General features: G+C 36.5%; 1 protein-coding gene across 1 annotated transcript; it reads right to left on the bottom strand.

Moving 5' to 3' along the window:
- Positions 1-79,689: 79,689 nt before the first annotated feature.
- LOC149203765 (UDP-glycosyltransferase 74E1-like) lies at positions 79,690-81,398 on the bottom strand. The gene is made up of 4 exons (XM_089401977.1): positions 81,326-81,398; positions 80,203-80,485; positions 80,090-80,100; positions 79,690-79,967 (listed from the first exon to the last, which is right to left on the bottom strand). The coding sequence occupies exons 1-4, from the start codon at positions 81,396-81,398 to the stop codon at positions 79,690-79,692; spliced, it is 645 nt and encodes a 214-aa protein (XP_089258103.1).
- Positions 81,399-144,179: the final 62,781 nt, after the last annotated feature.

The following is a 144,179-nucleotide window of genomic DNA, read 5'->3' as shown; positions in this document are numbered from 1 at the left end:
AGGAAGTCTATGATCGTCTATGTTATTGAGTTTGTGCTTGTACAACAGAAACCTAATCATAGCTAGGCTCTCAATAGGGTAAAGACCTGTTTCTATAAGGAGAATAGGATAGGGTGTATTACTTTTAATTTTCAGGTTATAAGTTATAAAACGCTTCTAGATTTGCTCAATCTTTCTCCATGATTCTCTGGAGATGTTGCAACCCCAAACCTCACAACCATATAAGATAACAGGAGTGACTAAAGTTTCAAAGAGGAACTTCATTTTATCCCACATTACGAGGTTTGTTGTTTTAAAGTTATTTTCAAGACCAAAATAAGCTTTCCATTAACCAGTGTTATATGGTTTATACTGGTTAGTTTAAATATAATTAAATTAAAATAAAAAATAATGCAGGTTATATTATATTAGTTATTAAATATTAATTGTTTTTATATTTTTTTTGTTTATTTAAATTAAAAAATAATGTATTGAATGTTATATTATATTAGTTATTAAATGTTAATTGTTTTATATTTTTGTTTGATAATAAATCTAAATTTGACTTGATCAAATTATTATTGGTTTTTGAGCTCAGATATTAACCCATTTAATATCTCTCAAAAATTTAGTAAATCCAAAGTTCAAATAGATTTAAATCAATATTTTTAAAATTAATTTTAATTTCTAAATATAATTTAAACCGTGTTTTTATTTAAATTTTTTAATTATACATATTTAAAAATTTTAAATTAAAATCATCAATGTGAATTATTGCAATTATATAATTTTAGTCTAATAATTGAGGTAACAAGCTTATTGAGAGAAAGACTCATGCTACAGTTCAGTATGATATGTAACCATGTCTATCTATTATCAAAATTGAAATTTTATTTATATAGACTAAAATAAAATTACAAAAATAAAAAATCATACAAAATATTTAAATGATATCAACTCATAAAAAGAATTAGATCCCTGGTTTTAACACAAATAATTATTTCACAAACATGTAAATTCAGTTGGTTAGCTTTTATCCTGTATAAATTCAGATACAACTTCGCCCTCTGCTTACCTCGCATGGCATGGTTGCCTCTGAATTGCGTTCGCCATTATTTTGGTGTCATTAGGTGGAGGAGCATATGAACACAAACATATTCGTTAGCATCCTTTTTCTTTTTTTCATCAAGATGCCATAGCAGCTCAATTTATTGGCTTCGCAGCGACCATAATAATTTAACGTCTAAGTACTAACCTTCTTGCTAAAACGTTGTCATTGTCATTCAAGTATAACGGGCCAAAGAAAAGTTAGTAGTGAAAGCTGTCAGAGTGGTAGTAGTGATATTACAGGTATCACAGGTTTCGGAGCAAGGCACATTACATTAATAAAAGGAAATGATTGCAAAATTACATTAATAAAAATAAATTATCTTAAAATAAAATTATATGCTGAAACACAGAACAAAGTTTTTTAAATAAAATTATTTTTTATTCAATAATGTTAATTTTAGACAATGTTATTTAATTTTAAGTTAAATAAAAATTAATAGGTAATCAAAAACTTACTTAATATTAGTCAATAAAATAATAAATATTAATATATATCAATTAATAGGTATCAAATATTTATTTTATAATATATTTCAAATTACTAAAATTAAAAAATCACCAAAAATAACTCAAATCCAATCTTATTTAATATAAGAATTATTATTACTTATTTACTATAAAAATAATTATTATATAATTTAAACATATATCTATTTTTAAAAAAGATGTCAAAAAAATCTAAACTATGGTGGTTTCCCCCCATTTTATTATAGAGATTTTTAATTTGTAAATAGGTTTTGTTAAAATATTATAGGCCAATACCATGTTTATGAATACCTCATACCCAGAAAATAATAGCTCATTCATATGACACTTGTCTATATGAATGGGTCTCTGTGATTGCGTTTTTAATTGTTTCCAAGTTCTCGCGGCTGTCTCTGATAATTTGGTGTAGTTCATGTCTGATTGAATTATTCTACTATTTTTTTAGGTTTCAGAATTGGAGAAATGCTTTCTCAGTGATTGTGTTTTTAATTGTTTCCATGTTGTTGTGGCTATCTCTAATAATTTGGTGTAGTTCGTGTGTGATTCAATTATTCCTTACTATTTTTTCAGTATTCAAAGGCGTTCAGAAATCCATCTTACAAGTATGTACAGATTTTCCTTCCACGATAATTTTCCACTTTAATTCAAATGAGATGACTAGCTCATATAAAAAAAGAAGGGAATCGATTGTGTATAGAATCTTCATGATATCACTAGCTCGTAGAAAAAAGAAGGTTCAGGTCTTTTTTTTAAATGTTGTCCCAAAATTTATTATTTCTCTGCCATTGATCTTCTCCGGAAAGATTGGGACTGAAAACCACTTCACAACCTTTACAAAACCTTAAATCACACATATATAACCTTCCTCTTACAAAACCTTTGGTTACATATGTTTTTAACACATAAATCTCTTATCGGTGCATATTTCCTTATAAACCATTTACAAAGGAAAATGCTCGCATAAACATACATTTCCGCCCTTCCGTATAGCCTTGTCATGTTTTCCGAGGTTTAACCTCATCGCAATCGGCCATCGCTCCTTCCATGGTCATACGTGTATATATATATATATATATATATATATATATATATATATATATCTTCATCGCCCCTTCCGCTCCGATATGCGATATCGAAGCGTTAATGTATGTTTTAGCATTAAACCACTTTAATGCAAATATATGGATTACACATGAAACCCGCTCTGAATCATATATAGCGGATCTCAAATTTTATAGATTCGCCACTATAGCCTCATTGTTTCCTGCTCTCCAAGCCTTTCCATTGCACACTCCGATCTTTGCTTCCTCCGATTGCTATCAGATCTTGACCATCGATTTGATCAGCAATCCGACAGTTGAGATTAAGTCGCGTGATCACATATCGCTCAACCTCAATGCAAAACTCCTTCCGCTTCCATACACCGATCCGATATCTTTACAGACCCGATAGGGATATAAACCATTCCCTATAACATTTCAAGTCTGGCACTTGATTCCGACTGTGTTTTTCACCGTTTCTTAGTGTAGTTGGGTTTTTCACTTGCAGGAGTTAAACTATATAATGACCCCGCTGATGCAATATTTCGCCTTCTTGATTTGATCCGCGATCCGATGATCGAGATTAAGTCGCACGATCGCATATCACTCAACCTCAATGCCAGACTCCTTCCGCTTCCATATGCCGATCTGATATCTTTATGGACCTGATAGGGATATAAACCATTCCCTATAATATTTCAAGTCCGACACTTGATTGTGACTATGTTTTTCACCGTTTCTTAATGTAATTAGGTTTTCCGCTTTGGGGAGTTAAAATGTATAATGACCTCGCCGATGCGATATTTCACCTTCCCGATTCGATCTCAACCATTGATCTTCCCAGATCTAACGGTTCCTGAGCATCAATCTTCGCTCCTTCGCTTGTTCCTTTTACTTAGAATTTATGCTAAGTCTTCATTTTTGCTCTTCTTTAAAGGTTTCGTCCCGCTGTTATTTTGCCACGCACTCTTCCTCCTGAGCTTTGATTGATCCATATAATGGATTCAACACCCCATCTCGATCCTCCTCTTTATGTATTCTTTGTGTGATCGCTGCACTTCACACACACACACACACACACACACGTATATACAGAATGATATAGTTTGCTCATCTTCCACCATTCGATGCTTACACTTATTCAATTTGGGATTAAATCTCTAGACATATATATAAATCAATACATAATTACAAAGTAAGTGTAAGCAATGCAATTTCTCTGTGACACTTTATAAGTATTTCATCATTACTTATGTTTCCTACATTTATACACAAATTATTAGTTTGGAAATCATAAGGTTCAACAGTCTCAACTGTTGCTTCACATATCAGCTCTTCAAACTGAACTTCATCTCCTTCTTGCACAAGAACTTGTTCCTATGTTTTCACAGTTTCAAATATCAATGTATTATAAAATTCTTTCTGCTACAATAAATCACTGCTTCTCTTATTTAAGAGACATTCTCCATCCTCCTTTACTTCAAAGTTTTTATCTTCTGAAAATTACTTCTCCGTACTTCTGACAACTTCAAAAGATTGGTCATCCTCTGTAAAACACTCCTCTGTTAGTGTTCTTTCTCCCAAGTTTAAATCCTCTGCATAGGTTTCTTCCTTCTTAACATCTTTCAATAGATGTCCTTCCTTCCTAGTGAGCGTCTCAACAGCTCCCATGGCTATTTGCACTGTGTCTATCATCATGGTGGATTCATGATCCTTTACTATGTTTTCAATTAACATAGTCTCAAAAAAATGGAAAATTGTGTGTGGTAAATTATGTATTTTTGTTACTTTTAATTTTATTCAACATTAAATTGTTTTGTTGATATCAAATGCCTTTTTTTTACCGTTAGGTGATTTCACTGTTTCATCATGGATCTAGCTATTTGGAGTTCTCTACAATTCGAAGTACTTGAACTTGTATTGTTGTGGCTCCCTTTATCAGTTGTGATAAAGTTTGGAACTGTATGTAAAAAATGGAAGAATGCTTTGCAGTACCCTTCTTTCATTTTACGTTGCAAGAATGTCTCCATGAACCAATTTGGATTTCTCGTTCGTTTCCTCAATAGTGAAGACAATTGTTTTGCTGCCCAATACCTTAATCGGAATGGCCACATATATCAATTTCATTTGGGATTCATAGATTCAAGATACAGAGTAGAGTGTATTGTTGGACAAATGGTGGTTTTATCCTTACCAACAGAATGCTCCCAAACACACAACTATTTTGTAACGAATCCATTTACAAAGGCATTTAAAAACATAGGGCCAGTACGAATTGGAGACTCAGGGTTCTTTTCATTATTGGAAAATGTAAGCAGCAGAAAATATGACTGGGTTGTTCTAAAACATATCTATGACGGAATGCAGTATGAATTTTATGTTTGTAGTAGTCTTCATAGGGTATGGTAAAGGGTTGATGTTCCATTTGATGGCACTTCGCCTCCGAAGAATGTAGTGTTTTATAAAAGTAAATTGTTTTGGTTGTATCTCGACAAGGAGTATGAAGATTATCCTCGGTACGAGTATACAATCTACTGGTTTGATGTAATAAAAAATGAGTGGGGTTTTTCATTTGTTCCAATCAGTGACATACGTTGTATGTCATTAGCAATATACATGAATCAGTTGATATGCCTTGTCAATGATGGGTCCACTTCTGTATGGTCAATTGAAGAATTAGATCATTTCCAATTTGGTCAACCGTGTGTTGAACGAAGAATTGACTACTTTGAAGATGATTGGGGTTTTAGATGGAAGTTGTTGGAAGAAATTTCTACAGATATAAATAGCAAACGTCCTGGCTATCTTCCATTTCGAATAGTCCATGGTCTGGTTCTTATGTGCAACTACAGTGAAGTTCCTTTCCTATTATATGACATTGTAACTTGCATCTGCATTCCAATAGAAATTGACAATTTAACTAATGAGCAGATGTCTCGGTTTTGGTACCCAGCACAAGAGGACTGCAATGATTTGATTGAGGATGGAGATGTTTTTGCAATTGCTGCCCGTATGGATTTTGTTGATGAGATTGCACCATTGGATATGGTGATAGATTCTTAGGATATTAGTATTCTTAGGAGTTCTTATAAATATTTCCATTTTATATACTCTCTGTGGTTGTGGAAAATATTTCCATTTTTGCCTCTATACATACTATGTGTCTTTATGGTAATACTTTAAAATTATGTTTGTATCGATCTTTGTGATGTAAAATATTTAATATTGTTTCCACTAAAGTTTTCTTATTTACATGTAGATGTTTCTCGATGTTATGCTTTTTTCTTTGTTTGTATAATTATAATTTCTATGATTTATGTTATACATTATATTTGTATTGGTTTTTGTCATTGATTCTCAAACAATGTTATATGTTTATGTTCATTTTAATATTTATATTTATATTTTGATAGTATATATAGTTCCAAATTTTTAGATTGTTGTGTCGCAATAGTATGGGTTCCATTTTGATTATAATATGATACATGGAAATTTAGACTTCTTTTTTTGTTTAAGCCATTTGGAAGAATTCATTTCTTTTTTTTGCCATTTTGAAATTTTTTGTTTTTGTTTTTAGGCATTTGGAAAAAGCCTTATACATTTTGATAAGTTTATATGGTTGGAAAAAAAATAACATATACACTTTTTATGTTCCACGTTTATGATTCCATAATGAATAATTATTATTTATTGTAGACATCTCATCTGAAGGCACAAAAATGCGTACAAGAAAAAGAACTTTGTGATCACAATCATGTGAGAGGTCTAATGAAAGTCGTCGTTTACGATATCAACAAAATAATGATGTGATAAATGAGCATAGGAGAGCTACATATAAGAGAAAAACGAGTGAAGCCACTCTTCGAAATGATTCTATGGTTCCTTGTAAGTATCGTATCATGGACAATATAATGGAAAAAGCATTTCTTGTTGATATTTCATTATCAGGATATGCTCCTCCGCAACATAATCTTGTTGTTTGATGCTCTTATGAAAATGTTCATAACATTGGGGAAACATCTTGCAATCGGGAAGAACGCCATATTGATATTGTGCATGCAAATGTCCAATTGAATGTTCTGATGGTCAAAGGCTGCAAAACATCCATGGTGGAGGTAATGATGACATTTTGTGTGATGATTTCGATAATAGTTTACTTGGCCATTTGTTTGATAATTTGGATCCAGCTGCTTGAAACAAAAGGCCTTCAAATCCCGCTTCTCAAAGTAATGTTGTCCCACCAAGAGAACTAGTCATGCCTGATAGCATTTCGCATGGCACAATGGAGGTAACACAATTATATTTTGGTTTTCAATGCAATAGTGGTTGTTCTACTACATTCTATACTAATGTAAATTTTCAATGTTTTTGATTTTCTTTTCATTTTTTAAATTTCTAATTGCTTAGACATTGAATTTTACGACGTATTTTATTTTCTTTGAATAGGACAAAAGTCATTCCAATAGAGGCATACAAATCAACTTCGTAGATATTACATATACTGATGTTAGAAGTGAAGAGGAACCATCTCATATCGTTCATCCACATTGCCAAACAAATGTAAATGTTGAGTGGATTTGATATTTTTCTCATTTATAGTTGCCTCGAAATTGTGATTTGTAACATTTCATGGAGAAACAATGATGTCATCTCATTAGGTTGGCGAATTGGAATCCAAAAGATAAAATTGTAAGACTAATGTAGATGTTCAATGTATTAGATGGTTTTCAATTTTTGAATCTTTCTTTTTTGGACATTTAGTTTTATAATGTATTTCATTTTTTTGAAACAGGAAACAACTCATTTGAATAGAGGCAAAGAAACTACATCCAAAAATGTTCCATCCACTGTTCTTAGAATCCAAGAGCAACCATCTCATAACCCTCATCCACATGAAGACACAAATGTAAATTTTGAATGCATTTGATTCTTTTTCATTTTCTTCATTTATAATTAGTTGGAAGTTAAATTTTAAAGTCTTTTATGACAAAGAGACCTTTACATGCTCTCAGGTTCGCAAAATTCACACCATAAATTTGGAAATACATTCTCAGAGATCCATTCCACATGCTTCAAATTTGCAAAGGGAATCTCATGTTCTTGAAGATGAAGTAAATGTTAGAAGAGATTTTAGTCATCGAAATGGTTTTCAACATGGTTCAGTGAGTAGAGATCATATTCATTTTGATGAAAACATGATTGCAGTGCATAAAAGGTTTCGAGCAAAGATAGATAGCTTGTCAGTTGTCCAGATGTGCCACATTTTCCAAGAATCATATCCCGGAATCCTTGTTGTGAGACATTCTGAAGGACCAGTTTGCAGATGATGTAGGAGTGAAAGAGGAGCCCATCATTTTTGTCGATATAATAACATGGATCCTGGTGAGCAACCTCATATTTTAAGAGTTCCTACTCAAGTTGAAGAAATGCCAATAGCACATGTGAATCCCATTTTTCAAGTGACACATGCTCGAGGTGGGCAATATAAGTATAGTGGTCATACAATTAGCTTTCCTCAAGATATTTCTACAATTGTACGAAGCCTTCCCCGATGTGTTGAAGATATTGACTTTCTAATTGTGAGGAGACATGGTGCTGAGTCTAAATATTATGAATGTTATGTCAAAAGATCTTGAGTTATGGATGCATTGCTTTTCAAAATCCAACGTGATCAATACTATCAAGATGTTGTAATTGATTATCATTTAGTGAAGGCTCTGCTAGAAAGATCAACAAATGTCTCCTCCAGGCTTAAATTTGTTGATTATCATATTGAAGAATTTGAGATCAATGAAACTAATAATGAAGAGTTTCATGTTAACCATTTGCCCTCTCATCCTTCTTCCTTTGTTGCTCGCCTACCAAATGAACGAAGAGAAGTGGAAGAAATTAGAGCATTTCTTGATAATGTTCATTCTTCACATGCTCAAGACATGGATTGTCCCACTATTGGAACCTCTCTAGTGAATGAATATAATACAGAGGGGTCATTCAATATGGCATTCCCAACATTTTTCCCCATTGGTGATGCTGATTAGTTGCAACCACGTATTTGTAATGTTGAACTTCATGAGTATGCATTGCATCTTCTTAGGTACTATGATCAGAGATTTGGAAGCCATCCTCGCTTTCGATATTACCTATTAAACATGATAATGTGGCATCAGAGCCAAGAAACTGCTGCAGTTTTTGCAAAGAAACATTTACATGATAACTCACCTACAACAGTTGAGGAGTTGCGTCACCAACTATTTGATTTACCAGATAATAAGTTGGTTGAGCATCTTATGTGGTTTGGTTCTTCTCTGAGAGGTACAAGGGCATATTGGACTAAGTGTCGATCTGAATTGACGGACATGATTACTCAGTTAGGATGTCCATATTTATTTTTTACTTTGAGTGCAGCTGACACAAAGTGGCCAAAGTTGCATAACCTCATGCCCATACATTCACATTCTCATTCTTCAAATGAGAATCGTATGAAAATTGAGAATGTTATCCAGTACCCTCATATTGTTGCAGCATTTATGCACCACAAATTCAATATTTTTCGAGAGGAAGTTATCCAAAAATATCTTAAAGCTAAAGACTTTTGGTACAGGTTTGTGTTGAATTTTTTTTCTATACATTTTCAACTTTTATTACGATTTTATTTATACTTTTTGTAGTAACTATATCTTCATCTATTTTACATATGAGTGACAACACCGAGGTTCAGCAAATATCCATGGTTTCCTATGGTTAGAAGGTGCTCTTGACATGGAAATACTTGATTGGTCAAATAGTTTTGATGTACAACTTGCAAAGATATTCTTTGACAAATATGCAACTGCATGGAATCCACGTGACATACATCGTCGCAACATAATGGTTCCATGAAGCCTCAATGATGACCCTTGCTTGTTGAATACTGGTCAGATTTTCTCTTCTAATCCTCATAATGCTTACGAAGAATTGTTAAACCGTGTCCAAGGGCACACAAATTGTACTGTGGATTCTTGTCTGAACAAAAAGGGCATTATTCTAACATGTTGGTACAATGATCCATGGGATATTTGTGGTGAATCAAGATTGTTCATAGGTGATCACGGGAGAAAAAAATATGAGCCAGCAAGAAATGATGACAAGCTTAATGTACATAACATTGACCTTCTAACAATGTGGCATGGAAATGTTGATTGCCAGCGATTGCTTTCTCGCTATGCTATGTTGAAATACATTGATAAGTATGCATCGAAAATAGAAAAAAGGTCTGAAGATTATCATCATATGTTAACTAGAATTTCAAATTGTATTGGCTTTGAGGATCATGCTTTATTTGCATATAGAAAGTTTCTTGCAGAAATGATTATTGACCATGACATTGGAGCACAAGGAACATGCCATATGTTGCTTAAGCTACTTCTTGTTGTTTGTACTAGGAAATTTGTTTCCTTAAATGTTGGAAGAAATGTTTTTGGGAAAATACCAAGGGATGGCTTGCAATGTTCATCTGAGAATACTTTCGTTCAACATTATCAGAAGAGACCTTTGTTCCTTGAACATCTATCTTTGATAGAAATAACAAGATCTTGGACATTTGATAGCAAGCATAAACAAGATCCATGGAAGCCTAGAGATTTTCATGCTATTGTTCAGGTTTGGCCACGGTTTTATTCTATTCTTGGTGAGGCTTCAGAGGAATTTGAAACCTTTTGCTGGATAGAATTGCTATTGTATAAGCCATTTTGTGACAGTCCTGAAGAAATTGGCCTTTCAGCTGAAATTATTAGTGAAAGTTGGAGGAATTTTTGATATTGAGTGTGGCATGTTGATCGGCACCTATCAATTATAGACAATATTGAAGATGAAGAAGATGGTCATTTTTCTAACCAGGAAATGAATCTTGAAGATTATTTTCAAGAATGGCAGATTTCTCTCGTTTGGTTCCACCAAACGATGTGAATGTTTCTAATCTTCACACCCTTGGTCAAAGGGACTTTGATATATCCTTTGATTGGGAAAGTACAACTATTTCTAATGATGTTGCAGAGGAAGCTATCAATTTTATAAGGAATGCAAAATCAGCGGGTGATATTGTTAACCTTTCAAATAGAACATTTGCATCTCCAGATTCTTTGTCGAAAAAACAACGACTTGCTTTTGAAATTGTCTTAAGGCACTTTGCTGAATATGAGATTCGTGAAGCTCTTCTTATGATTATTTAGGGCACTATGGGCGCTGGGAAGTCTTTCCTTATCCATTGTATTTTTGAAGCTCTTTCTAATTCATCAAGTGATGGAAGAATCCCTTTTATTCTTCTTGCCCCAACAGGAATAACTTCTTTTAATATACATGCAAAAACAATACACTCAGCTCTAAAAATTCCAATTAAATATATGTAACCACTACAGGGGTAGTCACTTGCAGTATTCCAAGAAATGCGACATGTTAGATATATATTGATTGATGAAATGAGATTTCTGGGATAAAGGTTGTTTATGCAAATAGATGCTCGATTACAAGAAGCATTTCCAGAGAAAAATAATTTTCCTTTTGGTGGTAGATCCATCATCCTTGTGGGTGACCTTGGCCAACTGCCTCCTGTCAGAGATAAGCCTTTGTATGCAGGTAATACAACAGGGAAAGTCTTGTGGAACAAATTCAACATTGTTGTCACTCTTGACACAATCTTTCACCAACAAGGGAATAATGAGAAACAATCTTCTTTTCGTAGAGTCCTCAATAACATAAGAAACATAGAACCCAATCTTGAAGATTGGGAGTTTCTTATGTCTCGGGGTGATATGAGGTTGCATCCTACAGAAAGAAATATATTTAATGTACCTATTCACATGTTTCCAACAAATAATTTGGTCTCCTTGCGTAATAGGCATATGTTAAAATCATTAAATTCTCCAATTGCATAATGTGTTGCTGAGTATTCAAGGCATTCAGAAATCGGTGGTGTTGATGATGATCAATTGGATCGTGAAGTTTTGTTGTGTTGTGGTCAGCATGTTATGTTGACATGTAATTTATGGGTTGAAGCTGGCTTGGTGAATGGTGCACTTGGTTTTGTTAATGATATATTCTATCCGCCTACCTCTAAGCCACCTCAACTTCCAATGTTCACAACTGTTGTTTTTGATAAGTATTTTGGTGTTCCATTTGATGCAAGCAATCAAAACATTGTCCCTATCACCTCAGTGATAAGAGGAAATCGAAAACAAATTCCTTTGAAGATGGCATGGCTCTTACAATCCACAAGTCACAGGGATTGACTTTAGAACGAGAATTAGTTGATATCGAGAATAAAGAGCAGCAAGGCCTTACCTTCACAGCCATATCAAGAGTGAAATCACTAGATGGTTTATACATTGCACCGCCTTTTTCTTTCCAACGTTATGCCAAGATGAAAGATAGTGCATATGTTAAAATTAGGAAGAAGGAAGAGGATCGATTGAAGTCCATATCACAATGAAATACAACTAATAAAATTGTGACCTTCTTTATAGTTTTGAACTTTAATTTTGTAGTGGAATTATTTGATGTAAAAATATATATATATATGTTAAGACTCAATGTTCTTTCTATTGTTGCAATGTTGGTTAAATTGATTATTTTAAACACTAATGTTGTTTTTATGTACAAAATTGTATATCTTTGGTCTTAAAATGTCCTATTATGACGTTCTTCTTTAAATCCAATGTGTGTAATTTAGATTTGTTTTTTTCATTTATGTTTCTTTGCTCCAATGGGTGTGTTACTATTTTATATCTTTCTCTTGCATTTCTGATTGTTGTGGTCTTCTATATAGATCCCTTCACTTTGTTCACGTCTTTCATAAATGAAAATATTGTTTGCATTTATAATATTATTGTTGGGATTTGATGTTCTAGGTGTTTATATCAATATTCTTGAGATTTATACAATTAATACATTCAAGTATTGATATCAATGTATTTATGGCTTAAATTCTATTTATTGTTTACAATGTAGTGATATAAATGTGTTATTATTAATGTAGTGATGATTTATCATGTTTTAATGCTTTATGGTTTGCAATGTGGTTCTTATATTGGTTTTGTTTTTTTTTTTTTTTGTCTTTTTTTTTTTCGTGTTATAGCATTATTTATGTTTATATATTGATGCCATGGATTTATGGCTTAGGTTCGGTTTACTATTTCCTTGGGTTTATAATATTAAATGATTAGGTTTATTTATTCTTTAAGTATGTAATATTAATAATTCCTTCGTTTTATCATTTATTCCCTTTGTTTATTAATCCCCACTATTAAGGTTTAAATAATATTCCTAAGGTTTAATATTAATCCCTTACATTTACAATGTTTATTCCTTCAATTTATTGACATGCTACTTTCATAATATTAACAATCCATAGGGTTTATTGATCCATTAGGTTTATAATATTCATAGTCACGTAACCCATAGAAAGAAGAAGGTTCTGGTCTTTTTTTTAAAATGCTTTCCCAAAAATTATTACTTCTCTACCGTTGATCTTCTCCTGAAATATTGAGACTTAAAACCACTTCACAACCTTTACAAAACCTTAAATCACACATATATAACATTCCCCTTACAAAACGTTTGGTTACATATGTTTTTAACGGATAAATCTCTTATCAGCGCATAGTTCCTTATAAACCATTTACAAAGGAAAATGCCCACATAAACATACCTTTTTGCCCTTCCGTACAGCCTTGTCACATTTTCCGAGGTTTAACCTCATCGCAATTGGCCATCGCTCCTTCCACGGTCATACGTATATATATATCTTCATCGCCCCTTCCACTCCGATATGCGATATCAGAGCATTAATGTATGTTTTAGCATTAAACCACTTTATTGCAAATATATGGATTACACAGGAAACCCGCTCCGAATCATATATAGCAGATCTCAAATTTTATAGATTCACCACTATAGGCCCATTAGTTCCGGCTCTCCAATCCTTTCCATTGCGAACTCCTATCTTTGCTTCCTTCGATTACGATTTGCGATCAGATCTTAACCGTCGATTCGATCTGCGATCCGACGGTTGAGATTAAGTCGTGTGATCGCATATCGCTCAACCTCAATCCCATACTCCCTCCACTTCCATATGCCGATCCGATATCTTTATAGGCCCGATAGGGATATAAAAAATTCCCTATAATATTTCAAGTCCGGCACTTGATTCTAACTATGTGTTTCATCGTTTCTTAGTGTAATTTGGTTTTCCACTTGCGGGAGTTAAACAGTATAATGACCCCGCCGATGCGATATTTCGCCTTCCCGATTCGATTTGTGATCCGACGGTTGAGATTAAGTCGCGTGATCGCATAGTCACATGGGTTGATCAATCCGTTGGGTTTAAAAAATTAATTCCTATTAATCCCTTGCCATTTTTGATCCCTTTGGTTTCTAATATTTTTCCCTTGGATTTATTAATTCCCAATGGTTTATAATATCAAATTATTGGTTTTCTTCGTTCTTCAACTTTTTAATATTAATAATTCCTTGGGTTCATAATCCCTTGAGGTTTTAGTGCTAATCCCTTAGGTTTATTATTCCTTTGGGTTTATTATATCAATCCCTTGGGTTCATTATTCCCATCAGTTTATATTATTAGTGCCTTTTGTTTAATAATATTGCCTTAGGTTCATAATCCCTTGGGGTTTTAGTATTAATATGTTGGGCTTATAATATCAATTGCTTGGGTTTTAGTATTAAACCCTTAGGTAATAATAAACAAAAGGGACTAATATTATAAAGCCAATATATACAAACCCTAAGATAACTATTAAAAATACTAAAGCCTAATAATTATATTTGTATATTATTATAATAATATAATAATAATATAATATTATTATAATATTATAATCAGATATTATTATTATTATTATATTTTATTATTATAATAATACTACAATATAATTGTTATGATTTTTTTTATAATTTTATATTATTATATTATTTTAATAATATAATGATAATGTAATATTATTATGAGCTATTCTTATTATTAATTAATATATATCAAGAGTTTATATTATTAATATGATATTTATATAGTAATATATATAATTAATCTGGTTGTTAATATTTATATAGTTATTAATAATGGTATAAAGTTATTTATATAGTTATTAATAATCCTATATTGTTATTTAAATAGTTATTAATAATCGTAAATACCAGTAATAATTAACCCATTACACCCACAATATGCATGTGAAATGCATCAACCCATTTGTCCCACGTATTTTAACTCTCTATGGAGTCAAAATCTCCCACCTCCAATGGTTAAGGCCCTATTAATCAACATAAGCTAACCAACCTACAATATTCACTTATCAGGACTTTAATGACTAAAACCCTCTCATTAACCTTTATATATGTTAATATCATGACTTTCTTTACCCTTCTAAACCTTTGTTACCCCTTAACCACATGTATATATAACCATCCCTTCTTTAAACCTTGGTTATATATGTTTAAATGCATAAACCTTCCATCGGTGCTATTTTCCTTTATAAACCTTTTACAAAGGAAATGCCCACAAAACATACATTTCCGCTTTATATGACCTCTGCATGAATTTCGAGGTTCCACCTTTATCGCTAATCGCAATCGCCATAGTCTCCGGTCATATTAACATGTCATTCCCATCTGCTCCGATATGTGATTAATGTCGGAACTCAAAACATATTAATTACAACATATAATATCATCGATTCCACCCCTTTGTATGTCGCATTACTTCTCTGCCGATGATCTTCTCCCGAAAGATCCAATAGTTCACGGTAGATTTCAGGTTGACAAGACACACGGGGGTTAACCGCCTGATAAAGTGGTTTCCCCACACTCCTCCACTACTACATGTCCTCCAATTTGTGCAATCAGAGCCAAAAATCTTGATACCACTTACCATTGCTTTGCCACTCGAAATACCACTTGAGGTTATAAACCCACCTTTTTACTGTGTTAACTCCTGCGCTCTTCCATATGTGATGACTATCAATCTACTCCATCAGATGGTTCTGATAGCTCCTTTAAGTTACTCTGTTGTTTAGTTCGGACTGTTGATTAGTGAGATCCAATGGTTAGTATGTGGCAATGACTCACTTCTCCGCTCATCCCTTTTTTACTTTGACTTTATGCTATTTTCATTGTTTCCTTTGTGGGTTTAGGGTTTTCTTTAGGGTTTACATTTATAGTATTATTGTTGGGACGATTAACGTCAGAACTAAAAACATATTAACTACACCATATAATACCGTTGGGCGCAGTCCTTTGTATGTCACATTACTTCTTTGCCATTGATCTTCTCCCGAAAGATCCAATGGTTCACGGTAGATTTCGGGTTGACAAGAAACACAGGGGTTAACTACCCGATAAAGCAGTTTCCCCACACTCCTTCGCTACTACGTGTTCTCTGATTTGTGGAATCAGAGCCAAAACTCTTGATACCGCTTACCACTGCTTTGTTGCCCGAAATACCACTCAAGGTTATAAACCCTCCTTTTTACTGTGTTAACTCCTGTGCTCTTCCATATGCGATGACCGTCAATCTACTCCATCAGACGGTTCTGATAGTTGCTTTAAGTTACTTTGTTGTTTAATCTGGACCATTGATCGCTGAGATCCAACGGTCAGTAACCAAGGGATTCATAAGGGGAAGTATGTGTGATTTAAGGTTTTGTAAATGCTAACTCTGATTGCCGATAAGACTATGGGTAACTGCGATGGCCGATTGTGATAAAGGTAATTATCGATAACTGTGCAAGGCTTATGAAAGACGGAAAAGGTAAGTATTTGCGTGTTTGGGGTTATTTCCTTTGTAAATGGTTTACGAAGGATAAAGTGCTGACAACATCATGCATAGATTTCTTTAGGTTTAAAAAAATAATTCCTATTAATCCCTTGCCATCTTTTATCCCTTTGGTTTCTAATATTTTTCCCTTGGGTTTATTAATTCCCAATGGTTTATGATATCAAATTATTGGTTTTCTTCTTTCTTCAACTTTTTAATATTAATATTTTCTTGGGTTCATAATCCCTTAAGGTTTTAGTGTTAGTCCCTTGGGTTTATTATTCCTTTGGGTTTATTATATCAATCCCTTAGGTTCATTATTCCCTTGGGTTTATATTATTAGTCCCTTTTGTTTAATAATATTGCCTTAGGTTCATAATCGCTTGGGGTTTTAGTATTAATCCCTTGGGTTTATAATATCAATCGCTTGGGTTTATTATTCCCAAGTGAGACATGGTTTATTATAATGTCATCCATGTCCCAACATGGAATTGTGATAGGAATTGTCTCAACCATATTGGTAAATCCTTGGGCTTAATATTATTCCCTTGGGTTCATAATCCCTAGGGGTTTTAGTATTAATCTCTTGGGGTTTTAGTATTAATGTAAATAAGTTTGGTTTACTATTCCCTTAGGTTTATAATATGAAAATCAATGATGGTTGATCATGTTTATTTTAATGTTTATAATATTTGTCTTGGAGTTTATATACGTTGGGTTTATAATATTAGTCCCTTGGATTTAATATTATTTCCTTCGGCTCATAACCCCTTGGGGTTTTAGTACTAATCCCTTCGTTTTATTATTCCTTTTGATTTCTTATATTAATTCCTTAGGTTTATTATTTCCTTAGGTTTATAATATCGATCATGGTAAACCATTGTCAATGATAGCCAACCATGGTCAACCATGCCTAAATTTCACATTGTCACAAGGATTTTCTAACCATGAAAATAAATTATGTTTATTTTGTTAGATTTTAAGCTTCTGTGGATCTTTCGGGAATGAACACAAAACTGTGGATAATCCGGATCATACCACTGCAAAAAACTACCACAGAAGCTTAAAATCTAACATAACTTCCCTGTACGGAGGGGAAACATGGAAGGAGATCTGTCTTCTCGAAATCTTGAGGATAAAAATTGAGAGGAGAACTGCAGACCTGCAATTATACCCAGGTCGTTATAGCTCTTCTCTCAATAAGTTTTCATTCATATTCTTTCTGATTTAGTCCTGATGATGGACCCCCTTTGGGGTTTGAAACGTCGACAGTATGTTTATTTTACTGTTTGTAATATTTTTATTTAGGTTTACGAATGTTGGGTTTATAAGATTAGTCCCTTGGGTTTAATATTATTCCCTTGGGTTCATAATCCCTTGGGGTTTTAGTATTAATCCCTTGGGTTTATAATATGAATCCCTTGGGTTTATTATTACCTCATGTTTATTATATCAATCCCTTGGGTTCATTATTCCCTTGGGTTTATATTATTAGTCCCTTTTATTTAATAATATTGCCTTAGGTTCATAATCTCTTGGGGTTTTAGTATTAATCCCTTGGGTTTATAATATCAATTGCTTGGGTTTATTATTCCCAAGTCAAACATGGTTTATTATAATGTCGACCATGGTCCAACATGGAATTGTGATAGGAATTGTCTCAATATGTAAATCAATGATGGTTGATCATGTTTATTTTAATGTTTATAATATTTTTCTTAGGGTTTATATACGTTGGGTTTATAATATTAGTCCCTTGGATTTAATATTATTCCCTTGGGGTCTTAGTATTAATCCCTTCATTTTATTATTCCTTTGGGTTTCTCATATTAATCCCCTTGGGTTATTATTCCCTTAGGTTTATAATATCGACCATGGTAAACCATTGTCAATCATAGCCAACCATGCTTGAATGTCACATTGTGACAAGGATTGTCTCACCATGAAAATAAATAATAATCCCTTCGATTTATTGTTCCTTTTGGTTTATTATATCAATCCCTTGGGTTTATATTATTGGTCCCTTTTGTTTAATAGTATTCCCTTTGATTCATAATCCCTTGGGGTTTTAGTATTAATCCCTTGGGTTTATTATTCCTTTGGGTTTACTATATCAATCACTTGGGTTTATAATATCAATCGCTTGGGTTTATTATTCCTAAGTCAAAAATGGTTTATTATGATGTCAACCACGGTCCAACATGGAATTGTGACAAGGTTTGTCTTAATATGAACATCAATGATAGTCGATCATGTTTATTTCAATGTTTATAATATTTTTCTTAGGGTTTATATACATTGGGTTTATAATATTAGTCCCTTGGGTTTAATATTATTCCCTTGGGTTCATAATCCCTTGGGGTTTCCTAAAACACACAATTTAGGAAAAAACCCCACTATCTGTGAGGAGATTAGGGTTTGGCTCTGGAGCACACTCACCTAGCCATCATCGCTCTTGCAGAGCTCTCTCGGCAACTTCCCGCTGCTGAGAAAAAGTAGTGTGTGGAGATAGCCCTACACAGTGAGCCTCTTCATCAAAAAATTTAGTCCAACTAGAATGGACGTCGGAGGGGGTCCCCCTTCCCCCTGCTGAGATTGCTACCTTCAAGAGATTGGTAGCCTCCCATGGCAAGATTAAAGCAAACTCAAACCAGCAGAAATTTGTTAAGAAAGCCGAATTGATCCCTTTGGTAGAGCTGCCTGCGGAACATCTGTGCCGAACCGTGTTGAACTTGGCTGAAGGAGGGCTCATTGGAAAATTCGCAGGCCTTTGACCCTCTTCCAAAGCTATTTATGGATGGGTCAAGTGAAACTGGAGGCCCCTTGTCTATGAAGGAATACGAAGCCACATGGTAGGTAGAGGTTATTATGTTTTTGTTTTTGAATCAGTAGAAGATCGAGAGCTCATTTTCAGAAATGGTCCATATTTCATGGGCCCCCAAGGGCTCTATCTGAATAAATGGACATCGGGCTTTAACCCTTCCCAGGACACTCCTTCAGCCATCCCTCTCTGGGTAGGGTTACCCCATCTTCCTCTTCATTGCTGGAATCCAGAATCTACGGAAACAATTGAGAATAAATTAGGAAAATACATTGATAGGGCTGAAAGGAGAGAACAATATTTGTGTGCCAGAATATATGTTGAAGTTGATCTGGAGATAGGATTGCCTGAGGTGATCAAGTTGATCATAGCTGGCTGGTCTCACATTTAGGAATTAGATTATGAGCAGCTCCCCTTCAAGTGTTGACATTGTCATGGCTATGGTCATTTCGCTTGAAACTGCAAGAACAAAAGTGAGGAAAAATCTAAAAAAGAAAAGGGCGAATAATGGACACAAGCCAGAAAAACTGCCACTGCTAAACAGACCATTAGAGTGAAAAGGAAAGGAGGGAAGCCAGAAACTGGAGGACCCTCTGCTGGGAAGAGTTTAACTGAAGATCAATCCACTGCAAATGCCACCATCTCAACAAATCCATTTGATGCTCTAAACCCTCTAGAAGACCAACCAGAACTTGAAGAGGGAGAGGTGCAATAGAATATGGAACAGACAGTAGATGCAGAAATAAACTCCAGATCTCAAGAACAGACTGTAGAAGCCATTTCAGAAACCCCTTGTATAGATTCAATCCAATAGGAAAATCAAGGCCCTCTAGTAGGCGTGACTTCCCCTCCCTCTTATACAAAAATGACCAAAAAGAAAAAGCTGATAGATAGTCCTTGTTCCTTTGAAGATGAACCTCTTAAGAAATCCAACAAAAAGGTAGGAAGGAAGTCTCACAAGGAGATCAGAGAAGAAGAGGTGGAGTGATTAAAGATGCAGGGCAGTCAGTCCACAATCGAAATGTCACTAGGCAGGAACACAAGGACTAGACCCCCAAAGGGTGGGTCTGCACCGCCCCCCTCTGGTAAATAATGTAGATTGTCTCTTGGAATTGCAGGGGTCTGGGAAACCCTCTGAAAGCTAAAGTAGTAAAAGACCTATTAAAAATGGAAACCTTAGACATTCTCCTGCTCCAAGAGACAAAGATAGAAGAAGATTCTCTTCTATCTCTAAGTCGAACCAAATTGAAAAAGAACTCAGGAAAAGAGGTCAGTGCCAAAGGTACTTCAGGGGGCCTTGCAACCCTATGGTCGGATGATATGTTCCAGCTTAAAAGCTATTTTACAACTCAACACTGGATATATATAGATCTTCTTCATCTCCCAAGTAAGATTTCTCTAGCTCTCTTCAATCTTTATGTTCCTGTTAATTTTTTGGAAAAGAAGGATTGTTGGAATTCTCTCTCAGACTTCCTAGAAATCTATGCCCCCCAAAACATCATTCTGGCGGGGGATCTCAACATCAATCTAGACCCACACGAGAAAAAATGCAGAGTAAGGGGTAAAGATCCCTTCCATGCCTCAGTGAAGTCTCAGATTCTCAAATGGGATCTTCTAGACCACAAACCTAAGAAAGGTCGTTATACCTAGACCAACAATAGAGTTGGTAATGCCAACATTGCTACCCATTTAGACCGGTTTCTAGTTCAAAGTACTTTGCTGGAGGGGAGGAATTTAATCTCTTCCAAAATTCTGCCCAAAATAACATCTGATCATAATGCCATCTCACTGCTGATAGAGAAAGAGGAGGACTTCAGCCCTATTCCCTTTAGATTCAACCCTCTTTGGGTATCAAGAGAGGGCTTTATGGACATAGTAGTCAAAGTTTGGGCGCGACCAGTTGAAGGATCCCCCAGCTTCATGTGGGAACAGAAACTCAAACACACTAATTGTGCATTAAAGGATTGAGCAAAAAAAAAAAAACCCATTTTCACTCCTACAAGTCATAGACAAAAGACAGTTCAGGCTCTAGCTAAGATTCAACTAGGCATAGAAGGATTTGAAATCACCAAAGTAGAGTTGCTCACCGAATAGAACACCTGGTTCAATTCCTTTCTTTCCTTTTGACAAGAAGAGGAATACTGGTGCCTTAAGTCTCGTAGCCTCTGGCTCCAAGCTGTAGACAGAAACAGAGTGTTTTTCACAAACAATGCAGAGCCCAACTCTCTCAGAATCACATTTCTGAAATATCCAACAGGGAGGGGGAAGTTATCAAAGGATAGTATCTCATAAAACAGGTAGTCACAATCCATTATCAGAATCAGTTCCAGGAGGATGGTTCTTCTGATGACGACCTGGCTACCGAATTTCTATCAAACATCCCCCATCTTGTCACTGCAGACGTAAACATTGGGTTAATGAAGCCTTTTTATGAAAAAGAGATAGTTGATGTCATTTGGTTAATGCAGCCGGATAAAGCACCTGGGCCGGACGTCTTCACCATACATTTCTACAGAGCTTACTGGAATGTAATAAAAATCGATCTTCTTAGAATGGGTAAAGGCTTTCAAAAGAAAGCCAAAGTGGGAGGGTGCACCAACTCCACCTTCCTCACCCTTATCCTGAAATAAGTTAACCCTAAGACTTTTGACAGATTCCGGCCAATCTCTCTATGCAATGCCTCCTACAAGATCCTTGCCAAAGTCTTAGCCAATAGACTCAAGCCTCTATTAGGGAACCTGATCTCCTCTTTGCATCGCGGTTTTATCAAGGAAGGCACTTCATAGATAATGTGATCCAAGTGCAAGAAGCCCTCCACTCTAGCCACTCTTAGAAGGAAAAAGGTATGCTCATCAAGTTGGATATGTCAAATGCTTTTGACCGAGTTAAACTCTCATTTCTCTATAAAATCCTCCTCTCCTTCGGTTTTAGTGCTGATTTTGTAAACTTGATAAAAGCCTACACACACAGACCTTGGAGAGCCCCCTTGGTCAATGGCAGACCTTCTGACTTGTTCCAAGATTCTAGAGGGCTTCGCCAAGGATGCCCATTGTCACCCTTTCTTTATATCTTGTTGGCAGAATCCCTAAGCAGAAAGCTGACAGCGGAAATGGAAGTAGGCACTATTCCAGGTATCAAGGCAGCAAGAGGGGTGGACCCTATAAATCACGCCCTCTTTGCGGATGACTCTCTCCTTTTGGGAGGGGCCTCAATTAAGATAGCAAAGGCTTTCAAAGAAATCCTTCAACACTTCTGTTTAATCACAGGAGCCTTGATCAATAAAAGAAAAAGTGTGGTTTATGGCTGGAATGTAGATCACCCAACTATCCTTCGAATTGCCTGCATATTGGGATTCCTTGGGTATGACAAGTGGGAAAAGATCAAATATCTAGGCCTTCCCTTAACCTTGGGACCAAGCCCTCCCTCCCTATGGACTGAAGTAATTAGCAAGATAAAAGAAAAAATAGCATATTGGGGAGGCCAATGGCTAACAAAGGTTGGGAAGTTGGTTTTGATAAAGGTAGTCCTCTCTGCCCTTCCTATCTTCCAGTCTTCCCTTCTGCTATCTCCTAAGTCTATCATGGAACAGATCTCCAAACTCCTTTAGGACTTCCTGTGGAATGGGCACAAGGGCAATCAAAGCAAGTTACAATTGGTAAGATGGGATATCCTGAATAGACCACTCCAGCAAGGTGGGTTATAGATACGGGATCTAGGCTTAGCAAATCTGGCTCTTGGTGGAAAACTCATATGGAAATTGTATGCAAATAAAAATCATCCTGTCGGCAAGATCCCATAGAAGAAATACCTGAAGGGAGGCTCCTTGAGAAACCTCACTACTACTTCTACTCCAACATGAACACCAATTTCGAATTTACTTAGAATAAGCATCGACCATATACAACAACATTTATATAGAATACCGAGTAATGGGTAGAGAACATTACTTTGGGAGGACACCATTCAAGGGAATGCCCCATTGGCCACCCTAAATTCCTATAATGATTTAAAGATCTAGCTAGTGAACAAAGGGCTTTACCGGCTGGCAGACATATGTTCTTGGGATAGCAAAGGGAATTGGGTAGGATGGAGTTTTCCAAGGGTTCCTGACCCTCTAGAAACACAAAAAAAATTGCTCTATGGAATGCTTTTTGGCCTTGCCCCTGTCCATCATACATCCAAAGATAAATGGGGGTGGGGAAGGACCAGAATCTATATAGTAGCTCAAGGATTCTCCTCATTACAAGCCACACACGCATCTTTTCTAACACCGAAACTCTGGAAATCCATTTGGTCTCCCTTTTTCCTTCCAAAGGTGAATTTCTTCACTTGGTTACTTATGCATAAAAAAGCACTAACAGGAGAAAATCTAAATAAAAGAAGCTTCCACGGGCCCTTTAGATGCTGCCTATGCACTTCTGTTATCAAAACCTCTGACCATTTATTGGTTGACTATGTTTTCACTCAAGAAGTTTGGAAGATGGTCCTCCACGCACTTAGTGTACCCACCCCCTCCTAGATTTCAGTTGTTACTCTCTACACCTCTTAGGTAGATCAAAAACCTGAGAAAATATCTAAAAACGCAGGCTGGAAAAACATTTGGAAAGCTATTCCAAAATGCCTTTGGTGGAAAGTGTGGTTGGCTCGAAATGAGTGTGTTTTTAATAGCAAGATCCCGAAATTAGTGGAAGTAGCTGCCAAAGTAAAAGCTCTCCTTTTGGAAATAATAAATAATCCAGCTTTTGCCTTTACACTATTTGCAAAAGTCTTTGTGTGGCTAGGACCCTGCGTGCCAGGAGAAAGGAAAGATTCAATCAACAAATTGATGAAATATCCTACTTGGTGCATGTGTCTCACTGCAGGTGACTTTCTTAAGTGGTGGCAGGGGACCCCATAAGCCACTATCTTCTTTGATGGAGCGTCCAAGGGGAATCCAGGCACTGTAGGCATAGGGGGATTAATTCTTTCCTCAGACAAATTGAAGAAAGCCAGTTTTAGTTGGGGCCTAGGCATAAGTTCAAACAATCAAGCAGAGAGTTACAACCTACTAAAATATTTCCATCTTGTGAAGGAGTTAGATTACAAAACAGTCCAAATATTCAGAGACTCGAAGCTCCTGGTAAAGCTCTTAAACTTTGAATATTATTTCAGTAACCCAGCTTTAAACAAAACCTTGCGAAGAATTAGAAACACTTTGAAAGACTTCGACATTGTCGACTCATACCATATTCTACAGGATTTAAGAAAACAAGTGGACTCGCTGGCAAATAAAGGCTGCTTGTTGTCTCAAGGTAATCTTAGCCTTAATGGAGGACCCTGCTCAATTCATCCTTTGCCTTAGACAATCTTCAGAAGCTAGATCTACTTCTCAGTGGGAGAGTGGTATTTGGTACCTTGAAAGTCACATTCAGGATCACCAAGCAGCAAGCAGATGGAACAACAAGCACAAGGACTATCCAGTAGAAGAAACAACCCCAGAATGTACAACAATAGATGGTAGAAGGAATAGCTATAGAAGGAAAAGCAACTAGAATGAACAACAACATAAGGAACAACACCAGAAGGAACAACAAGCAAAAAGAACAATAGAAGAAGGAACAACATCAGAAGGAACAACAGACCAAAGGAATGGCAGAAGCAGAAGGAATAAAATACATATTAAGGAACAGTAACAGAAAGAACAACAATCAGAAGGAATAGTAGTAGAAGGAACAACAAGCAGAAGAAACATCAACAGAGTGAACAACATCCGAAGAAACAATAGGCCGAAGGAACAGCAACAGAAGGAACAACATCTGAAGGAACAACAGGCCGAAGGAACAACAACAGAAGGAACATCATTCGAAGGAACAGCAGGCCGAAGGAACAATAGACTGAAGGAACAACATTCGAAGGAACAGCATCTGAAGGAACAGTAGGGCGAAGGAACAGCAGGGTGAAGGAACAACAATTCGAAGGAACAACAGGCTGAAGGAACAGCAGTTCGAAGGAACAACATCCGAAGGAACAACATGCTGAAGGAACAGCAACCGAAGGAACAACAGGCCAAAGGAAAAAAAAGCAGAACGAAGAATAGCAGAAGGAATGACAAACTTAAGGAACAACAAAAAGAAAAACATAAGGAAAAGGCCGAAGAATTTTCTCTTCTATAGATAAAATATAAGATAGGAAACAAAAATAGCCAAAGAATTCATATAACTTTTGAATTCAAGCTTAGGAGAAGGGACTACCATCAGCTCTTTCTCATTGCTCAGTTTTTAAAAGCTACTGTCAACTGTAATAGGAGCTTACTCCACTTTTGGCAATAAATACATTAATCATTCTTGTTAAAAAAGAATAATCCCTTGGGGTTTTAGTGAAAATCCCTTGGGTTTACTATTCCCTTAGGTTTATAATATCAATCATAGTCAACCATTGTCAATCATAGCCAACCATGGTCAACCATGTTAATCATAAGATTTAATGTTATTCCCTTGGCTTTTTCATATTAATCACTTGCGCTTATTAATGAACTAGGTCTCTTTGTCCAATGTCGCATTGTGACAAATATTGTATCAATATGAAAATAAACAATTTTCAACCATCATCAATCATGGCAATTCATATCCATGGTCCAACATCACAAAATTTGAGAAATATTGTAATATTGTATCAATATGAAAATAAACCATGGTCAACCATTTTAAACCATATTTAACAATGGTTGTATATGCGGTTTTATTAATGGTCTACCATGGTCCAACATCTAACGCAGGGTTAGCCCTGCTTTACCCATAGTATGCATGTAGAGCTATGCATAAACCATTTTCCCAGGAATATATATGACCTACCAAGTCAAAACTTCATTAATAGTAATGGTTAAGGCCCTTTCCATTATCTATCAGGTGGAAACATATTAATAGACTAACCCAAAGTCTAAACCTTCATTATCAGGACTTTAATCACCCCTTAACCTTCATTCCCTTTAACATCGGGATTCATATCCATGGTCTAAGCCATTATTAAGTTCTTATTCCGCACCATATACAAAACCATATTTTAAGTTTGGGTTATAATTGTGCTTAACCTTAAAACCCTTCTATCGTGCTTCAATCCATTAGAAACCCTTTATAATTGATAACACATAAAACCACATACATCATACCTTTTTCCGTCAATCCTCGGTCTTTGCACAATTCCTAAGAATCACCTTTATCGTAGTCACTCATCGCCAGTTACCGTGGTCATGCCACATACATACCTTTATCCCCCTCCAACTCTGATATGTGACTATTGGAACATTTGAATAACACTTTTTCATAAAAGCCCTCAGCGCAACACTTTATAGAAATACAAAGGAAATACATTAAATTTCCACTCCAAACCATATAAGCAGATCTCAAAATTTATACATCTGCATTTATAAATATCGTTGGTTCCACTCATCGGCCTTGACATTATCCTCTGTCATTGATCTCCTCTCACAGATCCAACGCTTTACATTGGTTTCAGGATCACATCGCAATCTTTAAAAGGGAGGAAGCGATTGTGACATGCGATGTATGGCCGGACCTGAAACCTTATCGAATGCGACTTAGAACCCATTGGGTCTGTAAAGACATGTTGGATTGGAACTTTTAAAGTGTAGGGATCAAGTGATAGCTGATAGCCGATAGTGTTAAGCGCTGATTGGAGATCGAGCAGATTGATGATCGGAGATCAGAGGAGGAGTAGTGCAGTGGAAGGCTTATATGGAGGGGCAGACCCGACAATAAATATAACTACGGACGTATAAACTGAGTTCCGCTATATGGTTCGGAGCAGAATTTTAGTGTATTTCCTTCTTTTCATATTAGGAGGTGGTTTAATTGTTCCGATAGTCGCATATCGGAATTAGAGGTGGGACAAAGCATATATGTGATAAGACCGTGGGTAACTGTGACGGTTGATTGTGATAAAGGTAATTATTGATAACTATGCAAGGCTTATGAAAGGCAGAAAAGGTAAGTATTTGCGTGTTTGGGGTTATTTCCTTTGTAAATGGTTTACGAAGGATTAAAGCACCGATAGAAGGGTTTTATGGTTTAGTCCAGTTATAACCCAAAGTTTAGAAGGGGGTTTTGTTTATATATGTGGTTAAAGGGTTTTATAAAGGTTTTAGAAGGGTGTATGTGTCCCGATAGTAACGATAGGAAGGATTTAGGGAAAGGCTTTAATAAAAGGGTTAATGAAGGCTTGGGAGTTGATTTAATTCCCGATAGTGAAAGAATATGAAGGGTTAGACTATGTGCTAATAGATGAATGTTCCCACATGAGTTCTAACTAATGGGGGCCTAAGCCTAAGAATAATAATAATAATAGTAGTAGTAGTAATTAATAATACTAATATTATTATGAGTTTAGATTATTATAATAAAATTCATATAATAATCATAAATATATAAATGTATAAGAATATAGTTGCTATTATTTGTATTCAAAAATATTCTCCTTATTTTGAACTTCTTATAGGCAGCCTTAAAAAATATTATGACCTTTAAATGTAATAAACAACTTGTCCCTCGAACCTCAATACTATTCTCATCTCTCTTCTAACCAGCAATTTGTTGGTATTCTTAAATTCTCTACTATAGTTGTATTTGCATTGCACATTTCCTTCATATTTTAAATAGTATTGAATTAAATTAACCATACTTTGTGACAAAAGTTTTGTTAACGTAAGTGTATTCACTATAGGCATGTTTAAAGCATGATTTCAATCAATTTCATATATATTATTATTATTAGGTTTAATATAAATTTAAGTTGGAGTTATTTTATTTATTGAATGGAAAAAGAATGATCAATTTAAAATGTGATGTTTATCATTAAAATTATAAGACACTCTATCAAGTGTAGATATATTATAGGATAGTTTTGAATTCCCCAAAAATAATTTTTATTTTTAATCTCTCTTATAAAAGTTGAAACTAAAATTAGTAAAATTAAAAATCATGTAAATCAGTTGATTAACATATTATAGATTTATTTGTCATCTATATGTATAATAACTATCATATTTATAATAATTTATTATATTTAAAACAAAAATGTTTGTGAGTTTTAGACTGCAGCAAGCGACAAACCTAGAAACCAAGAACCAGAATACTATGACAGAAGAGGAGAGGAGGGGAGAGATCCCCTCCTATCGAGATGCGGTGAAAGGGGAAGGCTAGAACACCAGCAACCAAGCGGGAGAAACAAGAAAACCAGGACATGTCCTTGGAGCACGATGGTAGGCATAGCAGAGGCAAGTGTTTACCATGTATGATGGAGAAACCAAGATTCATAATCTCGATGAACAAACTAGAGCGATACAGAAGCTACATGAAATGCCATGCGCTCATATGAATGTTCATTGGAGTATGGCCGATGGAAAAGGTCCTCACCAAATGGATCCAGCAAAAATGCCAACCCCAAGGCCACGTCAAGCTAAAGCTGGGAGCAAGAGTCTTCTTCAAGGTAATATTCTCGAACCTTCAAGGTAAAGAAAAAGTGTTTGAGAATGGCCTTCACTTTCATTATAATGCTGGATTGTTCATGAGATACTGGGAAGAATGTTATAACCCAAACAAGGAAAAATTCTTGGCAGCCCCGGTATGGGTTAGGTTATTTGGGCTTCCAATGGACTTCTGGGACCCGGAGATCCTAGAGGGCATAGGAAACACAATAGGTAGTTTTGTTAAAATAGTAGAAACGATAGAAAAAGGAAGATACACCTCATACGCTAAAATTTGTGTTTACATGAATATAGCTGACCCTATTCCAGACACAATCGAGCTAGAGTATCATGAAGAGGTCTCGCAACAAACCCTCAACTATGAACACATTCCATTCAGATGCAAAAGATGACATGAGTATGGACATCTGTTTAAGGAATGTCCAATCAATATAGAGGAAGAGGTGCATAGAAATAAACAATAGAGACAAAACCAAGAAGACAAGGAAGGGTTTCAATAAGTAAAAAGCAAAAGAAGACAAACAAGAGAGAACACCAGCAAAGGAAAGAAAGAACAACAAGCCCATCCAAGCAATACAAATAGTTTTGAAATCCTACAAGAAGAAGAAGAAGATAACAACGAGACCCAAACAATCGACTATCAGGGGGAAAAAGGAAAGGAAAACAGCACAAGCCAAGGCAAATCAAAACCTAAGAGGAAGGCACAAAGAAAACTGACAGAGAAGGAGGAAAGGGAAGAGAGGGAGAAGATGGATAACGCAATAATGGAAATAGATACAAGCAGAGGAGAAGAACTAAGTTCAGAAGAAGAAGTGTTGTGGAAACTATTAAATGAGTAGAAACACCTAAACGAAAGATTCATTCCAGAAGAGAAAAAATGACTATACAGAGAAACATTTCAATAGTACCAAGTGAAATAGGGACAAGGGAAAATGGAAATGGTAGAACAACTAGGCCTTGAACAGGACAACACTCAAGACCATCAAAGAAAAGCAAAAGGCGAAAAGAAAAGAGGTGGAATAAACCTATAGGAATCGATATAGATCATGGGAGAAATGTTAGTAAATATAGGGAGAGTAGTAATGCTATTGGCGGTATTCCACCAAACGAGTGAAGCACCCCAATGATAATTACATATTGGAATATAAGAGGCCTTAATAGTAAAGGAAAATAGAGACACTTAGCAGAAAGTTAAGAAAATAAAAATCTCAACTAGTGTTGTTTCAGGAAACAAAATCTCAGGAAGGAAGATGGAGGAAATCCTAAATAAAATTAAACCGAAATATAAATGCATGTCCATAGATGCGAAAGGAAATGCAGGAGGCATAACGATACTATGGAACCCTGCAAAATTCATTGTAGATTATTGGATAGGGATGAAAAGAATACTCACGAGGAAATTTCAGCTAATCAGAAACAGAGAATGGTTTTTAGTCTCTACAGTATACAGATGTCATACCCCAGCGGAAAGAGGAAGCTTCCTCCTCCAACTCCAACAGCTTGGAAACCTCCACAAGGAGAAATTGTGGATGATAGCAGGGGACTTTAACATAACAACATCAAAATATGATAAGAAAGACGGATTGCAAAGTGAAGAGGCAGAGATGGAGAGGTTCAGGGACCTTCAAGCAGAACTGAAAATGGTAGATATCCCAACCATAAATGGAAAATATACATGGAACAATCAAAGAGGAGGGAGCAGACAAATAACATCTAGGTTAGATAGATTCTTAGCAACAGAACACTTCATTGAAAAAGATATTTTCTAATAAGCAACAATCCTCCCGTGTTTAGGGTCGGACCACTGGCCCATTAAATTAGAAATAGCTATGAATCAGCAGAAACAGAATAGACGCCTTAAGTTTGAGGCATTCTCGGTAAGAGAACCCACCTTTATTGATAAGATGAAGAATTGGTGGAAGGAGACTCAGACTGGGATGGAAGGAAGAAATGAAATGCACACCCTCCAACTTAGATTAAAAGACTTAAAAGGAAGGATAAAGAAGTGGAATAGAGAATAATTTGGAAACATCCAAAAGGAACAAGAAACACTCCAGATAAAGATGAAACAAATACAACAGAAAATATAGAGGAAGGAAGAAGTGAGGAGCTCGCAGAAGAGGAAGGACTAGTGCTAAATAATCTGGAAGAAAGGAGAAAACAAGAGGAAATCCTATGGAAACAAAAATCGAGAATCCGATGGCTAAAATAAGGAGAAAGAAACAAAAAATTCTTCCATAAAGCAATGGTACGATATAGACAACAAAAAAGAATCTTTTCCCTAAGGGACCAACAAGGCAATAGGCTAACTCAGAAAGTGGAAATCAATAATATGCTGGTACAACATTTTAAAGAGCTCCTGACAAAGCCCAATATCAGAAGGGAGAACAACATTGGCAAAATTAGTCAACATCTCCCAAATTAGTAACTAGAGATCAGAATTTGGCTCTCCTAGGAATCATAACAAAAGCAGAGGTGGAGGAGGTGATAAAAAAGATGTTAAAGAATAAAGCACCTAAGCCTGATGGAATCACTTCAGAATGTTATCAAGCTATGTGGAATTTCATGAGCCAAGACATAGTGAGTGTAGTAGAAGAATCCAATTGCACAAAAATAATGCATCTGGCGTTGAATGCCACATTCCTAGCCCTGATACCAAAGATGAAGAACTCAGAAGAACCACAAGGATTCCAACCTGTAGTGCTCTACAATGTTATATACAAAATATTAGCTACATTCATGGTGAATCATCTAAAACCAATCCTAGCAGAGTTAATATCCCAGGAGCAGATAGGGTTTGTCAAAGGCAAACAAATAACAGATGGCATAGTGGTAGCACAAGAAGCAATTCATTCACTGAAAAATTCAAAAACCAAAGGGAGGCTGATAAAATTAGACTTAGCCAAAGCTTATGAAAAAATAAATTGGGGATATCTCTAGAAAATCCTAAAGGCATTCGGCTTCGATGACAGATGGATAAGTTGGGTAATGTCAATGATAACCACGCCAGTTCTGTCAGTACTACTAAATGTATCACTTACGGAAGCTTTCAATGCGTCCAAGGGGCTTAGGCAAGGCGACCCGCTATCCCCGTTCCTATTTGTCCTCGCAACGGATGGACTAGGAAGACTGATAAAAGATAAAGTTAACAGCGAACAATTTAAGGGCATAAGACTATGGGGAAATGATCTCCCTCTAACCCACTATCAATTTGTCAATGACATCATGCTATATAGACAGGGAATGCTCAAAGAAAAAAAAAAATAATGGAAATTCTCATAGACTTCACAGGTGCCTCTAAGACAAAGATAAGTAAAGAGAATTAAGAAATGTATTTCTTCAATACGCCTACTTCCTCCCAAGCCTTCCTGGCAAGAACCATGGGATTTAAAATTGGTAATTTCCCTACTAAGTATTTAGACATCCTGTTAAATGACTAGCAAAACAGAGTGGCCAACAGGAGTATCTTGATGGGAAAGATCCAACGGAGAATGAAAAACTGCACATTCATGGTGCTGAATATCTAGAGCTGCATCATTCTACTAAAATCGGTGCTTCAATCCATCCTGATATATCAACTTACCAACCAAGCCACACCTAAAACAATATGCTAGAAAATGGTAGATATGTTTAAAAAATTCCTATGGCAAGGGCCTAGCATGACAAGGAAATGGGTGCTCCTATCTTGGAGCTAGCTATGCAAATCCATAAAAGAAGGAGGACTCGTTCTTCGAGATCCATACATCTTGAACCAGGTTATGGGGGAAAAGTTGTGGTGGAGATGGACACTGGGAGGGGAAGACCTGTGGAAAAAACTATGGGAGAGAAAATATGAGATGCCTAGGTCCTCAGAAGGAAAGTTGAGAAGTCAAAATGAGAAGAAAGGCTCTGCAATATGGAATTTGGCTAGTGCCGACAGGGATCTGATCAAGGAGCACAATTTCTGGGAAGTCAGAGGAGGGGATAAAGCTAACTTCTGGGAAGAAGCATGGCAATAGAGAGAAAAACTCAACAACCAGCCATAGCTTAAAGTGATCCACCAATTTACCAGCCTAAATGAGGGCAACATAGTACAAAATTATTGGTGGTCAGAATCTGAAGGATATTGGAGAAAGTGGAAACAATAGGAAAACTGGCTAGAAGCACCAGCAACACCCCAATGGTAAATCTATGAAAAGGAAATGGCAACAAGGAAATTAGCAATAAAATAAGGGTTGGATACACTAAGATGGGGCCATAGAATCAAAGGTATGTTCACAATAAAAAAAGGCTACTGATTAAAAGCAGGATACAAAAAACACCCAGAAACAAAAAAATGGGAATGTATATGGAAAACAAAAACATGGCCAAAAGTAGCATTCTTTACCTGGATTGTGAGCCATGGGAGAACATTAACATGGGACCAACTGAGAAAAAAAGGAATGCAAGGCGCAGTGAGATGTGCCCTCTGCAGAGAACAAGAAGAGACCATAGAGCATCTAACCATTGCGTGTAAAGTTAGCGTAAACCTATGGAAACAACATCAACAAATATTTGAAATCAACAACAGAAATATAAATAGCATGCAAACAACAATAGAGAAATGGAGGAAAAATCCTTACCAGAACATGATCCTGATCAAGGCATGGAGACTCTCGCTAGGCTTTGTTTTGTGGAATATCTGGAAAGAGAGAAACAGACTGATATTCAAAGAGGAAGATAGAGCAAGAACAAAGATATGGAACCAAATTATACAAAATATCAAAGGGACCATTCTTACCAAGAGGTGGTTCTAGGAGGATTGGAAAATCGACCCAACAGAAACAAAAATAACAATACGCTTGAACCTAAAGCCAAGCATGATGCACAAGACAACCAGGGAACATCAAAGAAATGAGACAGAGGAGGTCAATCACTTTAGAAGACCTCAACAAGGGTTTATTAAGTTAAACTTCGATGGGGTTGCGAAAGGGAACCCAGGCGAGGCAGGGACTGGTGGAGTATTCATAAACAACAGGGAAGGACTCTCATAATCTATGCAATAGACTACGGTAATGCCACAAACAATGAAGCAGAGCTCCATGCACTGAAAAAAGGGCTGGAAATTTCCATAAGGGAGAAATACCAAAATCTACAGGTTGAAGGAGACTTGAAAATGGTAATTGATATAGTTAAACAGCTATAGCAAGGAACCCAATCAAAGAAAATTAGCCGTAGGTAGAGAACCACTTGGTTGGTGCAGGATATTGGCAAACTCATAAGACAGGTAGACTACATCCTTCCCACCCATGTGAGAAGGAAAGGCAACGTATCAGCAGACAACCTGGCAAACTAGGGGAGCAAGCATAGAGGAAGAACCTTGGATGCAAACAAGGAATATTTATTCCATATGGAGGAGATGGGAAACTTAGTGCAACTCCTTGAACAAGACAAAGGAGGAGAGAGGAACCCCAGATCAGGCAACAACACAGGAAATCTAGAGAGACAGGGGAGATGTGACCGGGAAGGGGGAGGAAGAGGACAGGTGGGAGAACGAACATATGAGGGGAATGAAGTGAGTAGACGGGTACACTAGCAAGTGATGGAGCAAGGCAAAGAGGGTACAACTCTCGAGAGAATGAGGGTGGTGACGAATGAGAATGACAGAGAAGAGGGCAGGGCAGTGAGTAGGGGGGTTGGCAGAAGAATGTTAGCAAGTGGCAGGACAAGGACAACACATACACGGCAAGAAAAGCTAGGAGAAAGTGTGAATTAATGAGAGGAGATGGCAGTAAAGACAGAGGGGTAGCATCCCAAGAGGATGGTGTAGGGATCCGCACAGGTAATAATGCCAGACAGGTGGCAGTAAAGGCAAGGGACAGGAGGGGGAGGGGCATAAAACTTAATGGAAATTAGGATATAGCTAAATGCATGCAGACAATGGTGAGGAGAGCTGGTGAGAGGAAAGGTGGATGAAGAGCGAAGATCCAACCTGCAAACAAAAGCGACATCAGACATGCATGTTGGTATTTGTTTCCTACGCTCCCCGTCCTCGTTAGGCCCAAGAATAATTTTAGTAGGAATATAGGATATTTGAGATGGAACATGCATAAGTCTGTTAAGAAGGAAGCCATAAACTCCTATGACACTGAGATAAACAATTTAAAAGTGTTTGAGAAATACCGCGGTAGCGAGATTAGGTGGGAGGGTCTGGGACCCAGGAAGGGAGAGGACCACACAATGGAAAAAGCTTGCAATAAACCCTGACAGAACATGAATTTAGCCAAGCTTGTAGGAATCGATGGGAGGGAGCCAAAAGGAAAAAAGGAAGCAACTCAAGGAAAAAGAAAACCAAGGAATATAATGAACCAGGAAAACAAGAAGCCTTGGAGGGAAGGATTTAGAGCTAACAATTGGATGGAAGTTGTAGACAAGCCAGGGAGACCTTGGGAATGGAGGAATAGAAAACTGACCTCATCCGGGGAGGAACCCATGAGTCTGGCCAAAACAGAAAGGCCGAGCGTCGATTATTGCCACAAAAGTAAAATGGCAAGACATCGAAGTAAGGAATGAACCCTTAGCAAAAAGTGGACAAACTCTAAACCCCTTCTAACAAAAACCCCGAAGGCAACAAACCCTGGAAAGGGAAAGAAAATGGGTAAATGGGAAATAATTTGGATTTACTATTATAATTCTGATAAATGCAATGGCTTTGTGATAGGTATCTTATCATACCGAGGACAGTACAATGAGGAGAACAGAGAACTACAAGAAGACAGAAGTTGCAGACAAGTAGGGAGTAGCATGGCCCCTAGGAGAGGCAAGAGAGAAAACAAGAAGGAAGAAAGAACAAGCGGGTCAATAAGGAAAAGAGGGAGGAAGCCAGGCAGTGAACACATGAAGACTCTTAGCAACGCATATATGGCACGGAACCCGCTGGACATCAAAGCCTAAATTGCGAGTTGGGAGAGGGAAGTAAATGACAACATCAAGCAACAGGAAATCCCCATGGAGGAGTGGGAAAGCATGGTTCCCAATCCAGGAATTTCTCGTGGAATGCACTCCCTATTTAGGCAAACCATATAGAAGTATTGGGTAATGAAGAATGTGGTGGCACGGGCCATGACCCTAAATCGAAAGCAAGTAGTAGGTGACGGAATAGAGGCACAGGAGAAAAATAAGGAAAAGGATCCAGTCAGGGCTGAACTACTAAGGGAAATAGCAACAGTTCAGATACAGACCTACAAAAATAACCTGGCCTTGGGAAGAATTGAACAGACACTAAAAGATTTGAAGTGGAGAATTGAGCAGAGGAGCGAGATGCCAGGCTCTAGTGCCAAAGCGCCAGCCCTAGTAATATCCTTGGATAAGGAGTGATGCAGTGGGTTTAATGTAGACAGGTGGCTATCTGGTTTCCTTTGGGCAGGTAAGCCACCTAGAACAAAAGGAAGTTAATGATTTTGGAAAAGTAATATAAATAGAGGAAGCACTGCCAAGTTTACAAAAAAAAAAGTTGTTTTTGACTTTTGACAACAAAACTTTAATATTATTTATATGTGACTTATAAAATTATTATTATTATTGTAATATTATTATTCGTCACTTTAATAAAATTTGTTTTAATATATAAAGTATTATTTTAAAAATATTATGGGTGTGGGTAGTAATGAGAATATTTGTATTAATTACAAAATTTCTGCCTTTATTGTGCACATAGATAGTTACATTATGATTTTTTTCTATCTTCAATATCATTTACAAACTTCTCAATCAAAATTGTTCTCCACAAAGGAATACAATGCATACTAAGCATTTATGGGTATCTAGAGGTGAATACCTTCCAATAAAGCCTCGAAATTAAATAAAAATTGCAATAGATATAACCTATCTCAAAATATAATTATTGATTATAATATATTTTCTTAGATCCGTTGACTAGAATTTTTTGATATTCAAATATAAGATCATTCTTAATCCACTAAGGGATGGATGATGGTCTTAATTTACCATTAAGCATCAACTATTCAAAATTCAAATTGAAACCTTGGTAGTGACATTGATCTGCTTCTTGGTTATTATGCTTTAGAATATGCTTGAAACACTTATTTCAAATAACCTTCTTAATATGATTCAAGGGATTATTTAGAACTTTGTCTCTAGGGGATGATCCTTTAGCCAAATACTAAACTAGAAATTGTACCACATGTTGCAAAGGAAACACCATAGGGCGGTAGCATACGAAAGAGTCGCATAAAAGAAATAAGTAAAAAAGAAATAGTCATTTTTATGCAATGGAGCAATGAATATTGATCCATTGCATTGTTCTTAGTGGTAATTGTAGCTTAAACTATTAGAATAACATATTGGAAATGATTTATTGACTCTTGTCACATGTTTTTCCTTTGCTAGTTTAAAAAACATAATAAAATGTGAAGAATCACAATGGTTAGTGGATGTGTGATAACATTTTTTAAAGTTAGAGCAACATACGACACTCATTTGTCTTCATCAACTATGTAACCAACTAATCTTAGAAGAACTAATGAACAATCTATTATATAAGATTATCTCCAGGATTCCAAATCATAAGCTCGGGTTCTAACTATTATTGGATTACTCAAATAAATCCACCTGCCTTACTTCTTGTTTTCTAGATTTTTTTCAAGAGAGACATGGCCAATAGAAAGTGTAGAAACCTAGGCTTTTACCTGCTATAGAAAACCTTCTAAATATTCCTTACTCTAGAAAAACATATCTTGAAAAGGAAACCCCACACACAGTGCTAGACCTCACAGATATTTTAGTGCACATAAAACACCACCCTAAATATCCTATACTCTTGACCATAAAAACATAATTGTGACAACATGCTCGAATTGATATAAAAAATGACTCAAAATTCACGTACATTATATTGAATCCTTTCCTCTTAAGGAAAAAAAATTCACATGGAACTCATTTAATAGTCCCATTTAACATACATCAAATCTCATCTCAGAAACATTGAAACATGAGAGGACTAAGGCATACTTGGACATCACATACACTCTAAAAACATCACTAAGCAATCTGCCAAAGGGATAGAACTCTAATATAGTTCTAAATGGATCAAAAATCAAGGCCCATGTTGAAATTTATTGGGTATTAGAATCCAGAGAAACTGGTGTCCACTTAAATTTTCGTTTTCACACACAGGTAGCATTATTACTCTAAGATTTTCAAATATTGTTAGTAACTTTAACTAACTGGATAAAATAAATGATACGACCTATAATTCCAATATAGGGGATAAAAGGAATGGTAGAGCATAGAACCCAAAAAAAGGCATAAATCGATTAGCTTTCCAAATGTTAGCATCGCAGTGGAATTTGATTTGTGGCTCAGCCAGCTAACTTGATTTGGATTTCATGGGGAAACAAATGGTACTGAATGTCAAGTCCCTCAAGAAAATTCCTGAATGCAGCTAAGACCATCTAGTCCATGATCAATTATATAGAACCCCAGAGTGGGTACCCAATTCTTATGATTCTATCTCAATAAATTGTTTGACATTACAAAGAGACCTCTAGAATTTAGAAAACTTCATCCCATATTTCAACATCCAACACTGAGAAGAATTGGGTCTGACGGTCTAGCAGACTTACTGTTTGTATGAGACAAATATAAATTGATAGGCAAGTACTTATGATTGTATGATTGATCCAAATTTAAACAGGAACGCAACAAATTACATATATAGCCATAAATACAAAGATGCAGTAGAAATAACACTTCATTTCATTAATATCAAATACTGAAATATGCTTACAAACAGAATGGAAATAAGGCTAGCTCGGGAAATGGTATCTTATCTATGAGAAGAGATGTGGCGGCTACATGCCTCTGAACTATGTTACAATGAGGGTGAGGGCCTATTTATTATTGAAAAAATGAGAAAGCCCTAACCCCAGGAGATGTAACGCCAAGAGTTTATGGGCCCCGTTGGGGTTAGTTGGGAAACCAACTTCTCGGGGTCATAACTTGGTCATATTATCTCCATTTGTGCATACAATACCTTGTTGGAAAGATCTCTTCGAGTACTACAGGTTTTTTTGCAGGCCCCTCACTATGGGCCTATAGCGGACCTCAAAACAATTTTGTTTAGGGGGTCAAAACGGCTCTAGAAGTTCATGACTCGAAAAGCTACTAAAAGTAGTAAATGATGAAATAAACAAGGAAACAAAAGAAACTGACTAGATATCCAGGTGGGATAGGTGGTGGCCACCAATATCCACCTGGATCAATGATTCCTTTGATCTTGAATTACAGATATACAACAAGCGGGAGATGAGTGCCCTCAAAAATCTACAAAACATGTGCAATCATTTTGTTGTTTTATTGCAGTCGGATCAGGAACACTAGAGCTACGTATTCTATAGAATATCACTATTTCACAAGAAAAATGTCACACACTTGCTGTCAAATTTAAATTACAATCATTCAAGTATGTGTCATTGTATTTTTTCCTTTTTTTCTTTTTTTTCTAAATGCAGATGCATAGATATGTAGCTTTCAGTGCTCAGTTGTCAATATGGAAAATATTCAAACTTTACTTCATTGTACGAGGATTGTGTTAGCGAATAGCTTGATTCTACCTTCTCTGAGTCATTCTAATTAAGTGGGGCATTATATTTCCAATGTTATGAAGAAAATATTTCAATCATTGATATAATAACTCATCCTTAAAGAGATTGGATGATATATCAACAGTAATTACTTGATAAATGTGATAGAGGAGTTATGTGATTATTCTAAAATGTGGCATCACAAAAAAGTAGTGAAATCATAAACATTAATGATTTGATATTTGGGATATGTATTTTTTTATTTGTCAGGTGTTAAGACCCAGTTTTGCCTAATTTTGATAGCTTTCCTAGACCTTATCTCTCCCATTTCGAACTCTCCTTGACCACTAATTGTGCTTATTTCAGTTATATCATCTAGGTTTTGGCCAAAAGGGTGCTATATGCTTGAGGTATGCAAATTAACATAAAGAGTGTCATTTTACCTTAATCTTAAGCATTCCTTAAGATAGTTGTTTCCTTATTTAATTGTCATGCCAACTAATCTAGAAATCTTATGCAAATTTTCTTTGGTTTGAAACAGTCATGCAATTTCCTGTAGACAACTTGTGCAGTCACATTTCGTGCAAATGCTCTAAAATTCCCGCAGATGTGGATTTCCTGCAACCGCCCAGATTTCCTATAACAAAATCAATAATTAGCTATGTTCCACTCACTTCCAATTCAAATGAGAACATTGGTTTTGTGGGGAATTTGTCATACATGGATGTTTTCCTATTGGTTGTTTCAAATCCACCATCGACACTACCTAGATTTTCATACTTCTTTTCATTGGCAGCATGAGGAGAAACTCCAACTATGTAATGAATTTTGTCTAATCCATGCTTTCAGTCATGGATTAGACTCAGTAGAGCTAGTTTTGACAGTCTGTACCAGTATTGATAGCTAATAGCTCAGTTTAGTAATTTTCCTCATGCAAGCCAAATATAGGCTTTTGAACTTGTATAAATTCGATTATGTTTCATATTGTAAGGGGTTGGGTTGGGTTTTGTTGATAGCACATATCAAATTGTACTCTGTTGTAATATCTTCATATTAATATAATACTTTATGTTCTATCCATTCTACTGAGCGAGTCATTTCAATTTTGAAGGGGTTGTGAGTGAGGGAGGGCCCCCTTTGCTCATAACTCCCTCAATTATAGTGTGTGTGCGTTTTAAATTCCTTTATGTAGTAATAATTTGTTTACACAACTGATGTACTCTTTATGAATTTCCAACAACAATTTTCCATTGATTGAATGATTAAGTTTATGTGCTAACGTGTTGATTTTATTTAATCAAAGATTTGATTTACATTGTCAAATTGATTTCTTTATTGCTATAAGTTTGATCTCTTATCTTTTCTAATTAACATCAACAATACTAAGAGTTGTACAGGGATGTTTAAATCCAGTCCATACCCTTTTGCTACCAAATTTTGATGTAGAAAAGAGGCATTAGTTTCGTGTATGATTGGCTGGTTTGATTAGTAAGAACTTGAGGTATTAAGCCTGCATATATTTTGCACAACATATCACAAGCTTACCTGCTTGGGTTGATGATTTATGTTGACAAATTGTAAGTCATTAATTTGATGCAACATTTTTCCGTCGTTGCCGGGGAGGTGTTGAGGGATAATATTGAAAGTGTTTTAATATGATTTGTGTTGTTTGAAATTTTCAGGACTTGGGGAGTAAAAGTGGTAAGATGAAGGGCAAAGCTTACGCGCCTACAAAGGTTAGAAATTCACCAAATTTGTGTTGTATTTTCTTGGTAAGTAGTTTTTTTTAATTTGTTTACATAATATATGAATAGGGTCCAATAATTTTGTTGTGGTGTGAGTTCAACTCATTTACTAATAACCTGGAAAGAAAAAGGAAGTCTGCAATAAACAAGGCAACAAGGGAAGAAGAGTTTGAATAGGAGGTATGTGGTCCTTAAAAGATCACAGATCATATTCTTACTTCCACAGTAGAATCTTCTGCAGGAAAATCTTTTGTTGTTTCCCATTTAGAACCTCACCTTACAAGGAAGAAAACATCTCTTCTCAATGGTCAACCTGAAAAGGAATTCCTCATTAATCCTATTCAAGAACTAGAATTTCAAACCATTGATTTTGAAGAATCTGTGGTTTACAAAGGTCCTACTTTTTCTTGGTGCAATATGGCTCATGAAGAAGGAACTGGTAATTCAAATGGAGGCTATGGTGAGAAAGAAGAGGAACTCGTCAAGTTTGAATTTCCTATTAGGGATACTGGTGGAGCAAATCAGATGAAGAATATTCCTCCCTCAGCCTTGCCTAACTTTCGTGGAGTCTCCAGTGAAGATCTTGTTTTTGTTCAAGTTTGACGTATTATGCAGGAGCTATGATTGTTCTTCCAATGCTTAGAAGTTGAAGTTGTTTCCTAAAACATTGGAGGATGCAACTCTCAAGTGGTTTATGGGGTTGGATTCAAACTCCATTACAACTTGGGATGACATGAAAAATGTATTCTTGAAGAAATACCAAGATTATTGCAAAACTAGGGACCTCAGGGAAGAAATCTTTGGCATGACTCATAAGGAAGGGGAGAGTGTCAAGGATTTGGTGGAAATATTTGAATACAATTTGTAGAGATCCAAGATGAATCAAGTAAGCAAGGACGCCAAGAGAATAATTTTTCTTAGGGCAATTAGACCAGAATTTATGGAGATTTTGAACTTAATGGGAGGAGGTGACATATCAAAGTTAAGCTATGATGACGCGTGTGAGCTATGTCAATGATATTCAAGATGAAATTCTAAAGTTGGAGGAGGAACAAGAGATACTTCTTCTAGGCTTGTCAAGTCAGTTGATAGAGCTAGAGTAGCCAAAGCTTAAATGTGTAATTTATTTGAAAATTTGAAAATTGATATTATTAGTACTTTATCTTCACAATTAGATGTTTTTCAAGTTAAGAAGAAATAGGAGAAACCAGAGGAACTGGAGAAAGCCTTGGCCGTGTCCTACTTGAAATGTAGGAAGAATCATGCCTTGAGGGAATGTCCTATAGACATTAAATAGGTATGTCGATTCTATGAAGTTGAGCATTCCACTGATCAATGTCCTTCACTTCCTGAGATTAAAGCAGCATATCTAGTATATTAAGGAGTTTTCAATGCACTTTATGCAATGTCACCTCAATTACCATGGCAACCACGTCCTACAGGTATGTCTCACTCGCATTTTTAAGTTCCTTATACTCAGAATCAGTTCTGAAATATTCCAATGCCCTGGCGGCCTTGGCCTCCATAATGGCCTTGGTAGGGGAACTTTTCTTACCCTACTACACAAAAGTTTCCCTCTCAGAACTTTTATCCACCACAACCCACACCATAGCAAATGATTCAACCTCAACAACAACAACCTCAATTTCCTGCCCCACCAAATCAACCATGTCCCACATAACTTCCTTGTCAGTGAGTGTCTAAACCCAACAATAAAGCCATCCAATTTGCTCACAACATTAGATTGGTCACTTATCCCATTTTTCCTACATACTGTATTGCACCATAGCCGCTGTAGGAAATTTATGTTCATGTGTTACAGGAATTTCCTGTGTCGCTACAAGAAATTAAACTTAGATCAAGAAAAGAAGTGACTCAACCCAAAAGGATTGAAGAGATTGTAGAGGAAGATACTCTGGAAATGCCTGAAGTTGAAACCAGACCTGAACCAGCAGAATAACCTACTTCAAGGCCACAAGAATCTTCCTCATCCAATACGGTCCAACCTCCTTTTCCAGAGAGGTTGGAAATGCAATTAAAATAGCCCAAGTTTGATCTTGTGTCTTAACTGAAAAATGTGTGCATTAAGATCTCGTTACTGCAAGAAATTAAGGATATCCAAATTTATGCCAAAATAGTGAGGGAGTTAGGTACCAAGAAACCGGGAAGACAAAAGAGAGAACCCTCTACAATTCAAGTAGGTGGAAAGCTTGCAAGTTTAATGTCCACCGTATTTGTTACTGAAAAATATGCAAACCTTGGAATCCTTGTGGTTACCACCTTTATCAATGGATATCCCATAAAGAACACTTTAATTGATTTAGGTGCAACCATTAATGTGATGACAATGGAGAATTTATCTCATATAGGATCCTTTGACTTATTACCTACTCTCACCATGTTAGAACTAGTAGGTAGGTCTATGGTAAAGCCGGAGGGGGTATTAGAAGACATTGTCATCTCATTAGATTCTTGGGAGTACCTTGCAGAATTTTATGTTCTTCGACCTAAAACCAACTTCGGAGGGCATCCTTTGATCTTGGGAAAGCCATGGTTAGCCACGGTAGATGCCTACATAAGGTGTAGGTTTTGAAAAATGATCATCACTCATGGAGCTTAAACAAAGCACATTAATTTGTATGCCCCTGCTAAACCCCTCTTGAGATCAGAAAATACACATTGGGTTGAAGAAGAGGAGCATGATTCAGAATGTACCCGACCAGTTTTGAAAATAGCCCACGCCATGAGCCTTAAAGAAAATTCAGAAGAAAATTTGATAAATTGTTGTATTTCTAACCCTGATTTTCCACAACAATTAGAAAGCCAGTCTAGTCATAATTTAAATATCATTACTGATCTGCAAGATTTTCATGAACATAGTACAACAGTTGAACTACATTCAACCCTATTATCTGTATCTCATGCATATTCCGTGACTGAATGGGGGGGTAAGGTAGTTTAAATTTTTCTTGGAAAATCTTTAAACATTAATTCTTCCTTAACCCTTGAACAAGAAAAATACTTAATTCAAGCATTGAAAAACTTTTCAAACACATTTTCTTGGGAATATACAAACATGAGAGGCATTCAACCAGATACATGCATTCATCATATCTATATAGAAGAAAATGTTAAGCCTATGAGACAACCACAAAGGAGGATGAACCCTGTTTTAAGGTAAATTGTGAAAGATGAATTACAGAAATTGTTAAATGTAGGGTTCATTTATCCTATCTCAAATAGCCAATAGGTATCTCCACTGGTTATTGTCCCCAAAAAGAATGGTAAATGGAAAGTGTGTTTAGATTATAGGGAACTAATCAAAGCTACCTTAAAAGATCACTTTCGCTTGCCTTTTATAGATCAAATGCTAGACACTTTAGCAGGGAAATAGTATTTTTCCTTCCTAGATGGGTTCAATGGATACAATTAGATTAGGATAGCTCTAGCCAACCAGCAGAAGACAACATTCACATGCCCCTGGGGTACTTATGCATATAGGGTATTACCATTTGGTCTAAGCAATGCACTAGCCACATTCCAGCGAGTGGTCCTTGGTATTTTCTCTAACCTTTTGCATGATTGCGTAGAGGTCTATATGGATGATTTTACAGTAATGGGTGATACTTTTGAAGAGGCTTTACATAATCTTGAGAAATTTTTGAAGAGATGTATAGAAACTAATCTTTCATTAAGTAATGAAAAATGTTTTAAGATTATGAATGAAGGTATTGTTTTGGGTCATCATGTTTCTACTGTAGGAGTTAAAGTTGATCTGACAAAGATTGAAGTTATTGTAAAGTTTCCCCCACCAACTAGTCAAAAGGGAGTTCGAAGTTTCCTTCGACATGCAGGCTACTACAAAAGGTTTGTTGAAAATTCTATAAAGGTAGCCTCTCCATTGTTCAAATTATTGACTAAAGAATCTGAATTTCATTGGAATGATGAGTGTCAAGCCACATTTGATACACTCAAGGAAAAGCTTTCTTCAGCACCTACCTTGGGAGGCCCAAATTGGAAAATTCCCTTTCATATTTCCACTGTTGCCTCTGACTCAGCGATATGAGTAGTATTGGGTCAAAAGGAGGATCTTGTAACCCATGCTATTTGTTTTGTTAGTAAAAATTTAACTCCTGTAGAACTGAATTACACGATACCTAAAAAAGAATTCCTTGTTGTAATCTATGTTATTAATAAGTCTAGACATTACATCATGAGCTATGAATTTTTTGTACACACTGGTCATCTACCATTCGATGTCTCATGAACAAACAAGTGACTAATGGTAGGATTACTAGGTGGATTTTCTTGGTGCAGGAATTTGACATCACAGTATTGGATAGACCATGAAAAGAAAATGAGGTAGTTTATTTCTTATCTAGGCTTAACCATGCAGATTAGGATGTTCCTACTAATGATATTTTTCCTGATGAAAATTTGTTTGCTATTTCTTTCAAAACACCTTGGTTTGTAGACATGGCCAACTACCTTGCTACATCAAAGTTTCCACCTTACTTTTCATCTAATCAGAAAAGAGAATTATTAAGAAAAGTGTTGATTACTCTTGGATTAGGGGAGATCTCTTTTTCACTGGACCTGATTTGATTATTCGCAGGTGTGTCAGGGAAGATGAGATCTATGACATCTTGAGAGCCTATCATGATGAACCTTGTGGAGGAAACTTTTCATAAAAGCGGACAGCCTATAAGATCCTATGATTAGGTTACTATTGGCCAAGTCTTTTTAAAGATGCAAAAGAGTATGTCCGGAAGTGTGATAGCTGCCAGAGAATGGGGCGGCCTGTACAATCAGACGAGATGCCTTTGCAGCCATAGGTTCTCATAGAACCTTTTGAGAGGTGAGCTCTTGATTTTATAGGTCCCATCAATCCTATGTCCAAAGGTAAGAAGTATATTTTAGTTTGCACTGATTATGTTACAAAGTGGGTGGAGGCAAAAACACTACCTAGAGCAATGGAGAAAGCACTGGTAGATTTTATTTTCTCTGATATTTTTGTAAGATCTGGGGTACCTAGGGAGATAGTTACTAATCAAGGTACTCAGTTTGTGTCAAATATTATGTAGGGAATTGTGAAAAAATATCAGATTACTCAAAGGAAGTCCACCCCTTACCATCCATAGACTAATGAGCAGGTGGAATCAACGAATAAGGTGTTGGAGACAATCCTTACCAAGACAATGCAATTACATAAGAAGGATTGCTCTGATTGACTTCCTAAAGCATTGTGGGCTTACAGGATCACATGGAGAAATACCATTGGTTTCTCTCCATATGAATTGGTGTATTGAATGCAAGTTTTATTGCCCATTCAATTTTAGATTAGAACTTTCAAGATGGAAGCAAATTTGGGTATAGACCTTGATGAAGCTCAACAACAGAGAATCTTGTAGCTCAATGAGTTGGATGATATTAGGCAGGATGCTTTTCATCATACTGACTTGATCCAACAACAACAGGTTAAATGGCACGACATATAAATTAAAAAGAAGAAATTCAAAGAGGGAGATTGGGTTTTGTTGTATGATTTGAAATTTAAGAAATTTAAAGGGAAATTCAACACACATTGGCTAGGCCCCTATGAAATTAAGAAAATTTTTGATAATGGATCTATTCAGGTTAAAACCATTGATGATGGGAATGTTGGTGAATAGGCCCCTATGAAATTGAGAAATTTTTTGAGAATGGATTTGTTCAGGTTAAAACCATTGATGATGGGAATGTTAACTTCTTGGTGAATGGGCACAAACTCAAGCTATATAAAAAACCCCAATCTAAGGAGGAATTTTTGGAAGAAATTGTGAAGAAAAAGGAGTTGGAAATGGTGGGAGGAGTCATTCCTTCCACCATCTCTTCCTAATTTCCTGTTGATACAATGAGCTGACTTTGTTCCTCCTAGTGCTTAGTAAACCATGAGAGGAATGTCTATTGGGTACAGGTTTATTCTTTTTTCAAGGTCGAATGGACTAGGAAAAGGAACCCCCTTGGAGTCTTCTTTTCCAAGTAATTCAGACTCTCTAAAATTGAAATATGGCGAGCATGGACTGCCCTAGGTTCATTAAAACTACAGGTCAGTAGATCCTCTAGGATCCTCTCAATAAATTTTGTTTTTCAGTTAATTTTTGGATTTCTGGTGTTGGACTGATGTGGGATTTCTTAAGGCCTTCCTTCCAACAATCTTAGTCCATGAACATCAGCAAATTATCTAGGTGTAAGATCAGAGTCTTATGATGCCTTGAATATTTTATGCCCTAATGATAGGCTATCTCGCCAATAGTAATGGGAAATCATTATGGCTCCTTGACTGTTGGATCCTACAGGGGGTTTAGCAACAACTCATAAATTCACACCCGATAGGATGCATCAGGGTACCTTGGTCCTCACTCTCAATAATGGTGATGGGCCTCGCATTGGTTAACAGTTGAACTTAATGGCTAGTGATCCAATGAGATCATTGCACATTCGACATCAGCACATTCACTCATGTGCAATGAACTACACATAAATGGGGGAGAAACGATTTTTCCTATAGAGAATTCCCTGCAAAATGTTCAACAATCATGGTTTCATTTCCTGTAGCAATGCCCTAGGTTTCCTGAAGAACAAAAGTCATAGACAGAACATTAGTTTAAATTATTTGATAAAGTACTGACAATTTTATTATTGGTCGAGGTCATGAATTGTGAGATTATACATTTGATGTAATTTTTAAGTGGGTTATCATTTCAAGAATCAAGAAAACATCATCCAAGGACTAGACCATTGGAAGGTAAGCTCTGTAAGGTACAGTCGATGATAGGACACTTAAGGTAAGAGGTAATTGATGCTTTAGTTTTTAAAAATTTGTGTGATTTAAGGTATGATAACCCTTGCAGAAAAACGTGGTCGTAAACCATTGCATCATAAATTAAGCTCCATGCTTGATTATCATGACTCTGACATGATCGATGGTTGTACTCCTCATATCATTTTGCAGGTCAGATCATGATGATAATCATGATCATGACCTACTTTTCAAAATCTCTGTTCTCTCTGATATTTCCAATTTAACCATCCCTTGTCGAGTGATCCATTGCAAGTCTTATCACAACATTTTTGTGAGTTTCATTCATCCTGTTTCTCCCGTCCTTCCTTATGTCAAAACTGCATGCTCCTGTTCGATTCGAGCCGCAAGGCCCTGCACTCTTGGAAGCTGACCCTCGTAGTAAAGCGAGACTGGAGAAAGTAGGGTGGTTAACATTGTTTCAAAAATTCAGCGGCCACAATTTAGAGGTTACAAAGTCCTTTTCCCTGAATTTGAATGGTGACAAATCACAAGTCGGGAACGTCCAGTTCAGATTAACAAAGGATTTGGTGGCTTGGGCATGTAGAATTCCACAAGATAGGGAACATTGGTTTAAGAATCAACGTTTCAATAAGGAAATTTGCACGTCCTTTCTAAGGAAGGAGAATTCAAACCCTGACTGGAGAAAAGGGATTTTGCAGGAATTCCTGAGAAGTAAGTATCAACACCTATTATTTTTCTTACAGAAGTATATAACATGCGAAGGTCACTTTGGGCTCACATTTTTATTTCACATTCGACTTCTCGAACATTTTCAAGATAAGCCTTTGAATTTTCCATATTATTTGAAGATGTCCCTAATGAAAATGTCTACGGTTACTAAGGAAAGGGAAACCCATTTGGAGGAAGACCTCTATCACCATGGGCTGGTAAAAACTATCCTAGTGGAGGTTATAAAGAATAAGAAGAAGACATCGGAGGATTTTTTGGCTGAGAATTATTTCACAGAGGACGAAGACTTTGACCCTTTAGAGCCCAAGGAGGAAAAGCCATAAAAAAATCCATGGAAGAAGCCACAAACCCATGGGTCACAGATAAAGGAGGATGAAAAAGATGAAGAAGTGGTGGTGACTAGGGAGACTACAGGTAAAAATCCTAAGTTGAAGGGTGCTTCCACCCTCGCTAAGAGATTCACAAGGAGCTAGGCTATGAAGGTGGCTATAAAGGACAATGTAGAAGGGGAGATATTGCCCAAGAAATCTAATAGAAAGAAAGAAAAGCTTCATGGCCCACCTAAAGGAAAAGAGAAGGTAGAGACGACTGAATTCATTGATGGAGAAGTAATGTCCTTCTAGGATTCCTCGTTGCATGAAATTGGAAATGAAACAGGATAAGAACAATGAAGAGAGGAGGACCTTAGTATGCCCCAATATTTCCAAGGACATCATGAGGGGAAATTAACTCCCCAGAAGAAGCAATCTCTACAGGAATTAGAGGATATTATCACTGAGCTCACTGTTTCAGAATAGGCTTTGAGGAAGGAGAATGAAACTCTAAAAGAAAATAGCCTACACATGTAGAAACAACATGAGGAATGGCATCAGAAGGCGGCCCGAATCATGAAGAAGAAGCATGCTCAGATTGATCATCTAAAGAAAAATGAGATATACAAGGGTCAAATTCAGGAAAAATCTAGTAGGACCCAATTGGATCATTTGGTTGTAGTAGCTACAGCCCATGGCAAGGACTGGTTTCCTTGTTTTTTTTAGGGTGCAATATTTTTTCTTGCATACGGGACATGCAAGAATCTAGGTGTGGGGGAGATGTTGATACCTAGTTTCACCTAATTGACAACTTTCCTCAACCTTATCTCTCCCATTTCGAACTCTCCTTCACCCGTAATTATGCTTATTTTAGTTATATCATATAGGTTTTGGCCAAAAGTGTTCTATATGCTTGAGGTACGAAAATTAACATAAGATGTGTCATTTTACCTTAATCTGAAGCATTCCTTAAGCTACTTGTTTCCTTATTGAATTATCATGCCAAATAATCTAGAAATATTATGCAGATTTGCGTTGGTTCGAAACAATCATGCAATTCCCTGTAGACAGCTCATGTGGTCACATTTCATGCAAACGCTCCAAAATTCCTGCAGATACGGATTTCCTACAACCGCCTAGATTTCTTGTAACAAAATTGGTGGTTAGCTATGTTTTGCTCACTTCCAAATTAAATGAGAACATGGGTTTTGTGGGGAATTTTCCATACATGGATGTTTTCCTATTGACTATTTCAAATCCACCATCGAAACTACCCAGATTTGCAGAACTCTTCTCATTGGCCGCATGAGGAGAAACTCCAGCTATGTAATGATTTTTGTCTAATACATGCTTTCAATCATGGATTAGACTCAACAGATCTAATTTTGATAGTATGTACCAATACTGATAGGTAATAGCTCAGTTTAGTAGTTTTCCTCATTCGAGCCAAATATGGGCTTTCGAACTTGTATAAATTCGATTATGTTTCATATTGTAAGGGGTTGGGTTGGGTTTTGATGATAACACATATCATATTGTACTCGACTGTAATATCTTCAGATTAATATAATACTTTATGTTTTGTCCATTCTACTGAGCAAGCCCTTTTAATCTTGAAGGGGTTGTGAGTGAGGGAGGGCCCCCTTTGCTCACAACTCCCTTAGTTGTAGTGTGTGTGCGTTTTAAATTCCTTTATGTAGTAATAATTTGTTTACAAAACTGATGTACTCTTTTTGAAATTGGAGAAACAATTTTCCGTTGATTGAATGATTAATTTTCTGTGTTAAAGTGTTGATTTCACTTAATCAAAGATTTAATTTACATTGTCAAATTGATTTCTTTATTTCTGTAAGTTTGATCTCTTATCTTTTCTAATCAAAATCAACAATACTGAGAGTTGTAGAGGGATGTTTAAATCCACTCCATAGCCTTTTTCTGCCAAATGTTGATGTATGAAAGAGGAATTAGTTATGTGTATGATTGACTGGTTTGATTAGTAAGCACTTGAGGTATTAAGCCTGCATATATTTTTCACAACATCTCACAAGCTTATCTGCCCTCGGTTGATGATTTATTTTGACAAATTATAAGTCTATAATTTGACGCAATGCCAGGTAATGTGTGTCTTGGGATGATTGGCATGCCTAAGTGTGGTTTGAGTAGGGTTACGACCCAAGGGCATATGTAACCCAAGGGAATCAAAGCTTCAAGGGTCTCGACTACACCAACACTTAGCATGGCTAGATTTCTGCCTACGAAGTTTCAAACTAGTGACCTGTCCACTAAGGTGTGCCTTCACAAAACACCCTATCACCATTTTCTCTACCATGGACTATCTAAAATATAGTTTAATTATTTTATGTTTTAGATTTTTTTCTAGTATATTTTTTTGTCAATTTTATTAGACAAACAAAATTAAAATATTCCAAAAAAATTAGGGTCAATAGATTAATTTACTTATATAATTAAAAATATATTTGAAATAACCAAATATCACAATTTAACCTATAATTATATCACAAAATTTCAAACCAAAAAACAAAACTTAAAATATAAAACGACAACATCACTTAGATATAAACATGTTTTTGAGCTTTTGTCTACAAGTTTTAAAAAATGGTCATTTAGATATAAAGATGTTTTGGGATTGTGTCTACACATTTTTAAAAATGGTGACATAAACACCTTTTGAGCGATTCTCTACAAGTCAGTGAGAAGATTCCTGATATTTAGTCATGGATAGCCATGAAGAAAATTCCAAAGAAATAAGCACAACCAAACCTCAAACTCGACCTTCAAGATAATCAGTTCTACCATGCCCACACAAATTCAAGATATAAATGTTTTCCTAAATTATTTCAGATATCTTTCTTGAGATATGTGATCTCCCATTTATGGAGATGGAGGGGGCTTCTAAAGAGGGTTGACTTGGCTTTATTTCTTGGAGGCTGACCTTACAAAAATAACCTTGACTTTTCAAATTTTGAAAAATGATTAAGACTAATCTTAATTACCCTTTGAGGTCAACTTAGTGATGATAAAGGAGGGCGACACATGGATCAAACCAATCAATTAGAATTATGCAAGGTTGATTGACCACTTTCCTTCAAATCTAAAATTTTATTTCACTCTTTAATCTAGGCAAACTTTGGGGCCGTTGACCATAACTTTGGGTCATTAACTTTAGGTGAGCATATTTCTTCATGCAAGAGGAACCACGAGGTGTGCCACCTAACATTGGGATCAACAAGATGATTACTATCAAATGATGATGGTCTTGTAAGAAAAAATAGTGTTTTCCATCCTCAAATTCTTCAACAAGTTCGGGGCAATATGATCAAGCATTTGGGCTTCCAGACATCAAATCTTTTAATTTATCCAATCAATTTGATCTAAGACATATGGTAAAAGTAGTCAAGGATTGATGTTGGCATCATTGACAACAGAATTCAACAAAATCATTACACTTCCCTTGAAATAAACTAGGTGCCTAATGGTTGGTGTAATTCAAAAGGAAGTGTAACAAATAAAATAAACTAACAAGTTGTGGAATTTATATAATATACTGGAAAAAACGTTGTGACGTATTTGTTTATCATTATAAGTTAGTTATGATTATGAGGAGTACACTATGTAGCATCATCATTGGATTTCTTATTTTTTGCAAATTCAATCTTTCGCTTCCTTGATAAGGTAACTTGTAAGTTATATAACACTAATATTGGAGATCAAATTTAGAATCTTTCCTTCCTTTCTTTAAACCCTTATTAATATACATTTTTTTGTTTTTTGTCATTAAAAATAAATTTACTATGCTTATCTGGGAAAATTTTAGTAGTTGGGCTAATTTTCTATACTTCTTTTGAAAAAACTATTCACCAATTTCCCTTTTTTCTAAAAATAATTCACTCAAATTTTATATTAGGAATGTATTTTACCTTAAAAATCACCAAGATCTTATATAGAATAACATAATATAATCCGAAGTTTAGATTTTTTACAAAAATATCATCAAACATTTTACAAATTTTCTATTATAGATTACTCATATTCGCCAAGGTTTCTAACTTTCAAATACATATCCATCTTAAAATTTTCCTTGATGCTTATAACGGTAGTTTCATAGCATCTTAAGGTATATTTATTTCAATTTTGACCTCATTCAATGTGTATTTTCATGGAATTATACTAGTATTTTCTCAATTTTCTCAATTTCTTTTTAAATAATTAGGAATGTACAACCACAACATTATTCTATTATTTTCTTTCTTGATGTATTATTTTGACCAATTATAAGTTAATTCCACTTCTATAATATATGTGATTTTTTAAATCATATATTTCAAGTATGAATGTGATTTTATCCACATCTTTATTTTGGTTCTAATTTACACATATGGGGAGGAAATAAATCTTTATCTTCTACATGCATAGGTTACTTTTATCCTACAAGTTATCATATGTTGTGTTTTTGGGATTTCTAATCTAAATAATAAGTGTCATGGTATAGATTTCAATTATTAACCAGGCATGTTACCATCATCCATATATATTAATAATCAATCATACACATGCATACACATAATATAATTCATTTCTTCCACAAACATGAAAACATAGAAAAAGGAAGAAAAATATGCATTTTATGGAGGTATACGTCAATCAAAGTCAAATATTCCCTCCTCAGTTATCACTAACTCTCTTCCTATCAAATATTCTCTCCTCATGTGTCACCAACAATATTCATAGGGCTTTTATACTTTCATGAATTGACTCAAGTCTATACTATAGTAACATATATTGCACCTAGAATAACCATGAAAATATCATCAACACTTCTAGTTATTCATTGAATTACACCAACCCAAATGATGAGTAGCTTGAATATCAAAAGCTTCACTTAATATCTCATATGTCCAAATCAAACTCTAAACTCCTTATAAATGCCACTAAATTAGATCCAAAATTACATTCTCCCTTAAAAATGACTAAGAAAATGATGATTTTAAAAAACATTTTACATTCGAACACCTAATCTACCTTGTTCTCTTGGAAATACTATATCATATTTCCTTGGGCGATAGTTTGACAAGAGAGGAATCACATCATTCTTTTCATTGAAAATCCTTTCCCTAAGCCTTCTTGTAATTTGGATGAATGCATCTCTTGCAACAATGGGCACTCCAATAATCTGAACAGGCTCATCATTTTCAGAAGCACATTTTGGTTGCTCATTTTTACGGAATATGCTCATTTTTGTTGCTCATTGATATGAAAATATGACAAAAGTAACAAGGGTGACAATAAGAATAATAGAAGAAAATAGTTTGAGATTAATCACAATGAAGACTATTCATAATTGAATATATTCTTATTATTCACATTTTATATCATTCAACACTATTACATTGTCACTTTACATTCAAAAATTTTATTTAATCATTTTTCATCTTTAAAGTTATTAACAATATTTATCATCTCAACAAACTGAGGTAACTAAGAAAATTTAAAATTAAAATGACCAGATTAATCTCACATATTTAGCATATTTAAAATGATTATATTAATATTAGATGACTTTACATGCTATTGATAAAATTAATCATATGTTAGTTAAATTTTATTTATATTAATATTAGATAAATTTACATATTGTTGATAAAATTAATCATATGTTTGTTAGATTTTATAAACTAGCTTAGATCCATCTTAACTCCGAATGTATCAAACACCAAGAGGGATGAATATCTCGAGGTGCAAACTTTTCCTCAAGTTTTGCACTGAAAAAACATGTTTGCACCTCGAGAGATTTGATCCCTCTCGGCGCTTGATAGATCTGAAGTTAAGATGGATCTAGGTTGGTTATATTTTAGTGAAAAATAACATATCAATGTTAAAAGAAAAATAATTTTTTTTAGGCTATATAAATGTTACATGTTATGGTAACTTACTCTATTTATTCTATTTCATTCATTTACTTCTAATAAGTTGTGCATGTATTGCTAATTCTTTCTATTGCAACTTATCTACATCATCCCTTAATTGTTTTTGTTAGTTAGGCAACATCTTATAATCTGCTTAGATTCCCTAGAAATAAAATTAAAGAGAATCACTCAATGACTTGAAAAAACTTATTATCTATTTAAAAAAGCTTAATATGGATCTCATCCAATCTACGAGTTAATGTGGATTTCATCCAATATAGTAGTAAGTGAACTCAAATTTGGTTGTCTCAAACACTAAACAATTTGGGGAATGGACCATCGAATAAAAAATACATCTCTTCATCATTCATTATAATCAGGAGCATGTTATAGAATATACACAAAATTATGAGAAATATATAAAATTGGTAAAAGAATTTATTAATATTGAAAAGAAAAAGTAAAATATGAATGATTTTTACAATATTTTTGTGTTAAAGGTTTTAATCGGCTTTCATTTCCACCTCTTTACTCATTTGTAAGACACAAATTGATCATTTTTATTTAAAATCAAATGGGTAGGATTTTTCTATTGATTCATGTGGATTGATGGCCATAAGCTTTTACATCTTCTACAAGACTTCATCCACTAAGTTCCAGAGTATCCAAAAAATACCTAAACTTATAACTTTTTGTCTACATACTACTAATCTAATCTAGCATTTTTATATATCCTAAAGAAAACTCGTAAAATAACTACATACTTGCATGAAATGGATTAAAACTACAAAAAAAAGACCAGGATCCATTGTTCAAACCAATAATAGGATTTAATTTAAGTCCATCATTTTCGAGCCTTGGATAAAAGGAGAAGAAACCAATTCCACAAATGCCTCCTCGACTCTCGTCTCCTATTGTTCTGGTGTTGTGCCCTATTGCACATCAAATTCCAAAAGTAGTACCTTATTCACCCCAATTGTTGTTGCAACATATCAAGGTGCGATTATATTAATATTCAGGTTTAGAATATCATATGCCACTTGAAATTTTCTATCTTGGTTTGCAGAAGAAAATTTTTCTTATTTAAGACGACGAATTGAGCTTTCAATTCTACCTTCTTTGTTTCTCCTAGCCTGGTTAACATTGTTAGGATGTATTCCATAGTTGTCATCAAATAATCCAGTTGAAGATTGAATTATTATTTCTCTACACTATACGAGATCTTCATTTGAATACCAAAAAATCAAAATTCCCTCCCTTCAAGTATTTTGAATAACCAACCATAAACTCCTGGAGAAATGATAATGCGTGAACTCTCCTTATAGCCATATGTGTCTTTTCCCACTAGACCATTGCTTCTCTAAGTGTCTTTAATGCGAAAATCATCCATGTGTTTTCACAAAACCAAATTGTCAATCACTCAATTAATTCCTTTCCAACTTACATCCCACTCCATTAAAGGTGATAGTCATGAGCGCGTTTGTTGAATCTTGGGTATAAAAATATCGACTCTATGCATACTTCCAAATTTATTAAAGAAATTAACCAAATTCCACATTTCCCTTACAGTGACTATGATCACATGGGATGTCCAAGTGTATGAAAGAACTGAGCACTCGAGAGAGAAAATAAGCTTCCAAAATAATGGAGAGAAAAATTGCATAATTAACAAACCAAGTTGGAGTTTGACATTTGATCGTCAGATAGCCAACCTAGTAATTCTTTCTTTAATAATTTTTAAGTCTTTCACTACCCCTGAAATATTATTTGTATTTGATATTTTAATGGTAACGATTTAATTAAAATTCTTCATTCATCCTAAGCCATCATTCCTTTTTCTAGGGAGACACCCCTATTTTTTAATGAATCCACCTTTGAATTGAGATGTCTCTTGATGTGGTAGAAATCAACAACCCCAAACATTAGTATTTCAAATTATTCTATGTAGAATTGAGGATTGGATCTCCATAGCATTCTCTTTGAGCTTTCACAACTATTGGATAGCGATCATCAAGTCTCCAAATTTTATTAATTGTTCAATTTCCCTTAACATTTCCAATTCTAATCCATGTGACAATCCTAAGAATTCAACTTAGTTATTAGTTGAACTTCTCAAAATCCATGCATATTGAATCTCTATTTCTTTGTAGGGGGGAAACATAACCCCTCCCGCCCCTACCTCCCATAGGTTACCTTTCGAAGCTCCATCGAAAAAAATAGAATATTGTCCCTTGTTGATCCTCTAGTTTCGGAATTAATTGGGGACCATTTTGATTGCATATGATTTGTTAACAAGTTTCTTATAATTAAATCTTCCAGCGTAATATGGAATTTGACTAAGATTAAGCCATTCTCCCTCACTTGGAAACATATTACACAATTCTCCTAGGTCATAACCTCATGTGGAGATTGACTCAAAAAGAGATCGAGTTGCTTTGGAGGCCAAGGAAATCAAATTTGGATAGACATCATTAAAAATTGCTCTATCGCAGGAAAGCCAAACCGCTAGCACGGGAACTTTAGTAAAGCCATCCTGTTGAAAATAGCAACAAGAAATGGTAAAAATAGAAGTGCTAAAATTAGCACTATTATAAATAGCATTTCGGGATACCTTCCTATTTTAGTTAGTCCCTGAACTAAAATAGAGAAGTAAAATTCGAATTTGATCTTAACAACTGTTTGTAAAATAATTGATTAATTCATCTTGAGTTAATTAGTTGGAGAAAATCAAACATGAAGCCTATGTGAAGACATGCAACAATTTTCCCTTTGGTTGAGGAAGTTATCCCTTATTTGTGATCAGGATGAGTTGTACTTTGAGTTGTAATTAGTTAGCTCAGTTAACTAAGTTAAGTCCAGTTAGATTAGTTCAAATAGTTTGTTGAACTAATTGTGATTTCAATTAGTTAATGCATGCATGCATGTAACTACTGCACTTCAGATAATTGAATATTCTCTCATAAATAACTCATGCATGTCAGTTCAGTTAGAGACCCAGTGCGATCAGATGGAGGGACAGTGTACTATCAGTTGCAGGAATATTCCATTGTGAATATCTCTTGCATGCAGAAGGAATTCATTCCTTAGAGATTACGCAGTTACTTCTTCAGTTTAGTGAGTATGTGATGAGGCCAATTCACACAGGTGGCATCACTAGACCCCAAGAAAAACTGTGCAATGAAATAGGAGGGTTGGAGGGCTGAGGGAAGGCATATATTGTTTCTATTCAGTGTGTGAGTTGTATTATTTTGATGGCAGAGAGAGCAGGATAGCTTGTGAGCTGATTCTTTTTGTAATCTGAACATATTTCCACTTGTATGATAATATAAAGATCGGGGATTTTTAGCTGAGGCTTTCCCTAGAGTATTCTTTTGTGTTCATGTGTGATTGATTTCTCTTTCTCTGTTATATGTGTTCTATTTGATCTTGCTCATATTTGATTAAGCTTCCACAAAGTTTGTTGTAGAAGTAGATCTTGTACTTTGCTTTAGTATATTGCATAATGTGCTGATCTATAGTGGGAAATTCTACATGGTATTAGAGAAAATGTGATCAAAGCGAAGAGAAGTATACAAGAAGGGAGAAGCTTGAAGTTTGAGGTTCTTGAATATAGAAATCAAGTTCTTATCACATCTCAATTTCACCAGTGGTGTTCAGTGGTTTAAGACTCGAGTATGCCTTTGATGGAAACTCGAATTATATAGCCTCAAAGGATGGCATGGAAGCAGTATTAGAGGACAATGGTCTAAAGGACTTCATTGATCAAGAAGTCCCCAAGCCGACAGCAGCTAATGCTATAGAATTGGTGGAATGGAAGAAATGTGTGGCTAGAGCAAGGATAATCCTCCTGGAGGGAGTTAAAGACCACATTATCTCGAGCCTCCATGGGAAGGAGACAACGTTTTCGATGTGGAAAACATTGAAAGACCTATATCAGAACAACGGTGATCAGAGGAAGCTGGTGGTGAAAGACAAGCTTCAAAAAATCAAGTGTGAAAAGGGCGACACGATCTCTACATATCTGAACAAGTTCACCACCTGTAGGGATGAGCTTGGAAGTGTAGGGATCATGACAGTCGATGATGACATGGTGAGTCTTGCGGTCCTCAATCTTCCTAAGAGCTGGCATAGCTACCAAGACTCGATAAATGGAAGAGAAAAACTGCCATATTAGGAACGACTTTGGTCGGATTTGATGCAGGAGGAGATAAGAAGAAGCACCAGAGATGGATCCTCATCAAAGCAAGATGATGAGGAAAATATAGCCTTAGTGAGTAAGGTGAGGAAGGGGAAAGGGAAGGCATTCCATTCCAAATTCAGTTCCTCCCATGGTGGGAAGAAGTTTGGCAAATCGGAAGTGTGATGCTTTCATTGTCATGAAGTGGGACATTATGCTACAAATTGTCCACAGAAGAAATCCAAGAAGGGATCCTCGAAGGGATCTAGTGGTGAGGCACTGGCCTTACATTTTGAGTTGGATTTCTCTCTTATCGCATGCATGGTTTGATCCATGGTGGGACGTGTGTGGTACCTGCACAGTGGAGCTTCATTCCACATTTCTAGTGCCAAGAATCTTTTCATTACCTTGGAGGAGAGGGATCTCCAGATGTGGATGGAGATGGGCGATGATGGAAAATACCATGTTTCAGGTGAAGGTACAGTTGTGTTTTAGAGGAAGCATGGAGCTCCTCTCACCCTGACTGATGTAAAGTATGCACCAAGTCTGAAGAAGAATCTTGTGTCCGTTGCTATGCTAGAAGATAAAGGCTATGATGTAGTATTTAGTAAAGGAAAGGTATTCCTGAGGCATATCGGCACTGGATAGACCAAGCAAATCGAGACTCAAGTAAAGAATCTCTATAAGCTAGAGGTAGACGACTGTGCTACATTGAGTTCGAAAGCTAAGATGGTGTAGAGACAAGATATTGGCGAGCTATGGCATAGAAGATTGGGCCACTTGCACCATGGAGCCCTAAAGATCATGCAACAGATTTCTACTGGACTACCCAAGGGAAAACTAGAGCAGACGAATACATGCAAAGGTTGTACCTTGGGTAAGCATGCGAAATCTTCCTTTTCAGATCAAGACAGTAGAGATGGAGTAATTTTGGAGTGAGTTCACTCAGATGTTCGTGGACCTTTCTCTACGGCCTCCACCGCTAAACAAAGGTACTATGTTATTTTTATTGATGATTTTTCTCGTAGATGCTAGATCTAGTTTATGCAAAATAAGGATCAGACCTTCTTGAGGTTTTGTGAGTTTAAATCCTTGGCAGAGAAAGAATCTAGAAAGAAAATAAAATCCTTGCATAGCGACAATGGTGGAGAGTATGTCTCCCAATAGTGTAAGGACTTATGTGCTATAGAAGGAATTAAACAAGAGTTGACAACACCCCATAACCCACAACAAAATGGGGTGGCCGAAAGGAAGAATAGATCGATTATGGGAGTAGCTTGAGCGATATTGCATGACCAAAGCCTACCACTGCATTTGTGGGTTGAGGCATGCAATACAACAGTATACTTTCAGAACAGAAGCTTGCACCGTATACTGGGAATGAAGACACCTATGGAGGCCTTTTCCAGGAAGTGACCAGATGTGAGTCACTTTTGAATCTTGAGATCATCAATTTACTGTCATGTGACCAAAGATGCCCGGAAGAAGCTAGATCCAACAACTGAGTTGGTAATACTTGTGGGGTACACGGATACACCCCACAACTATCAGGTGTACTGACCTACCAGTCAGAGGACAGTGGTACGCAGGGATCTAAAGTTTGACGAGCAGAAAATCATGTGAGTATCGCTTGAGAGGGAGCTCAAGTTGCATGGAGAGGAGGAACTTTCAGTTCCTAAGGAGGAGAAGCCTCAGATTGATGCGGAGTAGCCGCGTGTAGAGGAATTGGGAGTGGAGACATCCATTCATTTTGAGACTTCCAGAGATGGGCATAAACACTCAAGGGAAGCTGATAGGTTGATGCTAGATGCGTGGGAGAATGTGGGACAACCATCTTCTTAGCACAGACAGAGGAGGTCGCCTGAGTCGTACACTAGTTACATGGCCCTGGTTGGGGAGTGTGTAGAGTCTGAGCCTTCTTCATTCGAGGAGGCATTGCAGCAACTAGTTTGGGTTGATGTAATGGTGGAGGAGTATGACTCCATTGTTCAGAACTGTGTTTGGGATGTTGTCCCAAGACCTCAGGACAAGTTTGTCGTGAGTTCCAGATGGCTTTACAAGGTAAAGCGGCTAGCTGAGGGTAGTGTTGAGAAACATAAGGCAAGGTTTGTTGCCATGGTTTCTCGCAGGTCAAGGGGATCGAATATGATGAGACCTTTTCTCCCGTTGTAAGGTACTCATCTATTAGATTGATGTTGGCACTATCAGCTTAGATGGGTTGGAAGATCCATCAAATGGATGTGAAGACATCGTTCCTCAATGGGAAGATTGAGGAGGAGGTGTACATTGAGCAGCCAGAGGGTTTCGAGACCTTCGATCGTGAGTCACATGTGTGCCGAATCAAGAGAGCTTTGTATGGGCTGAAGCAAGCACCCCGTGGTTGGTACACTAGGATCGACAGCTATTTCACTGGGTTGGGCTTCACCAAGAGTGAAGCAGATGCGAACCTTTACCACATCATGGTAGAAGGTAAGCCATTGATCATTGCTCTTTATGTTGATGATCTGATTTTGATAGGTGATGATCAACTAATATAGTCTTGCAAGGAGTACCTTTCAAGAGAGTTTGAATTGAAAGACATGGGTATTATGCACTACTTTCTAGGCATGGAGGTGTGGCAAAAAGATGGCGAAGTATTTATGTCTCAAGGCAAGTATGCCAATGAGATACTCAAGTGTTTTCACATGGAGAAGTGTAAGCCCATGCAGACTCCTCTAGTAGGGAACTGGAGGAAGGAGGATGCTACTTCAGGTGAGGTAGTAGCTGCTACTATTTATTGGCATCTTGTGGGTTCACTTATGTATCTAGTGAACACACAACCAGACTTATGATTTGCCGTGAACCAGCTGAGTCAAGCTATGGTTTAGCCTACCAAGCTATTTTGGAAGACAGTGAAGCATGTGCTAAGATACCTTAGAGGCACATCTCAGTATGGATTCTTGGTACAAAAAGACAAAGGGAGTGAAGCTTCAGGGCTTCACAGATGCGGATTGGGCAGGGAGTCCATCAGACCGGAAGAGCACTTCTGGAGGAATCTTCAACCTTGGTTCAGCTGTAGTTTCTTGGTACAACAAGAAACAGAGATCAATTGCACTTAGCTTAGCAAAGGCTGAATACATGGTTGCTAGTTAAGTTGCATGTGAGGCCATTTGGATGCGGAAGATTCTAGTGGGATTGTTTCGTCAGAGGATGGATCCAACTATGATCTACTGTGATAATCAGAGTTGTATCAAACTCTCTGAGAATCCACTTTTTCGTGATAGGTCCAAGCACATTGATATCCAGTATCACCATCTTTGAGACTGTGTGGTCAAGAGGATCATGTTGTTGCTGTATGTTTCGACCCAGAAATAGGATGTAGATATTTTGATGAAGGCATTGTCAAAATGCAAGTTCGAGTTCCACAGAGACAAGATTGGGGCTACTGATAATCCCTTTCTTATTGAGAGGGAGTGTTGAAAACAGCAACAAGAAATGCTAAAAATAAAAGTGCTAAAATTAGCACTGCTATAAACAGCATTTCGGGATACCTTCCTATTTTAGTTAGTCCTTGAACTAAAATAGAGAAGTAAAATTTGAATTTGATATTAATAGCTGTTTGTAAAATAATTAATCAATTCATCTTGAGTTAATTAGTTGGAGAAAATCAAACATGAAGTCTATGTGAAGACATGCAACAGTTTTCCCTTTGATTGAGGAAGTTATCCCATAATTAAAGTGATCAGGATGAGATGTACTTTGAGTTGTAATTAGTTATCTCAGTTAATTGAGTTAAGTCCACTTAGATTAGTTCAAATAGTTTGTTGAACTAATTGTGAGTTCAGTTAGTTAATGCATGCATGCATGTAACTGCTGCAATTCAGATAACTAAATATTCTCTCATAAATAACTCATGCATGTCAGTTCAGTCATAGACCCAGTGAGATCAGATGGAGGGACAGTGAACTATCGATTGCAGGAATATTCCAATGTGAATATCTCTTGCATGTAGAAGGAATTCATTCCTTATAGATTGCACAGTTACTTCTTCAGTTTAGTGAGAGTGTGATGATGCCAATTCACACAGGTGGCATCACTAAACCCCAAAAAAAATTATGCAAGGAAATTGGAGGCTTGGAGGACTGAGGGAAGGCATATCCTGTGTCTATTCAGTCTATGAGTTGTATTGTTTTGATGGCAGAGAGAGAAAGATAGCTTGTGAGATGATTCTTTTTGTAATCTGAACATATTTCCACTTGTATGATAATACAGAGAGTATTCTTCTGTGTCCATATGTGATTTATTTCTCTTTCTCAATTATATGTGTTCTATTTGATCTTGCTCATATTCGATTAAGCTTTCGTAAAGTTTGTTGTAGAAGTAGATCTTGTATTTTGCATTAGTATATTGCATAATTTTTGATATATAGTGGGAAATTCTACACATCAAGCATATCATGGATACCAAAGTTAATTTTCTCTACCAAGGAATTTTGGATTTCCATTGCTTGGATATTTCTTGCCAATTCTCAAGAATGCTTGATATATCCTTGAACTTTTCCAAGGAGATTTTCTATACCTCGATATTGAATGAGCATTGATGAAAGGCATGAGGGATCTCTTATTTTTCCTTATTGCATATAACACATCAAGATGGCCCTTGAGTATTCCTTTTTTTTTTTTCTTTTCAAAACCTTCACATGGACAAGTTCCTAACAGAAGAAATTACTTTTTGGCAGACCATCCTTATTCTGGATTCTTCCTCATAGCCTTTCTAGAGGAGGATACAACCTTTTTGTATTTATGATTTGCATACCACTCTGACTGAATAAACATTCTTCTTATTGTCCAGTCATATTCGCCAAAAAAACCTTGAGGTTATTGTTGGAGTGAAGCCCTTTAATGCTTTAACCAACGTTGTCTAGTGAGTTTGGAGGTTAGGGGGGATATCATGACATTTCCAACTAACCTAGTGACCATTGGTATCACACTGTGATATGTCAACGATCTTGTTGTATCCATTTGCTTCCATGCAATTGGCCAATTCCTTAACACTTTCCTTCTTATCCAATAGAGTTGTTGATGGAATTCAATCTTTTGAGAAGTTTATTTGTGCTCCATTTGTAGCTTTCCATTCGAAATGATCAATGATGATAAGGGCTACCATTTTTCATAATTTCCAAATTTTAGATCCTTGATCTAGCCATATTTCGTTTTCATGTCTTATAAGCCTGCTCTTGTAGAAATATTTGTACACAAAGGCTTGCTTCCACCATTCTTGAGAATATGAGAGAAGGTGTCACACTATCTTTGTCCCCAAAGCTAGATTCATGACCTCAGTATCTTTGATCGCTAATGCACCAAAGATTTTTGTAAACACATTGTGCTCCAATTCATGAGATGGAATCTGTTGCCATTATTTTTCCTTTCTTGCAAAAGAAATATTCATAAGATAACATTTTTTTGATGGATTATTCCTTCTGGGGCAAGCAATACTAAACCCATATAAACTGGAAGTGATGAAAACACTCACTTGATTAATACTACCTTTCCTGCCATGTTTAACCATTGTGTGCCTGAGGATTGGATACGTTTCCACATTTTTTGCAAGACTACCTCCCAATAGTTTGTGTTGGTTGTTCCTAATCAAATTATCATTCCTAAATATTTAAATGATATGCATTCTAGCACAATAGGGAATTCTAAGATCCTTGACATCTCATTCAATGTCCTTTCAGAACAATTCCAACCATATAGTTGACATTTCTTTATATTGGTCATTCCTCCTAATAGATCAAGATAGGAATTCATAACCTTCTTGAAGTGGTTTACTATTATTTTCGAGGCTCCCCAAAGGAGGGTGTTATTTTTAGATTGATAATTATGCAATACTATATTATTTATTATATGCATTTTCTTCGAATTAATATTTTATTAGTGAACATTATTACTTTTTGACTCATCTTACTCTTTATATAACTTTTAATGTAGCATTATTAATATTATGATCTTGTATGTAAATAACTTTTCTTACATTTAAATTGTATAGTCTTTTTACATTATAATTTTTTAAAAGAAAATAAAATCTTGATATACTACAGTTTACCAACTTAAATATATCTTAACTTTATATTAATATTTTCCTGAAAGACCATTTCTATGTGCTTAAAGAATTCATCATAGCCAAGCTACCAAAATTTACATTTACCAAAATAAGCTCGCTTCTCTTTTTTACCTTTTTTCTTTTGAACTTTATTTCAAACCCCAAGATTTGGAGTGGCCATAAAAATAGGCATTTTTTTTCTTTCGATATTGTTGGCACTTCCTTGTATGAGTTTGAATTCTCATAAACTTGATTTCACTTTATTCCACCTATTCCTTGGTTGTTTCTCTTTTCCTCATGTTGATTTCTAAGAGTTTTGATTATCGCTAATTCGCTAGGTTTCTCTAGATGTTTGGCATGATCCTTCTATGTCTCTTCTCCCTCCATTTGTGATCCTTGTTAATTATGTGACTCTAGTTTTTGTTAACTCTCATCCATTTCTTCATCTTCGTCATCAGAGGAGGGTGGATCTGGAAAATGCCATCCCTTTCGCTTTGTGATATTTTCTTTGCCCTTTTCTTCACTTGTGGGCATCCCTTTGGCTTTGTGATGTTTTCTTTGCCCTTTCCTTCACTTGTGGGCATGAGTTCTACAAGTGTCATGTCTGATGGAAAATTTGTCACCTAAAAGTAGTATTTGCAAAACCTAACCATTGTGTCCACTTGAAGCCTTAATGAGTAAAATAGACATGATCTAGAAGGCCTTTTATTAAGTCTATATCCACACATATGTGGGCAAAAGTGAAGATACCTTTGTCCATTTTGTCTCGATCCATCTTTAGAAATCCTCCCAATGAATTCCCAATGCCTTCTAGAACTTGGTGGTGTGAGAAGGGGAGACAAAGCTTGTGTAATCTTACCCAAACTAGTATCTTTGTAGCCACCATTGTAGTGGCATCAAAACTAGGAAACCATGGAGTCACAAAGACACCCTAGCTTTATGGTTCATTAGTGATGATAAATTCTAGATCTTTCTGATTATCAAATTGAACAAAAAGGAATCCCTTTACACACAAGTAAACATCACAATTTTTAGTCCAATTGAGGTAGATCCATTCTTGGACATTTTTATTCTTTCGACATATATGGAGAAGATGCCACTCATCTCTTGCAATTTTACTAACAAATCCGGTGCTTTCTCTGTCTTCTCAACTAGGTAAGGACCTAGAATTGTCATATTTGCAGTTTTTCTATCTAGTGTGGTTGTTTCTCGTGCATTACATCCTTAAATGAACTTTATCCCTTTGCAGTAGAAGATGATCCTTCAATGAACTTCGGCCCTTTGCAGTAGAAGATGATCCAGGTGGAAATCTCGGTTCTAAGGCTCCACTCCTCAGCCTCAATTTTATAAAGATTGTAGAATTATGTTTGTTGCCATCGTTCAAATGGGTGACATCTTGCAAAAATTTGCCTTCATGGAGTAGATTATGTATATTGTTGGGTATACCCAAATTTTCCTACACCTTTTTTTTAGGTATAATACTAGATCTGCACAATAAACCTTGAGAAGAAATGATTCTCCACTTAAATAAAACTTTGAAATTCTTCATCACTATCTAGATCTGAGAATCCAAGATCATGCCACCAATTTGGACATAAAGAACACTAGGATGTAGATCTAGGGCAAGTTTGTTCCAAATTTTGTCCAGCCAATCCCTCATCTATCCACCAACAAGATTGAAATTATCTCCAATCTTCGGTTTGGATTAAGAGAACACAGTGTTGACCAAAAATGCTGGGACCCAGATCACCAAAGAAAAACCAGAGAAAGGTGGTAGATCCTGCATAAAGCCACCAAATTTGTGGACTCTTGCTAAAACGAAAGTCATGGCATACCTCTTCGTCAAAGACCTCCGGTACAAGTTGGAAAACATTTGCTATTTCAGAGAAAGAAGCATGTGCAAACACCTCGCTACAGAAAACCCTCAGGGTTTCTCGAAGCCCTCCAAAAGTCTCACCATGAGAGGTTGCAGTAACGATTCATAGCTCGACATTGTATTTGGTAGCGTGAACAAGTGCAAAAACCCTAGCCATTCCATGCTCTCTTGCCTTGATCTTCCCGAAGTCTACTTTTTTACTTATCATAAGCTATAATAAAATTACCCTCACAATAACATTTCCATTATATTCAATCATAAAAATATAAAAAACTTATAGTAAATTAATCTCATTACACGAAATTGTAAAACTAAGTTGTAAATTCACCTATTCTCAAACATCCCTCCAATTTTGGTAACTATGAGAGCCCTAATGAAGTGTGTAGATTTTTCTCTTTCTCTCATTCATATATACATATCTAAATTGATAATTTAATTTTTAGAACATAATGTTAAATAACACAATTTAGTTATTGGGCTAAGAGGCGTTGTACAACTCAATTTAGGGTGGATGAGTGAGCGTTAGATGTGTATGAGTTACATGTAGATATTTACCAGGGATATTATTAATTTCTAAATAGGATTTTTTACAATACCATGGGACCATACCCAGAAAAGAAAAATAGAGAGGAGAGGAGGGAAGAAAATCATAATACTATGGGCTAATACCATGGTTTAACAATACCATTGGCCATCTATGCTTTTGATTATTATGTTATGGATCTAGGCTTTTAATTATTCTCTTACAATACCATGGGCCAATTCCATGGCTTACTAATACCACATGCTCAAAAACCATAACTTATTTCAAAATCAAAATATTCTACAAATGCTTTATTTTAATTTAATTTTATAACATTTTTTAATTAAATCTAAAAGAAAAAAGGTTATAATTACTTGTGAGTTATATCTAAACCCTCCACCCTTAGGAGTAGTAGAAATATTCACATAAATATTAAATCGGGGATATATGCATTTTAACGAAGGATCTAAGCAAAGAGAGAAAACAAAGTGACTAACACTGATAGAGGAAAGATAGTGCATGATTCTTTTAAGTTTTTATTATTGTATTTTCTTTGACATGATTGATCCATAATATAGGTTTAATATTTTACAACCAATTATATATTTTTTAATTTATATACTTTCTTAAATACGATACATTGTGATCATATTTAAGAGAGAGAGTGATATGGAGGGCGAATAGAGTGGGGGAGAGATACGTGGGGGTGGTAGAGACAAGGAGAGAGAGGAAGGAAAAGATAGAGGAGGGGGGAGAGAGGAGGAGAAAGGGAAGGGGAGAGAGATGGATTTAGAGGAGGAAGGAGAGTGAGGGAGGGAGAGATGGATTTAGAGAGGGAAAGAGAGGGAGGGAAGAACAAAGACATCCAGAGATAGAGGTGGAGAGATAGAGGGAGTGATAAGGGAGAGAGGAGATGAGGGAAGGGAGAGAAAATGATAGGATAAAGATAGGGAGATAAGGGGAAGAGAGAGATAGGGAGACATGGATATGGAGGGGGTAGAGTGAGAAGGGGAGAGAGAGGGAGATAATGACAGAATTGGAGGGTGGAGAGAGAGAGTGTGTGATGGAGGGAAGAGGTAGAGGTAGGTGGGAGAGAGAGATGGAATTGGAAGGGGGAAAGAGGTGGAGAGAGTGAGGGAGTGATAAGGGAGAGATGAAGATGGAATGAGGGAGAGTGGAGATGAGCGAAGGGAGAGAAAAGGAGAGGATAAAGATAGGGAAAGATGGGGAAGAGAGAGAGAGGGAGATATAGATATGGGTGGGGAGAGAAGGTGAGAGCGAGAAGGAGAGAGAGAGGGAGAGAGAGAGGGAGATAATGATAGAGTTGGAGGGTGGAGAGACAGAGGGATGGGGAGAGAAGGGAGAGAGATGAAGGAAGAGAGAGAGGACTTGAGAGAGCCGAGAGAGAGGGGGAGAGAGAGATGGAGTTGGAAGGGGAAGAAACACATGGAGAGAGAAAGGTGGAGAGGGAGAGGGAGGGATAAGGGAGAGATGTTGAGGCGATGAGGGAGAGAGTAGAGAAAGAGGGAAGAGAGGGAGATATAGAGATAGAGAGGGGGGGAGACAAGGGGAAGAGAGGGAGAGAGGAGGGGAAGAGAGAGAGGGAGAGGAAGAGGGATCGAGGGAGAGATAGATACATATGTAGAGAGACTATATATTTTGGGGGTCAGAAGGAGAGACAAGGGGAGATAGATATATAGATGGAGGGGGGAGAGTGGGATAAAAAGAGGCAAAGAGAGGGAGGGAGGAAGAGATATAGATATGGAGAGAGAAGGGGGAGAGAGAGAGAGAGGGAGGGAGGGAGAGGAAGAGGGAGGGAGATAGATAGATAGATAGATATGGAGAGAGAGTGTGTATGTTTGGGGGTAGAGAGAGAGAGAAGGGGAAAATATAGAGAGGGAGAGGACGTGCAAGCGGTCAAATAGGAGTGTGGAAGATATAGAGAGGGAGAGGTGGGACTTGTTGCACCGAGAGGCACTCTATAAACCAGTTTAGGGTGGATGGGTGAGAATTAGATGTGTGAGTATTAGATGGGTAAACCAATTTAGGGTGGATGGGTGACTGTGAGATGGGTGAGCGTTAGATGTGAGATATTTTTTAAATTCAAATTTTTATATATTATAACATTGTTTTTTGTTAATAAAATTATGAACAATTTTTTAGATAGTATAATATACACATCACATTGAAATATATATCATATAAATAGTACTTATAAATTAACATCCATTTCACCATATAAATTAAAATGATGATTGCATAACCATCTTTACATTTAATTAGTAAATGAATAAAAATTGAATATTTACAATATAACAAGAATTTTAATGTTAGGTCTCAGACTTTTGTGATCCATATGGATAATCAATATGTCTTCTGGATTAACACGTGTTATAGAATGGTTGACATTTTGAACCAACTAATGTGGTTCTAAATAGGTTTTTTTACAATACTATGGGAAAATACCCACAATAGAAAGATAGAGAGAGGGAGAGGAGGGAGGAAAATCATAATACCATGGGCTAATACCATGGTTTATCAATAACATTGCCTATCTATGCTTTTGATTATTATGTTATGGATCTATGTTTTTAATTATTCTGTTACAATACCATGGCCAATACCATATCAATAACACATGCCCAAAAATAATAACTTATTTCAAAATCAAAATATTTTACAAATACTTTATTTTAATTTTATTTTATAACATTTTTTAATTAAATCTAAAAGAAAAAAGGATATAATTACTTTTGAGGTATATTTAACACTCCACCCTCATGAGTAGTAAAAATATTCACATAGATATTAAATTGAGGATAGATGCATTTTAACCAATGATCCAAGCAAAGAGATAAAACAAAGTTACTAACAATGATAGAGGAAAGATAGTGCATGATTCTTTTAAGCTTTTTATCATTGTATTTTCTTTGACATAATTGATCCAAAATATAGGTTTAATATTTTACAACCAATTATATATTTTTTAATTTAGATACTTTATTAAATACAATACAATGGGATCATATTTAAGAGAGAGAGAGTGAGATGGGGGAATAGAGTGGGGGAGAGAGACATAGAGGTGGGAGAGAGGGAGAGAGAGAAAGGAAGAGAGAGAGGAGGGAGGGAGAGGATAAGAAAGGGAGGGAGAGAGATGGATTTGGAGGGGGAAAGTGAGGGAGCGAAGAACAAAGACAATGAGAGATAGAGGTGGAGAGAGAGAGGGGGTATAGTGTACTATTCACTTACCCGAAATGTCTTCTTAAAAATGTAAACTATTTGTAATTGGACACATTCTTATTATTCCCATTTTCCATCATTCAACATTGTTAATCACTTTGCATTCAAACCCGGTTATAGAAAATAACTAATACATGTGAGAATAAGAATTGTAGAAGAAAATAGTTTCTAATTGATCTCAATGAAGATTGTTTGTAATTCACTATATTCTTATTATTCACATTTTCGATCATTCATTGTTGCATTGTCACTTTGCACTTAAAATTTTTATTTCATCATTTTTCATCATTCAAGTTACTAATAGTCTCTCTCATGTGTTATCACGAAAGCTAGTGTCCATTCAGAGCTGCTAGTCCCACTAAGACAGGTAGCTATCTTAGAAACAAACAAACTAAAGTTACTTGTGTTTTCCTTTATGAGAGATAGATGAGAGAGAAGCAGAGAGTACCAACCTCAGTCTTTCACTAGTCTCCTTGCTTGTTTCCTCTCTCCATTGATAGAGCTTTCGCCACTCCTTTCTCACTTGTCCCACTTCAAAAAACACCTGTAGAGTCAAGGCAAAAAAATACCATCAAATTATAGAGATCTATAACCATAAATAATGTAGGATCAGATGCACATTAACCATATAAATGCATATACAAACACAAGATTCGGAGATATACAAGCATATGGAGGAAAACTCAAATAACTTTATTGATAGAAGTAGTAAAAGAGAGGATTACAACCAAGTTGTCTAATCTAGCATCATCCTCCCAGCATGAAAGCCCTCTTCACCTCATACAAAGAAAGATCACCCAACAATGTCTTGAAAGAGAAACCAACAACACTTCCTTGCAAGTTACAAAATTCCAGCCTTTGGATCTCTAGGATGAGGGATCCATATATAGATGTTTAGAGGAGAGTGAGTTAGCTTCTGGGATTTTGACTAGTGTCATTTCACTGATAGTTCTTGGTTCCACTTGGAGATTTCATATCTCTTACTCATCCCTGGGTGAATTCAGAGAGGCAAGTGTCATATGAGCAATTTCTAGAAGATTCTTTGAGTTTCCACCTAGCAAACTGCTTCTGCCATTTGTCTACTCTCACTCATCACACCCTACAAAAGGGCTTTCCAGTATGCATCACACCCCCCGTGTGTAATAGGTGAGATGCATCGCACCCTATGCATGGAGCAATCTGTATGATCCAGTTTTGACCAGTTCTGAGTAGTTTTTCATGGAGAACTTCTAGGAGATGATGTAATCAGCGGACGTTGTTCCTTTAGGGTGTGAAACAACACTTTTAGGGGTTTAGAAGCCCTTGTTTTATGGACAAATATGATTGGGGTTGCAGTGCCAAAATATTTTTATAACAGTTGCCCGCTAAAGCATGAGGTCGTAAATCTTTTGATGTCGGGTGAAATTATTTATAATGAGGATCCAAGGTTTTTCAAACCGGAAGGTGACTTGTAATAAGATACAATACAACACATTATCTTCATAATATTTTCATGATCTAGTTGAGGCAGGCATTCCCATGCTCAACTTTATAAATTCATATTCATGTACATAAGACAGACAATCGTCTGTGTGGCAAAGTGATGATTCTGGTAAAGCCATCATCCTTTAGTTTGGATGATTATCTGTGCAGCTGTGATGTACATTTGATGTCTTTATTTTCCTAAATATATCGCAGCTCGGATGGATGAAACTAGATCTTGGGTTTTCAAACTCGTTCAATCTTCACCCGAAGTACAAGTCGATCCATGTGAAAAGATGTTCTGATGTCGAACATGGAAAGACATCGCCTGATTACCAGCCAACGATGTAAGTTGTTAACAGGCGCGAGAGAAATCACTGATAAGGATGATGACCCTCAAGGTACTACAGTACAATTCACATGGTGTGAATACATGAGTTGATGTCAAACACCATGTAAAATCATTTAGTCGAAGGCCATTGATGTAAACCTATCACTGGAAGTGAGAAACTTGCCATTGAAGCATGCAAGCTTCAAAGTACTGAAAGGGTTGTTCCTAAGTCAACTTCTTGGATAATGAGCTGATGTCGACAAGAAGTGACCCGTCATAGGAGGGCCTTAATGAATCCCACATCTACGACACGAAACAGAGCAAATTATTTTGTGGAGGTGAAAACAATTTGATGATATAAGGTTCAGGGTGGTGGTCATGAAAAATGGAGAGTGAAGGTATTGCAATGGATGAGGCGTTAGCTAGGTTGGTGAATTCTCTGAGCGACTTCTCTTGAACATAATGGCGACACTGAAATGGATTGGTAGCGTTAACCCCAAGGTGGATGGTACGGTGGACCAATGGTGATATGACCCAACCTGACTCAATCATGGTGACAGAGTGAAAGTGTCATCTTCAAAAGCAACCTGCTACTAATGAAGCTATTCAAGTTTTCTTCCCTTTTTCCCCAGTCATTGCTGACCAGTACCTCTTTATTTTTGTCAAGCTTAAGGAGGATAACATATGCTTGTTCTATAATTTGCCCTTCGGGCAAACTTGTCGCTATGTTTTAATGAGCTTAGCGACAGTGAAACTCGCTCTTGTCTACATGGACAAGTTTGTTGCTATTGTTTTAACGAGTTTAACGACAAAGATAACTCGGTACTTTTCAATTTTAGAGAGTCTAAAAAGGGACGGAAAGGCAACTCCAGTAGTCCTTTTTCGTAATGTAATCCCTTAAGTCCGAAAAAGTATAAAATAATATGAAAGGGATGACTTTTCGATAGTTTTAATGAGCTGAACACGACAAGTGCTTGATCTTTTTGTGTAATAATCCCTTGGGTCCAAAAAGATTAAAATCTAGAGGAGGGATGGCACTTCTGATCGCTTTAATGAGTTGGAGAGGCCAATTGCTTGGCAATCATTTCATATTTTATGAGTCAGATGAAAAGAGCTTAAAGGAGACTCGTTTTTTGAGGAACGAGTGATGCTTTTGGATAGCAACTGATTCTAGGTAAGGTTTGGAACTTTTCAATCATGACAGTGTAAAGAAGGTGGCTAATAGAATCACTCTTCGCAGCTGTTCCTCAACAGGGTAAACAATCAAATGGAGGCGTATGATTAGCTAAAAAAGAGTGGAGGTGATGGTAAGAACATGACCAGGGTTTAGAAGCTGATAATTATGCAATCACAAAGATTATTTACTGAAGGTGGGTTCATTTTTTAATGAGCTTAAAATTTGGGGGAAACATTTTCTCATTGCTAGGTTTATTTTTTAACGAGCTTGAACTTCGTGTAAAACTGCTCATGGCGAGGTTTATTTTTCAACAAGCTTGAACTTTGCGTAAAACTACTCATGCCAGTCGTATAATAAGGATGTCTCATCGATAGGTTCATTTTTTAGGGAGCTTGCCCCATTCGAAACTTTGCTCCTGAGCCTTTCGTTATGCAAGCTAGAAACAACCAACCTACGAGTTTAAAGGGTCAAGAGCCTACAAACTAAGAAAATAAAAGGTCCCTCTTCACTTGCATGCAAAAAGGTTTGCATGCCCCCAGGTATAAGTAGAGTTTCCAGGTTACCATACAGAAGTTCTTGCATTAGCAAGATTGTTCTATCCACGTTGTAGACAAAACACTTCCTTGGCGATGTCCATTGAAATGGACAAAGGTGACTATTATCAGTTCCAATCACATAACCTTTCATGGGGGAATCCCTTTCCAGTCCAAATCCATTTTCATAGACGGAGAGGGGTATCAGACTAGTCATATTTCTACGTGGAAGCCTACCTTATATCTGGGGTTTTCCTGCCGAAGTAGACCAGGGAACATGCCTCCTGGTTTTCAGTCACAATCACCGAATCACTCGCGATCATAAGGTGGACGGACTGGAGATTGATGAGACATTCCTTCAACAAAAAGACCAGTTAGGGATGGAATTTGACTAATAGCTATGTTTGAACCAAGGAATGAAAGATGGTCAACTAGGTGGACCACTCTACCTTCATGTGGAAAACACATCACTCGAAAGAGTGAGGAAAAAATAGCTCTCATGCTATAAATGTAGTCATGCCAAAGGAGTAGATTGTAATCTAGAGGTCCTTGGACTACCATCACATTTAGATGAACTCTTTTCCTTCTCAAAGTTATAGGCAAATTTGGAAGGATCCCTAACGGTCGACTGGTTCCTTTGTTGAAGCTTGTCAGATTTCGAAGCTCAGGGAGAAGTGATGGCGAACCAAGAGCTTTCCAAGCAGTGGAGGAAAGGATACTCATAGAAGCCCCTTCATCTATGATAGTACCAACCATGATCATTATGTGAGCTTGTAATATGATTCAGAATGGTACATTAGATAGTAGGCAGGGTCTGACTAGTAGATTCCAATTGAAGGAAATGACTAGATTGCTTGGAGGCGGGACCGAATAAATGGCTGGATAAATCTTTGGTGAACTTCCATCCTGCATTAAAGGAACAGGTATATTGCCCCCATGTTCATCGAATTTTTTGTTAATGAAAAGAATTTGAATGGTGTCATTCTCATTCTCTTTGGTGACAACATCATCTGAAGGTGGACCTTTTGAAGACAAGATTGGGTCGATTGCCGTCTCGACCTATTGACTTAGGTCTGGCATGGACTCAGAGGGTCTATCTTCAATGATAGGTGCTTCAACCGACAAAAACGATGTGTCAGTAGGATTTTCAACTAGCGATGGACTCGGTAAGAGTCTCTTATATCCAAGAGGAAGTCGCTGCGGTGACGTAGGACGGTTCTCCAAGACTCTTTTAGCTTCATCTAGGAAAGGACAACGGTGGAGGAAATGATCGCCTTCACACAGTTTACAAGGAAATTTAGATCTTCCTTTCCTACCATTGGCTTTGTTTTCACTAGTTGATGGTGTGCTCTCAACATGATCGTTAGAGGTTGAAGACACCGGGTTGTGCAAGCGGGGAGACTAGTCCCTCAGGATCCGTGGGATGCAGGGAAAATCTTGATGATAGTTGTCTCCATTGCAAATGACACATGGAGATTTAGGTTTGGAAGGTGTAGTGTGTGGATTTTCACCATACGATGCATGGTTTCCCCCTTTCGCCGTTGGCTTCTTCTTCTTCTTCTCCTTCCCTTTCTTCTTCTTCTTAGTTACTTGGTTACTAGCTTCAACAAGCGAATAGGAAGAAGGAGAGAGAGAAAAAAATGAAGTAGAAGGTTGGGGGATAACTCTAGTATCATCTGGTTGCTGTTTTGGTTGCTTAGGAATTACGGTGTTTTGAATGACAAAGGTCGAGAAAAGCCATACCGGCAGGCCAATTGTGAGTCCTTGAAGGGAAAATGTAGCCATATGTGGAGCACCAACAGCTCCCCAAGAAGAGAAAGGACTAGGATTTCCCCCAAGGGGAAATCCTTGATTGGTAGACTCAATTTTCTCAACCTAAGACCAATGAGGGAATAGTGACGTTTTTCCAATTAAAATAAATTTTATGACGCTTTGACACAACTTGATTTTTCAATTTTTAAGAGTTGAGAAAAAGCTAAAGATGACTCTAGTCACCTTTGATTTTCAATGAGCCTAAAGTGACAAGTGCTCAGATGGACCTTTTCTTTTAAGGAGTTTGAAAAGGAATGAAAGTGACTACTCTGGAAATCTAGACAGAGGGATTACCAAACCAATCGCAAAACTGCAGAATAATTTTTACGGTACAGCAATCAATCTTCCTGAATGCTATGTTCAGTGCATTGCGATCAATAAGGCAGTAGACACAGCTTCCTAAGGATAAAGGATGTAGCCTATTGTGGTCTCCCAATATATACTCGACGGTACGTGGGAGCATAAGTTTGTACTGGCACTTGTCGTCTCAAAGAGGAGAAATCACCCAACCTATGATGAAAGTGATAGTTACCAGGCTTTACGACGCCGGAATACGTCTCTAGCCTAGACTTCTAGATGTTGTGCGTTAGGTTCCAAAGAATTTCTATGTTCATTGAGGGTTATTTTACAGTTGATCTTTCTTAAGAATTTTGCCTTTAAGGTTCACCGTGTGATGTAGATATACAATTCCTAAATATGCAATCTAAGATGATAAACAGTCATTTACTTTCTCTTTGCAATGAAAATCCTAGCTACTAAGGAAAGAGAGATGAAGTTCTTTCAACATAGAGCAGAGAGCACACACTAGATGCACTTTTCCTAAATAAACTTCAGCATGCAGTCTTAATGCAAATGCACATGCATGTATTGTTTTTTAGTTTCCTTAATGTGGGAATGACAAAAGAAAACTAAGTATAGATCTGAACTATCTTCTTTCAAAGCCACGGTACTAACAGTTTTATTTTCAAAAAACGAAAGTAAGGTCAAGACAACACTTTGCGATTTTGAATTTAAAACTACTTTCGACACTTGAAATACTAATGATTCAAATCAAATACAATGGCAAAAGTGTAATCGACTATCTAAAAGAGGAATGATTTGTGACACTCTTTTTCTTCATTGAAAACGACACTTGCGACACTTTCAAATCAAAAGACGACAGTTCGATTAAGCTACTATTTGCAAAGGAGAACTGTAAATGATAAAAAATACATAAAAAAAATTCACAATTCCTTCTGATGGAGGCTAAATAATGCAAAGGAAGATGGTTTCAATAGTGATATACTAATCATAGACAACAAAACTACTGAATATAGCTAAAGACAATGAAGAAAAAACAAAAATCTGGAGGCAGGAACACTCTCATTCAATCATCGCACCTGTAACATAGGGAAACAGGGATGCATCTCACTTGCAACACACGGGAGGTGCGATGCATCTAGATTTCCTAGAAGAGATAGTGCAATGGATCAGGGACGAGACTGAGCTTGGTTTTTACTCACAGTTTGTAGCTAAGTTCAGGGATTTAGGCTGAGCTAATGATTGTTAGTAAACACAAAGTATAGGGGCTGATCTAATGAGGTTATTTGAGCTACCACCAGGGCACTTAGGATGTTTGCAAGCTAGATATTCAGTTCATAAACCAACCCAGAGGTTGACTGAAGCAATGTTGATCTACTTTCCAGTTGCATAGCAAAAGCAGTTCGAAGGCTAGCTGGCTTAACTTTAGGCTCTGTCTATGGTTTATAAAGAAAACAATAGTAACAAAACAAACAAACTATTCGCTCCCCAGTGGAGTTGCCATTTTGTTATCGGGAAAACTAGTGTTCATTTAGAGCTACTAGTCCCACTAAGATGGGTAGCTATCTTAGAAACAAACAAAATAAAGTTACTTGTGTTTTCCTTTATAAGAGATAGATGAGAGAGAAGCAGAGAGTACCAACCTCAGTCTTTCGCTAGTCTCCTTGCTTGTTTCCTCTCTCTGTTGATAGAGCTTTCACCACTCCTTTCTCACTTGTCCCACTTCAAACAACACCTGTAGAGTCAAGGCAACAAAATACCATCAAATCATAGAGATCTATAACCATAAATAATGTAAGATCAGATGTACATTAACCATATAAATGCATATACAAACACAAGATTCAGAGATATACAAGCATATGGAGGAAAACTCAAATAGCTTTATTGATAGAAGTAGTAGAAGAGAGGATTACAACCAAGCTATCTGATCTAGCATCATCCTCCCAGCATGAAAGCCCTCTTCACCTCATACAAAGCAAGATCACCCAACAATGTCTTCAAAGAAAAACCAACAGCACTTCCTTGCAAGTTACAAAATTCCAACCTTTGGATCTCTAGGATGAGGGATCCATATATAGATCTTTACAAGAGAGTGAGTCAGCTTCTAGGATTTTGATTAGTGTCATTTCACTGATAGTTCTTGGTTCCACTTGGAGATTTCAGATCTCTTACTCATCCCTAGGCGAATTCAGAGAGGCAAGTGTCATATGAGCAGTTTCTAGAAGATTCTTTGAGTTTCCACCTAGCAAACTGCTTCTGCCATTTGTCTGCTCTCGCTCATCACACCCTATAGAAGGGATTTCCAGTATGCATCGTACCCCCCTTGTGTAATAGGTGAGATGCATTTCAACCTATGCATGGAGCAGTTTGTATGGTCCAGTTTTGACCAGTTATGAGTAGTTTTTCATGGAGAACTTCTGGGAGATGATGTAATCAGCTGACCTTGTTCCTTTAGGGTGTGAAACAACACTTTTAGGGGTTTAGAAGCCCTTGGTTTATGGACATATGTGATTTTTTTTGCAATGCTCAAATATGTCTATAACATCATGTCAACAAAGTTAGGTAACTAAGCAAAGTTAAAGTTAAATTGACCAAATTAATATTAGGCATATTTAGCATATTTAAAATAATCAAAATGATTATATGTTCAACAAATTTTGTATCACTATCGATTGGAACCATCCTAGATCCATCTTAACTTGAGATCTATCAAGTGCCTAGAGGGATCAAATCTCTTGAGGTGCAAACATTTCCCCAAGTTCTACAATAAAAAAAGAGGTTTGCACTTCCATAGATTCGATCCCTCTAGGGGCTTGAGGGAAAGTTTGCACTTCCATATATTCGATCCCTCTAGGGGCTTGAGGTTTCCCTCGGGGCTTCAAGTTTGCTCCTCTAGAGATTTGATCCCTCCCCAGGCTTGATAGATCTGAGATTAAAATAGATCTAAGTTAGTTTTATAAAAAAAATGTCACCATTTACTCTATGAAACATGACATTGTTATATAAAAATTCCCCACCCAAATTTTTTACACTAAACAGACTTTCTTTTCCCACTTTTATGTGTGACCACAAACCATAAAACAACATGGATAGTGTGGACTAGCTAAAATCAGTATTATTTGGATGGGAACTTAGTTCCATGTGAGCTTTTTTTTTGGGATGATACGGATGGCTACATCACAATTTATCAGGAGTTACATAAACTCTAAAGCGGTAAGTTAGATACATTTCCAACATTATTAGTCACTTGGTTGTGCCCTTGGATTGAGCTATCACATTACATGCCATGTCTTTAGCAAAGGCATTTAAGTTATTAAAAGATGAGCCCCATGGGAGGACTGCCCTCGTTTCACACTCCTTAAGCTTCAAAACATTCTCTTTCAACTACTTTCCTTCGCTACTTTTCATCATTCGCTTCACCAATTCCTCTGCCTCTTCTTTTGGCACCATCTTATGGTCATCCATATCCACCCCTTCAAATTCTAGGCCGATCTCCCACACTTCTTTGGCAAACCTGCAGTTCAGCCACTGATCGACAAAATAAGGGAAACCCACCATGGGAACTCCCATGCCCATGGCCTCCAAAGTAGAGTTCCATCCACCATGAGTGAGGAATACTCCAATCGATGTGTGGGAAAGGACTTTAACCTGAGGTGCCCACCCTACAAGTAGTGCCCGATCTTTGGTTCGTTCTTCAAATTAGCCATCGGGTAAAATTGCAGGCCTCCATTTTGCGAGATCTGGGCAGAGAACCCACAGGAAAGGTTGTCCGCTACGCTCTAACCGTAGTACCAGCTGCGCCAGTCACTCCTGATATTTTACAGCCACACTGCAGGCCTCCCTTTTGCGAGATCTAGGCAGAGAACCCACAACAAAGGTTGTTCGCTATGCTCTAACCCTAGCGCCAGCTGCGCCAGCTTCTCCTGAGATTTTACATCCACGCTACCAAAGGAAACATATATAACAGATGTTGTCTCTTGCATATTCAGCCATGCCAGGCAGCTCTGCTCCTCCTCCTCCAACAAACTGGTGGTAGAATCCCTTCCTTGTAAGAAATTAGGAGGGGATACAGGTCCTATAGCCAAAGCAAGACATCCATCCAGAGAGAGGGCCGTTATTACGTCACTACCTTCCAGCTCTTCAAACGTGTTCACCAGTAGGTAGTCCCCGTTATTCTGCTCTGTGTTTCATAGAGAAAAGAATTGAAAAGAATGTTTGACGGATCCTGAACATGAAGGGCGGAACTCAAATCAGTTAGACCAAAAAGTGGGATGTTGCCTAGCAGACAAGTGATCAGGTTCTCTGGATTGTTCGCTTCGTCTATTGCACTTCCAGAGGCCCGCCCGATCGAGGTCTTGTAACTAAAGTTAGTTATTGCAGTTCAAGAGACCAGAATGAAAGAAAATTGTTGAAAGGCATGAAAAACGAAAAACAACATGGCAGTAGAAATACGCACTTACCTCTGACGGGAATATATCCCTCAGAAATAAGTAAGGTGGTGTAGCGCTGGGCAATAGAGGAAGCAGCACACAAGGGCTAGAAGACAACCCTGGGCACTTTCATGTTTGTGGCAAATTGCTCCGTCCAAGACATAAAAGCATCTTTCATGATGCATGTGATTGGTGGAAAGGAATATTTATCGTCATGAGCGGTAGGGTTGTTGCTGCTGTAAAGGTGCCTTGATAGCTGCTTACTTGAACAAATGGTGCAAAACAAACATAGTGACAGGTGTTCGCTCTGAGGAATGGTGCAAAAGAAAAAGGTAGACGATGGTCAGCAGTTATTTGATTCAAAAGAAACCCCTTCGGTGTAAATATATATTTAAATACTTTCTTTTAAAAAAATGAGTGCAAACTTTTTCACGTGTTTCTTTTGAAAAGTTCAGTCGAACATGCGAACCTTTCTCATGTTCCTTTTGAAAAGGAGTAAAATAAGAAACACAACGAACACCAAAGTAACGATTTTCTTTATTAATAATTGAGTAAAACAAGATGAGCTGCAAAGTAGCAAGCGAGTGTACTTGAAGTGAACTCTATGGGTGTTTTGAGTAAATCCAATGCCAAGCAACCTGTTTTCTTTGAATTCAAAGCCATATTATCTTCTTGGATAATCTTGTAGATTATTGTTATTTGCAACTTAAAAAATAGTCCCTGCAAGTGTATTTGAAGTGAACTCTACGAGTGTTTTGAGGAAATCCAATGCCAAGCGAGCTGTTCTCCTTGAATTCAAATCCATATTGTCCTCTTGGATAATCGTGTAGATTATTGCTCTATGGAACTTAAAAAACTTGCCCAAATGCTGAGAAGTGTGAAAAAGAAAACCAAAAAATATTATTGAAGTGAATGATTAAGGGGTTTAGTGATCACCATTAGTTTCCATATTTGACTATAGAAAATTGAATGTTTGAAATGATGAAAGTAGAATGAGACAAGAGTCTAGAATTCTACCTGGCAAGAGAGTTGGGCATTCTACCAAGCAACTTCTTTGATAAGTGGAAACTAGTGGTATATTGGGATAGCTGATACACACAACCAAAGTACAACAACACAGACCTTGAAAATGGTCATAGAGCAAATTAGAGTAAAATTAGTTAAGCTACATGAACCAAAATATAACAACACAGACCTTGAACAGGGCCATAGCCAAAAATAGAGTAAAATTGATTAAGCTACATGAAAGCCACGATGTATTCACTGTAGGAATGATCTATGGAGATGGAAGGGGGCTCGAATAGTTGTCAATATGTCTTCCCTCGTATAAATTCAGTTATCATAATAGACAAGAAATTTCCAACAAATTTGGAGCCTCAGTTGGGCACATAGATAGGGTAATTAAATCTCAACACCAGGATTTCAATCAGAATGGAAAATGAGAACCACTCATATACTTGACCAAACTTCACAGAGCTATGGCACCACTGACAAGTGTGAACTAATGGGTATGGGATCATTGAAGCCTTTGCACCAAAAAAAAACATACAAAAGGCCAAAGAAGAAAGTCTTCAAGGTACATGGTGGTGAATTGTTGCTAAAACAAAATTGAGCATTACATCACTACCTAAGCGATTATGCAGAGCACATTGTCCTTTGCATCACATAAAATAGTCAAATCTATTTATATGCCTATCTACATATATTATCTTACTATTTACAGTTTAATGTTGTGTGAGTAGAGTGATCACTACCTGAGCGATTTTGCAGAGTACATTATCCCTTATGTCACATAAATGTCTAGCATAAGCTCTATAGTGCATTACACAAAGTAATAAAATCTCAGAAAAGACCCTAGATATTCCCTACTGCAATTTCAAATGACTTTGGATCCACCAAAAGATTTAACAATTAACATGGTATGTACTATGCACCTAATGCAATTTATCATAAATTATGGAATTTATTGAATGGACAAGCATGCTTCCTAAAGTCTAGTTTATATAATCAAATATCAAATCACTATCTTCATTTATTAAAACTCTTGAGTGTACAAGAATAACATTTATTTAGTTTCTATTTATTCATATATTGGGACAATAGGACTTAACTTCATTTAGGTCACTTTGAGCACTGGACCTTTCAACGTATTTTTATACATGAATATAGGAAGGCACCAAGTTGAAAGAATAATAAGAAATTCATGAATAGTTAAAGAAATCAGGAAGTGATGGGTATTTATACTTTCCTAGGTTTTAAGAGTCAAATTAGATTCTCCTTTAAAATGGTCAAGGTAGTTCTTGTATCAAGAATGAAATAGTTGAAAGGCATTTATTTACCATAGGATGTGAATGGAAATGCCTCAGAAATCACTAAAATAATACTAGTATTCATGTTATCATAAAGGTGAATCCAATTTACCTGATTTCCCGAGAAAACAATGGTTCTTCTCACAACTAAGTTGAGTCATCTTCACCCAAGATCATAAGCATGCACTCTATGGATTCATATCATAGCTAATTCTAGGCACCTATTTAGTAGTTTCATGAACAGTTAAAGAAATTAGGAAGTGTTAGGTGTTTACACTTTCCTAGACTTTAGGAGTCAAATCAAATTCTTTCTCACCACATAAAGTAAGTTCTTGATCACAGAAAAAAGGGGTCTCTCATACATTGGCAATCACCACCAAGTGAACCAAATCACTCCACATAGGAAGTTCTTTCTCACTACACAAAAAGGTTCTTTGTCACAGAAAGAAGGAGCATCTTATAGCACCAATCAACGTGAATTCAGATTAGGAAAAGGAGTTCAAGTTGTAACCTTATAAGCACATCGATTTAGTTCCACGCATTGATTGAGAACTTACACTAAGCTTGTTTTCTTGGAATAATAGATCCTAGAAAACCTTAAAAGAAATACCTATTGTGGAGTTGAAGAAATACAAAAACTGTTATATCAATCTCATTTTAACTATTAGGATAGTTGTACTACATATAATTCAAACTAGCTGGATTAGGGAGGCTTAGGAAAATAAAATAAGTCTATTGTTACTTGCAAAAAATCTAATTGATTGAATTAGGAAAATAATATTGGAACTTAGGAATAATTCTTATTTCTTTCATCTGACACTACAACTTAAGAACAACAGCTTGGGGCCGCACTCTTTTTCAGAGAATGGAGACTGGAAATGCTCTTAAGGCTAGATACCTTAGGGCAAGTAGTAGCCATTCTCAATCAATTGTATGATTGAGAACTTGATTGTTTAAAATCGTATGATCACTTATTTTGGCACCCCTCGCATATGTGAATGCAAAAAATAAAGGCACCGACAGACAAATTTTTTTTTAGGGAATACACCTTATACATGAAAGTTCCAACAAAACAATATCATATAAATATCAACTTTACTTTCATTTCAGATAACAAAAGGGAAAAATTAGTATTACAAAAAGTTACTGCATACCCCTGAATTTTACATTACAATATTGAAAAACACATTTGTCTTAAGACCCAGTTCTACAATATCATCATCCTCAGTATATGCCATCACACATCCATGAATAATTATATTGAAAAAAATAAATTGAAAAGATGTCAGAGAAGGAAAACATTTTAAGCAAGTTAAGGCATCATGCATGTGAAGTCGTTAATAGTAGTTTGACTTTTTACAGCTCAAAATATTATCAAAAGAAATTTCAAAGTTGGGTAAGCATGGTCAGCTGAGGCATAAAGAAGCAAGTTGGAAAATTATTCTCTGTTGAACTTTAAAGAAACTGGTTCACAACTCCTGCCAAATAAGATTAGGGTAACAACTAATAATTAGGTGATTATATGGTTTAGTGCTTAGAATTGATGTTGTGATTTAAATTATAATAAATAGAATATAATGTAAATGGAAGTGGAAACAAAAATGAAACAATAAAAAGTGCATCGATGGCTAAAAACAAGCATTAAAAAAGAGAAATAAGATAAAATGTCTTTTTTCATTGAACAAAAAGTCTTTGAAGACATACCAAATTTTTCATATTTACAACTATTAAGATGCATGCTACATTACCTAGGAGTTGATAGAATTGTCAACATGCATATCACAACAATTAGGCTTAACAATGTAATTGAAGGTATCAGATCTGCTTGATATCGAGAATGATATTGTCCATCAAAATTGTGAAGGTTTACTTTAGTGAAAATGCACATAACATGAAAACAGTTGTAGAGGTGTTTTATTTATATTATGCAAAGGATATTTGCAGAAGATTTGGAAAGAAGATTTGAAGAAGGTCTTTTGGAAGGATGCAATCAAGCTTTCCATCAGCATCTTTTATTGTACATTGTACACTGTGTTCATAAGAAAATAGCATTTTTTCATCACGGTTTGTACAATAAAGCATGTTATTGACTAGACAATCCATTTTTCTAATAAGCTATTTACACTCACTGCAAAATGGTTTGTATGGTAGGAAAAATAGATCAGTTGGTTTGACAATCCCAATAATTTGCAGTAGTTCAATTGGGAATACAAATATTTTTGTTAGGTTTATAGTAGATGACTATTGTAAGGAAAAGAAAAAATAGTAAGAGAAAAAGTGAATAGTTCAAGAAGAAACATAGAAATTCTTATAAAAAGTTCAAACGCAACTGAAAACTTTGTTGAATTTTTTTTTTTGGTAGAGTCTATAAATAATTAGTGGTTGAAAAGAAATTGAAAACTTTCTTGGAGCTTTGTTTTGGAAAGAGTTTGTAGATAATATTTTGTCAATTCATCATTAAGTGGCTCAAAGAAGCTTCACAAACACGTACGTATGGTATGTGATTCACTTGGTTCGCTTTGAACCATGTTTTTGAAGAGAAGCAAGATTGTCTTTCCTCTTACTATATCTTGTTGCAGTTCAAAAAAAAATTTGTTTGTGTTGTTCGCTTAAGTACACCTAAAAAAAATTCAAGTCAAAATTTTGATTAGTTGTGATAGAAAAAGCATCAAAACATAAATTAGCTTAGCAAGAGAAAGAAAAAATGGACATATAAAAATCTAAGCATAGTAACACAAAAGATTTGACACAATACCATGGCATAGTCACTGTTTGTTTTACCGTCTTTGCAATATAGGTGAAATTGATCATTGTTTTGTTGGCATCCTATCACAAGTGTTGTGAAGCTTCCAATTGAGTCATCTATATTTACTTCTAAAGGCATAACACTCATAGCATCTTGAGTAAATTGATGTTTAGAACAAAGCATGAGTATTACCTTAATGACAAGTGTTGAATTCAACGAGATGCAATGGCCAACATTACCTCTTTCATATTTGCTTTTCTTAGTGACATTGAACCCTGTTATAAAAACACTTTTGCTGATAAAGAAATACAAGGAAAATTGAGATATTAGTTTATCACTTATGTTCATGGTTATTATAAGCTATCCATGCACATCAATAAGGTCGGCGTGCACAACTTGTGCCTTTGGTGGTGACGAGGGTACTAGAGTAGAATCAGGACCATATAACACTAACACGCCACCTTCAAGAATAGTTTTTAAACTTCCCATGCAAATGTCCATTATGGATGATGCTACTATTTCTCGCTTTCTTGTTTTTTCTTTTGCCTGCTGGGTATTTTAGAAACATTAAAATGACAAAAGAAAAAGTGAAATTTATTAATGTATAAATACGAAGACTAAAAATACTAAAATGGAAAAAGGAAATGTAAACATTAATTAATGTATAAATTCAAATACTGGTTGGTTTTTTCTTGATTGTGAAAGGAAAAGGAGTGAACCGTTTGTCCAAATTGCTAGATTTATTTCTGCTTGTGGCACTATCTGCTTAATAACTCAATTCATTTCTTGTTGTTGCACTATCTACTTAGTGACTCGATTCATTTCTTGTTGTTGCACTATTTGCTTTACAAGTTGATATTTTTTCTATTGGTACACATGAAAACACAAAAAGGAAACAAATATATTGTAAATCAGTAATTGGAAACATTTCACAAGAGTTAGATGTTTGAAACACTAGTTTTGTAACTTAAACACAAAGAACAAATCAGATGTACTAACAATTCTAAAGCAAGTCACGTTATTGTACCTGGATTGTTGCAAATGAGGGATGTAGACAAATCTAGCCTTTGTCATGACCAGAAATGCAAGAAAGCATATACCATGTTTTGATTAGAGTTGTAGCAAAGCATAAATTATGCTATGATCTGCCCAATATGCATTTGCAATATTGATTTGACATTGCTCAATAGGAAAATTTGTCTAGATATCATCTATCATTGTTTTTTATCATGGACATAACTTAATTGTTATTTCTTGCAAGTTCTCGGTTTTCATGTATTCCGTAAGAGCTCGACTGTGAGCTATTTCTAATTGAATGTCCATATTAAAATCACTAATGATTAAGAAGAGACAATTAACATGCGTATTTTGTGATTTTTCTTTTCTAATCATTTCTATTATTATAGACACTTGCTCAAATGGCACTGCATAAATGTTGATTAAGCAAATTGATTGTTGGAAGTAGATGTCAATTAGCGTGAGTTCAGTTTTGTTGTTACAAAATATTTTTGTTTCTTTGATCAATATCTTCTTCTCTACACAAGTAAGGATGCCATGCATGTAATTTGTTATGGCAAAGTTTAATGGTAGGAATTGTTTGTTTTTGGGTGGAATGTACAAGTGTGTTTCTTGAAAGCATAGAATCATATTGTGATATATGCCTATGTCATGGACGACGTCGCTAAAGCCTAAGATTTTCATGTAGACTGTGTGTATTTAAATTTGCTATTGATAAAATATTTGGGTTGCTAGGTTTCGTTTTTCGTAAATTCGAGTTTCCATGAAGCAATTGTTTCTAGCCATTTAATTTCATCTAATCTTTTGTTTTTTACATGAAATTTTTGGGGTGTTAGTTTGTTAACCAAGTATAACGAGTCAATTGTTTTAACACGTGATAGAGCAGTATAGACTAGGCCATATTTGGTGACACCAATTGGATCAAATGCAGGTTGATTCAATAGTATTCCTTATGTTTAGTGTATTGTTCATGCACAAGATAATTGTATTGGGAATTGTTTTTGGTATGAAGCCAGCTCACAAAAAGATAGAAACGATAGATCAACACCTTAGAAATAAGCCTCTTCAAGGTGGAAACCTCCTTTACATTACACAAATGAACAATTCTTAGATGATTCAAATGACAAAACCTCCTTCCCATATATAGGAGTCTAAGGGGTCACACTATAACCAAAATACGACCTAACAATAATAATATAAAGGCACAAAAATAATAATAATCGGATTCTATGGGGTACAATAATAAAAATATGGGGACAAGAGGGGCACAACAATAACAATAAGGGATACAACGACAATAGTAATGGGGGAATCACTAGTATTATATAGACCTAACATGCCCCTCTCCTTCAAAAAAGTGTTGTCCTCAATGCTTGACTAGTTCTGGATGTTTTTGTATAAAATTCTCATCCTCTCATATGGAATCTTCAACGGTTAAGTTCTTCCACTTGATGAGATACTCTAAAATTAATCGATTTTGTAGCTGTCAAGTTCTTGTTTATTTGACTGCTTCAGGTTCCAATATGATTTTTCATTCCTCATCAAGTTCTGGCAATATTGTTTGAACTGGAAGCTTGTCACCTATAACCTTCTTTAAGCATGAAACATAGAAAACTGGGTGCACTCGGGAAGCTGCAGGAAGCTCCAATTTATATGCCATAGTAGCTATCTTTTGCAACACCTTATACGGACCATAATACTTTGGTGATAATTTATTATCCTTCTTAGCTTGCTTGAGGGAAATTTGTTTATATGGTTGTAACTATAGGAATACCCAATCACCTACATCAAAACTTATTTTGTTGCGATGTTGATCTCTGTGCTGTTTCATTCTATTCTATGCCAAGGTGAGGTTATCCTTTAAGAGTTGGAGAACTTGTTATTGATGCTCGATGTGATCTTCCACTACTTGAACCTTATAATTTTCTCTTAAATATGATGTGATGGATGGTGGATAATATCCATAAGGTGCCATAAATGGGGCCATTTTTGTTGCAATATGGAAGGAAGTGTTATACCACCATTTAGCTAGAGGAAACCATTTGACCCATTGTGTTTGTTTATCAAATACAAAGCAACGAAGATATCCTTCCAAACATTTTTTTACTATCTCAGTTTGTCCATCAGATTGAGGATGATAAGATGATCTAGGAGCTAACTAAGTACCAAGAAAAGAAAAAAATTCTCTCCAAAAATTTCAAGTGAAAATGGGATCTCTGTTGCTTACAATAATCTTTGGGTTTCCATGTAGCTTTTTAATTGTTTCCATAAATGGAGTAGAAAATGTACTCTCTTTAAATGGATGAGATAATGCACAAAAGTGTGCATACTTGATAAGTCTGTCAACTACCACCATGATAACACTCTTTTCTTCGGACTTGGGTAAACCTATGACAAAATCCATTGAAACCTCCTCCCAATGTTGTCCTGGAATGGATAAAGGTTGTAATAGTCCTGGGGTCTTAATTGTTTCAACTTTATTTTGTTGGCAAACCAAACATTCCACCACAAACTTTTGAATATCTGATTGAATATCCGATAGAAGGTGCATTAGTAAGGCCAAAAGGCATGAGCAAAAATTCATAATGACCCTCATGAGTTCTAAATGTTGTTTTTGGAATGTCTTCAGTCTTCATTCTGATTTGATGATATCCTGAATGAGGATCCAGCTTGGTGAAGTAAATTGATTCATGCAAGTCATCGAATAATTCACTAATGACAGGCATGGGAAATTTATCTTTAATAGTGAGCTTGTTGAGCTCCCTATAATCTGGACACATGCACCATGATCCATGCTTCTTGTAAACCAATACTACTGGAGCAGAGAAAGAATTTTGATTAGGTTGAATTATACCAACCTCTAGCATTTCTGCAACCATAGATTCAATTTCACTCTTTTGGACATAGGGATATATGTAAGGCCTGATGTTTGGAGGAACACTTCCTGGAATCAAATTAATAGCATGATCATGATCACTAATAGGTGGGAAGCCTTTGGGAGTCTCAAGTACCTTGGAATTATTGTCCAAAACTTTTTGGAGATCTGAGGAAATGGATAATTTCGATGTGGGAACCTCTAGTGAAGATAATTGTGCAATTATGCCTCATTGTTCTTTCTTTAGAATATTTGTCATTCCGTTAGAGCTGATTATCTTTCCCGGTTTCCCTGTGATACCCCTTAATTCAACTTCCTTTCCTTCTTAAGAGAATTTCATGAAAAGTTCTTGAAAATTAAAAGATATTGTACTCAAGGATTGTAACCATTAGATTCCTAATACAAAATCAGCACCACCCATTGGAATGGAAAGCATTCAGCTATTCAATGCATATTCTCCCATGAATAGCTTGATATTATGGCACTTTCCTGAGCAATTTATGGTTCCTCCACTTGCAACCATCACTTGACACTCTGGTGCTGGATATAGGAAGCAATTCAATTCCTTGGCTATCTTACAACGAATAAAATTATGGGTATTTTTCGAATAAATAAACACTATTACCTCTTTCTTCTTGATATGCCCTTCCATCTTGATAGTTTGAGGAGTGGTAATTCTAGCCAATGCATTACAATATATGGTCGGATTCATTTATTCTTTTTCTAGGGTTTGTGCCCAATGTATATCCTCTTATTTTGACATTTCTTGTCCCTTTTCTTCCTCCTCTTCACATTATATGTAAAATAATTTCTTCTCGGCACACTTATGACCTTTAGTGTATTTGCTATCACAAATGTAACAAAGCCTTTTTTCTCTTTTTTCTTCCAATTGTTGTGGTGTCAACCTTGTAGGTTGTGGATGGCTAGGGGCAGCAACACTTCCATATTTATGATTGTGATTGGTAGGATTCCTTGTTGCCATAATTTTTCTTTCCATTTTTCTTGCCAACCTGAATGCCTTCTCCGATGCATCTATTTCCCAAAGGCGAACCTCATGTTGGATGTTATCTTTTAAAGTCCCTATGAACACATCAATCCTATGGTCCTCTGGAATATCTTTTACCCTTATATTCAATTTTTGGAAGTCCTCAATGTGCTCCATCATTGAACTCTTTTGTTTGAGATTTATCAATTGGCTAAAAAAAGTGTTTCTTTTTGTATCCTCAATATGTGTTATCATGTCATCCGTAAAAATAGCCCAAGTGACAATTTTTTTACAAGAGAAAATCCATCGATACCATACAAACTGATTTGGTTCCATATATAAAGATGCAATGCGTACCTTTTGTGTGTTTTGCACATTATGGAGATAGAAAAATTGTTCCATCTGTAGTATCCATGTTTCGGGATCCTTGCCATCAAACTTCCTCATATTGATCTTTGGAACATGGTGGTTCTTTGATCCAATGTTAGAGTATATGAAATAATGATTAACATTTATTTTGTTCTCATCATGAGTTTCCTTTACTACACTTTCACCATTAGTAATCATTTCTTATAGAAACTTTGTCAAATCTGTCTTCAAATCTTCCATGCCTTTCTTTAAATCATCCATCTTAGCTTCCACACCATGCATCTTAGCTTCCATGACGTCCATATTAGTTTCCACGTCATTCATCTTAGCTTCTACGCCTTTCTTTAAACCATCCATCTTAGCTTCCATGCCATACATCTTAGCTTCTACGTCTCTCTTTAAACCATCCATCTCAGCTTTTGTTACTTTTTGTGTGAGTGAAATTTGTTACCCTTGGTCTTGTAATTTTGATATATCATGTTGCATTTCTTTCTCTTCTTCATGAGTCATGCTAGAGCTTTCAGGTTTCTTACTAGGTGTTTCCAATTTCTTTCTTTGGGGCATCAATTACTGATAATAATGCTTCACTATGCCCTTTGAATTCCTTCAAACTAATTTTTCAAACCAAGATTATGCAAAAATTAAAAAGAAATACAAACTTTTTTTCACTTTGTAGGAGCTCGATATTGAATGTGATGTATCTCTGTAATTGTGGATCTCCAAGGTCTAAAATTTCTTCCTTTTGTAACCCTCTAAGTAATATTTATAACCCCACAAGTCTAATCAAGATTGGATTCTCCAATGAAGAGTTATGCCAAATCTCCCACGATGACCTGAGTATTGACTGGTTCAGTACAACGAACGTGTATGATGTGCCGCAGGTCACTATTTCAACCTTAGGTTCTGCAAATGATACCCAAAAAAATACAATCCGTTCTCTTTTCGTAACTTCTTACGAAAATTCAATTTGACGCTTAGAGAAAAAGTTATGATGATTTTCCCAAGGTCACCTATTTGGAATGTAATTCGGGGGTCTACAAAAACCCTAACTTCCTCAGACTATATCTCCAAAACTATAGCAACACAAGATCTGAAATTATGGCCCGAGATTGAGCATGATTTCATCTCAAATGGGTTTTTTTTTAGCTTTTGAAACATCGCAGAAAAAAAGTTATAGCGAAAATGCCACGATGACTTGTTTGGAGTAGCGAAACCCTAGAGTCCAAAGCTCTGATACCAAATGTTATGAAACTAGCTCACAAAAAGATAGAAAAGATAGATCAATGCCTAAGCCTCTTCAAGGGGGAAACCTCCTTTACATTACACAAATGAGCAATTCTTAGATGATTCAAATGACAAAACCTCCTTTCTATATATAAGAGTCTAAGGGGTCACAATATAACCAAAGCCAACCTAACACTGATAATATAAAGGCACAAAAATAATAATAGTGGGATTTTATGGGGCAGAATAATAACAATATGTGGACAATAGGGGCACAACAATAGCAATAAGGGATACAACAATAATATTAATGGGGGAATCACTAGTATTAGAGGGACCTAACAGTTTTTGTACTGTGATTTGCGATTTGTTGTGAGACATTCCCAATGCTTTTGAAATTTGAAAAATTGTTGTCTATGCTGACAAAATATTTATCTCATATAGCTCCTTGAATTTATTTCTTTGATGATTTCCAATGTTTACATATGGAAATTCTATCCAAATAATGTCATTTCCATTGTTATTGGATGAGTAGCATTTGTGAATGCCTTCAACATCATTGACTAATCCATCATTGGTATTGTAGTTTCTTTCATATAAATAAAATCACATGTTTTGTTTGACTATTATTGTTGACAGTAATGCTATTGTCTTTTCAAAAGAAAAATAATTTGATCCAACAATTTCATGCTCATTAATAGCATTTAGTGTTATTTTTTGACCATGTGCAAGTGAAAGCATTTTTGTATTATGTTTATGAACATCCTTGTTTCGGTAGAAAATGTATGGGAAAAGTGGACCTAAAGGTGGTGGCCTATGGAAATTCTCATTAATTTATGCAATATCTTTATCAGTTTGTGTGTTTAATCTCATCTTATTTAGGACATCGATGAATATTAGGCCTTTTTGGCGCATTGATGTATACAGTTGATAGCATTTTATTTTCTCTATCCAAAAGCCATATGGAATTGTGTTTTTGTTGATTCTTGGGTTTTCAAAGATAAGAGAGTATATTAGAGGGCTTACTTGGTAGATATCACTAGAGAATATCATGTCAACATTAGCAAAATATGATATTGTTGTGTGCAATATTTGGCAGTATTGCGTAACAATTTGGTAAAGCATTGTTGCACCAACAAATGATGCCTTGTCTATGAGAACCACAAGAAGTTGTTCGAAGAGCTTTGATAATGTATCTAACTATTCGTTGTTTAGTGAAGAACAATCGCTATTGTTAAAGGGTAAATAGAATGCAGAGTGCAATGTGACACTGCCTGCATTAAATGCAGCTTTTCTTATATGCATTGTGATTATTCCTTTTAGTTGTGATGGATTATAAGCCAATGTTCCATTATGTATGCGTACTAAGGACTCAAGAATTGCTAGTGCTGTAAATATTATTCCTCTTCCTACACCTCATGTCAAGAACAAGTGAATTGGTTCATCTGGCCTATAGAGTTTTCTTCCTATCATGTCAGCTACTAATTTTTCCTGTTCTGGGTTTAATTGTCACATTAACTTATAGTAATCTGTCTTCTAGTATAATTGGTTGTTTGAAAATTTCATATGGCCTTGTAGATAGTAGAGTCAAGTTCTTTCTATGTTGAAAATGTTTCAAATCACTTTGGAAATCATAGGTTTCATATTTTCCATTGATGGATTTATCAAATCTTGTATTCTCTGTCTCATTTGGTTTTAGAATATCTATGTCAAATAATTTTCCAGTTTGCTTATCTATTTCATTGACTACATCATCTATGTCACCCCATGTAGGCCTTGTAACAAACCTAAATTTTTGTTCATTTTTCCTATTTATTTTTTTTCGAGTGTAACATATGCAGATTGTCAACTTGGGTGATGTTGCTTGATCATAGTGTCATTTACCCGATACTAATATTATAACATTAATTGTTCTCTACAAATAATTTCAATGTCTTTGTATTTGTTATATCTCATGCATCGTATGCCATATGGCCTATTTTATTGTTTGCGTTTTTGTCCTTTGTTTGTATAAATAGATGCAAATTCTACTAAACATATAGAATTAGTAGATATAGGCCAGAGAATATAATAGTCAATAATTGATGGACACATTATGCCTTTAGATTCATTTGTTTCCTTTAGCAAGTATTTTTTTCTTTTAAAAATAAATGCACGTTCCTCTATAGAAGATGTGTTAATGAAAACACATTTTCGTGAACTACAGTTGAATGGAAGTGATAGTACAATGTGCACTTCTTGTTGTGTAGACATTTGTTGCATGTTTACTAAATATTTTCCTAATAATTAATAGTGTTCATGATATCATATTTCTTTTAAGGTGATTTTCGAGTATTTTATTTAAGATCGATGTAAGTGTTTCATCTTCTTTTTTCATATAGGAACTGCACCACATCGCATTGACATATGAATCGGGTACAAATTGAGAGTCAATGCTTGCAATCCGAATTGTCTGGATGTGTTGAGCAAAGCTATTTGTCCAGGTGTTAGGTGGCTTTCTTTGTAGCAGTAAAGTTGTGTGATTTAGTGTACATTGGATAACATGTATGTATTCATAATTTATTAATCCAATACTATGAAAAAAGCTCTAAAATGTATCCTTTTTATCATAATTGACATCATTTATTGTGTCAAATATTAGCTTTGCATTTGTTTTCATTTTAGTGCTATCAAATCCAAGAGGTTCAAGTATTTTCATCGTTAAATTCAATGGAGGTATCGGGAAATTAAATCTGCAATTAGAATTTTTATGTTTCCTACAAGTTCTTGTGTGACAATGCTATTGGATAGTTCTAAGGTCTTTTGGTAGAACCAATGAATCAGTTGACAAGTATTTATCAACAAATTTTTCAACATCAATGTTTGTGTCTTTACCATAGATCAGTGCAGATTTTATCCTTAATAAGCCATGTTCATGCTCACTTCCTCTGTTTTGGAATTCTGCGATGTAGAAGTAGTCATCAATTTCTCCATAATACTTGTAATCATGAGCTATTAATTGATGCAAAGCATCCATCCTATATCTATAGTAACGTGCACAAGTTATAGGATCATTTCTTATGAACGAGTGTGGTTCATTTTCTTCTAATTCAATTTTGTTTGGTCTTGTAGTGATTTTCCTTATATGTTTTAATGCATTCATCAAGTCTCCCAAAGATGCTCTGTGCTACTAAAGGACATGAAGAAAGTAGGTGGACCTAGTTGTTGAATCATTACATATATTTTTTTACATATTTGTTGATGTTAATCTAGTGAAATGTGAATTGTTTTTAAGTCCATGTACCAAATGTCAAACTTCAAAATGCAATCCAAATTTGGTTTGGATTTGACATCTTTTGCAATAATTTTTCTTCCTTTCAACTGACATTTTCTAATTCTAATCCACATAACATTCAATACTTGGTTTATTATAATGTGAATTTCTCTATAAAATAGGTTAGTTGTATGGTAAAAAAAGTCATGACTTTTATGCAGGACCTCCTACTAACAGAGTTTTCGATATGTAAAGTTTTTCAACAAATCACTTGGACGTTTGTTTCCATAGAAAAATGATGGAAAACTCAATTATTATGAGTATTTATCCTGGAAAATTCATAATGGCACATAGCCTGCAGCATGTGAAATATCAATTCAATGCCTATTTACAAGGTCATGGAGAGTATGTGGATCATTGAAACCACGAACCAATTTTTTTGTGATCGGTTCATCAATATCCTAATTATCATTTTCACTATTTTCAATCTCAAATGTACTATCATATGCTCCTTGGTTTACTATGAAAACTTGTTTCCAATTTTCATCTATCTTGGCATTGTCTAACTTGTAAAGTGTTGTTCTACATAATTGTTTTAATGCTTTCATGACTATATGAAATCGAACCCAACCAAATGCATAGGAACTTTTGAATTTTAAATGTTCTTTTAGCACAAATGCCACTGTATCAGTGTCTTTTATGGTTTGAGGAAATGTGGATTGAATTCTAGATATGTTAGTTGGGACATTGATGACTCCTCGACTTAAACCTAGCTCTATCTTTTTATGTTGATGGCTCATTTTGTTTATTTGCAAAAAGGTAAATTGTATGCTACTAGTCTTTATTCAAGTTCAGTAAGTTGACTAAGTGTTCTAGTGCTTTATTTATTCTTATTTTCGGAGAAACTGCATATTTAGTAATTGTGTGATCTAAAAATTCTTTTTTCCAAAGACTACAAATGAAGCAACTGCTATTTTTTACATTTTCAAAACAAGGTTTTCAAATTCATGGAAACAAGCTAGTGGTTTGCTAACGTTCTTTGCATGTGTTTTTCGGTTCACTTTTTTCATCAGAGAAACATCTCTTCTAAAGAAATTTATTTGACATATTGACCAATGAAGGATAGGTTTATCATTTATATGTGCTTGGTATTTTTCTTCTTACATTGATAATTCTGTTGAGTTGTTCCTTAATATTTTTCTTGATCTTGACTGACACAAATATTCTAGTACTACTTGTTGTTTCATTGTTGTTGTATTATATGCAAGCTATATTTTATGTGTTTTCAAGTTTCTTCGTATAATTCTTGAAGCTTATGCAAAGACAAGTTTTTCTTTTGCGTGTTTAAGGAAAAAGATGGTTTGAAGTTGCCTCCTTTTAGTTGATCTATTGCTTCAAACTTGTTCTCAACACCATTTTTCAAACACTGCATTGATTCAAAGATGACACTATCGTCTCTATTAATGTAAATTGGAACACAAGATGGTCTCGTGGAATGATGCTCTATATCTTCTATCACTATGTGTTGTTTCATTGTTGTTATGTTATAGGAAAGTTTGATTTTCTGTGATTTCAACTTCCTTCGAATAATGTCTTTGAAAAGATGCAAAGATAAACTTTTCTTGTACTTGTTTATGCTACAAGATGGTTTGAATTGGGTTGCAACAAGATCAACTATTGCCTCAAATTCCTTGAATTCGGTTGCACCAAGTTCAATTTTGGCTATTTGTTGTAAAGGTTAATAGTAGACATGAACTATACTTGTTTCAAATTGCAACATGTTCAAAGTTCTAACTGCACACCAAATGATATATATTGTTGAATATGGAGATTGTAACTACAGACCAAATGAAAAAATGTATGTTTACATTTTGCTTAACCAAGTAAAGACAAATAGATCACCTTCAATATTTGCTTTGTTATAGGGAAATGCTAATTGTTTCATGTACTCCTATCAAGTAGATATTGTTTTGTACTTTTCGATACAACTAAAGGATATATGCTCCATTATTGACCTCATTGCAAAATGTTTATGTAATGATAAGTTGAAGGCATGGCACACTATATGCATTATCTAGAAGATAGAAAATTGTTTCAAATACACTATCATCATATATTTTGTTGAACATGTGTTATAGACATTTTTGGGCACTACAAACCCAATCACATATGTCAATAAATCAAGGGCTCTCAAACCCCTAAAAGTGTTGTTTCATACCCTAAAGGATCAAGGTCAATTGATTACATCATTTCCCAAAAGTTCTCCCTGAAAAACTGCTCAGAAGTGGTCAAAACTATACCATATAGACTGCTCCATGTTGAGGGTGTGATGCATCTCACCTGCTACACACAAAGGGTGCGATGCATACTAAAAATCACTTCTTTAGGGTGTGATGAGCGAGAGCAGACAAATGGTAGAGGCAGTTTTCTAGGTGGAAATTTAGAGAATCTTCTAGAAACTGCTCATATGACACTTGCCTCTCTGAATTCACCCAGGATGAGTAAGAGATCATGAAATCTCCAAGTGGAACCAAGAACTATCAGTGAAATGACACTAATCAAAATCCCAAAAGCTGACTCACTCCCCTTCAAATATTTATATATGAATCCCTCATCCTAGAGATCCATAGGTTGGAATTTTGTAATTTGTAAGGAAGCGTTGTTGGTTTCTCTTTAACACATTGTATTGTTCGGTGATCTAGCTTTTCATGAGGTGAAGAGGGCTTTCATGCTGGGAGGATGATGCTGGATCAGTCAACTTGGTTGTAATCCTCTCTTCTACTACTTCTATCAATAAAGCTATTTGAGTTTTCCTCTATATACTTGTATATTTCTGAATCTTGTATTTGTGTATGCATTTGTATGGTTAATGTACATCTAATTCTGCATTGTTTATGGTTGTAGATCTCTATGCTTTGATGGTATGTTGCTGCTTTGACTCTATAGGTGTTCTTTGAAGTGGGACAAGTGAGAAAGGAGTGGCGAAGCTCTATTAAAGGAGAGAGGAAACAAGCAAGGAACCAAGTGAAAGACTGAGGTTGGTACTCTCTACTTCTCTCTCATCTATCTCTCATAAAGGAAAACAAAAGTTACTTTGAATTGTTTGTTTCTAAGATAGCTACCTATCTTAGTGGGACTAGCAGATTTGAATGGACACTAGTTTTCCCAGAAAAAAATTGTGACTCCACTGGGGAATGAATAGTTTGTTTGTTTGTTACTATTCTTTGCTTTATAAACTATAGATGGAGCCTGAAGTTAAGCCAGCTAGCCTTTGAACTGCATTTCCTATGCAACTGCAAAGTAGATCAATGCTACTTCAGTCAATCTCCAGGCTAGTTTATGAACTGAACATTTGACTTGTGAACATCCTAAGTTCCCTGGTGGTAGCTCAATAACCTCATTGTATCAGCCCCTATACTTTGTGTTTACTGTCTATCATAAGCTTAGCCTAAATCCCTGAACTTAGCTGCAAATTGTGGGTTAAAACCAAGCTCAGTCTCGTCCCTGGACCATCGCACTGTCCCTCATTGGTAGTCTAGATGCATCGCACCTCCCGTGTGTTGCAGGTGAGATTCATCCCTGTTTTCATTAAGGATAGGTGCGATGATTGAGTGAGACTGTTTCTGCCTCCAGATTTTGGTTTTTTCTTCATTGTTTTCAGCTCTATTCAATAGTTTTGCTGTTTATGATCAGTATATCACTATTGAAACCTTCTTCCTTCACATTATTCAGCCTCCATTGATAAGGAATTGTGAATGTTTTTTATGTATTTTTCATCATTTACAGTCCTCCTTTGCAAACAATAGCTTAATCGAACTGTCGTCTTTTGATTCGAAAGTGTCGCAACCGTCATTTTCAGTCAAGAAAAAGAGTGTCGTAAAGTCTTCCTCTTTTAGATAGTCGATTACACTTTTTCTATTATATTTGATTTGAATTATCAATTCTTTGAAGTGTCAAAAACAGTTTTCCATTCGAAAGAGAAAGTGTCGTCTTAGTCTTCCTTTCATTTTTTGAAAATAAATTGTTAAAGTGTCGCTTCGAAGAAAAGTAGTTCATATTTGTACTTAGTTTTCTTTTTGTCATTTTCACATTAAGGGAACTAAAAAAAAAATACATGCATGTGCATTTGCATTTAGACTGCATGCGGAAATTGATTTAGGAAAAGTGCATTTAGTGTGTGCTCTCTACTCTATGTTGAAAGAATCATATTTTTCTTTCCTTAGAAGCTAGGATTTTCATTGCTAAAAGAAAATAAGTGACTTTTTATCATTTTAGATTGCATATTTAGGAGTTCTACATCTACATCATGCGGTGAACCTTGAAAGGCAAACTTCTTAAGAAAGATCAACTATAAAATGAACCTCAATGAACATAAAAACACTTTGAAACCTAACACACAACATCTAGAAGTCTAGGCTAGAGACGTATTCTGGCATCGTAAAGCCTGGTAACCATCGTTTTCATCGTAGGTTGGGTGATTCCTCCTCTTTGATATGACAAGTGCCAGTACGGACTTGTGCTCCCACGTACCGTCGAGTATATATTAGGAGACCACAATAGGTTGATATCCTTTATTCTTAAGAAGCCATGTCTGCCGCCCTATTGATGGCAATGCACTAAACACAGCATTCGGGAAGATTTACTGATGTACATAAAGTCCTCGGTAATTTCTCTATAATTTACCACCGAGGTGTATATTGTAGTTTTGCGATTGGTTTGGTAATCTCTCTATCTAGATTTCCAAAGTAGTCACTTTCGTTCCTTTTTAGACTCCTTAAAAGAAAAGGTCCATTTGAGCACTTGTCACTTCAGGCTCATTAAAAATCGAAGGCGACTAGAGTCATGTTTAGCTTTTTCTCGACTCTTAAAAATTGAAAAATCAAGTTGTGTCAAAGCGTCATAAAAGTCATTTAATTCGGAATAACATTTCCCCTTTTTATTTTGAGTTGATCGAGTAATCTGCAATCGTGGAAGAAAGTCAATCAAAACCCTGACGTTTGCGGAGACTAATGAGTCAACTGTCTTTGACTTCGGAAACAAAACCATTCCGGGCCAAGCAATCTTGTTTAACTAGGTCGAAGTCTCCTGGTTTATTTGAAACTTGTGTTTCAACATCCTCAAAGACTCCAATTATTCCAATTATTTTTGGTACCCCTACCTCTACAGAAGAAGTTCCACAGTTACAAGAGGGAATTAGAATTGATCCTATTGTAACGGTAAAAACTTCTATTCCTGAACCAGCTCCATCTAGGGCTGATTCGGAAGGTGTCACCCCTCCAACATTTGTTGCTGAGATTCTATACCTTCTTCGGCACCAGAAATATTTTACGGACCTGACGGTCTACCTGTTCCACCCAGATTGATTGCTATAGAAGAAATTGTGGAGGATCTTTCATCCAGTACCCCATTGGATTTTGGAACTGGGATCCACCTATATTCTTCTACCATAGAAGTTAGTTCTTTTGATCACCCTTCATTGCAAGTTCCTGTCGAATCGCTAGGAAATCTTTTGGATAAACTCAATATGTCTGAACAACCATCGACATCTAGGACTATGTCCTCTAATACAGCAGCAGCAGAACTTCCTACCGCTACTCCGACAATGTTTGTTGGTATACCATCTGTCCCAACTAGTTCTCAACCACTAGATGGAGTCCACCAAGGGACTGTTTCGACAACATGGTCTGTTCCTATTTGTTCATCCAGAATCTTATCTGGAGTTTCTTATGTTGAGATTCAGCAAATTGATCCTTCACATCAATATCAATTTGGGCAGTCCAGTCTCCAAAGACCAATTTACCCTTTGAGCACTGTATTGCCACCATATGGGGGGCAGTATGCCTTTTCATTGTTCTCTTTGGGGAGCAACCATATGAGATTTTACAACAAAGTTCGGGTCAAGCTGGAATTACATCCAGTGGTTGGGTGCCAATACTGCCTCAACAGCTAAGAGTTGTATATTCAATACAACAAAATCAACTTATGTCAAACATTCCCACTACACCGACTATTGTGACGATGTCACAAGTATAAGCGTTGCCTATTGTATGTCAATCTCAAGTCTCTTAGGTCGTAATACAACATCCTCTTGACCTCGCGACTCAATCACAACCGCCTATTAGTGGCTCCTTAACTGAAGAGACTCAAGCTCAAACAGGTACTATCACCCCTCATCTTGGTCAAATATCCAGTATTGGACAACAGCAAATGGTCTCACAGCCATGGCTGGTGCAATATAAACAATCGCAATTCTAGCAAGCTTACTGGGGACCTGAGCAACAAAGCTTTGCAGGTAATGGGCAGCCGTATTTTCAAAATGGTTACCAACAGTCATATTATAATGGTTATGCCCATCAACCTTATGAAAGTTATTAGCATCAAATGCATTATGTTGGTATGCAAAGACCCACTGCTCAGGTGATCCCATCTTATCCTGGGTATGCTTCACCAAACCTAAATCAACAGTTGCCCTTCATGGCAACTTTAGAATTACCAGATCTAAATCCGCTAACAAATGATCCAATTGCTTACGCCCCTTGGTGGCAAGCGATTCCTCATAAAATTATGTCAGATATTCCTAAATTTAATGGAAATCCAGGTGAAGATCCATCGAATCATGTGATGACATTTCATCTATGGTGTTCATCCAACACCCTCAATGATGATTCGATTAGGCTTCACCTTTTTTAGCGAACGCTAACTGGTCCGACAGTGAAATGGTACATCGAATTGCCTAGAGCTTCATTCGATAACTTCAGCACCCTTACCACCACCTTTTTAACCCATTTTCAATTACCCATAAGGTACGAAAGAGGAACAGAACTCCTTACAAATTTTAAATAGACAACATCCACTCACATATTTGATCATATTCATGAGTGGCGATGTCATTGACGAATGGTAAAGCCATATGTTCCTGATCAGCTTCTAGCTGAATGGTTTATTAAGTCATTGTTACCTTCTATTACAGAAGATGTGGCCAAGGGAGGAGCCGTCACTGAAGAGAAAGTCATTGCTCATGCACAATATCTAGACTTGATCTATACTCAGTTTGGCACACTCTATGACAAAATTCTTTATGCTCCTAGACTAGAATTTTCCATTCCTCCTCCTCCTAAATCGAACAGGGACTCTCATGCCGACGACGGCGTGATTGGCACCTTAAGTACGCAAACTGCAAAGGCCCCATCTGGTAAAGCCCTTGCAGTTTCCAGTGAAAAGGCAAATGACAAACTTCCTGCCTCAGAGGTTAATGTTGTGTCGACCGACAAAGGCAAAGAACTGAAGCAACTAGGGGGCAAGAAGAAAGGGAAAAAAAAAAGAAGAAATAGGAAGATTCGACTCTTGAAAAATCTTCTGAAAACACTTCTGGGCAAAAGAAACCTAATCGTCCATGTCTCATATGCGATGAGGACCATTGGATGAAAGATTGTCCACATAAAGCTAAGATTAAGAAGTTCTTTAAGAGTTCAAATACCTCAGCAGTGTTGACTGATCCATTTCCAAACCCAGAAACCAATCTGGTTGCTAGCGACAATGCTTCCCCATCCCAAGTGCTTATGTTGTCCATTTTGGAACATAAAAATGATGCTTTGATATTGAAAAGGAATAAAGATTATGGGAATACATAGATGTCAAACAACAAGGCTACAGATCAACCTAGTAGTTTGACAACAACTTCGACAGAAGTTGTGCCACCCATCATTCCTGAGCTAACAATAAAGCTACCAAAGGGAGTAGTACACAAATCGACATTTAATCCTCGTGCTCAAGTAGCACAAAATTATAATATAGTAGAGGATCTGGCCCAATCGCCATCTGCTATGTCGACGCTTGAAGTACTGCAAAATTGTCCCTCCCAAAAGCAGGCTCCATGCAATAGGTGGGATTGACCCAACAGATTCCAATCTTGTGCCCTTTAATCATAAAGGATACGAACCTTAGCTACCAGCTCAACTCGCTTTCCTCATACAAGTGAAATCCCTCAACAAAACTGTTCATCGAACAATTATTGATCATGGGGCATCTACCTGCATTATGTCGATGTGTTGATGGAAAACTTTAGGCTCACCACCCTTGTCAAGATCATCAATGACATTAAAAGCATTCAATGGATGAACATACACCCCGCACGGGATTTTAAGTGACTTGCAAGTTGAAATGGGGGGCAAAAAAGTAGGAATTGACGTCGAAGTTATCGATGGAAACATCGATTACAATATCCTACTAAGAAGGTCCTGGATTTATGCTATGGCTACTGTTGTGTCAACATACTTTAGAAATATTGCATTTCCCTTTCAAGGAGGAATTATAATCGTTGATCAACAAACCCTCCTCCCCAACAATTCACAAGTTACAGGAAGCATTCCAATGATCCATGGAAGCTCTCATTCACTTCAAAATGTTAGAGTAGGCCTCCTAAAAGACCCTGCCTTAATGGGTACTTTTGCCCTACCACCTCTGAGTAATCTGGCGGAAGTGGCCATGGTGGAAACCTGCAATATGATATCTTCCATATCTACACGGATTCAGAAGATTTCCAAACATTTTGTTAGCATGGATCATCAACAGGTATTGCCTCCAAGCCCAGTAGAAATTTTGTAGCAATCAATTTTCTTGGCCTGGGCGGCAAACCCAAATCAACACTCATCGAGTGTTTGGATAGATAGGTATAAGGAATATGGCACATCTTCAGATCCTTGGTCGCATGTACATTCTACAGATGAATGAGTTATTCAGTTGATGATGATATGAGAGGCACCATGTGAAGATTACCACCATCTTTCCCATCTTCCAGATTACAACAAAGATTATTCCAGCAACCTTAATCATCCTTCAGTTTTTTATTTTCTATCAAATCCTGTAAATACGGTGGATTACAAGTGAAATATATCCAATATTGACGAAACTATCGCCATAAATATCTCGACCAAACCTAATGTTGTAGAGAATATTCATGTTGGCAAATCTTGTTCTTTTGCAGAACTGGAAATATATTGCACTCTCTTTTGCAAATTCAAAGATGTCTTTGCATGGTCATATGAAGAAATACTAGGCATAGACTCAATTATAGTTGAACACGAAATAAAGATGTATCCAGATGTCAAACCGGTACGACAATCGCTTTGGCAGGTACACCCGAAGAAAGCTGCTGCCATCAAGGTAGAAATTGAAAAACTTTTACATGTTGGTTTCATTTACCCGGTTCCTCTAACTGATTGGGTATCAAATATTGTTCCTGTGATGAAAAAGCAACAAATGATTAGAGTGTGTGTTGATTACAGGGATGTAAATCAAGCTTTTCCAAAGGACAACTACCTTACATCCTTCATCGACCAAATAATTGATGAATGTGCCAGATGCAAAATCTTTTCATTCATGGATGGATTTTCTGGGTATAATCAAATAAATATCCACCCACAAGACCAGTCGAAGATTGCATTTATATGTCCATGGGGCACATTCACGTACCACTAACTACCTTTCGGTCTGAAGAATGTAGGGGAAACTTTTCAGAGGGCTATGAACTACGCCTTCCATGACATCAAGAACATCGTTCAACCATATCTCGATGATCCACCAGCTCATTTGCGAAAGTGGACTGACCATCTGCAACATTTTAGAGCTATATTTCTACGTTTCCGACACTACAAGATACGACTCAATCCGCACAAGTGTGTGTTTTGCATCGGTTCTAGTCATTTACTTGGTTTCATGGTTTCTAAGGACGGGATTCGACTCGACCCATGTAAGGTTCAGGCAATCATCGACATGCCTCCACCTTCAAATTTGCTACAGATTTAGAAACTCTAAGGGAAAGCAAACTTTCTGAGGAGTTTCATTCCAAATTACGCTGAACTTGCTAAAGGTTATACGCATCTTTTGAAAAAAGAAGTGCCCTTTAACTGGGATCAGGTTGCACAAGCTTCCTTTGATGCTCTAAAGGAATCCATAATAAAAGCAACATTATTGTACACTCCTGACTATCAAAAAGAATTTAACCTGTATCTAGATGCAGCATATACGACCATCGCAATGGTTTTAGTTCAAGAAGACAACGGAATTGAACATCCTATCTATTATTTAAGTCAAAACTTAAATGATACAAAAAACAAGTACTCCTATGTTGAAAAGCTGTCTCTTGCAATTGTTCAAGTAGTACAGAGATTTTGACACTATATCCTCTTTCGCAAAACTACCATTTTGTCAGATTGCAACCCTATGACTTACATTCTGTCGCATCAGATACTTGGGGGAAAATATTCAAAATGGATAGCCATTTTGCAAGAGTTTGATCTGGAATTCGTAAAATCCAAATCAAAGAAATCTCTAGTATTCGCGGACTTACCATCGTCGTCTAATGATTCAACATCCAAATCATCAATCGTGGATGAATCCTTGTTTCTGATATTGTAAAGCAATCCGTGGTATGGAGATATATTGATCTATCTCCAAACCCAAACATTTAGGCCTAATACCTCTCGCTTCGAACAACGACATACTCAATACCAGGCAAAAGACTACATGATCGTCGGTGATACACTTTACTGTCGTGGTATCGATACAATTTTTCGAAGGTGCCTCACCCATGAGGAGGCCGAAAAAGTCCTGAATGATTGCCATTCAAGCGTGTGTGGGGGCCATCAATCTGGTTATGCTATGGCGCAAAATATCTTATGAGTAAGTTACTTCTGGCCTATTATGTTCAAAGATTGCATAATCACAGTCAGAAGTTGCCGTGCTTGTCAAATCTTCGACCATAAAACCAGACTGCCACCTACACCTATGCATCCAGTAGTTGCTGTTGGGCCATTCAACAAATGGGGCATAGATTTCATGACAATTAACCCCACCTCAGCTGGGGGGCATGGGTATATCATAGTCGCAATTGACTATTTTACAAAATGGGTTGAGGCAATGCTTACAATAAACAACAGCGGTGAAATCACTACTCTTTTATTTTTCAATCTGTAGTCTCTAGATTTGGTATTCCAGAAGCTATAGTCATAGATCATGGATCACACTTCTGCAATCACATGATGGTTGAATTGGCTACCAAATTATGACTGTCCCATGATAGTTCTACTCCGTATTATTCATAAGCTAACAGACAAGTTGAGGCCATCAACAAAATCCTGAAGCGCATGCTACAGAGGATGATTGGAGTCCACAAATGGAGTTGGAACCTAATATTGTACTTAGCCTTGTGGGCATATAGGACATCAATGAGAAATGAAACTGGATTTACACCCTTTCAGTGGTTGTATGGCCTGGAAGTAGTCTTACCAATTCAGTGTGAAATTTCATCTCTCAAGCTCGCAGTCGACCTTCTCCCCAGAACTTCAGAAGAAGAGGCTCGTTTTTTGGAACTAATCCAACTGGATGAAACCCATCGTGACGCCACCTTGGCTAACGAAGCTCATAAGAAACGAGTCAAGGCACAATTTGACAAAAATGTCAAACCCCGTGTCTTCTTAGAAGGTGACCTGGTCTTACTTTACGATCAGGAATATGATAAATTGGGAGCAGGTAAGTTCCAATCATTGTCGATGGGTCCCTACATTGTTAAGCGAGTATTAGCAAAAGGAGCCTACGAGTTAGTAGATTATGATGGGATTCCACTGTCGCAACCCCGAAACGGGTTGTACCTTAAGCGTTACTATGCTTGACTAAGTGTAGTAATCTCTTTATATGCTTTTGTTACGTTTTTGTTTTTGTCAAGAGTGATCATTTTGGTTAGGTAATCCACTTTTGCATTTGTTGAAGATGTCAAACCTATTGGAACCATTTGTTGGATATTCTGACAGAGCTACTCATATTACATAGAACTTATCTTCTGCTGCTTGGGCCATTTTTGATCAAAGCGGCAAGTTAGTGAGTTTCAGAGGGGTATGTATTGGTTGGTCAATGAACAACATCACTGAATACAGTGCGTTGATAGAGCTTCTCTCTGATGCCATCGCACATGACATGCGCCAACTTGTTGTATGGCTAGACTCACAACTCGTCATCCTATAGCTTACTAGCATCTTTTCCGTTTGGAATCCAGCTATCGATCGTATGTTCCTAAGGGTCAGGATTTTGGAAAGGCAATTTGATTCTATTCAATATCAACACATATCCAGAAACTTAAACACATTAATTGATTCATTAGCAAATTATGTGTTAGATAGACATTTGCAGCATTTATAAAAGAAAAAGCATGTCAATCAACATTTGCATCAGGATCATATAACTTAACCAAAATGAAGCTCCGAAAATAAAAAATATATATAACTTTTTATAGTCTTTTACAAAATGTTCTGTGTCCAGGACAAGATTGGTCATACGACCCAAAAACTCAAAAAAGCAGGGAAGCACCCTAGACTAATGGTGTTGGTGATAACAAGTCACCACCTATGCGATCATACGTAAGAGCCTAGTCCATCAACTCGACACGCCAGTGGTATGGTTCTATAATCTCAGAGGTAACTCATCGGTCCTCACATCTTGAATACTAAGGGTGAGACCCTCGATCTGATCTTGCAATACTGCAAGGGTCTCTGCTATGTCCAGATCATGAAGGATAGCCCTCCCTACAGCCTCTCCTGCTGGAACGACAACTGCTACCCTTGGGCGCGTTGCTGGTCGCACTAGTCCAATATCTACACAAAGATATGGGTTTGATTAGTCTTGGTAACATTTAAAATATACAAGAACATTATAAAAGAAATAATCAGAGATATGGTCAGATCTTTTACCTATAACACCCCACTGCTCGCCAGCCGGCAGCACCAAATCTGGGTCACCCAAGAAATCCATCCCAACATATGGGTACTCAACAAAGACCATCTCCTAATGGTCAAACCACTCAAAGAAGGCATCAGAGAATGAAATTTGCAACTACCCAGCGTGTCTGGCCATGAGATCGACCCATCTCTACATCCGTCATTCCCTCGGTGCTAGCAGTCCGAGTGAAATGTATTGTGGCTGCATCAGTGGTATCCTCTCCAAAGCGAAAGCGGTCAAAATGGAACCATAACCAAAGTTCTTGGATCTTCCGTTCTTCACCTTGGAAAGCTATTCTTTTATAACCAGAAGTGCTGCATCACACCAGTTGAATACCTTTGGTTCAAGGCATTCCAAAGCATACTGCATATAGGACCTATTGGCCAAATGAAGAGCCGTACTACCAGCCAATCTAGTGAAGGTGAATAAGATAGTCCTCAAGGACTGGTCAGTGACATCTTGAATACTGATCTTACCGTCCCTGCTCAGCTGAGATCCATCTCTACAGAACTGACGAATATAATCCCTCACAGATTCACCCCCATAGGCGGATCCTGATAGAGGGGCATCACGCCTCGATAAACCGGTCAAGAAGTAGATATCCTCAACTATCAAAGGGATGGATTTAACTCGAATCTGGAACACTTGGTTGGTAGGATCCCATGCATTGAGAAAATATTGCAACAAATTGATTTGTTGCCTCATGCTGGATATGCGAAAGAATTTGAGCAAGCCATAGTTCTACAATGCAGTCACCATACCCGGATCATGTAAGGCAATCATATCCTCTTCTTCATGCTCGCGTTCACGCCATGTAATGAACATCTTGATTCGATGAATCTCTAGAAAACAAACAAGAGAAGAATTAAGGTCCTGATTTGGGCAAAAATAGGCAAAATTTCCATGATAAAATAGTGCATAAAATTTCCTCCTTATGCCCATCACACCCTAACTGTGTACTAGGTGGGATGCATACTGACTGGCCAATGGCTAGCTCAGTATGCATCACACCTTTTGATGTATACTAGGTGTGATGGGGAGAGAACAAATTGTTCAAACCCCTGAGGCATAGAAAAACAGGGAAAGATGCTCAGAATCAGAAAAGGAAAGAATACAATTGAAGAGCTCAGGGTTAGCTCCTACCTAGTCTAGACAACACCGAAAATAGTCCACCGAATCTCCCGGAATCAACTGATGAAAATCGAGGGGGAAAACACCTCCAAAGCTCCAACAATCCCAAATTTGAATGAAATGGTAAAAATGAGAGGTAAAAACTACTTTTATGTTACTATTCATGTAATTCAAGTAAGATGTTGGTGTTTAACTCATTTTTTAAGCATGTATTTACATTTCTAATCAATTTGATGGAGCTATTGAATAGGCAGTATGACCGTCAAGAGAACATAGTGTTAATGGTGAATTGAACATCTCTAACTATTATCACGAGCAATGGTTCCACAAAGTTCAAGATCGTTAAAAAATAAACCAAGCAATGAGCATATGTTCCCCTAGAGTTCAAGCTCATTAAAAAATGAACCCACCTTCGGTAAATAACCTTTGTGATCACATTGCTATTAGCTTTTGAGCCTTGTTCCTGTTCTTACCATCACCTCCACCATTTTAGCCAATCATACGCCTCCACTTGATTGTTTACCCTTTTGAGGAACAATTGCGACGAGTGATTCTATTAGCCACCTTCTTTACCTTGCTGTTATTGAAAAGTTCCAAACTTACCTAGAACCTGTTGCTATCTGAAAACATCACTCATTCCTCAAAAATGAGTCTCCTTTAAGCTCTTTTTAGACTCGTAAAATATGAAAAGATTACCGAGCAATTGGCCTCTCCAGCTCGTTAAAGTGATTGGAAGTGCCATCCCTCCTCTAAATTTTAATCTTTTTGGACCTGAGGGATCATTACACAAAAAGATCAAGCGGTTGTCTTTTTCGGCTCGCTAAAGTGATTGGAAAAGTCATCCCTTTTGTATTATTTTATAATTCTTCGGACTTAAGGGATTATACTATGAAAAATACTACTGGAGTTTCCTTTCCGTCTCTTTTAAGACTCTCTAAAACTGAAAAGGACTGAGTTATATTTGTCGTTAAACTCGTTAAAACAATAGCGAAAAACTTTTCCATACGAACAAGAGAGAATTTCACTATCGCTAGGCTTGCTAAAACATAGCGATAGGTTTTCCCGAAGGGAAAATTATAGAACAAGCATATGTTATCCTCCTCAAGCTTGACAAAAATAAAAAGGTACTGGTCAGCAATGATTGGGGGAAAAAGGGAAGAAAACTTGAAGAACTTCATTGGTAGCAGGTCGCTCTTGAACATGATACTTTCACTCCATCACCATGATTGAGTTGGATTGGGTTATTCCATTCACCGGTCATATCACCATTGGTCCTCTGTACCATCCATTTTGGGGTTAATGCTACCAATCCATTCCAGTGTCGCCAATATGTTCAAGAGAAGTTGCTCAGAGAATTCACTAACCCAGCTAACACCTCATCCACTGCAATACCTTCGCACTCCATTTTTCATGACCGCCACCCTGAACCTTGTATCATCAGATTTTTTTCACCTCTACAAAACCATTTTCTCTGTTCTGTGTCGTAGATGTGGGATTCATTAAGGCCCTCCTACGACGAGTCACTTCTTGTCGACATCAGCTCATTATCCAAGAGGTCGACCTAGAGACAACCCTTTCAGTACTTTGAAGCTTGCATGCCTCAATGGAAAGTTTCTCACTTCCTGCGACAGGTTTACATCAATGGCCTTTGACCGAAAGATTTTACATGGTGTTCAACATCGATTCATGTATTCACACCACGTGAATTGTATTGTAGTAGCTTGAGGGTCATTATCATTATTGGTGATTCCTATTGGACTTGTTAACAACTTACATCATTGGCTGGTAATCAGGCGATGTCTTTCCATGTTCGACACCAGAACATCTTTTCACATGGATCGACTTGTACATCAGGTGAAGATTGAACGAGTTTGAATACCTTGGATCTAGTTTCATCCATCTGGGCTGCGATACATTCGGGAAAATAAAAACATCAAATGTACTCCATGGCTGCACAAATAATCATCCAAGCTAAGGGATGATGGTTCTACCAGAATCATCATTCTACCACACAGACGATTGTCTGTCCTATGTACATGAAAATGAATTTATAAAGTTGAGCAAGGGAATGCCTGCCTCAGCTAGATCATGAAAATAATATGAAGATAATGTATTGTATTGTATTTTTTATAGGTCACCTTCCAGTTCGAAAAACCTCAGATCCTTATGATAAAGCATTTCACCCAACATCAAAAGATTTACGACCTCATGCTTTAGGGGGCAACTGTTATAGACATATTTCGGCACTGCAAACCCAATCACATATGTCAATAAACCAAGGGCTCTCAAACCCCTAAAAGTGTTTTTTCATACCCTAAAGGATCAAGGTCAACTGATTACATCATTTCCCAGAAGTTCTCCCTGAAAAATTGCTCAGAACTAGTCAAAACTGGACCATACAGATTGCTCCATGCTGAGGGTGCGATGCATCTCACTTGCTACACACAAAGGGTGCAATGCATATTGAAAATCCCTTCTGTAGGGTGCGATGAGTGAGAGCAGACAAATGGCAGAGGCAGTTTGCTAGGTGGAAACTCAGAGAATCTTTTAGAAACTGCTCATATGACACTTGCCTCTCTGAATTCGCCCAGGGATGAGTAAGAGATCATTAAATCTCCAAGTGGAACCAAGAACTATCAGTGAATTGACACTGATCAAAATCCCAGAAGCTGACTCAATCCCCATGCATATATCTATGTATGGATCCCTCATCCTAGAGATCCACAGGTTGGAATTTTGTAATTTGTAGGGAAGTGTTGTTGGCTTCTCTTTGAGACATTGTATTGTTGGGTGACCTAGCTTTTCATGAGGTGAAGAGGGCTTTCATGCTGGGAGGATGATGCTGGATCAGACAGCTGGATTGTAATCCTCTCTTCTACTAATTCTATCAATAAAGTTATTTGAGTTTTCCTCCATATACTTGTATATTTCTGAATCTTGTATTTGTGTATGAATTTGTATGGTTAATGTACATCTGATTCTACATTATTTATGGTTATAGATCTCTATGCTTTGATGGTATTTTGCTGCTTTGACTCTACAGGTGTTCTTTGAAGTGGGACAAGTGAGAAAGGAGTGGTGAAGCTTTATCAAAGGAGAGAGGAAACAAGCAAGGAGCCAAGCGAAAGGCTGAGGTTGGTACTCTCTGCTTCTCTCTCATCTATCTCTCATAAAGGAAAACACAAGTTACTTTGAATTTTTTGTTTCTAAGATAGCTACCTGTCTTAGTGGGACTAGCAGCTCTGAATGGACACTAGTTTTCCCGGAAACAACATGGGCACTCTACCAAGGCTAGTCATGGCCCTAAATCTTCGATGTTCAAATATGCATAAGTTAATTTGTTCATACATAGTGTTGGTTTGCTGCTAGAAGGAAAAATCCATTTATAGGGTCTTTTTTGCAAAGCAATGGCAAAAAGTGGCCATTTATAGGATCTTCATCATGAAATAGTATGTCATAAGTGTTTGTTGCAATTGTTGAATTAAAGTGAAAATACATTTCCATTTTTGTTTTGGACAAAATTCTAATTGGAATATTCAACCAATTTGATAACTAATGTATACAAAAGATGTCTCCCCATAGTCCTTGATATTCTAGAGGTATATCAATTGAAGTTGTTCTAGACATTTTCGCTAAATACAAATCGTGATTACTGATATTGTGCATTTATGTTAATGACTTTTCATGGAGTTCATGTTGATAAGTTATAATTCCCTCGTAATCTTTTTCTGCTAATCATTTTCACTGATATTGTGCATTTATGTTAATGACTCTTCATGGAGTTCATGTTAATAAGATATAATTCCCTCATAATCTTTTTCTGCTAATCATTTTCTAAAATAATTCACTGTTCCTTTTATTAATTCTATTAATGTATATGCACAATGTAGTAAAAAGTTGTAAACTATCAAATAAACAGTCTCCAATAATATATGAGAATTTTTTTAATTGAAATAAGTTATTATTTTCTAAGACAAATGCCAATTTATGATTTTGAGATGATGTACACATGGCGATGTTTATTATGTCATTGTAGTTGTAAATGGTAGCTTGTATTTTGTGTACCTGTTAAATTGCAAGTGTCAATGTCTTCTAACCGGTTCCACCGAATCTTCAGCAAGTGTCTATTGAACTGTTCTAGTAGAAAGACATGAAAAAACAAAGGATATGATTTATTAGTATATAAATCTAAGAATAAGATGCATGCGTGCTAAAAAAGAATGATGTTATTACCATTTTTTCATATAAATATGTATTAGAAATAGTTATTCAACACGTCTGAGTCTACCATACTCCACAAAAATCTGTATTAGAAATATTTATTTAACACATCTTAGTATACCATAGCCAAAAAGAGGACAAAATCCTATAAAATTAAACTAAGTTTTGGAGGAGCGAAAATATATATTGATGATAGGTTGTTGTAAATTTTCCAATTGATTTTGGAAGTCACTGATTCATCATCCATAGAAAGAATTGACAAAGATCAATTAAAATTTCCATAGTGGAGCATAATTGATCATGTAAGAACCATAACAAAATTGTGAGAATAATGATGAAAGTTAATGAAGTCTCTAGTAAAACACATTAAAGTAGGTGAGTGATCAATTTAGACAATGTGTTCATACATGCTTACTAGAATAAGTCCCAATAACCATGAATGTGAGATCCTCCTATACAAATATATGTTTCAAGACAACGCTAAAAAAAAAGATGCAACTTTAAAAGAATATCTGTCACACAAAATCTGTCATAAGAATCAATAAATTGTTAAAAATTCTTTTCACTGTCTTCGGTAGTAATAAATACGCTATTTATATTTATTTTTATCCCTGGTATCTCTAGTATGGTCGGATGTGTGGCAAATTTCCTTAACTATAATTGATCATTTATATTGCCAGAATGACAATATGCAAGTTGGTAAAACCCTGAAGTTGGACAAATGAACTAATTAGCCTGGTGAATTTGGGTCTGTGAACTGTTTTTTCTTTCGATATTTATCTTTATTATATGAACAGAGTATATAGAAAGACACAAAAATAAGACCCATCTAATATGTCCATCGCAGTTTTCACTTATAATTTATATTTAAGCATACCACTACCATTGTCTGCAATTCAGTACTAGTCTGGAGAATTTATGGCTTGGACTTCTATGATTTGATATGCTATGCCAATAGCAAAGCAAGTTTTCCAACAATAATATTTAGGTAGGGCTAACCAAATCCATTTGAGTAGTGAATTTCCTTTAACCTAGTCGAGAAAAAAATTATTCTTATCACAACTAAGTTGAGTCATATTCACCTAATCTCGTAAGGGAACACTCTGTGGATTCCAATCCTAGCTAATTCTAGGTGTCTATTCAGTGGTTGCATAAACAGTCAAACAAATCAGGAAGTGTTGTGTATTTACACTTTCCTAGACTTTAGGAGTCAAATCAGATTCTCCTATAAAGAAGTCAAGGTAGTGCTTGTACATTGAATCAAATAGTTGAAAGGAATTTATTTATCGTAAGACGTGAATGTCACTGAAATAATACTAATATTTATGTTGTCATAAAGGTTAATCCAATTTACCTCATTGCCAACACTCTATGGATTCCAATCGTACCTAATTCTAGGTGCCTATTCCGTAGTTGCATGAACATTCAAACAAATCAGTAAGTGTTGTGTATTTACACTTTCCTAGACTTTAGGAGTCAAATCAGATTCTCCTTTAAAGAAGTCAAGGTAGTGCTTGTATCATCAATCAAATAGTTGAAAGGCATTTATTTATCGTAAGCCGTGAATGTCACTGAAATAATACTAGTATTCATGTTGTCATAAAGGTGAATCCAATTTACCTCATTGCCCGAGAAAACAATTGTTCTTCTCACAGCTAAGCTCAGTCTTATTCACCTAAGCTTGTAAGGACACACTCTAAAGATTACTATCATAGTTAATTCTAGGTGTGTATTTAGTAGTTGCATGAACATTTAAACAAATCAGGAAGTGTTGGGTATTTACACTTTCCTACACTTTAGGAGTGAAATCAGATTCTTTCTCGCTACACAAAGAAGTTTCTCTGTCACAGAAAGAAGCGGTCTCTCATACACCGGCAATCACCACCAAGTGAATCAAATTTCATTTATTCAATATTTTCAAATTAGTGTCAGTGATTAGGTTTCTAAGCAGCCTCAATCGTCCACCCGTCCCTTGACTTTTTACGTTCATAGATTGAGAAGAGATAAAGAAGCGTTCCTTAGTCATCTGAATTATTTATTGAAAGATGCTTCATAAAATTTTGATGTCCAAAAACTCATCATGGCGTCAAATTTCATTATAAATTGTGCCTTTTAACATGCATTTGGTTGAGAAAAATACAAACTTAAAGCTAGATATGCATGTAAATGATGGAATGGTGAAAATAGACACTTATAATGCATTTAGAAAATTATAATGGATATGGTTCTTTTTTCTTTTTTACATTTTATCAGTTAAATAATTGAGCCTAAATGATTTTCTGGTTTCACAAATAAAAGGTCTCATATACTAACGAAAAATATCAAACTGAAGTGACTAGGTAGTGAAAGAGCCCCATCTCCCTAATAATCATGAAAGTTTTTTCTTTCTCACTACACAGAAAAAGTTATTTGTCATATAAAGAAGGGGCCTCTTACACCACCAATAACACGAATTCAGATTAGTGAAAGGACTTCAAGTTGTTAACTTATAAGCATAACGATTTAGTTCCACGCATTGATTAAGAACTTAGTTTGGTGCAGGCACCTGATCTCAAAAAATGTTCTAATTCACTATATTTCATTATGCTCTCAAAGTTTCTATATCAGAAACATGCATTTGGAACACAAAATCAAACATCAAAATGATGGGGAATAATACCTGGGCCCAGACACTAAGTTTGTTTCCATGGAATAATAGATCTTAGAAAACCTTAAAAGAAATTAACTTGTTGTGGAGTTGAAGAAGTAAAACAACTCTTATATTAGTCTCATTTCAACTATTGGAATAGTTGCACTACAGCTCATTAAAACTAGTTGGATAAGGGAGGACTAGGCAGATATAATAATTCCATTGTTTGTTCCAGAAAAGCTAGTTAATTGAATCAGGCAAAGAAGATTGGAACTTAGGAATAATGCCTATTTCTTTCATCTGACACTACGACTTAAGAATAATAGCTTGGGGCCGCACTCTTTTTCAAAGAATGGAGTCTGGAAATGCTCTTAAGGCTAGTTACCTTAGGGCAAGTAGTACCTATTTGTTGTAGCTTAGTTAAGTAAGGCCTCTTTATTTCTAACTAAAGTGAGTGGGCTCTGAAAATGCTCTTTGGAGAGATGTCTTCTTTATTTCATCTTCTTCTTGTTATTTCTCCTATTAGGCTGACCCAATCCAATGGGCTAGGCTAATCCAATGGCCTACTCTAATATGCTCTAATCTTCTTCTTGTTATTTCTTCTATTAGGCTGACCCAATCCAATGGGCTAGGCTAATCCAATGGCCTACTCTAATACGCTCTAATCCACTAGGTTCCGTTAATACAATGGCCTACTCAATTGGGCTACTCAACTGGGCTAACCCATAAGCCATTCTCAATCAATTGTATGATTGAGAACTTGATTGTTTAAAATCCCACGATCACCTATTTGTTCACCCCCCACATATGAAAAGGCCAAAAATAGAGGAACCAACAGAAAAAAAATTTAGGGAATACATCTTAGACACGAAAGTCCCAAGAAAACAATATCATACTAATTATCTTCTTTACTGTCATTTTAGATAACTAAAGAGAAAAATTAGTATTACGAGAAGTTACCGCGTACTCCTGAATTTTTCATTACCATATCAAAATACACATTTGTCTCAAGACCCTACAAAACAGCTAACTCCCCAACAAATAGCAAAAGAAGTGCCCAGAATACTTGGAAATAAAGGCATTGTGCCTATATATAAAAAAAGCCTTCATTGAAACCCTCCATGCATGCCAAATAAAAGTAAGAAGCAAGGTCACAACGAGGTTGAAAACGTATCCGAAGACATTTGAAAACCCAAAATAAAGCAAACGAAAGGCAGCTGTAAGGTGGAAGAAACAAAATACCAAACTGATGAAATGCTTCCTTTCTTGAGACCACCAAATGAAGAAGAGGTAGTCTTTGTGTTGGTATCATTAACAACATGTGTTATCAGTTTTCTAGAGCGTAAGTTATCATAGACATTCTACTCAGTCGTTGGTTTTTGGACAAAACTGATCCAGGTAGTTGGTTGAGTTTACCAGATGCTGAGTTGGTAGAAAAATTATGATATGGCCAAAGTCAAAGATGACTCATCTGAGTCTAATGACAATGAATAACCTGTATCTTTGATAGATATTTTAACCTAGTTTTTCACTCTATAAACTCTCGAGTGTGCCTATGATGAACAGAGAATAAGCAACAAATTTATTTCATGATTCTAGCGAATGTTGTTGCAGATAATATATAACATGCAAATGATTCCAAAATATCTGCTATAACAATGAAAAAAGAGAATTTGGACAAGTATCTGTAGGCTCTCAATAGTTTGTGCAAATAATAAATTTGATTTCATATCAGAAAGTAGGTGATAATAATTTCTTTGATCAAGCCTAAATTTATTTTTTTATGAAACAAATTATGTACTAATTCACATTTTTTAATAAAAAGGTCACCCATCAAAATTTTTGGCAAACTCTATGATGTTATCATGGTAGTTAACCAGACTTACCAGATTCAAACTTCCTAACCGCATACCCAGATCCAAATCATTAAGGAATCGTGGAATCGTCAATCTGGATCCAATTATTTAGGATTCGGTCCAGAACAAGCTACCCACTTTAGCGTTGCAAAAGAAAACCCCTTGAGAGATGACGTGGAAAAGAAGCTCATAATTAAACATTTGGGCACCTTTGGAATTCCACAAGGCACATAATATCATAATATGTTATGTAGCTCTTCAACATTATGATGTCGTGACATCGAATACCATGCAGGCGAAAGTGAAAATAAACATGTTACTGAACCTGATTACTGAACAACAAATGCAAAACCTGAATTGAAAAATGTTTATATTTATCTTCAGTTCTGAAGGCGTCGATGCGACTATAGGCCCTTTCTAATTACTTGCAGTGATGCATGAACTGGAAGCCCAGATAAGCCTTGAACATCTCGGTCTGATTCATATCCCCTAAGTAGTGCTGATTCATGATACAAATACTCCACTTTTTTCTTTGAACACCAAAGGAAATTTAATAGAGACCCCGTAAAACAATTGATAAATTGGGAATTAGAAATATTAAATATATTAATTATACTTTATAAACTATATCATGAAACAAAATGGTCTGCGGAAACCATTGTGAGATCCACCTGCATGCATTACAGGTGCATTACCCATTCTTCTCATATTCTATGTTCTCACGAGTCAATTATAAAACCGGTGATCCCACGGAATCGTCTTCTGCGTCAAAACACTGAACTGACTCCTTAATCTAACGAAGCCATTACCTTGTACTCCTCATTCTAAGGAAGCCACCACCTTCTAAGGCCTTAGAGCGCATGCCCAGCTACACTAAGAATCTTTCTGTAACACTAATCCACGCAGAAGAGTCCAAAAAATCAAAGAAAACGCCAACTCCAGCATCATGTTAGCGCTACGGGCTATCGAGGATGCCAAAGCCCTTGGAAATGATCGTAGCTCAAATTAGCACATTTTCCCCCTACTTGTTTCTTACCCAACAGAGAGGAATTTCGATAGGGATTTGATAAGATTGCATGAGACTTTGTTTTACATTGATTTCTGCTCCAGGAAAGAAAACAAAAATCAAAAGTTCCTATTTCTTAAAGTAGCCCGCGCGACGTAGACTACCCAGAGCCAAATCAATCCCTAAGTTACTATTCTTTATCCCAATCTTGCGAAAGCACTTGAGTTTAGAGGCTCAACATACCTAGATTCACCCTCGGAAGGCAGATTCAGCACTGTTAAAGAAGCAACCCCTGCCTTACTACTATTTGAAGCGCGCAAGTCCAACTGATCCAGTTCTCCCTCGACTTATCAATCGATAGGGGAAGGAGAAACCTTCTCGTCATGAATTAACTGCTATCTGGTTATCAAGTCTATTCTAAGTGAAGATAATGAAAAATGCAGCCTCGAAGAAGGCGTTGTTCAGATATAAAGAAGGAAGCTTATCCAAAAAGATACAACTCCATTATGGAGTTTCACGGTTAATAGAAGAGCCCAGATTATGGATAGAAACTACCGTGTGTATCAAATTCATATATGCTTGGGATTGTAAGGATCCAACACATAAATTATCGCTACGGATAGGATTGTAAGGATACAACATTGGAATTATGGATAGCAACACTCGGGCATTGACACAGCGAAATTGAAGTGGTCAAGGTAGGAAATTTTGATTCTGTAGTTTTTAACCTATTTATTAAGATAAAAAAATTGTTTGATACCTTTGCAACCAAAGTTTTTGTTTATTACTAATTGCACATAATTTGTATTACATATATACAATATATATGGTTAATTACTGAATAGCATATTGCAAAATAGTTCTAATCATCCAGAGTGTGAGAGTTGTACCGTTTTATTCAGCAATAGGAAAGCAAGAGGAAAACATACAACAATAAAACAACATGGATAGGACAGGACAGTATGTACTAAGGGTTCAGTAAAACTCCAATGAAGGTTGATTGTTATTCCATACAGGGTTTTTTTAAGCGGTGGAAGAAAGTGTAAAGAAAAACAAAAAGCTACTTAGTAGTAAAATAAGAAACAGTGTACCAGGGAGGATATATAAAATTGTTATTGTGGCCTCACTCACTGAATCCTCTTTTCTAGAGATAAGAACAACAGAGGGACAACAGATCAGTAGAGTGCATGCAGATAGTCTGATAACATTTAATTTTAACCCTAGCATTACTCAATTATCCCAAAATTTTTCAATAAATCTCATTTTAACCCAAAGTTTTGTTGCTCTCCGCCTCAGGAAGAGGCGAAATAAAAACTCAAAGAATTTGATTAGTTAACATAAAACATCTGTAGCGTTTAATAGGCTAAGAAAACAGACCAAAAAAAACGAAAAAAATAAATGTACAACAAAAAAATAGCGAGTTTAAATTTAAACTTTTTTTTAACGCCCACACATTTTCCAAAGCATATTGATTACAATAGTCTCTGTTTCCTTATGGCAGGGACTAATAATAAACTCAATAATCATTGAAGTTATGATTTTTGTTATAAAATAAACTTGCCTATGTTCTCCTCCTTTTAAAAGACAATTTACTAAAAGGTAAAGGATTTTTTTATGGGGTTAATGATTCGATTTAGGATGGAAAGATAACATAAACGCACGTAATGAGCTAATGGTTGAAAATAAGTTTAGGGAAAATGGGGCAGTTTTCTATCGACATGTTATAATTAAGGATGTTATCAACGTGATTTAAGCGATATAGTTAATTGTTTTATGTTCGATTTTAATCTCTTAGAATTTGATAATATAATTTCTTTATGAGAGTGTGATTTTTTTACTAAAATTGTTTTTTAATATATATTAATATTTTAAAAATTATTTTAATTATTAATATAAAATTATACCATTCAAATTTATAATTCCAACTTATTCTAAAATATTTGAAGCAAAATTATATTAAAAAGTAAAAGTTATGGGATTTGATCAATGTGTTCCTTGCCATGTTTAACAACTTCCTATTTTCTTTTTTAATTTACCATGTATAGAAAGATATAAGTTGGTCTTTCATCATGGGAAAGAACTTTTCCTTGTACATATATTCTTTAAACATATTTTTCATACAAAGCTTAATCTTGTAATGTTTTTCTAAGATATTAGGGGTAGTAATTACATATGAATTTAAATGTTAACAAGTTATTATATTGGTTTCCCAAAACACTCTACTCAGAACCTTGGTCTAACCTTTAGGTTTATTTATATTAGGTAATATCCACCTATCTAATCTGCCTTAGAGTTAAAGCCTAATTTTGTAAGGAGTCTTTTGAGAATAATATTTGAGATTGATTATTATCTCGATCGTTTTCTTTTATTGTTACATAACTTCAAATGACCCAAATAATTAAATCTTATTCTAACAGAGAAATCACTTATTGGAGGTGCATCGTTCATCACAATCCTTAGGGTAAAGGTGACAAATTGAAATTAGTGCGATATTACAAAAACTCAACTTCTAGCTGAATCAAAAGCTACATGGTCATCACCTTGACAAACAAAGTGTCATAAGCCAAAGTATAAATCAAAATTAGCAACTCAAATTGCAAAAAATATTTTGAAGATTAAACAACATGAATATGCATAATTCAAAGTAATAGTGATAGATCATTGGCTTAGAATTTTTCATACAAATTCATTCTATGCTAGGTGAAAATTTCCACAGGTAAAGTAAAAAGATATCAGCATGAAAATTGCTTTAAGAGACCCTACAAATATAACATTAAGCACACCATGCCACACAATAAATGAAAAATTCAATATACTCACTCAAAAAATCATAACATACCCTAATCTCATCAAATTAGAGTGGTGTCAAGATGGTCTAGCAGCCAACCCAACCACCTTGAACAGTTTGGCAACGATTTAGCTCACGCAAAGATTATAATCATAAAATTTATAACATAATTAAACAAAACCTGGCATGGAGTGCTTCAATTAATATTTGAAAGCTCACTGTTTACATGGTGTAGGAAAAGATCAGACTCCAGCAAATAGAGGGAGCGATCGACATATTGAGTATACTCACATAATGCTACATTGGAATAGTCTTTCCCTAGGCTCAAGCCCATCTTTCAATTTATATAGATATTTACATTACAAATCAGGCTATTAACAATCCATTCACATACAAAAGGAATAAATTGCAAATCGTAACAATGTTCCATGGATAAAAGTTGGATTTAGTTCTGGTGCAACTAAATTTCAAAGAGGAGTTGAATCTGGTACATGAGGGATTGTTTTTGTAAATGGCTCTTCATTTCTCCCTCTCCCACTGGTGGTGAAAACTAAGTGCGATGTTGACCAACAATCATTTCCCAAAATATCCTTGAATTGATATTCAATCTTCCAGGTAAGTAATTTCCTCCAAGTTTGAATAATTGAAGTAGTCTATGCATTCTTTAACTCTAGTGCAGGAATTTGAGTGGAGGAACTTGATGCGTGGTTCCAGAACCGAGCAGTCTTATAATAAAATAATGCAGGAATCCTCATGAGTGTAGGAATCCCAATTGGTGTAGGAATCTGATGCATAGTATAAGGAGGTGAGTGGAGGATCAATGCCTATTGTCATATGCATGAAAAGGTAATCAACTAAGTTTAAACCTGCGAACACATGAACTATTATTAATGATGCTTTGAATGCTTAAATCTTGTTAAAACAATGGAATCATGGAAAATAGTAAATACTTACACTATTGTCTCCAAGAATGCATAAAACTAGAACAATAACCATTCAAACAATACAAAAGCATGAGGCATTTCTAAGTAAAATGTGATATAAAGCAAGACAAAGTAGAGGTGTGAAGTTACTATATGCAGGGGCTCTTATATTAACTGGCACATGGTTGTATGGAGACCAAAGGAACTAGGAACTAAGTGCTAAGGGGCTAAAGGTATCACAACTGTGTGACATTGTAACATTCCTCTTATATGAGTTATGATATGTTGTGTCTCTGATGTAATAGTATAGAGAAATAAAAGGATGGATGGATCAGTAGTTAGAGATTAAATGAAAATCAACAGAGTTGGTTTATGGAGTCAGTGGGAACTAGAGAAAATGTTGAGACAAGGAAACAAGGACAACGGTCCACCGAGAAGATCCGAGATGAAGAAATCCATCTTCTACTTCCTGTGCATGTCTTGTAGATTTAAGTGAGGAGAGTGGCCATTATTGAGTAATTTCAATCTTTGCGGACCACTAAGTAAGAATGGGAAGTCATGGTAGAGTGTGCAGGCTGAATGAGATTAAATTCTCAATATGGAGGATTCCATAGGGAGTTAGTGAAGAACTCGCCAGCCCATTCTTATGTGTAATTCCATGAAAAAATTCAACCATGAGACGCAATAGTAGTAGGAGGAGCCATATTAAGGTACACTCGGGGAGTGTGGAAATAGGTAGTAGAGACAACACTTTGAAGTGTGCATCAAAGGATCAAAATCATCAATTCCCATCGAGAAAAGTGGGGTGGATGGGTTTTTTCTTATATGATGAGCAATGTGAACATTGAGTGTGTTGTGAATTGAGCATAAGAGAAGAGCTTAAAGGTGAGCCTGTGTGAGTGAAGTAAGAAAGATTAGGATATGTGGTTTTGAGCAGAGGATATAGTGTTGTTGTATGAGACCAAAGGACTCTATGGGATAGTAGAGGACCAAGAGTAGAAGTTGTTTCTGCAACCAACCTGATTGGTATTTTATCTGTATTTGCATATGCCTCTGTTTTGAGTTTGAAAATTATATGAAATAATGTAGCAGTGGCACTAGCAGATTTTAGTTTCATTCAGAAGAGGTTGGTTCCTCTTAGAAAGTAGGTGTTTTCTAACCTAAGGGGTTCAGTGCCTCCTATGAGTGGGTTCTCACAAAAAAATGATGTAGTTAAGTATATGCTTAATTTACATTATAAAGAACAACAAATTCATGGTTTTTTCCCTTTTGGTTTCCATGTGAAAATATTGGTGTTAATATGTGTCGGTTGCTCATGTGATAGATTGTACGAACATATTAATTCTTAAGCTTGTTTCTTTCTCTCTTTATGAATGAATTCTCTCATAAGTAACAAGACAATAGAATAAAAAAAACTAAAAGGATATTCATCAAAATGTTTTAAGAATCTCACGATTACTGATTCAGCCCCTATTAGTAATTCCTTATTCCAACAAAAATTATGTAGGGTGTGGTAAATTAATGTTAGACTATATCAATGAATTTCAAAGAATTGTATAGTGAATAAAGTCAAGTTAAAATTCTTGGCATATGTCTAAACAAAAGCCAAAAGCACACAACCAATAAAACCTTAATGTTGTGGATAGTTGATTTCCTAAGGAGAAAACAAAAGTGTTCAAGTAAAAATGCCTCGTAAACACAACAAATTGTGTCATCATGTGAAGCTCACATGTATTCACACATGGAGAAAATGTGAGTGCTCCACATAAACTTAGCACTTACTATCATTCATATCATATAGTTGGAATATAATTTTAGAGGGTGTATTTAATTATCGGTGACATTATAGTTGTTACGATATCAATTGAAAAGACAAATCTTTTAGCATAGAAAACTCAATTAAGAACCAACAGAAGTGATAAATCGACCATGATATGTAACAAGAAGGATTAATAATAAGAAAAGGCAATGTGCCAAGAATATGCTTTAGAAGTGCAGTTAGGGTGATAAATTCGATTAGAGACCATAATTAGCATGAAGACTAATGTAAAAGTTGTAAACTATAAGGTCTTATAAATGGAAAACTAATTTAGTAGAATAAGATGTTAAGTTATATAAACCTGCATATAAGAGTTACATATGTTACATATGCTATATAAATTAAAAATACAAAGAACATATATTAACTTAAAAGCTAAGTATTAGAATTTAAAAATGAGATATAATAAATGTGTGATATATATACATATGTGTGTGTATGTGTGCGTGCGTGCATGTATAGTTCAGGTATATTACATTTGAAAACTAGGTCATGATAGAGTATAAGAATGGGGAACCATCTACTAGAGTCAAGTCTAGTTAAAAATGTAAATTTTGGTAACTTCAAAATTTATGAACCTTCCATGAGTAATATTGTCGTTTGATACCAATATTAGGAAGTCCAATAATCTTGAATACACTATACAGGAAGAAAAATTCACATTGATGATATATTTCCATAAGACTTAGTTAAAATTAATCTGCAATTAGGAATTTTTTTTTTTACTATGAAATTTGAGGCGTTACACATTAGTATTAATTCCAATAAGCAACTCGCATTTCCCTCAACTTGCAAAACCCAAGGTTAGTAAGGACTAAAGACCATAAGGGAGAGGAAGGATTTCTTGCACATGGGATCAATCTTTACAAATAAAGAGGTCATTCCAGTTTTGTATTCTAAGAAACATGAAAAAAAATTAGTTAGTATAATTTTGCTTCAATTGTTGTCTAGGTGGGAGTTTGTTGTTTTAAGCATATTACAAAAATTAAGTGGGCTTTCTACTGGATGAAATTAATCTTTAGAGATGTGGAATTCTGTTATAATTATGAGTGTAATCTTCACGCCTCAACACACTTATATGAATCATTGATGTATTCATCGTCATGGCTAAGGCAATCCTTCTATCATTTATTATCATTTGTTGTAATACTCGGTAGAGGATTGTTATAGGGAAAACTAGTATCGATTCGAATTGCTAGTCCCACTAAGATAGGTAGCTATATTAGAAAAAAATAGTGAAAGCTTTTCAAGAATTCCTTTAAGTGTGATAGATGGAAGAGAAGAAAAGAGGACCAACCTGGATCTTTTGCTTTGATCCTAGCTTGATTTCTCCTTCCCTTGATAGAATTTTTTACTCCTCTCCTACTTGTCCCGCTTCAAAAGAGTACCTGTAGAGTCAAAGTAACAACAAACTATCAAAGCATCTCTATCTAAAACATCATAAACAATGCGGAATCAGAAACACATTGACCATACAATTGCATTCATAAACAAAATGATTCACAAATACAAGATCATATGGAGGAAAACTCAAAGAAGTTTATTAATAGTAATGTAAGAGAGGATTACAACTCAGCTATCTAATCCAGTGTCATCCTCCCAGTAGTAGAAGCCCTCTTCACCTCATGAAAGCAAATCACCTAACAATGCAATGTCTCTTCTAACCAAACCACGACACTTCCTTACAAAATACAAATTCCAGCCTCCAGATCTCTCTGATGAGGGATCCATTTATAGATGTCTTGCAAGGGTGTGAGTTAGCTTTGGGTTTTTGATTAGTGTCATTTCACTAATAGTTCTTGGTTCCACTTGGAGATTTCATGATCTCTTACTCATCCCTGGGCCAATTCAGAGAGGCAAGTGTCACAGGAGAAGTTTCTAGAAGATTCCATGATCATCCACCTTGCAAACTGTCTCTGCCATTTGTCTATTCCTAGTCATTGCACCCCACAAAAGGCCATTTGAGTATGCATCACAACTAGCCAGTTAGGCAGTCAGTATGCATCGCACCTTGCCCATGGAGCAGTCTGTATGGTCCAGTTTTGGCCAGTTCTGAGTAGTTTTTCAGGTGGAACTTCTGGGAAATGATGTAATCAGTTGACCATGATCCTTTAGGGTGTGAAAAAACACTTTTAGGGACTTAAGGAGCCCTTAGTTTATGGATATATGAGTTTGGGGTTGCAATTCCTAAATATGTCTATAACAGCTGCCCCCTAAAGCATGAGGTTGTAAATCTTCTGATGTTGAGTGAAATGCTTTATTCATGAGGATCCGAGGTATTTGAATTGGAAGGTGACCTGTATAAGATACAATAAAATACATCATCATCATATTATTTTCATGATCTAGCTGAGGTAGGCATTCCCATGTTCAGCTCTATAAATTCATTTTCATGTACATAGGACAAACAATCGTCTGTTGTTGTAGACTGGTGATTCTTTGCATGAAGAGTCATCTTCCCTGGCTTAGATGACTATCTGTGCAGCTTCTATGTACAATTGATGTCTTTATTTTCCTGAATATATCGTAGCCCAGATTGATGAAACTAGATCTAGGGTCTTCAAAACTTGTCCAATCTTCTCCCGATGTACAAGTTGATCCACGTGAAAAGATGTTCTGAGGTTGAACATGGAAAGACATCGTCTGATTACTAGCCAATTATGTGAGCTGTTAACAGACGCGAGAGGAATCACCGATAATGATGATGACCCTCAAGGTACTATAGTGAAATTCACGTGGTGTGAATATATGAGACGATGTCGAACACCACACAAAGTCTTTCGGTCAAAGGTCATTGATGTAAACCTGTCGCCAGAAGTGAGAAACTTGCCATTGAGGCAAGCAAGCTTCAAAGTACTGAAAGGGTTGTTTCTAAGTCAACTTCTTGGATAATGAGTTGATGTCGAGAAGAAGTGACCTGTCGTAGGAGGGCCTTGATGTATCCCACATCTACGACGTGAAATGGAGCAAATGATTTTTGTGGCGGTGAAAATGATCTGATGATATGAGGTTCAGGAATTGTGGTTATGAAAAATGAAGTGTGGATGTAATGCAGTGGATGAGGCGTTTGCTAGATGGTAAATTCTCTGAATGACTTCTCTTGAATATATTGGCGACACTAATATGGACTAGTAGCATTAACCCCATGATAGAACAGTGGACCAATGGTGAAAGTGAACGGAAAAACCCAACCCAACTCAATCACGGTGATGGAGTGAAAGTGTCATGTTCAAGAGCGACTTGCTACCAATAGAGTTCTTCAAGTTTTCTTCCCATTTTTCCCCAGTCATTGCTGACCAGTACCTCTTTATTTTTGACAAGCTTGAGGAGGATAAAATATGCTTGGTCTATAATTTTCCCTTCGGGCAAACCTATCACTTTGTGTTTAGCGAGCCTAGCATCAGTGAGATTCGTTCTTGTCTGGGTGGACAAGTTTCTCGCTATTGTTTTAACAAGTTTAACGACAAAGAAAACTCGGTCCTTTTATTGTTTAGAGAGTCTGAAAACAAACTAAAAGAAGACTCCAACAATCCTTTTTTGTGGCATAATCCCTTAAGTCCAAAAAAGTGTAAAAGAATACGAAAGGGATGATTTTTCGATATTTTTAACGAGCTAACAAAGACAAGCGCTCGATCTTTTTGTTTAATGATCCCTCAAGTCCAAAAAGATTAAAATATATGAGAGGGATGGCGTTCCCATTACTTTAACGAGATATGAAGGCCAATGGCTCGACAATCTTTTTATATTTAACGAGTCTAAAAAGAGTTTAAAAGAGGCTCGTTTTTTAGGAACGAGTGATATTTCTGGGTAGCAGTTGGTTCTAGGTAAGTTTGGAACTTCTCAAAACATGGCCGTGTGAAGAGGGTGGCAATCAGAATCACTCATCACAAATGTTCCTCAAAAGGGTAAACAATCAAGTGGAAGTGTATGGTCAGCCAAAGAAATGGAGGTGACGGAAGGAACACAACCAAAGTTCAAAAGGGCAGATAGCAAAGCGATCACAAAAGGTTATTTACCAAAGGCGGGTTTATTTTTAAATGAGCTTGAACCTTGTGTCAACATGTGCTCAGTGTAGGTTGATTTTTTAATGTGTTAAATTGGCAACTAGGGCCAAACTCCATGTGGGTCAGGCTATTTATGGTAGTCGATATTTTTATTGGATCCCTCTCGTCGAGAGGTGTAGGATTGATCCAAATATCGTCCGATTCCGATAAGTATTTATGGAGATATGAATTTATTTTGATTATGTAATTATTATCAAGCCGACCATCTCTTGCATAGGCTCAAGAAGCCCAATAGGCGTGTCTATTCATCACTTACGTTTTAGTATAAATATAAGAGAATTTGATGTCATTTAGATACATTCTTGAGGTGATCTCCTCTACTCCACGTCTTGGGTTTTTGGAGTAAGAGAGAGACACCATGAGAATATACGCTAGCCTATGATGTCGTAGCTCTAACGCACAGCAATGAGCGTTGGCAATGGAAGCAACTATGCACAACAAATGAACTCTATACACTGTCATCTTCTATATGCACAACAATTACTAATACATAGTTCTTGTAAATACTTATATGATGTTGTTCTTCAGCCATATGCAGAGCAGAGATAGTCAAACAACATGCTGTAGTCATAACTGCAGTCACGAGGAGGTGAAACCACAGCTAAGGTGTGAAGCTGATGTCTTAAAAAGGGGAACAAAGATCAACTGCAGTATGCTGCAGTCTATAGGGGTTAAGAAGCCATAGATCTGTGGGCTGAAGAGAGCCAAGGCATATGAAGCCAAACCACAGACAGGTATATAGAACCGCTGAAGAGGATTACAAACAGTCAATGAAGGTCACGTATATGCTGTCATTGATATAAGAAGCTAATACGCCACTGGTCACAACCATGCAGTCATTATATCTTGGAACGCAATCATATACGCATATGGGAATGAATCTATAGTAGCCGCGCAATCATATATATATGCTTCATGACGTATGGGACAGAGTCATGGACATACGCAGGCCCTAATACATAGAGGCACAGGATTCAAGCAATATATATATATATACGCACAACGCAGGTGGATTCGTAGCAAATTCAATGAATATATATACACACATTAATACATGCAAGTGGATACGCAACAACTTCATGAATGGTTATGCGCTGGGTAGTCACAGTCATGTCAAGAAGTCCAAGGTACCACTGTAATCAAGCCACGATGACGAAGAGGTAAACATAGTCATGGTTATATATATGCTGTGTATAATGGGATTGCGTCAAAATATAGCCTAGCTACTTTGCTAGGCTGCAAGCCATAGCAAGCAGCTAAGGTTAATATCAACAGAAGAAAATTGTTGCAGCATGGGAAGCATGGGTAGCATGAAGCATGATCATGCATGGGTAGCATGAAGCATGATGAGATCATGGGTAGCATGGGCAGCATGAAGCATGATGATGCATGAGCAACATGAAGTATGAAGTCATGAACAACTTGATGTATGGGTTGCATAGTGATCATGAGCAGCATGGAGATGCATGATGCAGCATGATGGTGCTACACGATAAGGTGTAGCAAATGAACGAAATGGATAGGTGAAGTCGTCACCTAGGAGATTCAGTTGAAGCAGAATGTCTTCAACTAATCTCATCATTATAGGAAATGATCTATGCTCAGATCCAGATAAGTCAAAGAGTTGAATTTTGTTGTAAATGTATTATCTCTCTCTCTTTCTCTCTCTCTCTCTCTCTCTCTCTCTCTCTCTCTCTCTCTCTCTCTCTCTTTCTCTACTAAACTTTGAAGATAAAAGAATATTTGATCAAAGTGTTTCCCCACACACTGTGGGGTTTGTCCCTGGCTAGCACCACATCTTGTGTCCTCTTGTCTTCTGTGATTTATATTTGTGTTCTATCTGCAGTTTACTTTATGCTGATGTGATTGCTAATATGGAAAATAAATTAAATAAATTGCTCTAGCATAGAACATACCTAAAATTAACATGGAATCAGAGCTGAGGTGAAGACAATGCCCAAGCAAAAGTGAAAGAGCAATCACCAAAGACAGTTGGGACAAGACAGAAGGATCAATGGGTTCCTCATAATTCACTTAGGGTGAAGTCGAAGCAGAGCATATTATCAGAATGGCGCAGCAGAACTTCTGATGGCATACCTAAAGATCACTTCATTGGGAATTTCGAATCTAAGGGTGGAAGGAAAGGTAGATGTCTTGATTATGAGTTCGGCCCTTTATGCGAAGGAGTGTCCGAATGACAGAGATGTAGGTCATCAAAGACGTGACCGACTCTTGAATGAAGCAAGGAACCCCAGGTAAGAAGAATCAAATATTGTTTCTGATAAGATAGAGAAGTGTTATCTTGTATTGGCCCTCTCCTTCAGATTCTTTGGGAATCTGGAATATTGATTGTAGTGCTTTAAGGCACTTCATCGGATAGAAGGGTGCACTCTCTAATTTGATAGAGATGGAAACAATCGTGGGATTACACTTGGAGTCGATGCCACCTATCTTGAAAAGGGAATGGAAGTCAAAGTTTTTATGATGGCATTCGTCTATGGAAAGGTACATGTCTAAAAATTGAATTTTCGAAGATGTTTTTGAGTTCAAAGGTTGTATCAAGTTGCAAGAAGTCCATTGGGGACCATGTCCATTGACATTTCACCGGAGGTATGTGAGTCAGATGGTGACAGGAAAGCCTGAATTCAAAAGGAGCATGAAGGTACATGTCTAAAATATACCGAAGGAAAATCTTACAAGGGGACCATTCCCCCTCATGTAGCAGGTCCACAGGTTTGGAACAACCCGTGGAGTTTGAGATTCATGAACAAGAATCTCATGTATACAGGTGGAAGATAGCCCTCTATGGCTTGAAGCAAAACACCCTAGGCATAGTATGAGAGGATTGATAGCTATCTGATGAAGCTAAGATTCACTAGGAATTAAATCTATCCAAACCATCCAAAAGTTGTGGATGACAGACCTCTCATACTAACACCTATGTTTGACAGGTGCAGACCCTCTCATTTGTAGAAGACAGGGGGAGTTGGATTCCGAATGTGGAATGATAAACTACAAGCCTGTGACTACCTCAAGGATACTAAACTATATGGTAGAGATGTTAGACCAGATTTGGGAATGCCTCTGAGTTTCATAAACTCATTCACATTGATGTTCTTGGTGAAACTTCATCCAGACATATGTTTTGCAGTTAGCATGGTGAGCTCATATTTGGTTGAGCCTCACTGGATTGGTGCTAAGAGCCTTCTAAGATATCTTCAAGGCACAATCTCTCATGGATTGAGATACATTGCCGAAAAGATGAAATTGCATTATTATTCGAATGCTGAATGGGTAGGCAGTGTGAAGGATCACTACAACACTTTTCAGTGCTAGTTCTCTTTTGATTCTGCTTCGATGCAGGAAGCACAAGTCAGTCGGTATAAGAACCGCTAAGATCGAATACATGGCTATGAGTATGATCTCGTATGAAGCTACATGGTTGCAGTAGCTCTTAGGTGAGTTGTTTTTCTCTGTAACAACTAGAGGTGGGATTCGATTATTGAGGAATCCTGTATTCGACAGTTTCTCCAGTAGACAAACATCAGATACTGCCTTATCTAGGATATGGAAAGTCAATGAGCAAGGAGGCTCCATCGCACTAAGATGATGTACAGGTCACTAAAGCCCTGGGGGAAAGATCAAATATGTGATTTTCCCGAACAAATTAGAGTCGTCAAGAGACCCCTGTACAAGGGTCCTACTGTTGCATAGAATGAGCTCTGGGAGCTTTGGGGGCTTGCGCTTCTTACTAGAGCAACATACGACCGTAGGGTCACTCACCCTCCCCTAGTGGTGTGCACTGGGATAGGATGATTCGCTCTCTTGTGGAACAAGATGATTCGATCTCTTGTGGGATAGGATGATTCACTCTCCTATGTAGTAGGATTGATGTGTTCTCCTATGAGGCCTAGATTGAAGTGTTCTCCATGGCAACTGTAGTAGGATTGATGTGTTCTCCTGTGAGGCCTATATTGATGTTTTCTCCATGGCGATTGTAGCAGGATTGATGTGTTTTCCTGTGAGGCCTGGATTGATGTGTTCTCCATGGCCACTGTAGCAGGATTGATGTGTTCTCCTGTGAGGCATAGATTGATGTGTTCTCCATGGCGACTGTAGCAGGATTGATGTGTTCTCCTGTGAGGCCTGGATTGATGTGTTCTCCATGGCGACCTGGATTGATATGTTCTCCATGGTGATTGTAGCAGGATTGATGTGTTCTCCTATCGAGGCATCCTACCCATGCAATCTGGGACTCATGGGAAGTACCTCTCATCTGATCAATGAGTAGGGAAATGAAGTTAGGGACCATAGTAGTACCGATGGACGCATCGCTGTATCTACCATACTCCCTACGCTAGGATGACCTCCATTGATCTAGGATCAATGATACTGGTCTGGGACCCGTGGTAACAGTTGTACCATACTATGACACTGACTTTGAGTTGGCTGAGACTGGTCTGGGACCAGTGGTACATACTGTGAGACTGACTTCGTGTCAGTGTAGTACTGGTCTAGGACCAGTGAGAGTGGTACATACTATGACGCTGACTACGGGTCAGTTGAGACTAGTCTGCGACCAGTGGTACACTCTCTAAAACTGCGATACTGGTCTGGGACCAATGGTAGGAGTTGTACCATACTATGACGATAACTTCGGGTCGGTTGAGACTGGTCTAGCACCAGTGGTACATACTCTGATACTGACTTCGTGTTAGTATAGGACTGGTCTAGGACCAGTGAGAGTGGTACATACTACGACGCTGACTTCGGGTTGGTTGAGACTGGTCTGGCACCAGTGGTACACTCTTTGAGCCTACAATACTAGTCTGGGACTAGTGGTAGGAGTAGTACCCACTATGACACTGACTTTGGGTCGGTTGATACTGGTCAAGGACCAGTGGTACACAGTCTGAGACTAACTTCGGGTCAATGGAGAATGGTATGAGACATTCTCAATCAATTCTTCTTCTTCATAGTTCAGCAAAGCTGAGCAGAGCTAAGCAGAGCATAGTAGAGCCAGCAGAGCTGAGCAGAGTTGGGCAGAGCAATGCAGGGCACTGATGGCAGAGATAGTACAGTCAGACTTATGGATCACCAGATGGAGTTCTCCCTAGTTGAGAGGGAGTGTTAAATTGGAAACTAGAGCCAAACTCCATGTGGGTCAGATTATTTATGGCAGCTGATATTTTTATTGGATCCCTCTCATCGAGAGGTGTAGGATTGATCCAAAGATCATCCGATTATGATAAGTATTTATGGAGATATGAATTTATTTTGATTATGTAATTATTATCAAGCCGACCATCTCTTGCGTAGAGTTAAGAAGCCCAATAGACGTGTCTATTCATCACTTACGTTTTAGTATAAATATTAGAGGATTTGATGTCATTTAGATACATTCTTGAGGTGATCTCCTCTTCTCCACATCTTGGGTTTTTGGAGTAAGAGAGAGACACCATGAGAATATACGCTAGCCTATGATATCATAGCTCTAACGCACAACAATGAATGTTGGCAATATAAGCAACTATACACAGCAAATGAACTCTATACGCTGTCATCTTCTATACGCACAACAATTACTAATACACAGTTCTTGTAAATACTTATATGATGTTGTTCTTGAACCATACGCAAAGCAGAGATAGTCAAACCACATGCCATAGTCATAACTGTAGTCACAATGAGGTGAAACCGTAGCTAAGGCGTGGAGCTGCTGTCTTAAAAATGGGAACGAAGATCAGCTGTAGTATGCCACAATCTATAGGGGTTAAGAAGCCACAGATCTGTGGGCTGAAGAGAGCCAAGGCATATGAAGCCAAGCTACAGACATGTGTATAGAACCACTGAAGAGGATTACACGCAGTCAATGAAGGTCACGTATATGTTGTCACTGATATAAGAAGCTAATACGCTGCTGGTCACAACCACGTAGTCATTATATCTTGGAATGCAATCATATACACATATGGGAATGAATCTATAGTAGCCACGCAATCATATATATATGCTTCATGACGTATGGAACAGAGTCATGGACATACGTAGGCCCTAATACATAGAGGCATAAGATTCAAGCAATATATATATATATACGCATGCAACGCAGGTGGATTCGCAGCAAATTCAATGAATATATACACGAACATTAATACACGCAAGTGGATACACAACAACTTCATGAATGGTTATGCACTGGGCAGTCACAGTCATGTCAAGAAGTCCAGGGTACCAATGTTGTCAAGCCGCGATGATGAAGAGGTAAATGCAGTCATGGTTATATATACGCTGTGTATAATGGGATTGCGTCGAACTATAGCCTAGCTGCTTTGCTAGGCTGCAAGCCATAGCAAGCAGCTAAGGCTGATATCAACACAAGGAAATTGTTGCAGCATGGGCAGCATGAAGCTTGATATAATGCATGGGCAGCATGGGCAACATGAAGCATGATGATGCATGGGTAGCATGAAGCATGATGAGATCATGGGCAACATGGGTAGCATGAAGCATGATGATGCATGAGCAACATGAAGTATGAAGTCATGAAAAACTTGATGTATGGGCTGCACAGTGATCATGAGCAGCATGAAGATGCATGATGCAGCATGATGGTGCTACACGGTAAGGTGCAGCAAATGAACGAAATGGATAGGTGAAGTCGTCACCTAGGAGATTTAGTTGAAGCAGAATGTCTTCAACTAATCTCATCATTATAGGAAATGATCTATGCTCAGATCCAGATAAGTCAAAGTGTTGACTTCTGTTGTAAATGTATTATCTCTCTCTCTCTTTCTCTGTTGAACTTTGAATATAAAAGAATATTTGATCAAAGGGTTTCCCCCAACACTGTGGGGTTTATCCCTGGCTAGTGCCACATCTTGTTTCCTCTTGTCTTGGCTTGTCTTCTGTGATTTATATTTATGTTCTATCTACAGTTTACTTTATGTTGATGTGATTGCTAATATGGAAAAGAAATTAAATAAATTTCTCTAGCATAGAACATACCTAAAATTAACATAACGAGCTTGAACCTTACGGGAACATTGCTCTTCCTAGTCTTTTGATAATGTCTCTTGGTAGATTTATTTTTTAATGAGATTGATCACTAATATAACATGTGCTCATGACCTTTTTATGTAAGATAGAAATGACCAAGCTACGAGGTTAAAGGGTTAAGAACCTACAAACTAAGAAAATCAAAGGTCATTTTTCACTTGCATGCAAAGGTTTGCATGACCCCAGGTATTTCAGTAAAAGGAGAGTTTCCAGGTTACCAAATGGAAGTTCCTATGGTTAGGTAGGATTGTTTCTGTCGACAGAGAAAACTCTTCCTTTGCTTTATCTATCGAAATAGACGAAGGTGATTGCTCTGAGCCCCAATCACACAACGTACGACGGTGAATGCTGTGAGCCTCACAATTGTACAAAGGAAATAATCGTGTCAGACTGATCACATAACCTATACGGGAATGTTATTTGATCCAAGTATTAAGACCTTTCAAGAAAATCTCTTTTTTCCTCTGGGTTTTCCTGCCAAAACACACTAGGGTGCATACCCCCTAATCTTCATCACACTCATTGAACTACTCATGGTAATTAGGTGGATGGGATGAAGACAGAAGAGACATTGTTAATGCGAAGAGACCATTTAGGGATGATGGTTGATTTATAGTTGTGTTTGAACCATGACCAGTCTGCCTTCATGTGGAAAACACATCACTCGAAAGAATGTGGAAACAATGGCTTCCATGCTATATATATAATCACATCCAAGGAGTAGATTGTAATCTAGTGGACCTTGGACTACCATCACGTTCAAATGAACGGTTTTCTTTCTCAAAGTTATAGGCAACTTTGGAAGGATCCCTAATGGTCGACTAGTTCCTTTGTTGAAGCTTGACAAATTTTGTTTCTCAGGAAAAAGTGATGGCGAACCAAGCACTTTCCAAGCAGTGGAGGAAAGGATATTCACTGAATCCCCTTCATCTATGATAGTGCCAAACACGATCATTTTGTAAACTTGTACTATGAGTCGGAATAGCACACTAGATGGAAGGCGGGGTTTTGCTAGTTGATTCTAGTCAAAGAAAACAACTAGACTACTTAGAGGAGGTACCAGATAAATGTCCAAATAAGTTTCATGAACTGGGGGGGTCTCTTCCTGTTGTGAAGGAATGGGTGGATTTCCCCCAAGTTCATTAGACTCTATATCGACAAAAAGAATTTGAACGGTGTCATTCTCATTCTCTTTGGAAACTATATCATCTGAAGGTGGATTTTCTGAAGGCAAGACTAGGTCGACTACCATTTCGACTAGTTGACTTTGGTCTTGTATGGACTCAAAAGGTTCACTTTCAATGATAGGCAATTTGATTGATAATTGAGTTATGTCAATCGGGTTTTCAACTAGTGAAGGACTTCGTAAGAGTTTCTTGTATCCAGGTGGAAGTTACTGCGGTGAAGCAGGATGGTTATCCAAAATGCTTTTGGCTTTGTCCAGAAAAGGACAACGGTGAAGAGTATGATCACCTTCACATAACCTACATGGAACTCTAGCTTTTCCTTTTTGTCTGCTGACCTCGTTTTCACTAGTTGATGGTGTGCTATCAACTTGACTGTCAAGGGTTGATGACACCAAATGGTGCAACCGGGGAGAGAATTCTCTCAAGATCCATGGGATGCAAGGGAAATCTCAATGGTAATGGTTCTCCTTGAAAATCGCACATGGAGTTTTTGGTTTGGAAACTTTAGTTTGGGCATTTTAGCCAGATGATGCATTGGTGTTCCCTTGCTTTGTTAGCTTCTTCTTCTTCTCCTTCCCTTTCTTTTTCTTCTCAGTTACTTGGTTTTTAGTGTTACTAGTTTCACCAAGCAAAGAGGAAGAAGGGGAATGAGAAACAAACGAAGTAGAGGGCCAAGGGGTAACTTCAGTATCATTTGGTTGCTAATTAGATTGATGAGGAATTACGGTATTTTGAATGACAGAGGTCGAGAAAAGCCATATTGGCAAGCCGATTATGATTCTTGGAAGGGACAATGTGGCCATATATGGAGAACCAATATCTCCCCGAGAGGAGAAAGGACTAGGATTCCCTCCAAGGGGGATTCCTTGATTGGTAGACTCCATTAACTCAACATCAAATCAAAGTAGGAATAGGGATGTTATTCCATTTAAAATAAATTTTAAAGACACTTTGAAGCAACTTGCTTTTTCAATTTTTAAGAGTCAAGAAAAAGATAAAGGTGACTCTAGTTGCCTTCGATTTTCAATGAGCCTGAAGTGACAAGTGCTCAAATGGACCTTTTCTTTTAAGGAGTTGAAAAGGAACGAAAGTGACTGCTCTTGAAGTCTAGACAGAGGGTTTACCAAATTGATTGTAAAACTACAAAATACACCTTGGTGATAAATGATAGAGAAATTACCAAGGACTTATGTAGGGCAATCAATCTTCCCGAATGTTGTGTTCAGTGCATTACAATCGATAGGGCAGCAGACACGACTTCCTAAGGATAAAGCATATCAGCCTATTGTGGTCTCCCAATATATACTCGACAGTATAGGGAGCACAATTCCGTACTGACACTTGTCATATCAAAGAGGTGGAGTCACCCAACCTACGATGAAAATGATAGTTACCAAGTTTTACGACGTCGGAACACATCTCTAGCCTAGACTTCTAGATGTGTTCCGTTAGATTCCAAAGCATTTTTATGTTCATTGAGATTTATTTTATGGTTGATCTTTCTTAGAAGTTTGTCTTTCAAGGTTCACCATGTGATGTAGATGTGAAATTCCTAAATATGCAATCTAAAATGATAAACAGTTGTTTATGTTCTTTTAGCAATGAAAATCCTAACTACAAAGGAAAGAATATAATGATTTTCTTTCAGCAGAGAGCATAGAGCACACACTAAATGCACTTTCCTAAACCAAATTTTGCAAGCAGTCAAAATGCAAATGCACATGCATGTATTTTTTTTCCACTTTCTTAATGTGTGAATGACAAAAAGAAAGCTAAGTACAGATCTAAACTATTTTCTTTTCAAAAACGAAAGGAAGACTAAGACGACACTTTACGATTTTGAATTTAAAACTATTTTCGACACTCGAAATACTAATAATTTCAAAACCAAGTACAAATGACAAAAGTACAATCAACTATCTAGAAGAGGAAGACTTTATGACACTCTTTTTTTGATTCAGAATGACAATTACGACATTTGCATCGAAGACGACAGTTTGATTAGGCTACTTTCAACAAAGGAGGATTGTAAATGATTAACAAATACACAAAAACATTTAAAATTCCTAACTGTTGGAGGCTGAAATAATGTGAAGAAAGATGGTTTCAGCAAGAAGGTACTGATCATGAACAACAAAACTACTGAATAAAGCTGAAAGCAAGAAGAAAAACCAAATTTCAGAGATGAAAAACAGTTCACTCAATCATCGCACCTGCAACACAGGGAAATAAGGATGCATCTCACTTACAACACATGGGAGGTGCGATGCATCCAGGTTGCACAGTTACAGATAGTGCGATGGGCCAGGGAGTGAAACTGAGCTTGGTTTTTGCTCAAAAATTGCAACTAAGTTCAGTGATTTAGCCTGAGTAATGATGGACAGTAAACAAAAAGCATAAGGGGAAGATCTGATGAGGTTCTAAGCTACCACAAGGGCACTTAGGATGCTTTGTAAGTCAGATGTTCAGTTCATAAACCAACCCAGAGATTAACTGAAGCAACATTTATCTACTTCACAATTGCATAGCAAATGCGTTTCGAAGGCTAGTTGGATAACTTCAGGCTCCGTCTATAGTTTATAAAGAAAACAATAAACAAACAAAACAAACTATTCATTCCCCAGTGGAGTTGCCATTTTGTTACAGGGAAGACTAGTGTCAATTTGAACTGCTAGTCCCACTAAGACGCGTAACTATCTTAGAAACAAACAATGAAATATTTTCAAGAATTCCTTTAAGTGTGATGGATGGAAGAGAAAAAAAGAGGACCAACCTATATCTTCCACTTTGATCCTAGCTTGATTTCTCCTTCCCTTGATAGAATTTGCCACGCCTCTCCTACTTGTCCCTCTTCAAAGAGTACCTATAGAGTCAAAGTAACAACAAACTATCAAAGCATCTCTATATAAAACATCATAAACAATGTGGAATTAGAAACACATTGACCATACAATTTCATTCGTAAACAACATGATTCACAAATACAGGATCATATGGAGGAAAACTCAAAGAACTTTATTAACAGTAATGTAAGAGAGGATTACAACCCAACTGTCTGATCCAACATCATCCTCCTAGTTGTAGAAGCCCTTATCACCTCATGAACAAGCAAATCACCTAACAATGAAATGTCTCTTCTCAACAAACCAACAACACTTCCTTACAAAATAAAAAATTCCAGCCTCCAGATCTCTCAGGTGAGGGATCCATTTATAGATGTCTTGCAAGGGTGTGAGTCAGCTCTAGGTTTTTGATTAGTGTCATTTCAGTGATAGTTCTTGGTTCCACTTGGAGATTTCATGATCTCTTACTCATCCCTGGGCCAATTCAGAGAGGCAAGTGTCACAGGAGAAGTTTCTAGAAGATTCCATGATCATCCACCATGCAAACTGTCTCTGCCATTTGTCTATTCTCACTCATCGCACCCCACAGAAGGCCATTTAAGTATGCATCACACCTGGCCAGTTAAGCAGTTAGTATGCATCGTACCTTGCCCATGGAGCAGTCTGTATGGTCTAGTTTTGGCCAGTTCTAAGTAGTTTTTCAGGTGGAACTTCTGGGAAATGATGTAATCAGTTGACGATGATCCTTTAGGGTGTGAAACAACACTTTTAGGGACTTAAGGAGCCCTTAGTTTATGGACATGTGAGTTTGGGGTTGCAGTGCCCAAATATGTCTATAACAAGGATAAGGAAAAACTAGTAAAATTTGTACATGTAGACTCATTAACATCTAGGTAGATCCTTTCTTGTGTATAAATACACCATAACTCTCAGTTGTATTCCATCATCTTTTGATATTCATGATCTCCCTTATAGAGTGTTGTTAGGCCCCTATACTACTAGTATAAACCCTTATTGTTATTAGTACAAGCCCCTCATTATATTGTTGTACCCATGTAGTCCCCATATTGTTATTATTGTGCCCTTACATTATTATTGTTATGTCGGCTCTGATTATATTATGACCCCTTAGACTCCTATATATAGAAAGGAGGTATTGTCATTTGTATCATCCAAGAATTGTTCATTTGTGTAATGTAAAGGAGGTTGCCCCCTCGAAGAGGCTGAATTCTAAGGCGTTCACATATCTTTTCTATCTTTTTTTGAGCTGGTTTCATAAGATTTGGTATCAGAGCTTTGGATTCTATGGTTTCGCTGCTCCCAATAGGCTATCGTGGCATTTTCACTATAATTTGTTTTCTGCGATTTTTCAGAAGTGAAAAAAAACAACTCATTTGAGACGAACTCGCTCTAAACCTCAGGCCTGAATTTCAAAGCTTTTCTTGCTATATTTTTGGAGATATCATCTGAGGAAGTTAGAGTTTTTGCAAGCTCTAGAATTTGAACTAAAACAGGTCAGCATGGGATTTTTGCTATAACGCTTCTGCTACGAAGTTTCAGAAGCTAAAACAAAAACCCATTTGAGAAGAAATTGGGATGGACCTCGGCTCCAGATTTCAAATCTTGTCTCACTACATTTTAGGAGATATAGTCTATGGAATTTAGGGTTTTCTACAGACCTCCAAATTACATTCCAAACAAGGCACCTTGGGAAAATCGTCATAACTATCTCTCTGAGCATCAGATTGAAATTTCGTAAGAAGTTATAGAGAGATGGCAGACTCTATCTTATTTTATATATTTTTCAGATCCAAAGGTCAAAACAATGAGACGTGGCACTTCATACAAGTTCGCTCTTCTGAAAAGGTATATAATTAGGTCATCTTGGGATATTATGCATAACTCTTTCTTGGAGAATCCAATTTTGATGAGGCTGATGGCATTGGAAAGAGAACACAGAGGGCTACTTTAGGTCACAATTGCAAAACTGGAAGAGCCAAAAGTGCAGAGTTACAGTCCTTTCAAGATCGAGCCCCTGAAATCAAGAAAAGGCGATATGAGGAATTTTGATGGAAAGGATCCAGTAAATTGGATACTACAAATGGAGCAATATTTTGATATACACAGTGTATCACTGTTATAAAAGGTATGTATTGCATCTTCATATTTAGAACCAGATCAATTTTTATGGTATAAAGGGCTTTGTTCTCGTAAACAACTTGTTACGTGGTCAATTTTCACAGAGGACATGATAGCACATTATGAGGATACAAAGAGCAACACCTTCTTTAGAGAAACACCACAACAATTGGAAGAAAAAAGAGAAAAAAGGCTTTGTTACAATTGTGATAGCAAATGCACTAAAGGTCATAAGTTTGCTGAGAAGAAATTATTTTACATAGATTATGAAGAGGAGGAAGAAAAGATTCAAGAAACATCAAAAGAAGAGGATATGCACCAGGAACCAACCCCAGAGAAAGAAGAAATAAATCTGACCATATCTTGTAAAGAATTGGCAAGAATTACCACTCCTCAAACTCACAATATATAAGGACATATGAAGAAGAAAAAGGTTCAATAAGTGAAAGATCACATCGAGGAAGAAGAAATGAATCCAACCATATCTTGTAATTCATTAGTCATAATTACCACTTCTCAAACTATCAAGATAGAAGGACATATCAAGAAGAAAAATGTTCAAGAAGTGAAAGATCACATCGAGCATCAAGAAATGAATCTGACCATTTCTTGTAAAGCATTGGAAGAAATTACCACTCCTCAAAATCTAAAGATAGAAGGACATATCAAGAAGAAAAAGGTTCAAGCAGTGAAAGATCACATCGAGCATCAACAACAATTTCTCCATCTTTTAAAGGATAACGCCACTTTGGTGTAGAATCGAATGAAACAATAGGTAGATCAACATCACAATGAAAAATGTTTTGATGTAGGTAATTGAGTATTTTTATGGCTACATCTCAAGCAAGCTATTTATGAGAAGGAAATGTTGATAATACTAAATGCACTTAAGCAATGGCAACCTTACCCAATGGGAAGACACTTCAAGGTAAAAATGGATCATGATAGTGTTAAATACTTTTTAGAACAAATATTATCTTTAGAAGAACAGAAAAATGGGTCACAAATATGTTGGGTTATGACTTTGACACTATCTACAGAAAAGGGAAGCAAAATTTTGTTGCAGATTCACTCTCAAGAAAGGATGAGGATGTGGAAGCATTGTTTTGTGCTATTTCTATTATCCAACCAGATTGGATAAACAAAGCAAGGGATGAATGGAAGATGGATGAAGAAGTGTGGCCACTCATTCAAAAGTTGCAGAAGATCACAATTCAAGCAATATTTCTAGAACTTGAAGAGGAAGGAAAAGTCATATTGGAACCTGGAGCAGTCATAGAAACAAGAATACAACAACTACAAAATCGATCAATTTCAGAGTATCTCATCAAGTGGAAGAACTTACCCACTGAATATTCCACATGGGAGGACAATAATTTTATACAAAAGCATCAAGAACTACTCAAGCGTCACTATAGCAAAACAGGCAATTTGCACCAGATTTAGCACCAGATTTTAGTGCATTTTTTTCTCAATTAGGATGAGCATCCTGACACTAAATCTGGCTCTATTGTACAATTTTTAGAGCATCCTTTTTTGCACCAAATTTTGCATCTTTTTTACGCCAAATTTTACATCATATTTTGAACCAAGATTTTCATTTGGTTTTACAACAGGTTTTGCTTCTAGTTTTGTGCCATTTTTTGCATCTATTTTTGCATCATTTTTTGCTTCCTCGTTTGTGGCATTCTTTGCTTCTAGTTTTGTGTCATAATTTGCATCGAGTTTTACACCATCTTTGGCATCTGATTTAGTTCCTTTTTTTACATCGAGTTTGTGCCAATTTTTGCATCTGGTCTTATGCCTTTTTTTGCTTCTAATTTTGTACTTATTTTTACATCTATTTTTGTGCCAGTTTTTCTGCCTTTTTTTCCACCATTTTTTCCATCCAATTTTGCACCATATGTTGAATATGATTTAGTGCCAAATTTTTCATGCATCTTTGCACCATTTTTTGCATCCACTTTTGCATTTTATTTGTCTCCCTTTTTTGCATCCTATTTTGCACCATATTTTGCATTTAATTTTGCATCATTTGTTGCATCCAATTTAGCATCATTTTTAACACCATTTCTTACATCCAATTTTGCATCCTTTTGAGCATCTAAATTTGCATCCTCTGTTGAACCATATATTGCATCCACCTTTGCATCCCATTTTGTGTCTATTGTTACGTTCAATTTTGAGCCAATTTTTTCATCTACTTTTGCATTTGTTTTTGCACCAAGTTTTG

This window comes from Pinus tabuliformis, chromosome 2_1 (genome assembly GCF_031772625.1).
Source record: "Pinus tabuliformis cultivar Carrire ecotype Pingquan chromosome 2_1, CPIR1, whole genome shotgun sequence".
NCBI lineage: Eukaryota > Viridiplantae > Streptophyta > Pinopsida > Pinales > Pinaceae > Pinus > Pinus tabuliformis.
This window is presented reverse-complemented; position numbering and strand designations above follow the sequence as displayed.

Coding starts and splice junctions, on each gene's coding strand:
- LOC149203765 (XM_089401977.1), bottom strand. CDS start 81,398: ATGGCTTTGAATTCAAAGAAAACAGGTTGCTTGGCATTGGATTTACTC. Junction 80,486..81,325: donor ACCCATAGAGTTCACTTCAA/GTACACTCGCTT, acceptor TATGAAACACAG/AGCAGAATAACGGGGACTAC.